Genomic DNA, 144179 nt, shown 5'->3' on the forward strand with positions numbered 1-144179 from the left:
TGCAGCTTTGACACCTCAGTCGCACGCAGTAAGTTTTGAAACTAAATAAATAGCTTTTATGACTGTTAACCAAAGGTAAGTATATTTTCTTCTCATTAACAAAATGTGAGTAACGCAAAATATCGTGAAATTTATCACAAACTTCATTAAAAGTACATACCTTATGTTGAAACACTTCTATTTTTTTCTATTGTTGTGCTTTCAACGGATCTTTTTTTGGGAATCAAATAATACAAAGTTGTATTTTCATTTGTCTGTAAGCGAGTTATCACTCATTATAGAAAAACACATTATTGTTGTGTTTTACATGTTATAGCATTGCAGTATTAAAATACGTGTCTTAATGCACAAGGAGACAATAGTCTAGGGAATACTTCCTTATGGGACATTTCCATTTATCCCTCACAGTATATCTCCTATACTGGTGATTCGTGGGACGATACATCCTGGCGTTTCCGGGATGTGTCTTTATATAATTGTATTTTAATGTTTTGCTTTTGCAAAAAATGTCCAATAAAGTAATTTACAAGAACTGTCAAACATAGGGAATAGGAAAATTCCTATTTATTGCTTATGCTGTATGCATCGCATCCAAATCCAGATTTATTAGAGGTCTCTTTATTCAGCGTTTGTCCTTAGCAAAACGGTTTCCGTATGTTTTAATGTATCTGTTTTGTTTGAGTCCTGTTTTATATAACCGTGACAATTTAAATAATCGGGAGAGAAATCACTTGTCCTGCATAGTAAAACTATGTGACTCCAGGAATTGCTTTCTGTAAAATCATCGGGGAATTAATTTTGAATACTAAATTGGTACGGAAATATTTTTAAAAGTGTAAGACGTAGGTAAAATGTGTTTGAACATGTTACAAAAAGGCAATGGAAGTGTATCCTGTCCTGATTTAAAATAAATACGAGACCGATGAGTTGTATTGAAAACTAAATTAAGTGTAAGAGGTAGGTAAGCATGTTGAATGTCATTAATGAACTCTGCTTAAAAATATGTTATGGAAGTGTTTCCTATCTCAATACGACACCGAAGAATTGTATATAAAACTAAATTAAATGTAATGGTTAGGTTAACATGTGCCTGAACAAGAATTCTGTACAAATGTGTTATGGAAGCGTTTCCTGTATCAAAAGGTGATACCATCGTCACAAAATTGCATGCAATTAGGCTTGGAAATAAGTATGAGAACGGGACTCTGTTTAATGAGTCATTCAAAAGTTTATTTGTTTATCCATATATTGCAGGAGAAATAAGCTTTCTGATTAAGATAAAAAAAAGTTGAAAAGTTAAAGCAGAATCATGGTTTAATTGTTTAGTGCTTGGCGTTTCCTTTCAGTTTCCGTTGAAATTTAAGAGGAAAATAAACAGTTAATAAATTTATTGAATTTTTACAGACGATTTCAGGCTCCGTTAAAGATATTTAGGCAGTTCAGTAAATTATTTTATACGCCTTTTGTAAGAAACCTGCGTCGTTTAAAAACGTTAGACGCTCTTATTATGTGATACACATGTTGACGAAAAGCCCGTATTATGTGACCAAAAGTATGATTTGTTTCAGGTGTGTAGCCATGTCTGAACAGCTAATGATAAGATGATGTACCCAACGCACGTGCTGCTCAGGGACTATTACATTGGTGTTCAACAATAAACGAGGAAGCTGTTGGCCTTGATTATTGGATTGACATGTAATTCAATCATTTTACATTTAGTGTACATTTAACATTCATTTATGTCCGCATTGCATTACAATCGATATTTTTATGTTTAATGTCATACATTTATGCATAATCAACATTCAAAATTAAATGCTAAATTTACAAGGAAAAATAACGTTTTTTTGAGTTTTAAAATGACTATATTATTAGTCAAAGTGAAACATCTCAGTTGATCACAATATACAGAACTACCGATGTGTGTCACACATACCTTAACATGTTGCTGAGTGATACAGTGTATCCGATTGTTGGCTTCTTAAGAAGAGTGATCTTATACAAACACTGATTTGATGCTTGAATAATGTAGTATTTGAAATTACAATCAACGACGAGTTATACAATCGTCATGCTCTAGAGTATATCTCTCGTTGCTCAAACATGGTATTGCAATCATTTTATTGTTGCCATAGAATATTTGCGTATCTCAGTACAATAAAGCCAGTATTATTTATTTTATATGTACATGTTATTTTGGATGACTTTATCAATAACAGGTATCATGTCAAATAGTTTCTGCATTCTCATTATCTGTTCCGTAATTGATTTTGTCTTCTACTAACATTATCTATTCCATAATAGAGAGCGACATCATTAGTCGTTTAGCGGATGTAATTTGCGTCTCCTATAGATGAATGATGTGGGACATATTGGTGAATGTAATTAAAACAACATACGAAAGCTTTACGATTCTAAAGACATTAACAACTATGTCTGTTCTGACGACAAAGAGTTCAATTGCTGTTATGTTAGGAGTTTAACAATGTTCGTCAAATCGAACGTAAATGAAGAACACCTTGCGTTTTTTAGACATGTGAGAACCTCATTCCGACAGCTCTCAAGTGAACAATTTAATTAAATGTCAGCGGATTGATTGATTAAGTAACATGTATGATAAATGAAAATAATTCCGTTGATGGAATAAAGGTTAAATAAGTGTTAGAACCATTTATATGTTCAAATGAACAAGACTTAACTGCTTAACTTTGATTAATCGTAGGAGTAGGTGTGTTTGTCTGATTATATTTAAGCTCTATGTATGTTATGGAACATTTTGCAAAGGTATTAAAGATAAACTGCAAAATAACAACTTAAATAAATCAAACATTAAAACTTTCAATTAATGGTCAAAGGTTTATACTATAAACGCTTCGAAACCGTTTAATGCATTTAGGAGTACAAAAACACTTGCATGAGAGTATTATTAATCATAATTTTCATGCTTTCATTTTTATTTCGACGGCTTTTTCCCAATGTATGTACTGATGTTAATTCTGTGTTGCTTGAACGGCATTTAGGACAGCACGTAAAGTATGTGTTGTTATGTAAACAACGATAGAAATACTCGAATGGGTTTCGGAATATCTATTTAACCAAAAATTATAAAATATAATTTCGAATTCCCTTCACATTACACATTGTATACAGGATAAACTCGATTGATTCGTTTAACAACAATAAAAACACATTTTACTCCTGTATAAGACTTATCATATTATTCCAAAAAAAACGACTGTTTAACAGTTGTGGCAGCAGAAATATTTTTAGAGCAGTTACAACGAAATAGAAGTTTGCGTCAACATAGACAATTTAATGGTCATTGGTATGACAAATTTTCGGCTTTACCCCTTATGCTTATCACGCTTTGAATTGAATTTCTTTGCCAGCAAAATGGTTTCCACCTTTTTCATTTGTCTTACGAGTTTTGAGGTCTGTCGTATATAAACGTGACGAATTCAATTATCGGGAGGGACATTATTTTACTTTTATGATAATAATGTTTCTCTCCAAGAAATAAGTGATGAAAAAACTAGTGAATATACTTTGAATAATAGAACATTGCGAGAAACGAATTAAAAAAAAACTAATTTGGGAAGGAACATGTTAAGGTTCTAGGACACAACGACAAAATACTTTAACATACTGTTTTTCTATCATTATGGTATTGGAATTTTTTATCGGTTATTAATACATCGTTAAACGACAATCGAGGCACTACACTACACTCGCTCCTAGTGAACTCAATGCCAGATATTCGTCCTAGCAAACCAAACTGATAAAACAATTGACGGAAATACAAATAGATCAAAAGTTGTCTTCCATCGTTGGAAATGGATTAGCAGAAGCATTACAAGTAACAATAAACCGATGGAAATTAAAAATATTCCGAAAAATGCAAAAAACTGATTACCTCTGATAAGGCTTATATCATGATACATTTTACCTTTTACGTTTTTTTTCTTTATTCAGGATTGCTTGGATAAGAGTGTTTGTGCATGTAAACTTGTTTAAATCCCCAGTAAATTTATATTTTACTGACCGTTCCAAGGCGGTACTTAACAATCCTTGATAAAATTCCTAGTTTTTATAGGTTATATGCACTGTGCTGTTTGTGGAGTTTTGTGCTGTTGTTCCATGTTTCTTGTTTGTGATTTTTGTTTTTGTGTTTGTGTTCCATTTGGCGTTTACCCAGTGCCATTAAACGGGGTTTATGTTTAAACGTTAACCCCCCCCCCCCCTAAATCGTCCATTAATGAGCTAGATTTCACAAGCGAAATTTTCATCATTTATCGGCTATCATTTATTGGTTGTACTATTCTGATGCGAATGTGTTTTTGTTTGTGGTGTTTGTTTTGTGTAAGTGATATATATACGTGTTATTAACTTGACAATTGCCTGGGCAGAAACCAGTTCCAGGAGAAGGGCCCCAGAGGCTAGTGGGACTGATCGTTTGACCAGGCGGACGAGCTTAAGGTTACTATTTGCTATTAGTTTACTTGGTCGTTTGTCTTGTAAGTGTTGTTTAAGTAACTAGTTGCATGAGTTTATTTTGGTTGTTTGTCTAAAGTGTTGCTTTGTGTAACTATTGTCATAGTTTAATGTGGTTGTGTGTCACTAAGTGTTGCTTTGTGTAACTATTTGCATAATTTTAGTTTGGTGTAACTATTTGCATAATTTTAGTTTGGTTGTTTGTCTACTAAGTGTTGCCTTGTGTAACTTATTGCATAATTTTAGTTTGGTTGTTTGTCACTAAGTGTTTCTTATTTTAACTATTTGCATAATTGTAATTCTGTTGTTTGTCTACTAAGTGTTGCTTTGTGTAACTATTTGCATAATTTTAGTTTGGTTGTTTGTCACTAAGTGTTGCTTATATTAACTATTTGCATAAGGTTATTTTGGTTGTTTGTGTAATGGTGGTAATACTGTACAGTCGAACAAATAGAAAGTGTATTTTGTCTACTAAGTGTATTAATCGAAAAAATAAATATATTATATAATAATTATTAGTGTTAGGGGGTTACATCTGAACAGTTCACAATGCCTTCTGTTCGTGCTCGGAAGCGTGTTAAAAATGATCATCATCCTTGTTCAGTGTGTAAACTTAATGATGGTGAAAGTTCGAATTCCGTGCATTGTAATTCTTGTGCAAAATAGGTACATGCAAATTGTGATGGAATTTAAAAAAGTGACTTAAGTGTTCTGTCTGGAGATTATCCCTACATGTGCCGTGTATGCATCGGGGAAGCCGATGGTGATGAATACAGCTTCCAGAACTCACTGTCGCGACTAAATGAGGTAAGTTGGGACACTTAAACGTATATTACTATATGGTTGTAAACGTGGGGGATATGGTAACGATTACAGTGCGCAAAGCGCAAAATTTAAATTCAAATTTAATAAATGTTTGTACGCCCACATGTATTTAATTATGTTATATGTTATATTTGTCAGGCATTCTCGATAAGCGTTATATTTGGGCTGAACCCAAACATTTCAAATTGTGCTTAAAGAAATAGAGTGATTGATGTAGTTAAACAATTATGGATTGTTAACAACAATAATACTGCAATTCTAACTCTAATTCTAATTCCAACACTTCCTTAAAGTACACTTTGGAGTTGATCTTTATCTAGATGTTTAACCTAAGAAATAAGAAGCCCGATATTGCATATATTAAGGTAGATAGATAGATAGATTGTTTAATTCCTCCACACGACTGTTTTTCGAGGGAGTTGGGGGGGGGGGATAAGGAAATTCACCACAGGATGGAACCGGTATGGAACCGACATGGGGTAATATAATTAATCCTAGTGACAACCTCTTTCCAGTGATGTATGATTAATGATCAATGCCGGGTGTTTAAATCTCCAACCGTTGATAGTAAACAACTTCTGTGTATTCAGATATTTTCATTTATGACAGTGCAATAAAATTTCGATGCAGACCAGCAAACCGATACTTGGTAGTAATGAGAAAGTCAAAAATGATACATAAAATTTATTTAGTTATTTTTCATACGTGTGCATTTACAAAAAAAATTAATTAGGTAATACTTGTAGAAAAAGTAGATAAATGTTCAATGTTAGAATTAAAAACAAGACTATTAGTCGTTATTGTAAACAGATACTCGGTAATACTGAAAGAATGAGAAAAATAATACCAATAGTAAGAATTCAATTTAACATGACTATTACAAAATCGGGATGTATCTGAGATGATACAAATGGACACTTATAGAATAATAATAATATATTATTATTAAATTATTATAAAATAATACAACACATCATTTCTTGATCCATACGCTTGCTAATGGGTACATTAATACGCAAAAATATCATTTTAACATAACTTTTACAAAATCGGGATGTTTGTGAGATGATACATGCCATGGCAAGAGCGCCTCCACGTGGTGTGGCCTGGATACCGTTGATCAAACATGAACCAACAGTTATGTTAATATTTGATCAACGGTAACTGAACGCTCTATTAAGAGACGTATCTAAACGGTAGTCAAACTTCCTGTGACATTTCTGTGTTTTAATGCACAAGTCATTAAATTAATACATATAAATTATACATTTTTCCATAGGCTTTGCTAGGTTTCGCTGGATTTTTCAATCTTGAAGTAATGTAATTTTACAAATTTAACACAATATTGGCAATAAATTATAATTTTTTTCCAACTAAATATATATAACTCATACAAATAAATACAAATAAATACAAATAAATAACAATAAAACAGACTTTGCTTGACTTTGCTAGGTTTTCATAGGCTTTGCTAGGCTTTGCTAGGTTTCGCTGGATTTTTCAATCTTGAAGTAATGTAATTTTACAAATTTAACACAAAATTTGCAATAAATTATACATTTTTCCAACTAAATATATAAAACTCATAAAAATAAATACAAATAAATAAAAATACAACTGACTTTGCTTGGCTTTGCTAGGCTTTGCTAGGCTTTGCTAGGCTTTGCTTGACTTTGCTAGGCTTTGCAGTGTTTAGTAGCTTAAGTCAATGAAATGGAATTTAATTGCGCCAGTTGTATCTCTTGATATTTATTTTTTGTTAATCATGATATACAGGACATTATAGGAGAAAATGGAATTCTTCCCGGACTGAACTATATGGTTGATATTTTGATTATTTCCTGGTATTATTTGTGGTTCATCTGCCCAATTATATTTAAAATCCCTGTGAATCAACTGTTAATCGTTCTAACGTTGATCTGAACTTTTTTGTTTGTGTCTAATTAACGTTTGAAAACGGTATATATTTTGACGCTCTTGGTGATTCCAGTAGCTCTTCCTCCAATTTGTGCATAAAACAATCCCTATCTCTCAATATAAAGATGTATAAAAATGTTTATTTTTTACTCGCTTGCAAAACATCAGAGTATTATTAATCATAATAACTTTTTTAATCTGGTTGGTTTCTGCAGAAGTAGTCTGTATGTATTCTAATATTGATTTGGGGTTGAATAATAAAGTTTTTAATAATTGTTTTAATTTGATCAAAAACGGATTATGGATACCAAGTGATTGACGCAAAATGGAATTGTACCATTTTATAAATAAAATTATTTTGTACTGAACATTTTACGCCAAATATTGTTGGTTTAAGAATTGACTGTATCAAGGGCATTTGCAATCGAAACAAATAAAAAAAACACCGTCAAAGCCATTTTAAAGTAGCGGAACTATTTGTTTGTCAAAAAGTTATAAGACGTGCCTAAATTTCATATGAGTAAATTTAAAGAAGTATTGTTGTAATTTTAAAGGTAACTGTATGTGCTTGGCTTTCAAAACTTTACTTGAGCCATTCGTCGCCAATGGAAAACGTTGCCCCAAGATACGTAAACTACTTAACTATCTTTATTCTAGTGAACATGTGTCTTTTACCAAATTTTGACGAATCTTTTCACGATACGGCTGTCTGACGGAGCACTGTCTAAACATTGTTTTGGAAACAGGTTTGTCGAAGTGTTGGATGAAACTAATCACCTTATCAAACTCCGGTTATAAAACAAAGGTAGGGCTCTTTAAGCGGCATAGACACTGGCCTTTGTTTCATTTAAATGGTGTAGTGAGCGAAAAGTTATCTTTGATTTAAGTCTTTATTTTAGGCAAAATATTGCCTTCCGACGTAGCAAATATGACGTAATTTATCACGTGGTATACACCCACTGAACCAGCAATATTGGGGATTTGCTAAATTTTCTCACATACACGTACTGTCAAACGTAAAAGGCAAATTTCCATTCAATGGTTAAGATTTGTATGCATATTTAGATATGTCAAGAATCTTTATTCAGCGTGTACCAGACATGTTTCTATGGAGTACAGTACTCCCGTTGCAAGAACACATGGGTATAGGATTGATGATGGTTAAATCGAGACTATTATAATGTTCTTATTCATCAAAAGGGTTTCCAGATTTTTGTATTTATCTGATCTGTTTCAGTTGTGTTTTATATAAACTTGACAAATACAATTATCAAGAGAGACAGCACATGTCATTTATGGTAATAGTTTGCGTATCTCGATGTTTGATGTTCATAATTTTGAAAAATGCAAATCAAATTACAAATGAATACGAAAAGATGTTTTAAAATTGAATATAGATATATAGACATACGGAGTTCTCTGCTGGGTTGACTTTCTAAATTTTGGGTCGTTGTCATGGAAAACAATTTCTAATTTCATTGGAGACGCAATGTATCTGAAGTCATTAAATTTCAACAGTCAACCGGTTAGCTGTAATAACCGTTTCCCGACTTTTTTTAATCTAGAGAGCTTTTATAATTATTCGTTAAAGTACAATGTATACACTTCAACACTTGATTGTATATCCAAAAAACGATATTAGTCCTAGAAAACCCTAATTCCATTGACATGCTAATTCAGTAATTGATGGAGGAGGAACTAGTTCTACAGTGCGACAAAGTTAAATGTTAAGTGGATTACTGATTGTCACTGGTCCCAATTCATGCTCTTGTTCAAAGCGTGGGCAATGCTATGACATGGCTATTTTAAAAAAAACACGACATTTTGTAATTGGAACTTGTCCTTTTAGTACCTGCTGTATTAACGTAAATCTTTGGTTAATACTTTGGTAAAGTTGTACATAAATGTGCTGGAAGTAAAGATTCTCGCCAAAGACAATAGAATCATCAAATACTGCTAAGCTTTCGGATTTCGTACAAAAACGAAACTGATGTTGTGCTGATATGAAAGTTCCGAAGCCCAAGGTATTTAAATATGTGCATAAACAGTGTTACAAAAATATGTTATGGAATTTATTTTGTCAATCATCTCAAAGTTGTTTTCAATCGGATTTCGATACAAGTACGAGTCCGTGATGGTGTTTTAGTAGTCATTTGAAATTAAAAAGGAATTACGTTTTTGTCTAGACTTTCAATCGACTGCAATTGTAATATTTATCATCGTTTTTATGAATATTTTTCATATTTAATTTTTCCAAAGAGATTTACTGATTTCGCTAATGTAAAACTTATATATTCAATAGTTTTTTCAATATAATGATTAAGAAGGAAATTAATATTAGAGGCATTTTAATAACTAAAGATTGTTTAAAATGTAGTTGTCGCATTTAAAACGGCGATTTGCATTTAACGAAAATAATTGAGAAAAAGTGTATTGAAATCTAATATCTTGTGCCAACAGTATAAAAGTATTTTTTTTAATAAAGAATACACGTTTAAAGGGGCACTTTTAGTTTAAACAGTGTATAAAGAATATAAAAAAGTATACATAAGTTAATAGTTTTGGGTACTTTGCATATCATCGACTTAGTGATTGTACAATATCTGTCCAATTTGTAATAAGAATACTCTATACCATGCAACACTGTGTCAATTCTTTGTTGTGTGTTTGGAATGTAATAAAACCGATGTACTTTCATTGCTAAAGAATGAATCAGCATATTTTTAGAAATGTTTCAAAACCGTCTCTTGTCGAAACACTTAATATTGTCTTACAATACAAAGAGAAATAATTGAATGGCATGCCATTCGTGGATACAACACTTACATGTCATGCCATGGTTGGATGCAAAACCATCAGTATCACGTCTTTCCTAGATACAAACCATAAATTTCATGTCATTTCTGGTTTCAAACTGTCAATGTCATCTCATTCGTATTATTAAATGAGATTTCACTTTACCCTTATTTTCAGAACTTTTATTTGGATACATATGTATATGTTACGAAGTAAAAGCTCAAAAGATTCGTCATATTGTACAATTAAAATACAGGGACAAGCACGGCCACAGTTGTTATGGAATCCCTGTTTATAACGCAACACTCAAATCAGTGACGACTCATCGGTACCACAACCAAACTCAAAAGCGAAAGAAAAAACATCAACATCTTTCAACAACAACGAAATTCATTTACTTAGAGTTTTACAACAGAAAACTGAAATAAGTAATGTAACATTTAATAGCATGGAAAAAGAAATAATGTCGTCACTTACCCTGGTATTATTCAATGTTAACACAATTTATGACACAGGAAATACTGAGCCATAATCTTGACACTAATATTCAAAACTTTAAGAAATATGGTAGATTTGTAATCATCAAAGAATGTTGTTATCAAATCAATATTTCAGAAATGTTCTTGTACTTATGTTTGCCTTGATATACAAATACAATTGTTCCAGAACGTTTAACAATTTTCCCCAAGAACTTCATTGCAAATTTTATAGTTAGAAATATTTAGAACCTAGAACCTGAAAAACATAATAAAATGTAATATTGGGAAACAATTTTAAGAATCTAGGTCACAATGCAGATACGATTCGATATCTAACAATAAAGTAACGGTATGAAAATACATGATCTGAAGATAAAAGAAAAGACAGCTTACGTTGACAATTCGACAATGCTTCGGAGAATAACAAAATTCCATTTTTCATGAAAGACCTTTAATTATTTAGTTTATTTGTCACTAACAGGTGTTAATACCTTTTTTAAAAAGTGATATATGTAAATTATTTTGAATGCAAAGTATTAATTAATCTCTTAAAACATATATTTAAATCATAATTAATGGTCGAAACAATCATAGGGCGGTAGTGATAATCACTAATGGAGCGGATGTATGCTCTGTTAGTGTGTTTTGTGTCTTTGAGTGTGTGTGAATGTGGTATGTGCGTTTTCTAGTGTATACATATCTTTGCGTTCTTGCGTACGTGCTCGCGTGCGTGCTTGCGTAAGTATGTATCTTTAATGAAGGCATGCAGTTGTTAACAAGCTTTACTTATTCATGGCTATGCATGTGTTGATTCGAACTATATATAACCAATAAATTACAAAAGAGAAAAGGTAAAACTAAAGAGCTAAAATCGATGTTGTTAGCTTTTGATATTCGTTAAAATATTTGAAGTGAAAATGTTGGAAGTTACTGCTTTTAAATGGTCAACGCAGCAGGAGTACACTGCGAGATGGGGTGGGAGGTTGTGATTTGGGGGTTGGGGGGTTCGGGGATGCAACTTATTTCAAGAACACAACAATTTCATCAACTAAGCGGGAAACAAGCTGAAATCACTAACAAAACAAATGGATAAAATGTGTTAACAGAGTGTTTTTATTTCGATTCCAAAAACCCATCCTGCGCACGCAATGTCGTCAAAATTTAAATGAATGATTTGTAGCTTTGCGTGTCATGTGATGCGTTAATATGAAAGCGTTTAAAGTGTGATAGATGAGGTCTTATTCCTACTTCATTATACACAATTCTCCCCAAAATTGAAATGCAATACGTGCATATGTCCATACGTTTTGTACTAGAATAATATCTCATTTGTAATAAACATTTTACATTTATAATTCTTTTAGATTTGCAGGAAATGCAAGATGTACTCTACAGTTAGGCAATAATTTGATTTAAAATCGCTTTAAAATGTTTTTCTTTCGCTATTTCCTCAAAATAACAGGTCTCTTTCCACCAATAATTGATCGAAAGTGAGATTATAAGTATCTTCCATGGCCGAGAGTGTAAGATAGGTTCATTCCGACCCGAGCGTAGGGTGTTTTGCGGAAACGAGGTTTACCGAGTTTCCGCAAAACACCCTGCGCGAGGGTTGGGATGAAACTATCTTACACGAGCGGCTATGGTAGATGCTTTTTCTCCCACCTCAGTTAAACAAAATTAATTAAAAATGTATTTCTTGCTGGAACTCTTTTGTGCTTAGTGAAAATAATTGCGTATGGATATGCGATAGCACGTGGTTGTCATGGATACGCGCGCAATGATCCAGTTAATGTCAATAGTCAAATCGGTCTTTTTAAATAGTTCTAAGGAAAATGAAGCATTATTTCTTGAATGGTGCGTGAAAACTGTTTTATGGGGACACCTAAAGCGAGAAATAATTAATTAGCGTTCTAAATATTACCATAAGACAAGACTTCCTTGATACTACTGACGACAATCTTCAACAAGGGAGGTAATTATAATGTGCTGACCGTTAAAAAGAAGTTCCATACGGGCATTTTATCTTCGCCCGTGGGCAAGATAAGAATATTTAGCATGGTTAAATTATTGGATCTACTTATCTGAGGTGGGAGAAAAATATGTCTTCAACGGAAACAAAAGAAAAAGGATCAAAGTTTTGAACCAAATGAACCATTTCTTATTTAATTCACAAAGTGTGTAGCTTCCATGAATGACACAAGATAAAATAGCAAACAGTTAAGAGATAAGCAACAAAAAAGTTAAACAATAGGAATTGCTCATCAATTTCATTTAACAAATTAAAACGAGGTAATTATGTATCCATAGCATGAACTTGTGAACCGTAAGATGTGAATATTTTGTATTGTGTGTTCTGTCTACTGCATTGTTATGTTGTATGTCTTTGGCGTTTAACCAGTGCCATTAAACATGGTTTATGTTTGATCATTTTGCTACTGGGCTTGTTTCTTTAGTTGTTCGCATAAATATTGTAAAGCTTTTTCATTTTCCCTACAAAAACACTAATACTCTTGTAATTAATTAAATTGCATTCGAGTTTAAAAGCGGGATTTTTTTATCTAAGCGTTAACAAAATTTCCCTGGTGACTTCATTCATTTAAAATTAAGAAAATTGCAATCTGCAATCCTAATCTCTGAGTTTTATTTTTTTTACAGTAATTTATTGTGATTATCCAATCGCCAGTATGATATATAATGTGAGGCACATACGCAATGCTCTCAAAGGTTATGAATTTTCTAGAATGTTGTCGCTTTGTACATTAAGACACGTCAGATAATAATGCAATGATACAACATGTAATATACAACCATAAGGTGTTTTTCTCTGATGAGTGATAAGCCACTAACGGATAACTTAAAGTAGTACTTTAAAATCCATATGATTCTTAAAAAGATATCCGTTGATAGTACAACGGTAAAAATAAAATCATTGATTTAAAAACAACAACATTTTTTAAAGATAAGTTTTGTACTCTAGTTAAGGAATATTTACATTAACACTTCATTCCTTCACGATGGGTTTTGTTTATCAATTTCACATTATTTTTGTATAAAGTGCAATGGCATTTCCAATCAAAATCGCGTGCATCTGTTCGAGACTTCTGTCCTGTCATTGGGCGCAATTATACTAATGGGCGGTGCATATTTACTTCGGAACTATTTTTATTCAATCAACAGGCATTATGTTATTTTACCTCTTAAACTGTCACACATGCTGCTGCTACACGTGATGCTTTACACTTCGATCACCAGGCATTACGTTATGTTTACACTTCCATTGTCACACAATGTGATGCTCTGTCAGAGGCAACATCGTTTTAGACATTAAATTGCCGTTTAACAACTGGCCCCAAGCATTATTTCGACGTTTTAAGAATAATAATTACCTGAAACTTCATGACACGTTCTGGTGTGCCATTAATGACAACACGTTCAATAATAACATGAATAATATTAAAGGTAATTGATCCAGCATGAAGTAATGCGTTTCATTTACTTTAACATACCATTATTGGATGGACTGCCTTAATTCCTTTAAATCCAGATTTAAGATTTTGCCATTTTGGAATGCTGTTATATTAAAAATTTAACGTCCGCGACGTATACATAAGTTTGAGAGTCTCAAATACGGTATTCACGCTTAGAGAAAATGTGCACCGGAATCGAACGCTGACGCTTGTTTTGCTTTCAATTTTATTCGCAAAAGGGGCATACATGAACACTAATTAAAGCCAGATTTATTAACGTTGTTAAACATATATAACCGGTGAAAGGATGTGTAATAACGATAGCTGACATGTAATACGTAAGACAACCGTCATAAGGTATGTTAAAACTAAATTCTAAGTAAAGGAAATGGTCATGGGTGCCCTCTCTTTCTTATATTTAAGATTGAGAATGTTTCTTCAGTTTGATAGATTGTTTAAGTCTGTGTGATGTAACTTATGTACAGTTGTTACACTTTAAGAGGCACTACCTAAATCAGTAAATTCAGTCCAATACCTTCGAAGTGAAAATAGATCATACATCTCTCAGAGATTTGCTTGACTAGAACATGACTGCTTCAGGCCTGATGCAACATACATTCTTTGAAAAATATACGGTACTAAACTGATAAGTGCGTGAATATACATTTTATTGTATAGCTCAATTGGTTTTAAATTCAATAGTAGGGAAATGTATGGTTTTATCAAGGACGTTGATGGATGGAACAGTTAAAGAAATATAAAACGACAATGATGTGGACTTATTTCGGAATTTGGAATTGACATTGGGTAAAAAATAAAGCATCTGACAAAACATGTAATCGAGGAAATGAAACAATAACATGTTGAAGTGCACCCAGCAACGTTCATAAGAATGAGCTCAGTTCAACACATAGTCTTCTTGCGTCCTCTGGCTTCCCCCCCCCCCGCGAAATTCCCATTGCTACAAACGTTACCCCACCCACCGCCACTGTCTTTTCATCCGATGTTAACTAACAAATAAATGACAATACACTTGCTGATTCGTCCAACATCGTATTCCTACATGGTTAATACACCAACTGATCCTTAAACATAACGCTCAATAAATAAATTGACTGGAATTTCTCTCCAATTTGAAAACTCTTGGCTAATAAACGCTGGTATCCCGTATTATCGCGAGATATAATGAGAACTTTGTAGGTTGCGATATTTATTTTGTTTTCTTGTTATAGTTTTTTTTATAACTCCAGTTGTATTTTTCTAGCTGTAATACAGTTTTAATACGTTGTTAAAATAAACTTTTCTTGAAAATATAGAAATTAAACCCACGAATAAGGAACTATTTTTTCTGAGCATACATTGTTTTATAGATTTGGGTTACTGTATCTGTTCGAATTTACCCACCGTTGAGAACAACGAGTCCTTCGGACGGCACACATTTTGAACAGCCACATTGCATACCATACCCCAATAAAATGCAAAGAGTCGAACTTTAATCCTTAAATGAATTGCGAGTTTGATGTTATGTATAGGGTAAGATCGCAGTTGGAGAGGTTAAAGTGTGTTGAGTTCGACGGACACCACGCGTACTTCGACCAGCTCAATTGCGTTCGTACCCCGATAATGACACCAATCCCGAAATTCATTACTTATATTTACAACAATGGTTCATTATATTATTCAAGAATTTAAAAAAAAATAACTTCATTTAAGAAAATCTTTCAGTAATCCGCTATCACCCATTCTGTAAATAGAACTACCCGACCGTAAGCGGAAACAGTTTATCAAATGACATTACAATAACGCGGGAAAAGATTAACCACTTGCAATAGCTTTTAAACGTAAAATTGAAACACTAATGGCAACAATACATTAAACATATATTAACACTTTCTTAAATGTTTTGTACGGGACCTGCTGACACGCTACAAACATTAACAAGATAAAGAATTTCAATTGAATGTATATTTTATGCAATGATTCACGATCGGAACATATCCGAAGATATTGCGTTTATCGGATGATAACCGCAATTGTCGAAAGGCAGGACATTTAAGGAATGGGAGATGAGATGTAAATATATGAAGTTGATGAGTAATTTGGCTATATTTGCTTACATTTTGTTAATGAGCGTTAAAATACTTACCTTTTGTAAACAGTTGAAAATACTAATGTATTATATTACATATTATGTGTATCCCCTTTCTTTTATTAGTGTGTAGACAAACCATGTATGAATAGCTGGTTCCATGTTATTATTTATTTCCATAATGTTTCTGAACATACTTGATTCATATATTGTATTTTACACGTTTATGAGCATCGCTTTGTTTATTTCATGTTTTTGCTAATCAAATTAATTAAAGAGAATAAAATAAGACTTGAAAAACTTTTAAACTGAAATAGCTATTCAAAATTTGAATTTTTAGTGAAACAACATGTTATTCATAATTTAAAATACAAGCCATGCTAATTGTAACATATTGATGATATCTTAGCAAAGTTTAGCAAGTATTAGTAAAGGATTTTGCTGATCATATAATATAAATTTGAACTTATAAAAACTATTGTCTCATTAAAATAGTGTGTGCAATATGACAAATACCACCGCTTTAAAGTAACATACCTGAAAAGTATGTCTGAGATCAATTAATTTGAACGATGTGAAGTATCATAATAAACGCTTCAGTGACTATATATATGGCTCGAAGGCAGGAATCATTTCAATCTTTTTGTATGTTTTTGCCTATAAATATTATTTAAAGTGATCTATCAAAGACTTAATTAAACACCAACTTAATGTTGACAACTGACCAGGATATGGTAGTTTGTTTTCTGTTCAATATACTGATTTGAAATGTAAGCATGTAACTTTTTTTCAGTGCTTTGTTTTCAGTAAATACAATATTTAAGAATATTCATTGATCATACTATTCATACTAATAATATTGCCGATTAATCGAAAAGTGGGATCTCCGATCAATCTATGTTTTAAATCCCAGCCGATATTCAATCACTAGAGATAACTAGTGTTTTTCAAATTCTGAATGTGAATCATATTTTTTATGGTTAACATTTTTATAATAAATAATCAGCATTCAGTACTTCAAAATCAATCCAACTGACAAAAAACACTCTCATTTTTTCGTTTGTTCAAGCAACTTTAACTGTTATCATGCAACAGTTTATATCATTCCATAGCTTAAAAGACATTTTTTTTCATGAAACTGGTTTGTCTCAATTTACCAGGATAGGAGCATAAACTTAATCGATATTCTTGATCATCATATGATGGAGAAGTTATTGTCTTGGAAAAGCAATAGCTTGATCACGTCTTTTAATCATTAAAGACTGTGCATGATGAAAATTTCATCACAATAACAGGTTGCCGCAGAATTTGCGAACAATACAGCAACGTTTATCTGTATATATTGTAGGAACATTTTTTTTATTTATTTTGTCGATTTGAATCGATACCAATCAGACAAGTAATAATAAGTGTTCATTAAGGTTTACGCTCCTAGTTAATTGTTATTCTATACTTCGTAAATGCATAACAAATTACAATGGACACATTCACAAATTGGGCATAACAATGTATTTATAATTAAATTTTAAGACAAATTAATAGAGGCAAACTCCAATAAACATGAAAATATATCATGAACTTGCACTTTTTAAAATAGGTAATAGGGATTTAAACACTGCAACAGAAGATCAGAGATCAAAATATTAGTTCCATAAAAAGCGTGTTTTTTTAAACATATATTTATTAGATTTCTGTTGGTTACAATTGTTGTTTTACTACTCGTGTTTCAGTGCTTTCATTTTATTATCGGGTAAAACACAATAAAGGGAACAGTAGTGTTGCCCTTGGGTGTGAAAACTGAAGGTCCTTAATTGATAAAAGATGTATTTTTTTTTATTTTGTACTATGTTTAAAGTTTAAAAAATAAAATATCATGTTGATTGCTTTGCGGGAAATGATTTTTTGCCTATCGCACAAATTGCTCTTCAAGAGCTGGCTACGGATACTACACAGGGATATATTATCAACTAAAGTACTTTAAACTATGTTATTGTTTATCATTTTTGCATTTAAGCTCACATATTTTTATATTTGAACTGATATCAAGCAAAAAAGATGAACACTAAATATTATTTACTTCTCATTATCCTTACAATATTGTTCTTGCAAAAATATTGACAAATTTTTTTTTTTCAACTCTTCTCAATATTTCAATTATTACCTTTAAGCACTAAGATTGATCAAATCATAAGTTGAACTAGTATATAACAAAAAGAAATAAAAAAACATGCTTTATCAGACTCAGTGTTTGTTGATTTAAATTTTGAAAGTGAAAATGCAGCAAATTGGGTTACGGACCCTACATAAAAGCCACTAAGGGAAACATGTATATTATTCCGAAATATGAACTGAACTGTACTTATTTTAGCAGTTAGCTTGAAAAAATGGCCTATCATAGATTTTCACGATATTTACCATGATGAAAGTGCATTCCCTTCACATAATGGGCATGTGTTTGTTTAATGAATCGGACTATTATTAATTAAGATATGATTAAATTACAAGACCAATCAAATGTCAAATAAAAAGCCGACGTCGACGTCTTTTCGCGTATGGTTTTATCGTTGACGTTGTAACGTCGTACTAAATGCATGTCAAAACTAGAGTTAATAATTGATTAATATAATATTTTACCATCAACCATCGGCTTATGCATAAACTGCTGTTAATGAAATTAATAAAATATCAACACGCACGTACTCGTTGCAGTACGTGCGTAATTATAACTGAGTGCGCTAAATCGCTTATAATATAAAAGAGATAATACTACATGCGTTCGTATAAAAGGCAAACTTTTGAAAAAAACCTTTATGATTTTTACTTAGATTACTACAAAGGTGTTTAATTCAACCATTATTGTTATCATAATTTGATCGCATAAGTTTATATCGCGATCCACCAAGCGACATTTTATTTATGGCGCGTAGACATTTCCACGTGCTTTATGCGCATTCCGTACCTGAACGTAACTACTCGGTCATTTCCGTGGCATGAAGATGTTCTCTCCAAATTCGATAATGTTCCGGGTAACACGATTAAAATGTTTATACCGCGGTCTGAAGGTTATTTCCTAGCGATATACAAGAGTACTGTGTATTATTACTAATAGCAATATGTTAGTTTTTAATATCTTTAAAGTTTATCATTAAGTGATCTAACTTTTACTTTGTCATTAGTTTTACAAGAACAAAGGTGGCGCCACTCAGTTCTGTTTAACAGATTGTGTTACACATAGTTTTGCAAAAATAAGAATGTATAGGAAAATGAAGGTCATTGATGTGTATGATTGTTTAAATAAATCGTTATACTTCTCCACGTTTAAACGAGAGAAGGGAAAAACAATTGTGGGAGCTTTTATGTAAAAAAGCAACAACAGCAGAACATTTAAAAACTTAATGCTTGAAAATAAACCAGTTTTACCCGTTTCGCCATTTATACAGTACAGGTTTTTGATGGAGATGGAACAGTAACAGTTGAATGTTGAACAGCTATATTGTACGGCCCAACCATAAACGTGGGTAGCTAAAATCAATAATAACAAACATATAAGTTGAGTACATTCTAACCTTCAATAAACAACACATAGTTAATACTTTATTACTCCCCCTTGACGTAACTTTTCCATGACACCTTATGTAAACAATGGCATTTGACAGTCACCACGCAGACAACTTTTGCAAAATTAATACAATCCGCATGCAGTAAACTTTACATATTATATATTTCTGCACAGGTAATAAAATATATATTTGTAATATATAGAAAAGTAAAAGTTTATGGCTTGCGCATACCTTTTATTTCTTGAATTACTGTCGATGTAACCGATTTTCGCGACTTTCGTGCACTTTGCGATTGATGACGTCACAAATATGACGTCATGCACGGTCGAAAAGCAAAAAAATGCACGAGTTTATTTTCGCAACATAATTGGCAATTATTTAAAACAAACTAATTATATATTTAAAAAAACATTTTTTTTTCATTATTTGAAGCTCAGAATTTATGTTAGTTTAGGCCATTTTACATAACAAACCACACCAAGCCCTTTTGATGTAAGAAAATGAAACTTCTGTTTATCAGTAGTTTTAGCAAATGCATATTTAAAATATGCTGATAAAAGTAATGAAAATATAGAAAACTACCTGTTTCGATATGAGTAATAAATTTATAAACATACAACTATTTCTATAGGATTAAACATGCAAACCATCAGTAAATGTTCTTTTTTGAACACAGAAAAGCATTAACATAGATATAAATCAGTTCCTATTCTGGCAAAGGGCACTACATTTTTTTTCTTTTAGCGGAAATAAACGTATTTATAGTCTTTCATCTACTTTTGTGAAATATCCTCTAGTTCCTCAGGATTGAAAGCAAAGTGGGACCGGTTGTCACTCATTGTTGGCTCGGATAGGGAAGCAATCATCGTATCATCGTCTTCCCAAGATGTGTCTTGTTTGTGTGTTCAAATGAGTGTCTTTTCACTTTTTTCATGTAATAAAGTTCCTTAATTTTTCAATCTTTGAATCTGAAATGTATAATGATCACTCAATTTTAACCTTTTATTTTCTAATGCAGACTGTGTGTGATGTTCATAGTTTCAAACAATGACTGCATCTTGTCTTTGAAAAGTTTTTGCATTAGGTACTCTGAATTGTATTCCTCCGTCTGCATATAGAGTTGGGATCTCTAATCATTGAAGTACTTGGGGTTTACCTATTAGTTTATTATTATTTGTTTTCTTATTAAGTTTCCTCAAGTTAATGCATACTTTGATGAGACTTACCTTTTACGCTTTTTTCTTAATTCAGGATTGTTGGGATAAGAGTGTGGTTTGTGCACGTAAACCGGTTTAAACCCCCGGTAAATTCACATTTTACTGACCGTTCCAAGGCGTTACCTAACAATCCTTGATAAACATACCTTGTTTTTTTTATATAGTATAAATGCAGTGTGCTGTTTGTGGAGTTTTGTGCTGTTGTTCCATGTTTCTTGTTTGTGATTTTCTGTTATGGTGTTCTATGTCTTTGTCATTAAAGCGGGTTTATGTTTAAACTTTTGGCAACTGAGCTTGTTTCTGTAGTTTGTCACATAAGTATTGCTCTTTTCTGCTTCCTTTTGTAGCTTATTCCTAGTTGTTTTCTTTCTTTCTCTATCTTATTTCTTTATCTTTTTCTGTTTCAAGCTTTTGCTTTTCTCTCCACCTTTTAACCTTTTCAGCATTATTTTGCCTTTTAAGATCAATGTCTACTTTAAGTTTGCTGGTTGGTGTAGATCTCAAGTTCATCTGTAAAAGGTATAATAATCTATTTTTATCAATGTAACCTAATTGCCAAAGCGAACTTGAGTCATTGCACGATCATATAATGTGTAAACAAACGAACAGACAGAGTGATTACTTAATAGAACTTTGGTAGGTGCCTTAATCATGTTAGTGTATTAAAAAGTATACTTATGTTTTTTTTTGTTGAATGTAAGTTTCTAATGTTCGGCTTTTAAGTGTTTTCAAAGGCAATAACAAATGACATGTTAATTCTTTTTTCATTGATAACTTGATTTGAAAATGTTTGTTGTACCTATGTATGTATAGTTTCATGTAGTGTCCGTAACCTTCACTTCATTCTTTAGAATCAACTATGTATTGGAAAATTTTCTGATATCATATTTGGAATAGGTATACTGTTTGATTATTGGATACTAAATCTGATGAAATATATCTGCAATAAGTGACTGATTCTTATAAAATACTTTAATATGTATCAATGAATTACATATTTAAGAAAAAAACTACTATTTTGACAAAATACCACTTTAGAACTATAAACTATGTGTCAATGGTGTTCTTAGAATGGTTACTTTACATGCAAGATGGAACAGAAAGTTATATTTTGCTTATTCTACTGCAGAAATATAAATTTAGTTTTCTACTAATTTGGTTCCGGACTCTACACACATGTTGATGATGAAAGAAGGACAATTAACTTACCTTTATTTACTGACAAGCTGGAAAACGTTGGTGTGTTTTTATTCAGGACTCATATTCAGGAGCTAAATGAACTAATTTATAATGTATCGCTTTATTAGATCTTCTTTGGCTATACTATTCACAATGATGCTACATAGGAGAAGAAATGATTTTTATAGATATGATGCAGTCAGGAAATTTCCTTGATTGCATCATCAACCAATATTTTTAAAACAAACGTCTGATGTTTTAGTTAATGAAAATAATATTTTAAAACATTCTGATTGATTTTAAGCGGAGCAAAAAAATAATAAAAATTTGTGTTTTTGTGAGGTTACGTACACTACAAAGTCCGTAACCATTTAATTTAGTTGACCTCTTTGATTAAGAAGAACAAAAATATCAAAGGTATTTTCTGTAGTCTGTGTGTGCCATGAATAAATACTATTTTGATGTGAAGCCTATCATATCAATGGACATAACTGATAACAGTCAAAATGCTATGCATGGATGGTATGTTTACACATTAATAGTAGAAAGCGGTAACACATGCAGTGGCATGTTCTTTATCCAGTCACTTGCAAACAAACCGGTTAAAATAAGAAGGTGCCATGTAAACTTTAGTTTATTAGGATAGTAGATTAAATGATGTTTATCTACAGGCAGGTGGTCATGTGACCGCGACAACGATTTTTTTCAATTCTGAAATGTCAGAGGAAAAGCAAAAATGCTGTTTCAGAATCTATCAATAGTTCTCGAACAACCGACGTCAACAACAAATCACTCAAAAAAATCCATCACTCAGCAGGAAAAGGTCACTGGCAAAGAAAATCAGCAAGGAAATCTCCATTATCATCATAAACTTACCCCACCCGCAAACGCTTAAAATGTGCAGCATTTAACTATATTGAATTCTAGTTCTGTGGTGACTACAAAATCTCACTTACAACAGAATTGAATTGTCTCTTTGCCGGTGTAGTTCTGAACATCCAACACTATACCTTTCAATATCAAAATTAGTTAAATCCATTGAACATTTGGCGATTGTTTGACAACATACGTGTTCTTGAACCATGTTTTGTGTGGTATGTTTCGTGCGGAATAATTGTAACATGATTAAATAATGTTTAGGCACTGATCTACGTTAATGCACTTTTCCAAAAAAAGTTTTATGTTTTGAATTGATATTGATATATTTAAATGCAATTACAATGACTATAAACGTATTGAATAAAATTGAACAGATTTGAGAACTATCTGGGGGCGCATTTAAACATGAATAGCGAGTCTGCCGACGTCAACAGGCAAGAAAGTTGTCCCCCACCCCCCCATTTTAAAGGTACTTGATAATTTCTATGTAATTTATAATGATTAAATAAATAATGAAATTTTAAAACATAATCAAGCAAAAGAACATGAAAGAGACTAAGAAGGCTGTTGAACTGATATATTTAATGAATAACAAATAAGCCGTCTTATTGCCAGACGAGACTATATTAACAATCTTACACCTTGGCAATCAAATACTACTAAGGGTTAGAGTATTACAGTGGGAGGTTATATGTCATACAACTTGTTTCATTTCTTTCATTAACAAAATGTGAGAGAAGTAAAAGTTGTTTAATTTCTCACTTGCTCCATTTAAAGTTTATTCTTTATCTTGAAACACTGCTATCTCTTCTAGTGAATAGGTTTTATTGTTGTGTTTTCAATGGGCCTGTTTTCCGAATCATATAGACTAAGTATAAATTCGTATTTTACATATACATGTGTAACATGTTATAGTATTCTTTAATTACAATACGTGTCACAATGTACAAGGGGACAACAGTTTAGGGAATACTTCCTTTTGAGACAAGCCCGTTTGTCCCTCGCAGTATATCCCCTGGCGTTCCCAGGGTGTTTCTTCATTTTTTTTTCATTTTTTTTAATGTTTCATAGGGAAACTAGCAACAATTATGCTTCTTTCACTAAAATGTCACAAATAGCAATTTACAAGAAATGCCAAACGTAACGTATAGGACAATTCGATTTCATTGCTTATGTAGTATGCATCGCATCCAAATCTACAATTGTCAGAGTTATCTTTATTTGGCGTTTGTCCTTTGCAAAACGGTTTCCGTTATTTTATTTATCTGTTCTGTTTTAGTCCTGTTTCATATAAACGTGTCAAATTAAACAATCGGAAGAGACATTACTTGTCTTTCCGAGTAAAAATATGTGGATCTAGGAATTGTTGATAAACTAAATTTATAGGAAAATTAAATTTGAATAACAAATTAATACGATGACAAGTTGATAAGTTGTTTACAGAAATATCGATTAAAAAGTTTTCTGTTTGGTTGAAATTGTTAAAGTTTGATTCGTTGTTATGGAAAACAATTAAAACTCATGGGATAACTTGGTTACATGAAAGTTAATAAATTGCAACACTTTTTCGTTCAGCCGTTTTCGAGAGCTTTTTAATCTAGAGCTTTTTGGGTATTTCAGCCACTTGGTTTTAATTAATTGCTTCAAGACCATTATATCTTCTACGCTCGGTTAGTGTGTCCTTCATCCGATATGCAAACTACCAAACCCTAATTGCATAGGCATGATAATTGATTGTGGAGGTAATAGCTCTGCGATGCGCTGAGGATCATTGCCGCGATGATTACTGTTTGTCACTTGTCGGAATTCGTTAAGTGGTTCCTAGTGTAGAATAGACAATGTAATGGTTGATAGCCTTTAATGAGAAATACCATATTGCTAAAATGGAATGTTATGTCTTGTTGAGTGTCAAAATTGCAATCGGGTGTTGTTACCTAAAGGTCACGAACAAATTAATTAAATAAAATATAACTACAGCGTCAGAAAGGTCGACTGTATGGGATTCAAAAATGGAGTGTATGTTTTCTCTAAACCTCATACTTCAAACGTAAATCTGAATGAATAGCATCTGTGTTATTATTAAATTATAATTTAATAATTTAATAATATTATTATTAAATGTACCATTACTTACAAAATCGTATAATGAACGAAAACGTATCGTCAATGTTTGATAAAATCTTCACAAAATTGGATTTAATTCAATACGAGACCGATGAATTGTATATAAAACTAATTTAAGTGTAAAAGGTAGGTTAACATGTGCCTGAACAAGAACTCTGTTACAAAATGTGTTATGGAAGCGTTTCCTGTCTCAAAAGGTGATACCATCGTCACAAAATTGCATGCAATCTGGTTTGGAAATAAGTATGAGAACGGGACTTTGTTTAATGAGTCTTTCAAAAGATTATTTTATTGCAGAAGAAATACGATTTCCGATTAAGGTAAAACTTGAAAAAGAATCATGGTTTAACTGTTATGTGCTTTGCTTGTTCTTGGGGTTTCTGTTGCAATTTGAAGATAAATAGCATACGATTAATAACTTTATAGACTATTACTGCCCATTTCAGGCTGCGACAAAGATATATACGCAGTTAAGTCAATTAGTTAATACGCATCTAGTAAGAAAACATGTGTCGTTTGATAACATCAGACGCTCTAATTATGTGATACGCATGTTGACAAACAGGCCGTATTGTGTGATCAAAAGTAAGATTTGTTTCAAGTGTGAGACATGTCCGAACAGCACAGGATAAAAGGATGTACTCAACCCACGTGCTACTCAGAGACTGCTACAATGTTGTTTAACCATAAACGAGGGAGTTGTTAGACTTGACTCACTTGATGTAGAGTTAACATTCATGGATGTGCCTTACATATTACAATGGATATCATTATCCAACTCCCAACCTCCCCCGGCAATGTATTGCCAATACAAGTAGATATCTAGTATACTAAATATTAATTGATACTTAACCTTGACCTTGAAACGTATTTGTCTCCATATTGAATTTCAGTGTCGTTATGATATGTATAAATTGACTATATCTGTAGTATGATTGATATTACCAAATATATGATTACCTTCACTTGTGTAACATGCAAATCTGATACTACAATCACTCTGTATAACATTGTACTTGCCAATGATATGTTTTCACGAAAAATTATATAGCCAGACAGAGCCCTTGGTGTTTTATACCACGGTCTAAACAACGTAGTTGACACGGTGTGATTATGCCCCATTTTGTAGACGGGATAAAACAACAGTGGCCCTGCTAAGCTTTTATACATGTATATATGATTATTGTATTTCGTACTATTAATCAGTTATTTCGAATTCCTGTACCCGATTACCAATATTTTAAAATGCGTTTTTTATATATCCTATTCATGTTGCTGCATACATTGTAACCTGAATTAGTAAATAAAACGAGTTTTGAATTGAATTGAATTATGTTTAGTGTCATGTAGTTATGTGTAATCAATATTCAAAATGAACTGCGGAATTTACGGGTAAAACTTACGTTTCTTTGTTTAAATAATCGAATGACTACAATGATTATTTCAGGCGATTGGTCTCAATTGATGTAAGTAACATTGTACAGAACTACCAATGTGTAACACATACCTAAACATTTTGCTGTGCGATATAGTCTATCCGTACGTTAGCTTCTGAAAACGAGCGATATTATACAAACACTGTTTTGATGCTTCAATAATATGTTATTTAAAATTACAAACAACAAAATGTTATATTATCTCCATGTTCTAAATTTTCTCTTTGCTGTCAAACATGGTTTTGCAATCATTCTAGTGGTGTCATAGACCATTTGCGTACCGCATTTGAATAAAGTAAGTATTAGTTACATAATACGTTTATTTCCTTTTTGGGAACATAATCATTAATACATATCATGCCAATACTTATATGAAAAACTACAGAAACAAGCTCAGTAGCCGAAAGTTTAAAAATAAACCCCGTTTGATGGCACTGGGTAAACGCCAAAGACAAAGAACAAAAAACCAAACCATCACAAACAGAAACATGGAATAACAGAAAAAAATCCACAAACTCCACAAACAATACAGAACATATACACTTTATAAAATATAAAAAATAGGAGAGTTTATCAAGGATTGTTAGGTTCCGCCTTGGAACGGACATTAAAATGTAAATTGTTTCTGCATTCACATTATCTGTTCAGTGATTGATATTGTTGTCTACAAACATTCTATAATTCATTATAAGGAGCATCATCATTAGTCATTTAGTGACTGTTATTTGCGTCTCCGATAGATGAGTGATGTGAACCATATAGGTGAATGAAATTAAAATACGGAAGATATACGACATTAGAAAACATATTCACAACAACGTTAGATTACGAAACGATTAATTTGTTATTGTTATGTAATGAGTTTTACAATGATTTTTAAATCGAACCTTAATGTAGATCACCTAGCGGTGTTTATACATGTGAGAAATCTTTTTCGACAGCTCTCAAGTCATAAATTACTGAATGTCAGGGAAGTGATGAATTGAGTATTATGTATGATAAATGAAAGTTATATTGTTTATGGGATTAAGGTGGAAGTAGTGTTTTACATTTACATTTAGAGATTTTGTTGGTCAAATGAAAACAAACCCTTCTAATTAAGGTATGCATAACTAAACGTTATTAAACCTTAAGCACTATATAAACGTTGGAATATTTTGCACTGCCTTATGTTGGTACACTGCCAAATATCTTTTTAAATCAATAATTAATACTGTTTAATAATGATCAAACGGTTATACTAGCAACGATTTTTAGCCGCTTTATGTAGATATCGCGAAAAAAAAGGCAATTTGTATTCAACAAAAATATTTTTTTTAAAATGATAATAAATCAATAAACATCTGCAGACACGAAAACAGACACTTAATATTCATATGAAAAACTAAAGTTAAAGCATATTATTAGAGAATGAATGCTTAAAAGAGCATACATTAGTTCGAATAATGTATTATAATAAGAAAGTAAATACATGTTGCAACTTTTGTGTATTGTTCATTTAAAATACTTTTAATATGTCATTTGTTATAGTATTGAAGTCATGAAGTTGTGTGTGAATACAAATTTTACACTGTCTAAGTATCTGATAAATGAATTCTTCATATTATGTTAAACGGTGTCAAGGCTTTTTTTTTGAAAGATGTAATTATATAAGTACTGAATCTCATTGGTTACAAAATTACGGACAAAATATAAAGACAAAGTTAGTGTCGATATGTAAAGAAATACAGAAATGCAGTCCAAACTCGCTATGTCGACGTCGGATATATCGACTTTCCGGTTGTGTCGACTTTTTTCTCCGGTCCCGAATTTATTCCTTCTTGTGTCGACCTCCTACTTCAGTCCCAATGGTCGAATTTCACACATTTTCCTTGTTTCTTATGTCGAACTGTATATCGAGTTGTAGGTGCGAACATTGTCATGAAGGTTTGCGGCATGTCGCTAAATTACCGTGCGTGTCAAATAACAAACTGTCATAATTGGAGGTTCATTGGTAAGTGTGAATTATAAAAGTTGTTTGTTTATGTTTTTTTATTAAAGAGTCTTTTATTGACCAAGCTATAGATTGAAACGTACAATTAAGGCCGACGATGATATCATTGTAAAATTCGACAACATTGAAAGCTACGTGACGTAGTAATAACTCTACACTCCATGTACAAAACAGTCATAACGGATGTACTGTTTTAAGTTGTTTTATATGTGCTTTACCGTTTTGTAACAATATAAAAGTGTATGTGATTGTGGTTTTATATTTGATTTGTGCAAACATAAAACGCGAATGAAATAATGCACCTGTCATTATTTTTCCAGCCCGGGGGGGGGGGGGGCGGCGGGCATACACGGGGCTTTAGACAGAACACCATTCCTGAAAGGCGGGAATTTGACAAACTTATTGAATCCGGGTCCCGGGAAATAGACTTTGGCCGGTTTTTACATCCCGGGAATCGGGAATTTCGACGCCACAAAATAAAAAACGGGAGTAACCGCGAAAAGTCTAAAGACGACGGCGATATTTTTATTCGTGTTTTTTAGTAGCAGACAGCGCATGCATGATAGATGACCTATCGAATTTTTCGGTCGAGAAAATTGTGGGATGTGGCGAGAAGATTGCCCCAGAAATAGGAACAATATTCAAAGGTATACAGGGATTGTATTCTCCATTTATTTTCACCTATACCCAGACATAGTATGCATGGGGCCGAGCGGTTTTCATGTTTGTCATCTGTTTTCGCGAATTAGACCCATTTATTTTGCGAGTGTGAGAGGCGTCACATGAAACTCTCGATATGTCGTATTAATAATACTAAATCCACAAAAGAACGTTCATTATACCTGTAGAATATAAACGATTACAGCATAAAACTTCTAAAAATAAGCATTCATCAAAAAATGAAAGTAAAATTGGTAATCCTATTTCTTTGATTCCCGCTTTGTTAAAACGTAAATCAAATATTTCGTAAACACATTGGAGAACCAATCCAACATCTATGATATATTCTTAGCGATTACATGGTTTACTGACATTGTCAGAATGACCTCGATATTAAAGGTACTGTCTCACCTAATTTAAATTTTAAACGCGTACAACTGAAACTGATTCATATGATTGATCTTTTACATATTTACTCTCTCCCCTACCCCCGGGGCATTTGATGCACCAAGCAGGCTCAAGGGTGGGGATTTAGACAAAAATGGTTGTCTCTAGGGTGGGGATTTAGACTTCAAACATTTCAAGATGTCAAATTCCACTGGGTCAGCCCGCCGCCCTCCCGGGCGGGCAAAATAATGACAGGTGCATAAATATGGCACAAATCATTCATTTTTATCACTATATTTAAACAAAAATATGTTTTCTGTTTCCACGACCGTAACAAGACCGTTCAATTGCAGAAGTCGGATATATATCAAACGCATATGTGTTTGGATTCCTGATACATTTTTGTAATTCGGATTTGTCGAATGTTCGTTACCTCGAATTTTTTCCTTAGGTCCCGACAAAGTCGACATAACGAGTTTCGACTGTAGATACAATATCTTTGTAACGTGTAAAGTAAAAATATACTTAAAAGCTCGAACCTTGGGCTCTTGTTGATATTCCCCTTCATAATGTTATATGTTACGATGTACATAACATAAACATAACAGGGTAATCGTAAATTGTTTTGCCAGTGATCCCTTTTGGTTTCCGTTTTTAGACTTATTAAAGGTTATACTTTGAATGTTACTAAGACATCACATTATTCCGCAGTAAAGCACACAGTAGTTTTAATAACCGGATTAGATATATGTACCTAAAGAGGTAACATACAAGTTGTTATGTAAATGATTACCAATTTTTCATGACAATGATTGTGTTTATGACATTTATTATGAAACGGTCCGATATAATGTCGAACATTGTATTCCAATAAGCCACTGCATTTGGCGAAACAATTTTTATTGTTTTTCGAGGAAATCTGAAACATGCAAACTTTGCGACATGATTCTGTGTAGATAGAAAGAATTAATGTCCGACTGACGCATGTTGTAAAACAAACAAACATGACTACATGCATATTTAACATGATTGCAACAAAGATCATCAACAGGCTTAAGTAACAAACGACGACGAATAAAGGTCCAAATTTAGAACAACCCGATAGAAACAACAGATATAAACATTTATACAAATATCAAAGGCTGACTAACAAAATCAATGAATTTGTTCAAATAAACGTAGACAATATAACAACTAAAATATTGGCCAAATTGGCAAACAACTGTCAAACAAAAATAAATCGTCAACCTTTCCTTAAGTGAAGGAAACGGGCATTAAAGCAAAACAAGACGAAGCAAATGCACCCCTTCTTAAAGCCATCGTAATCTCGAAATAATATAGCACTAATCACTGCCAACTAATCCCTATCATCCATCATTATTACAGCAAAATACTTAATGACGTTATATATAGTATTGATCCTTCTAAGGCATGTGGTTCACATCTAGTTAGTGCGATGCAACGGTAAGAAGATACAGATATGTTAGATGAACCTCTCTATCACTTCCTCAACATACTACTTTAACCTTCACTTATTTCTTAGTCTTAGAAACTTGAAAATCATGCACCAAATTAATCTTTAAAAGTCATTTTCATCGAATCCTTTCAAAAATCGAGCAATGCCGCTACTCAGCCCTGTAAGAAAACTCATCGAACTTATATTAAATGTGTACAAATACTAAACTTCAAATAAAAAGAGGTTATGTTATTCTATATATTATCGAAAAAACCTGTTTGTACGTGTACTTTTTGATCGATTTTTGTCGCAGTTGGTCAAAATATAATTGGTTTCATTTCATTGCCTTTTAATGTTTCAATGGACACCGGTAATATTTATGTGTTATGCCAAAAAGCCAATTATACGAAGACTGTCAAACATACCGTACACTCCCATTCATGATGAATGTCGTATGAGTTGCATTCAAATTAAGATATGTCAGAGGACCTAAGTATAGAATTAGTGTTGGTGAAGTTGCAAATTGCAGTTGCAGATGCTGAGAGAATTGTTGTTTGTCACTTGACATAATTCATTCGTTGGTTTCAAGCGTGGGCAATGTAATGCCATGGGTATTTCAAATAACGACAACTTTTAATTTGAATTTGTCAAGTTTGAGATCTGGCGTTATTACTTAAAAGCCAGGAATTGATTAATTAAATGTCATGCGTGATTAATAGAATATATCTACAAGGCCACAAAGGTCGACTGTCACGGAGGAATTCAACAGTGGATTGTATGTTTGACACTATAACTGGTCACTTAACAATTTTCGAGGTAAAAAAACATGCGCTTGTACATGCAACATTCTACAAAAACAAGTTATAAAAAAACTTTTCGCGTTAAAGATCATAAAATCATTACATAATTAAATGTGTTCGAATTTGTAGAAATACGAGACTGATATTGTGATTGTATGAGAAATTCAATGCCCGATGTAACTCAATATGAACATTAACCGTGTTACAAAATTTGTTATGGTATTTCTTTTGTCACAATATGATGAAAACATCTAAAAGTACTTCCAAATCGGATTTTGAAATAAGTACAAGACCGAATTTTGTGTTGAATGAGTAATTAAAGATTAAAGAGGTATTATGTTATGGTCTAGACTTTGAGCTGGAATATGATATAAAAAACAACAACATATAGCCAACATATAGCTAATATAATCATTGCAGTTTCCACCAATGACAACTACACAGTTCAAGAGCTTAATTGCTACGATTTCTTTAGTTGTTCGTGATGAGGTCACTCAATTCGGATATGTGATACTGATAGGCATATGTAGAGAAAGCCCATGTAACGTAACCTGTATTGATGATTTGTCACATGATTATTGTTATGATTGTCTCTAACAATTGTCCAACATGGATTTGCAATCATTTTAGAATTGATATTGACCACTTGCATATCTAAATAGAATAAACCCAGAATTCATATTGAACATATCTGTCCTTGCAGATATTGTCATCAGAAAATAAATATCGTGACAACAGGTTTCTGAATTCCATATATCTGATCTGTAACTGATGCTGTATTATACAAAAAGTGACATATTCCATAATTAGGAGCGGCATTAATTGTATTTGTGGATGCATTTTCCTTCTCAAAGAGATGAATGATATGAACCATAATTATTTTTGGTGAATTAAATTTAAGTAACATTGCTTTAAAAATTAGAAAGCATATTTACAGCAATGTCTGCTGACGGATTTATTTTCAATGTTGTAATTGTAAAGATTTAATTGTTGTTCATTAAGGACTTTATCAACATGAGGCTAATTGTAGTATACCTTTCAGTTTCGAAGCATTACGCCAGCATATTTAAATAATGTTAAATGTTATGTTAGGATCCTTTTCCGACAGCTCTGAAATCAAGAATATTGATTAAAAAACCCTGGGCAGCTTTTGATGGATCGCTTAGCGTGTATAAAGACATCGGCTCTTTTCATTGCGACACATATCCTATATGTTTATGTCCTAAACATTGTTTGTTCGCATGCGAATTGATGGAGAGCAAAATAGACAAGACAAGGATTAACGATGGGATAAGTGTTACATGTCACACGTCCCGATGCTTGGAGCCAGATTTAGCAACGGAATAGCACTGGTATTACAAGCATCAGTAAAATACGCGAAGCAGGAGTATCACGTACTTTCACTGAATGAAAATAGTTTATTCCTTACTGAAGATTGGTGTAATTAATTGACTGTCGGGGAAATGATAATTAAGTGTCATACATGATAAATGAACATAATTCCTTTATGGGAATAAGGTGAAATATTTGTTACGACCATCTCTATGATCAAATTAAGAAGACCCTGATGATATGGTTGCATAAAATAAAATATAAATCCCCGTGGATGTTTTGCTTTTTTGTGAAAGTCGTTCTAATAATTGACATTAAAAGGGAGTTGTATACCTGCAAATTATCAAACGTTCTGTCGTAAATATAATATTGAACATTTACACTGCGTATTGCAGATAAAGGCCAAGTAGGGTACTAATTTAAAAGATATTTACTGTGAAAAAATATTAAAACATTTTTACATTATAAACGTTTTTCAGGCGTTTTAGGAATTGAACCACATTCAAAATTCTCTAGTTTTTATCATTCTTTTGATATATATCTTTATTTTATTTTGTTAATTTTTCCCTAGGCATAAACTTATTGCTCTCGTGTAAAACTAATACACTCTACAATCATTTGCAATAGCAATAATTATCATCGTTGCTACGTATTTTTTTATTTTTTTTTCAAAGGGATAAATATATTGTGCTTATGTAAAACTTATATATTCAATAGCTTTTTCAATACAATGAGTTGGAAAGATAAAAATATCAAAGGCATCGTAATAACTTAGCATTATTTAAATTAAGAATTTAAAAAGGCGAATATGCATTTAAACATAAAATGAAAATACGTGGTTGTATTAAAATCTAATAAATTGTGCTTCTACTAGAAAGCTCATTAGAAACATAATATACAATGAAGAATAAATGTTTAAAAGTATCAGTTTGAATAATGTTTTGAAAGTCATATTTAAAAGTATACCCAAATTGATTGTTTAGGGTACTATGCATAGACAAGAATTTAGATCGTCGTTGTAACCTATTGATTGTACAATAACTGAACAATTGGTAAGCTGTAAGAATAGTCTACACCATGTTACACGGTGTCAATTTTTCTTGTGTGTACGAAATGTGTAGTTACTGAAAAATAATTTAAACGGATATCTCGTAGGTTTTTCAACAAATTAAGATCGCCTAATTTTAGTATTTTATAGCAAATTGTGTTCACCCTAAGGCTGATAGTGCTGCAACCGGAAGCTAATTTGCGTACGCACCTTGTCCACATTTTTGTCTGGCTATTATGTACAATGTTTGATTGGTTAATAATAATTATTGACTTCATATTAAACGCTTAATGCATATGTTCGAAACCTTGAACAAAACCCAGTTTTCCCCAGTTATAACCATTTGATTGCAGCTTATCTCTAACTTTCAAGAACAAAACAGCATAACGACGTTATGAATTTTCAATTATCTATCGAAGGCGTCTCATTTAACACTGATATTAAATAAACTTGGCTTCTTGATGATTATAAGAATGATGTCTCAGATTAAAAACAGCATTTGTTGTGAACTTTCAAATTTAAAAAAAATCTTTCGAAAAACCGAAACATTTGGCAACACTAATGTATTGCTCCCAAGGGACATTGCAAATGACGTAAGATTGGCGACAAGAGCCTCTTTGAAAAAAAATACATAATGCAATAACGTCTGCGGCAAGTTGTAAAACGAAATACTTGGCTGCAATTATTTGTTGTTTCAACAAGATCACATGAAAATTGTTTGGAGATGTTGTATTGGAAATTGTGCGTTTAATACGGAGAAATCGCTTCAGATCGAGGTAAACACATTTCCTAAATTTCTTCTCTACAAACCTAAATATAATTTCTGAACAGTATATTTTATTCTTGTCTCCAAACCATCTGTCGTGGAAACAATTAAAATTGTCTTACAAAGGAAAACAATAAAATGCCCTGCCATTCCTGGATACTGTCCATACATGTCTAGACAAACTATCAGTGTCACGTCGTTCCTAGATACAAACCTTGAATGTCATGCCATTTCTGAATTCAAACAGTCAATAGTATGTCATTACAGCCATTCCTAAAGCTTTAATGAAATTATATCTCCTTTTAATCTTTTTTTCAGAACTTTGATTTGGTTACATTGGGGGTAAACGTTCGAAAGGATTATCATAATAAACACTTAAAACTACAGGGACAAGCCCAGCTACAGTTGTTATGATAACCCTGTTTAGAACACAACACTATAAACCAAAGTGACGTCACATCTGTTTTGTCCTGCAATTTCGGTACCAAAGAGTTAACTAATTATTTCAGACACATTACGAGGAAAATGATTATATGGTGCCAAGGAGGTATGAGTCCCTTTAAGAATGATAAAGTGTTTTTACAATCAGCTAAATAACAAGTTTATTTTTTCCACATATACAATATGATTAGCAAGTAATCATCATATGTGTGTTTTTGCTTCACTGCTATCTTGTAGGACGATTGGCTTATATACTACTTTGTAGTAAAGTGACACCATGGCATTACCAATATCGTTTATTTTTTAATGCAAAATTCACCAGCCTATATTTTTTGTACAGTTCGATATTTATTTTTCTAAAACATATACTGTTTGGGGAAGGCATTTCATGGGCACATGATGCATGTTGTCATTCTAAAATGCCATCCAGCATTTCTAATGGTGTTTAGCTTGGACCAGCTGAAAACCAAATAATAGGGGTTGAAAAGTCTTTGGTTTAGGAGTTAAAAAGTCTCTAATATGGTTATTAATATAATTCAAGGGGTTGAAAGGTCTTTGATATAGAAGTTAAAAAGTCCAAACAGGTAGGGGTTGAAACGTCTTTGAAATACCGGGGTAGGGGTTTAAACGTCTAAGGGTTGAAAACTGAAAAATGTTCTTTTGTAGAAGGGTTGAAAAGACTCTTGGGGTTGAAAGGTTCTGCTCCCCTGCAGAACAGTGTGTATGAAATAAACTATTATCTTAGGTAAAACATTTCATATGGCTTTCCATCAATTAATTACATCTTCATTAAAAATCAAGACAATGGTACATTTTTTGTGTAAAGGTACTGACAACCGAATTAACATTTTCAAGCGTAAAACTGAGTATAGCTTTGGTCCTAAAATGAATGAATTCTTAGTCGTTTGTAGCGACATCTTAATCGATTAAAAATGGCGTCCGAGGAGAAGGAACTTGTGTAAAGATATTTAAAAAATGGAATTTGTGTCACTGGTTGAGTTAGAATACTTCAGGTAATTTTTGATATGATTTATTGCATTCAAATTCATTAAAAGATGCTTAAATCGTATCGCTAAGATATCGGCACAGAAGTGTTAGCTTGGAATTGGATGGATACAACGTCAGGACACAGGTAAACAATAAAAAAAAAACTTCAAATATATTTCTAAATAAATAAATAAAGGTATTCTTTTAAGAGATTTAGGAAAGTTGAAATGTTTTCCCATTAAAATTTATTGCCAGAACCTCCAATTGGATTAAGCCAATTGCTAATGTTACCAATTGGAAGAATCCAATGGGACAATGTTCCAATTGGAGTTTTCCAATTTCCTGATTTTTCCCATATTGAATCGTGGGAAATATCCAATTGGAAAAATTGGTCGACGGGATTTTTTTTTAAAACAAATGATTAAATGTTCTATAAACGCACTTTTCCTAGATAACATTTTAACCATTAATGATAATGATTGTTATTTATCACTAATTTCTTTTTTGAAAATGTGGGAGAATTTTCCAACAAAAAAATGTTGGGCTGATTTTCCAATTGGAAAAACCATTTTCCAATGGGAAGGCCATTTTCCAATGGGAATCCCATTGGAAAACTTTCCTTTAAATGCAGAAAAAACCTATTTCTAAATTAAATTTCAGGAAACCAAAAATATCTCTTATAAGTATTACCTTACACATTTTAAAAAATACAAAAATAAAAAAAAAATGGGTGAAAAACAAAGAAAATAAGTTTGCAAAAATTCTGGATTCGCAAACTTAATCCGGATGCTGTTTGTAATAAATAAAGGAGAATAAACACATCAAACATCTTTCAACAACAACAACAACAAAAACAACATTCATTTACTTACAGTTGTGATAAAAATAATTGAAAAAAGTAGTGTGACTTTTAAAATCTTTGAAGAACGAATAGTGTCTTCACTGATCCTGGTATTTTTCATTGTAAACACAATTCAATCTAAAAGACTGAGCCATTATATTAGCACTTACTACTAAAACTTATTTATTAAGAATAATTCAAGTAAAGAATTTCAGAAATGTTCTAGCAATTTTCTAGAAACTTTAAAAATGACTAGTTAATATTTTTAGGCATAAAAATCAGATCAAAGAAATTTGCTTTAATATGTAAAAAGAAAATTTTCAATGATCAGATTGTTTGTTCACTTCAATCCTCAGGAACTTCCTTGCACAATTTATCAAAATAATATGGACATTCTAGAGCCTTCTAAACCGAGGTTGACAAACTTGCTAAACTATTATTATGGAAAACCTATTTTTCATAATTGATTGTAGGTCGCAATGCTGAAAAAACTAGTTCATTTCACTGGAAAGAAATGGAAATTAGAATACATAATTATATAAAAAATGAAAAAGACAGCTTACGTTCACATAAAGGCAATGCTTCGGAGACCGATTTTATTCGAAATAACTTGTCAAGCAAGTGTCTAGTTTACGCATGCTATCCAATATGCCAATGTTTACTTAAATGACTTTTTTTCGTTTGTAAATCTAGACGAAGCGATATTTATACTACATAACTATTATTCCTCACTATCAAATATCCATGGTTTATGAAAAACATAACAATTTGTTTAGTTCAATATCACTGACAAATGTTAATAACTTATGGTTTTTAAAATGAAGACCTGGTTTTGTATTGCAAACTATTAGATAATCTCTTAAAACATACTTAATGGTCAAACAAATTAAACGGTGGTAGAGATTATCACAAATGGGTGGGGGGGGGAGTCGTATGATGTGTACGTGTATTTAGGGTCTGTGAGTGTGTGTGTATGTGGTTTATGCGTTTTGTGTCACTCGTATGTGTATGTTTGTGTCATGTTTGTGTCTTTGTGTGCGTTCGTGTGCGCGTGCGTGTTTATCTTCAATGATGGCATACAAAGTTTACTTATGAATTATTATGTATGTGTTTATTCGAAATCAATGTGAAAAAATATTGACGAAAGTAAAGATTTAACTGAAAAGATAAAATCGATATCGTTAAAATTACCTTTTGCGTTTAATCGTTATTTAGGATTGTTGATATAAGAGTGAAGTTTGTGCACTTAAACTGGTTTAAACCCCCAGTAAATTTACATTTTACCGACCGTTCCAAGGCGGTACCTAACAATCCTTGATAAACATACCTAGTTTTTTGTGTCGCCTGAAAAGACGACATATAGGGTTTATTTTTGTCGGCGGCGGCGGCGTCGGTGGCGATGTCGGCGGCGGCGTCGGCGTCCGCGTCCCATTTTCGCTTGTCTGGGGTATCTCTCCTAAACTATTAGTGGTATCAACTTGAAATGTAGATAGATCTTATTGAGGGCAAGTGCAGTGCACAAGAACTGTTACTCTTGCTTCTATATTTTTAGAGTTATTGCCCTTTGTTATTTTTCATGCTTAAAGTTTTGTCCGGGGCATATCTTGTAGAATATAAGAGTTATCAACTTGGAACTTCATATGTAGATAGATCTCATGGAGGGCAAGTGCAGTGCACAATAACAGTAATTCTTGCTATCTTAGTTTTAAAGTTATTGCCCTTTGTTAATTTTCATGCTTAAAGTTTTGTCCGGGGCATATCTTGAAGAATATAAGAGGTATCAACTTGAAACTTCATAGCTAGATAGATCGCATTGAGGGCAAGTGCAGTGCACAAGAACCGTTACTCTTGTTTACATATAGAGTGTATGCACTGTGCTGATTGTGGAGTTTGGTGCTGTTCTTCTATGTTTCTTGTTTGTGATTTTATGTTATATGTCTTTGTCGTTTGCCCAGTGCCATTAAACCGGGTTTATGTTTAAGCTTTTCGCTACTGGGCTTGTTTCTGTAGCTTTTTTCAGAAATAGTTGAATTTGTTTGAAATATCATAAGTGAAAATGTGACTGCCTTTGAAGGGTCAACGAAACAAGAGTATACTTCGAGTCACTAAAGAAACCAATGAATATAATGCAATGAGATTTGTTTTCCATAGTTGGTCGTCATTTCAATTCCAATTTAAACAAGACCTGCGTAGGCAATGTGGTCAAACGAGGAGAAGTGAAGTGTTTTGTAGCTTCGCGTGTCTTTTGAAACCGATATCCATTGTGTGATAGATGAGGCCTTATTCCTAATTCATTATATACATTTCCTCCCAGAATTTAAATTCGATACGTGCATTTGTCAATTCCTTTTGTATCAGAATAATGTCACCGGAAACGCCCAGGTTGAGTGTTATGGGACACTTATGGTGTCTTTGCAGATTTTAGGGTAATTCGACGTAAAGTCTAGTGCCATTTTGAAAAACTAATCAAGATACCATTTGTCAAGGAATAGAAACAAACTACAGCATTTTAAGGATAACACTAAATCAGCTCAAGAACATACTATTCTTTACAAAGCATGTTCCTGACTAGAATGGGATTTGTATAGTCAAAGATTTGACTCTGTACAGCAACTTATGAAATAAACTAAACTGAACCTGTCGTTAAAAATACAAGCGGCCGATCAAAACGTGTTGTATTAGAATATAAGAGGAACGCAGTTAAACACAGATGGATAATAAAACGAAATTGACATATTAAAACACATATACGATAATATTCTTCAAAGATTGGAGATGATTTTCAATGAACATTAGTTAGACGCACAATAAAAACTTACATAATAATGTGGGTTTTGTCAGAATAGCATTTTTATTCGATTGAACTAGCATGCAATATAAAAACAAAATCAAACAAAATGAGGTGAAAAAGACTAAACAGACTGATGAACTGATATATTAAATGGATAACAAACTAGCCGTCCTTTTGCACCGACGAGACTATATTTACAATAATTTACCTGGAAATCAAATACTATAATCAGTAAGTGTATAACTTAAGAAGTATTATGTCATATAACTTGTTTGATTCAGGGTTGACAAGTGGGGTTTTAAAAGCATAATTTAATATGCTGACAAATTATGCAGCTTTGACGCCTCAGTCGCAATTAGTAAGTTTCGAAACTAAATAAATAGCTATTATGGTAACCAAAGGTAAGTATATTTTACTCTCATTAACTAAATGTGAGGAACGCAAAATAACGTGAAATGTATCACAAACTTCATTAAAAGTGCATTTTTATGTTAAAACACTTCTATTTTTTTCAATAAATGAGTTCTATTCTTGTGCTTTCAACGGATCTGTTTTGGGAATCATATAATACAAAGTTGTATTTTCAGTTGTCTGTAAGCGAGTTATCACTCATTATAGAAAACACATTATGGTTATGTATTACATGTTATAGCATTGCAGTATTATAATACGTGTCTTAACGCACAAGGAGACACGACTCTAGGGAATACTTCCTTATGAGACAATTCCATTTGTCCCTAAAAATAAATATCCTATACTGGGGATTCGTGGGACGATACATCTTGGCGTTTCCAGGATGTGTCTTTATATAAATGTATTTTAATGTTTCATAGGAAAAACCTTATCATTTATGCTTTTGCAAAAATAACCCATAAAGTAATTTACAAGAACTGTCAAACGTCGCGAATATGAACAATCCAATTCATTGCTTTTCTGTCGTATGCATCGCATCAAAATCCAGATATGTCAGAGGTCTCTTTATTCAGCGTTTGTGCTCAGCAAAATCGTTTCCGTATGTTTTTATGTATCTGTTCTGTTTAAGTCCTGGTTTATATAGCCGTGACAAATAAAATAATTGGGAGAGAAATCACTTGCCATGCATAGTAAAACTATGTGCCTCCAGGAATTGCTTTCTGTAAAATCATCGGAGAATTGAATATGAATAATAGATTGGTACGGAAATATTTTAAAAAGATGTTATGAACGAGAATGTATCGTCAGAGATGATACATCTTCAAAACATTGTATAGCTTAAGATTTCAAAAAAATACTAGACCGATGATATATAAAAGTAAATGAAGTGTATGAGGTAAGTAAAATGTGTTTGAACATGTTACAAAAAGGAAATGGAAGTGTATCCTGTCCTAATTTCAAATAAATACGAGTCCGATGATTTGTATTGAAAACTAAATTAAATGTAAGAGGTAGGTAAGCATGTGTTAGAACATGCTACAAAATGTGTTATGGAAGTGTTTCCTGTCTCAAAAGGTGATACCATCGTCACAAAATTGCATGCAATCTGGTTTGGAAATAAGTATGAGAACGGGATTCTGTTTAATGAGTCATTTGTTTATCAATATATTGCAGGAGAAATAGGCTTTCTGATAAAGTTAAAAACTTGAAGCAGAATCATGGTTTAATTGTTTAGTGCTTGGCTTTTCCTTTCAGTTTCCGTTGGAATTTAAGAAGAATATCATACAATTAATAAATTTATTGAATTCTTACTGACGATTTCAGGCTCCGTCAAAGATATATAGGCAGTTCAGTAAATTAATACGCCTTTTGTAAGAAAACATGCGTCGTTTGATAGCGTCAGACGCTCTTAATATGTGATACACATGCTGACGAACATCCCCGTATTATGTGACCAAAAATATGATTTGTTTCAGGTGTGTAGCCATGTCCGAACAACTAATGATAAGATAATGTACTCAACGCATGTGCTGCTCAGGGACTATTACATTGGTGTTCAACAAAAAACGAGGAAGCTGTTGGCCTTGATTATTGGATTGACATGTAATTCAATCTTTCCAGACTTAGTGTACATTTTACATTCATTGATGTCCGCAATACATTACAATCGATATTTTTATGTTTAATGTCATACATTTATGCATAATCAACATTCAAAATTAAAGGCTAAATTTACAAGGAAAACTAACGTTTGTTTTAAAATGACTATATTATTAGTCAAAGTGAAAGACCTCAATTGATGTAAATCACAATATACAGAACTACCGACGTGTGTCACACATACCTCAACATGTTGCTGAGTGATACAGTGTATCCGTTTGTTGGCTTCTAAAAAAGAGTGATCTTATACAAACACTGATTTGATGCTTAAATAATGTAGTATTTCAAATTACAATCTACGACGAGTTATACATACGCCATGCTCTAGAGAATCTCTCTCGTTGGTCAGATATGGTATTGCAATCATTTTATTGTTGTCATAGAATATTTTCGTATCTCAGTACAATAAAGCCAGTATTATTTATATAATATGTACATGTTCCTTCGGATGACATTATCAATAACAGGTATCATGTCAACTAGTTTCTGCATTCTCATTATCTGTTCAGTAATTGTCTTCTACTAACATTATGCATTCCATAATAATGAGCGACATCATTAGTCGTTAGCGGATGTAATTTGCGTCTCCGATGGATGATTGATTTGAGACATATTGGTGAATTAAATTAAAACAACATACGAAAGCTTTATGATTCTAAACACATTTACATTTATGTCTGCTAACGAAGAATGTTTTGTTCTGACGACAAAGAGTTTAATTGCTGTTATGTAAGGAGTTTACTAATGTTCGGCTAATCGAACTTAAATGAAGAACACCTAGCGGTTTTTAGACGTGTGAGAACCTCATTCCGACATTTCTCAAGTGAGCAATTTAATTACATGTCTGGGGATTGATTGATTAAGTAGCATGTATGATAAATGAAAATAATTCCGTTGATGGAATAAAGGTTAAAACAGTGTTAGAACCATTTATATGTTCAAATGAACAAGACTTTACTGCTTAACTTTGATTAATCGTAGGAGGAGGTGTGTTTGTCTGATTACATTTAACGCTACACCTAAATACGTTCATTACAGTATAATTAATCATCATTTTCATACTTTCACTGTTATTTCGACGGCTATGTATGTATTGTATTGATGTTAATTCTGTGTTGCTTGAACGGCATTAAAAACAGCACACTAATTCTATATATAAATCTTTGCAGCTGCCAAACACGCTTATCACTTGTCTCAGGAAACACTTCATTGCTTCAAATAATCTGTACTGACATTGCATTGCTCGAGTGGGTTTCGGAATATTAATTCAACCAAATATTATAAAATATAATTCCGATTTCCCTTCAAATTACACATTGTATACAGGAAAAACTCGAATGATTCGTATTGCAACAATAAAAACACATTTTACTCCTGTATAAGACTGTATCATATTATTCCAAATAAACGACTGTTTAACAGTTGTGGCACCAGAAATATTTTTTTAGAGCAATTAGAACGTAATAGAAGTTTGCGTCAACGTAGACAATTTTATGATCATTGATATGACAAATTTTCGGCTTACCCCTTATGCTTATCACGCTTTAAATTGAATTTCTTTGTCAGCAAAATGGTTTCCACCTTTTTCATTTATCTTACGAGTTTTGAGGTCTGCCTTATATAAACGTGGCGAATTCAATTATTGGGAGGGACATTAATTGACTTTTATGATATTAATGTTTCCCTCCAAGAAATAAGTGACGAAATAAACTAGTGAATATACTTTGAATAATAAGTACAATGCGAGAAACGAATTTAAAAAAAAAACTAATTTGCGAAGGAACATGTTAAGGTTCTAGGACACAGCTGTAACATACTTTAACACTTATTCAGCATGGTGTGAGAGGCATTGTTCTATAGCTTTCATATCATTATGGTATTGGAAAAATTATATCGGTTATTAATAAATCGTTAAGCGACAATCAAGGCACTACTTCTACACTCGCTCCTAGTGAATTCAATGCCAGATATTCGTCCCAGCAAACCGAACTGATAAAACAATTGACGGAAATACAAATAGATCAAAAGTTGTCTTCCATTGTTGGAAATGGATAAGCAGTAGCATTACAAGTAACAATATCCGATATAATTAAAACTATTCCGAAAAGTGCGAAAACTTATTACCTCTGATGAGGCTTTTATAATGTTAAGATTTACCTTTAACGTTTTTTTTTTTCGTTTTTCTGGATTGTTGGGATAAGTTTGAGGTTTGTGGATGTAAACTGGTTAAAACCCAAAGTAAATTTACATTTTACTGACCGTTCCAAGGCGGTTCCTAACAATTCTTAATAAACATACCTAGTTTTTATATAGTATATATGCACTGTGATCTTTGTGGAGTTTTGTACTGTTGTTCCATGTTTCGTGTTTGTGTTTTTTTTTTGTGTGTTCTATTTGGCGTTCACCCAGTGCCATTAAACGGGGATAATGTTTAAACTTTTGGCTACTGAGCTTGTTTCTGTAGTTTTTCACATAAGTATTGATATTTTCAATTTTGTAATAATTGATAAATGTTTGGACAAATGTGAGGCTATGGCCATACAAATTAGTTAAGCCCCCCCCCCATCCCCCCAAAATCGTGGTGAACTAGATTTCACTGACCTTTCCAAGCAAAATTTTCATCAGTTATCGGCCATATGTACTATTCTGATGCGAATGTTTTCTGTTTGTGGTGTTTGTTTTGTGTAAGTGGTATTTATACGCGTGTCTCTAGTTTATTGTCGTTGCGCCCCTGCCTCTTGCATTTTGACAGGGTTTTGGTTTTGAATTTTTACTTCTTGATTTGTCATGGAGATTTCCATTGTAGTATTGCAAATACTGACTGCTTGCGCCGCATGTTGTTATACATGCCATTATACATCAATAAACCAAACAAATTCATATGAAACATTGTTTAAAACTTGAATAAATTAATATGCGAGGCTGCGATGAGTTATAATACTTTATGTAGACGTCATATATATATAAGCATGTCTTAGCAGCTTAAGTCGATGGAATGTAATCATTTGTCTAGAATCTACGTTGACGCCTTTAATTGCGCCAGTTGTATATTTATTTTTTGTTAATCATGTCATAAAGGACATTATACTTGGAAGGAAAGGAAATTCTTCCCGGACTGAATTATAAGGTTGATATTTTGTTCATTTCCTGGTATTATTTGTGGTTTATCTGCCCAATTATATTTAAAATCCCTGTGAATCAACTATTAATCGTTCTAACGTTGTTTTGAACTTTTTTGTCTGTGCCTAATTAACGCTTGCAAACAGAATATATGTTGAAGCTCTTGGTGATTCCAGTAGCTCTTCATCCCATTTGTGCATAAAACAATCTCTATCTCTCAATATAAAGATGTGCAAATTTGTTTATTTTTCTACTCTCTTGCCAAACAACAGTACATGATAATTTATAATAACTTTTTTAATGTGGTTTGTTTCTGCAGCAGTAGACTGTATGTATTTGAATATTGATTTGGGGTTGAATAATTTAATTTTTAATGATTGTTTTAATTTGATCAAAAACAGATGATGGATATCTATTATACTTTTTTATAGATAAAATTATGTTGTGCTGAACATTTTACGCCAAATATTGTTAGTTTAAGAATAGACTGGATCAAGTACATTTGCATTCGAAACAAACAAAAAAGACATCGGCTAAGCCATTATATAGTAGTGGAACTATTTGTATGTCAAATAATTATAAGACGTGCCTAAATTTAAGTAAATTTAAAGAAGTACTGTTTAAATTTTAAAGACAGCTTTAAGTAGCTGGCATTCAAAACTTTTCTTAAGCGTCGCCAATGGAAAACATTACCCACTTAGGTACGTAAATATCCTAGTGAACTAGTTAAAGGTTGTTTAAAAACAGCCTCTTTTTCTTAACACCATGACCTTAGCATTGTAAACAATAACGACTAAATTCCTTCTTTGACAATATAGCAATAGTATATGTGTACAACAAAAGTAGTGGTTATACTGATTCCATTAAATCCATAGGAAGGATTTTTTCTCCATATCATTTACATACAGGGTACAATGAAAGGGCTGCTCCTGTTCTACTGGGTATGTCTACCCGGTATTTTTAAAAATAGCGATGGTATATTGATTGGCACTCATCAAGTGATTTTTACGCAATAAACAAACACACTTTATAGCTTCCTTAAAGGACGGACAGTGCCAGAAAAGTGAAAACTACTGCGAAATGACGTAGGCACAGAGCCCGACAAAAACACCGGTGATGAAATTGATCGATGTTTTTTTTTATTGAAAGAGATTAACACAGTAGAAAATGACAACGAGTTATTTAAAACGCTTATTGGCAGGTTAGTTTGTGGAACGATCACGTTGCTTGCAAGGGATTCGGGAAAAAATCATTATTGTTCTGTTTATTATTTAAATCAAGAATGTTGATGTATTATCGGCCACAGACTCGCTCGTATTGACAATTATAAGCTAGTTTTGAGAAAATGCTGTATTTACTGCATCAGCAAAACGCACACGACGATTTTAAAAATGATAATTTATCGCTGATTAAACAAGGCAATTATATTAAATTATATTGTCATAACACATTCTCTAAAATCATTTTAATTTAAAAGTTATTTTACTTTATCTTTTCATTGTCAGTTATTAACAGACACATATCTTCGCTATGAAGCTCTAAATAACTGTACTTTATCTGTAATGGCCTGGAATTGTCTTAATGAACATTCTACTTTAAAGAGATATCTTTTTCAAGAGAGCTTTTTTCTGAGACAAAAACGACCATTATATAATCAACAAAATTATCTGCTAAGTAAGTCTGAAATGACAAACGAATCTTATCATTATCCTAAAAGATATTCATCGTCTTTTAAAGCGTTTTTGAAAACTGGAATAGTTAAAAGTATTTTATTTGTCTTGAACCGCTACTTGTTTAGTTATCTTCACTCTCATTATGAATTATAAGAAAGATGTTTATGGAATTTCGGTAATGATAGGCAGAAGTTGCAGCTTAGTCGTATTTCACCAAATTGTCCTTTTATCTGCTGTTTTTAGACGACGCTATAATTATTTTACTATCATGACAGAAATTTGGCAATATTTAAAATTAAACGGATAAGTAATGTATTCAATGCGTAAGTTTAATAGAAAAAAGTGTAAAGTCAAGAGTCAGGTCTAGTGTGATGTCAAAAGTAAGGTCAATCGTAAGGTCAATTGTAGGGTCAACAATAAGGTTCAGTATTAGGTCTAGAGTAAGATGCAGTCTTAGGTCAAGAGTAGGTCTAGTGTAAGGTCCGGTGTGAGGCCCAGTGTGAAATAAAGAGTAAGGTGCAGTGTAAGGTCAAGTGTAAGGTCTAGTGTATGGTTCGATGCGAGGTCCAGTGTAAGGTCAATAGTAAGGTCCAGTGTTAGGTCAAGAGTAAGTCTAGTGTAAGGTCCGGTGTGAGGCCCAGTGTGAAATCAAAAGTAAGGTCCAGTGAAAGGTCAATATTAAGGTCCAGTGTATGGTCAAGAGTAAGGTCCAGGGTTAGGTCAAGAGTAAGGTCCAGGTTTAGGTCAAGAGTAAGGTGCAGTGTAAGGTTAAGAGTAATGTCCAGTGTAAGGTCAATGAAATGTCTAGTGTAAGGTCAAGAGTAAGGTCCAGTGTGAGGTAAAGAGTTGGGTCCAGTATAAGGTCAAGCAATCCAGCAGAGCACAAAGCAATTTGGGCCTACTAGTCTATATTAGTCTCGCAGTACAACTGCGAAATCTGAGCGAATATTATATTGAAATAAGACTGGACTGTACTGACCATTTAGATTCAAATTAATGTTATACTTGCAATATAGCAGTGGGTATCCAAATGCCACCAGCGCTTTGCCTGGGACAGTATAAGACCAGTAAAACACCCATTTAAAGAATTCTTAAAGGTAGGTAGAAACAATATTGAACACTTGACGATAATCGCTTCTATATAATAATAGGTAATTCTTTAGTTGAAAAGCAAGTTGATGAGGTAGCATTCTCCCACAGACGTCTACTCTGTGTAGGGAATCTGACCCTTTGACATCACTTTGTACAGATGCAGAAAGATCTTATGTAAAAAACGGAGTTAATGTTTGAATTTTCGGCTACTGAGATTGTTTTTGTAGTTCTTCAAATAAATATTCAGTGAAACTTTGATGGACAGTAATGGGAAAAACAACGCAGACACATTGAGAATCAAACTATCCAAGCAACGGATTGGCTTAATGGCTTTTACCGATGTATCGGCGTGTTATATAGGTAATTTGAAAACAAAACAAATGATTTCAGACTATTTGTGAGTAAATATAACATATTACTGATATAATTTGAATATCAAGAGAACATGCCTGAACAAAAAATTGTTTGCTTGTCACTTGATAGAAAAAAATGTCCTTCGGTCATGGCCGTTAACTAAAGTAGCGTGCCTATACGAGTTCATTAATAAGGAAAATGAATATTCTGTTTACAAAGTTGAAGATGCGTTCGTGACTATCAATAATGTCACTACGGCACTTAAAATAAAGAGACAACAAAGTTGTCAAAATATGAAATATTTACCATGCATCCGATGCATTACGTTATAGGGATGTTAGTATGTAAGTAAATTATCAATCAGAATAGAAGGTACGGTTTATTCCTTTCAAGGTTTAAATAAAGTAAGACTGGTTAATTAAAAGCATGCAATTGTTTTATTGTCTCCAACGATTTTTATTACCAAAAGCCATGTTGTTTGTCTGCCAATGTTAGAGAAACAATTCCTAGCCGTGAAATCCTAACTTGGTCGTAAAGTGTCTGTAATGAGATTGCTTTGTCATTTAAAACGCATTTTTATGTTTAAAATATTATATTTCGTGAAGAGATTGCTAGCAAAATAATTATTGATAATTGCTTTATCAAAGAGTATTTTACCATTGCCTTGATTTCTTTTTAGATCTACGTTTCACAAAGCAAAGATGTGAAGCACCATAATAAAGAACAGTTTGGTACTTTGTGTATGGTTTACGTCGGATTTTTAATTTAGTAATAACTTGTAACAACAAATTCATTGACCTTAAGTACATCATTATTTTATCTAACAACAATCATGTTCTGTTCATGTATACATGGAACTGAAGAGATGGAGTGTAGGGCTGATTTTGGCTGAAACCTGACACAATGTATACCGATCATATGACTGGTTTTGGCTAAGTCCTGACACTGTAGATACCGATTTTATGACTTGTTTTGATTGGACGCGACACTGTAGATATCGGTCATAGGATCACTTTTGGCTGCGACATGCTATATGGTCAGAAAATGTTTTTCCGTTTTCCTTTAGCTAATAGTGTTTTGGTTCTATATGAAATAAACGTGGGTTGGGTGATCCACGAATTCAAGATCCTACGAAATATAAACCCTTTATTCACTTTTTCAATTGCCTTGTTACGTACATACTCTAGTATATTGTTTACAGAGGTCGCAGTATACAGTGTTAACACCTGTCTCACTGTATAACTTACGATCATTATTCTGTTAATATATAATAACTGCCTTTAACAAATAATGAACCAAATCAATTAAATGTGTTTTATGAACCAAATGACAGTTATAAGCACGTGTTTAAACGTGCGCTGTTAATGAAAATCTTTAAAAAGTTTACAAGATGTGCGTGATGAGTGTCCATACTCGATTTTTTTATTTAATGAAATAATTAATCGATTACTAGTACATCGAAGGTTACTAAGCACCGAACGTGACAATATACGCAACGTTTCGGTGTTTTCACAGTTGGCAAAATTCTTAATTGGCATATTTATGATCAGGGTACATCTTCTTTTATTACCTTTATTCCCAATTAAATCGATAAGTGACATGGTTATATGCACTAATTGCTATGTCGTACCACATTGGCGAGTGTCATAAACCGAGTGACATAGAAGACGGAAATCACGGGCCAGCGCGTGGATATTATGCAGACGATCTAGTACGATCGCATCTTCGATTTCATTTTTTTTCAAAAATGAAAATCCACGAATTCAAGTACCCACGAAATTGTTTTTTTTTCGGCAAACCACGAAATTTCATGCCCATGAACATTAATGATTTCACAGTAACAGATCTTTTGTTCACAAATAATGAAACATACTAACGTTTAGACAAGAAAAGAAATACGAGATGACGTTTGGCTTGAATTAACGAATATTGGCTCAGATATGGGATGTTTTGTTTACTTAATTTAAAAACAATCACAATTGAAATATATCTGAAAGTGTATCTTAAATGTCTGAATGGACTGTTCTTACGATTCGCTTTAAAAAAGTGAAGTCACGTACAACCTGGATTTATGTTGGATATTTTTCTCAAGTCCACACTTTTCTTAACGCCTATGTTTCACAAATACAACGTCATGATTAAGACATGGACACATTCGAAATAAGATTTGATTTGCATTTGTTTGACAATAGTTAAGTTGTCATGATCTTATTAGGTTATACATCACAGAAAGTTCAAAAACAGTGTTTCTGATGTTAATAAATCTTGATCATTTTTGAGGAACTAGGGATACTCATTTATCGGGATCTTATGAGGGCAAACATGTCTCTTTGATATATGATTTATCCCAGCGTCATGGTTGTTTACTGAGAAAACTACATTTCTGAATATTTTCCATAACTGGTTGAGGCATTCATAAAATGAAACTGATTTCACTTGTGATAATTGCTGCCGTAGGAATAATCAGAACTTCCCATAAAAATATCTGTGTTCATAATCAGTAACACGTCAATCTAAAACTGCTTCTCCGACGTTCCATAACCACCAGAGGAAATCGGTTTAAATATATTATCTTTGTTAATCTTTGTTAATCCATAAGCTTTGATGTCATTTAAAACATCAAACAGCTTTTACAAATTAACTATTGTATTTGAGATATGACGGTAAAAGCTTAAAATGTAGTATGCATTACGAACCGGAGGCAACATTTACAACGTCTATTCTTCGACATTCTTCGACGATAGGAGACATACCATTTTCATGGCTTGTGTTGCTATTCTGATTCTTTTTTGTTGTCCGTAGCAAGACTTACAAAGAATATAAAAGTGTGAATACATGTTACTGGTGGCAATACGGACAATTGCAGCAAGGCCCATGATTGGATTAAGTTGTTTGAGTTTTGTCCCTTATTTGACTAATAAAGGAACGTCTGTATTTATTTTGACATCATTATGACGATATCGTTATCCATAACAGACATAATAAGCTAATATGTTAACCAAACTGTCTTTAAACGATTTCGAAGGTCATTCATAATAAGGACTTTGCATTCATATATGTCAATGATTGCCAAAATCGTTAAAACAAACACCGTATTTTAACGAGAAATCGTTTTTCACAAGGACCAAAAGCATCCATCATGTAAATGGCAGACTATTCATTAGCTTTATGACTCCGTTGATGTTTTATTACGTGAAACAAGTGTAGGCCAATGATAAAGGATTTTAAAGTAATGGCTCGTCCTCTATTTAAAGGCAATTAAGTGAAATAATTTGTTTTACGTATTTGTATAGATTTAAAGTGTAAATAGAGTTAGATTTGTCAATAGGCTAAACATAGTATAACTTAGGAGTTTTGGTTTAATGAACACGTTAGTTCGTAGGTATCTCGTATCGGCTGACAAAAAAGTTAAATGTCATGGACAGTTGTTAAATGTTTGCCTCGTCGAATCTTTCTAATGATGCTACATGCAGTTTATCAACGAATATAGGCTGATAGTCTAAGACTTACATGACCTTCACAGATGGGCTGATACGTCTTCGTCGCTTTTGGTCATATAACCATCATTACATTTCCCTAAACATTTCAAAGCAAACAGGCAACACTTTAGATATATGAATATGACAACAATACATTTATCTACTATTGGGTTAAAATCAATTGAGCTACATTAAAATGTATATTCACTCACTTATCAGTTTAGCACCGTATATTTTTCAAAGAATGTATGTTGCATCAGGCCTGAAGCAGCCATGTCCTAGTCAAGTAAATCACTGAAAGATTTATGGTCTTTTTTCACTTTGAAGGTATTGTACTGAATTTACTGATTTAGGTAGTACTTCTTAAAGTGTAACAACTATACATATTGTGCATCACACAGACTTAAACAATCCATCAAACTGAAGTAATATTCTCAATCTTAAATATAAGAAAGAGAGGGCACCCATGACCATTTCCTTTACTTAGAATTTAGTTTTAACATACCTTATGGCGGTTGTCTTACGTTTTACATGTCAGCTATTGTTGTTACACATCCTTTCACCGGTTATATGTTTAACAACGGTAATAACTCTGACTTTAATTAGTGTTCATGTATGCCCCTTTTTCGAATAAAATTTAAAAAAACAAAACAAGCGTCAGCGTTCGATTCCGGTGCACAATTTCTCTAAGCGCGAATACTGTTTTTGAGACCCTCAAACTTATGTATACGTCGCGGACGTTATATATTTAATGTAACAGCATTCCAAAATGGCAATAACTTAAATCTGGATTTAAAGGAATTAAGGCATTCCAACCAATAATGATATGTTAAGGAAAATGAAACGCATTACTTAATGCTGGATAAATTACCTTTAATATTATTCATGCTATTATTGAACGTGTCGTCATTAATGTCGCACCAGAACGTGTCATGAAGTTTCGGGTAATTATTTTTCTTAAAACGTCGAAATAATGCTTGGCGCCAGTTGTTAAACGGCAATTTAATGTCAAAAACGATGTTGCCTCTGACAAGCCATCGGCTATTGCCGATTTTTTAGAATATCAGTTTGCATTATCTCAAGAATAGTGTTGTGACAATGCATATAAAGGGAATTTCAAGATTAATTGGATCAGACATCGGACAGACTTAGTCTATGTTCAAAATGCATACACCGAATCTAACAGAGGTGTAAGAAAATTAGGAATTTATTTGTTCCTAATTATTTGAAAAGATGCCACTAACGGCTTTCATGTTAACGAAAACCGCAAGTATCGCTATGTAGGAATGACTTTACAAATTTTGTTCATATAAAATGTGTTTAGTGTTTGTCTATAATACTAATTCAAATAATTCAATTCGAACACAAAATAAATGCCAACATATTACATTTGTTAGAGCATCCTTTATGAGACGACAGAGACTCAAAAAGATATTGTGATTCCATCAAAATTAACCACAATGAAGGAACTCGCATAACACCTTTCGTTTAAAATTGGACATGTATACATTCGACAATTTCTTTACTTTTTTCCTGCACAAGTTAAAACTCATAAATCATGTATTTCAATGTTCTAATAAGAAATTGTAATTAATTGTTCAAAACATATTTATTCATTTTTAAGCAAAATATTCTTCAACAATAACAACAGACAAACATACTGTTAAATGTATTAAAGCCAAATCATGGAAACTCACAAAAAAATTAATTAAATATCAAAATCTTCCTGTCTTTACGTTTGTCGAGTGGTCAGCAACTGTTTGGATTGTACATGAGAGCGCGTTTTAAAAAAATGCGGTAGTTTTGAAGAACTATAGATGCTCATTTATCAGATTAGGTTGGGGCAGATATCTCCTCATAGATATTTCTTTTAAACTTGTTGGAAAGCAACACGTTTTCCAAAGTTCCATTCTAATTTCAAGACACTCACAATCATTTACTGTTTCCATTTGTAATTATTGCTGCCTTGTCAGATCTTCTCAGCAAGAGCACCGAAAACGGCTGTGTCTATAAACAGAAGCTAAACTTAACACTGCTAACCAGACAGCAAATATCAATCTCTGAAAAGCGGTGTTATTATCTTGTCCTTGTTATTTAAGCAGGCACCAAGTAACCGTTGTATGCCATTCAAGAAAAGAAGCAAGAACAGCAGTGACAAAATAATACACGTTTCGGCATTATAATTCCGTAGCGTTTCCATAATGATATGCTAATGCATATATAGTGATGCATATTTCACCGGAGAATTAACAGTTCTTTGTTGAAACATCATTTCGGTATAGTTTTCATAACTGGTTAAAACAAGGCACGTTATCCACTTTTGGATACTAAGTTAAAGATACTCACAAAATACTTTTGTTTGGATTAGTGGTAATTGCTTCCTTAGGAATTGTCAAAACAATAATAATTATTATTTTTAAATATCTGTGTCTATATTTTGTAGCACAATCTTAAACTGATTTGTCAATAGTCGACATTGAACAGCGGTTTATATCCTATCTTTGTAATTTCATAAGCATCCTAGCATGTATAGAGGATTTCAAGAAAAGTAATTGATGTAATTTATAGCATCAAAGGATACCTGTTGCAAATCAAAAAACATACACGTACCAACTTTCGTATTTTCGATTACATTGTAAATACGTATGTTTTTGTTTGTATAAGGCATCGGAGACATCATTAAGCATTATAATCTCTTATTCAACACCTTTATTCTTCCTCTTGTAATTTTTCTTTTAATTTATCACTAATTACCCTGATCACGACTTGCAAACAATATAACTGTGTACTTATGTCGCATTCTTCATAAATGACGCTTATCATTCTAAAGAGAACACGTGAAGGAGGTGTATAATCCATATATCACATGTAATTTTATACCCCACGAAGGAGGAAGAAAATGGCGAGAAATTTCTTGGTGTTCTTTTTCCATTGATCTGTAGGCGAGAATCATATAGGGCAGCTTACTTGTGTTCGCTAATTTATAATCTTTTTTTCACAAACTATCAGTTAAGTGTAACCACCGAATACTTCGGTTGAATTATTGTAAAATGGTATCTGTGTACGACGGAACCTGAAGCCAACCACAAAAAAATTAAATTAATCACTGAACAAAAACTAAAAACGTTTGCAAATGTTCTTCGAAATAACTTGCGTGAACAGGTTAAGATATTGAGCTTTTAAGAATGAAAGTGCGACAGTTGAGTGACTTAAAAAGAGAGAATGGTAAGGTCTACATGGGGGAAGACTTTATCAATTAAAATAATCATATTTGTTTTTTTTTTGCGAAATTACAAAAGGAAGCATGCTTATGATCTTTTACAAAAATAATAAATATATCTATTTATCATGAGCAAAGACAAACAAATCTGAGTATTTGGGAAATGGGAGAAATGAAAATTATTAATAAAAATGTCCATCTCTTTATTAATCTGAATATCATCATTTTAATCAGAACTATCAGTGAGCCGCTTTTCGTATTTTATGCTTTTTATTATGCAACCCTATGATCACACAGTTTTAAATATTTTATTTTCTAAGGCAGACTGTGTTGTTTTTGCATTAGGTACTCTGAATTGAATTCCTCCTTTTGCAGATAGAGTTGGGATCTCTAATCATTGAGTTTCCTCAAGTTAATGCATACTTTGATAAGATTTACCTTTTACATTGTTTTTATTCAGGATTGTTGGGATAAGAGTGAGATCTGTGCACGTAAACTAGTTTAAACCCCCAGTAAATTTACATTTTACTGACCGTTCGAAGGCGGTACCTTGATAGTGCTTGATAAACATACCTAGTTTTTAGCTCCACTGGCCGAAGGCCATGGAGCTTATGTCGTCACAGATTGTCCGTCGTGAGTGCGTGCGTGCGTGCGTGCGTGCGTGCGTGCGTAAACTTTTACTTTAAACGACATCTCCTCTGAAACTGATAAGCGGATTTTGACAAAACTTCACAGGAATGTTCCTTTGGTGGTCCTTTACCAAAATTGCTCAAATGGTTCCGGTCCATTGCACAATATGGCCGCCAGAGCTAAAAATAGCAAAATCTTTAAACGACATCTCCTCTGAAACGGTTCGGCAGATTTTGATGAAACTTGACAGTAATGTTCCTTGGGTGGTACTTTATTAAAATTGCTCAAATGGTTCTGGTCCATTGCACAATATGGCCGCCACAGCTAAAAATAGCAAAATCTTTAAACGACATCTCCTCTGAAACGGATAGGCAGATTTTGATGAAACTTGACAGAATTGTTCCTTGGGTGGTCCTTAACCAAAATTGCTCAAATGGTTTCGGTCCGCTGCACAACATGGCTACCAGGGCAAAAAAATAGAAAAACCTTTAAAGAACATCTTCTCAGAAACCGATGATCAGATTTTGATGAAACTTAACAGAAATGTTCCTTGGATGGTCCTTTATCAAATTTGCTTCAATGGTTTCGGTCCACTGCACAAGATGGCCCCCAGAGGTAAAAATAGAAAAACCTTTAAACGACTTCTCCTCAGAAACCGATGATCATATTGCAATGAAACTTGACAGAAATGTTCCTTGGGTGGTCATTAACCAAAATTTGTTAAATGGTTCCAGTCCACTGCACACCATGGCTGCCAGAGCTAAAAAATAAAAAAAACTTTATACGACTTGTCGTCGAAACCGATGACCTTTTTTCGATAAAACTTGACAGAAATGTTTGTTTGGTGCTCCTTTACTCAAATTGCCCAAATCATTTCGGTCCACTGCACAACATGGCAGCCAGAGCTATTAAAGTAATTTTTTTTTTAAATAACTTCTCCTCAAAAATTGATGATTGTATTTCTATGAAACTTGACGAAAATGTTCGTTAGGTGGTCTTTGCTTGAACCTTTTGGCCAGTGGAGCACAGGCACTGATGTGCCTCTTGTTTTATATAGTGTTTATGCACTGCGCTGTCTGTGGAATAGTGCTGTTGTTGCATGCTTCTTGTTTGTGATTTTTAGTTTTTTGTGTCCTATGTCTTTGGCGTTTACCCTGTGCCATTAAACGGTGTTTATGTTTAAACGTTTAGCTACTATGCTTGTTTCTGTACTTTTTCACATAAGTATTGACTTGGAGTTGGAGGAAAGTAACGCCTATTTAATTATCTCTTAAATATATTTATGTCATAAGTTTATGGCATATTCTCATTACAGTGTTTACTAAAATTGTGAGCGTTTCAATTAGAAGTATAATTAGGATTCTACTGGATGTAGCAAAAAGGTTAAATTATGCACGTTCGAAAGCGATATGTTGATTTACCCTTAAGCTCAGGAACAGACGATTGTTTTATGTTGTATCGAAATCGAGTTGCACAACAAACTTGTTGAGAGCAACCGTCTTGACTTGCAACTAATTGTAAAATAAATAATAATAACTTTACAAAATGGAGATGATATACTGGATATTGTGAAACACATTCTAGATACGAAGCTAGAAACATTTTCCCCGAAACCCGAGACCATCTTGCTTTTTGACATGTAATCAAGGTCATATTGAAACAAAGAAAATGCAATTTTTCACACTCGAAACCATTTCTCTGTAGAAACTAGCAATATGTAATGCGAATTTTTTTTTTTAAATTTAAATTGGTAATTCCGAAAACTATATTTTGTCTAACTATTCATTATGGGGAAAAAATGACTGTTATTTAGTGCCAACGTATTTTTATTATATATAGTTGGTTAAGCAATATGAAATGATCCGATAGCTGGTGTTTTTATCAGTGCCATTAAATGTCTGCTTGATTCAAATCAGTTTTATGACGTTATATATCATAACATCATTTACACAAGGTTCGTGTTTATTTCCTTAGAATATCATGATATCAGAATAACTAAAATGTGACCTGCGTGAACGTCTACCATTTAGTCCGTACAATTAGAAATAGGCACAGCTTCATATCACATACATGGACGTTAAAACATATCAATACAACGGAATAGAAGCATATCATATATCTTAAAAGGGCTTTATATTCATTACTTTTATGTATCCATGATTGTAGACCACTTCTCAGCTATGAATAATTATATAATCAGATAAAATGTTCCCCATATACTTATCGAACATTTGTTTTTCGAAACCACAAAGGTTTTGTTTTTAAATATTTGACTATCGTCTTGTAAAAATCAACTGAGTTGCTTTTTTTCTATATTTCCTGAGATACATTATGAAACAGTTATGAATGTTTGTATAATTGGACTAATTAGATAAATCTTTGATTGTGGTAGTAAAACAATAACAGATGTAAGTAAAACAAGTCAGGATTATCATTGATCGTTCTTATGCAAACAGTCACTTAAAATATCTTATTTTTTTAAAATATATGGTTTTGCTTTTTTGATTAGATACTTAAAATGGTGTAGCATGGCCAACTTGATACATGTATCAAAACGGTTCCATTTCTGCTAAGTGGATCAGATTGGGAGGGAGGGAGTTGTTCAAATCAGGCCATGCACGGTGTGATATGTCATTTTTATGTCATGATTATCTACTATCATAAACGTATTTTTATTTATAATTTTAAAGCTAAGCGTTTGATTTGAAAGTATCTTTACTTGTCAGAATGTGTTTGAGACTACAAACACACACTGAAACTTTAGTAGACCGTGTTGTGATCCACTATACTATCACGGCAAGAATCATGAAGAATTTTTCTGGGGTTTTTTATGCTGCTTAAATAAAAACCAGAATATCGTACAGAACTTTTTTGAAATTGACCAGAACTAGGGATTATCTTGGATCATTTCCTTCATTGGCTGGCATTGACCAGGTTTGTTATACACTGCAAGCTATACAATCAGCATCTTCTCAGAACTGTTCGATGATAAATGACTGTACAAATATGCATTGTCAGTACTGATCTTTTCAAATTTCTTATGGGTAGCTTATATGTCAATATCCTTCGGCATCTGTGATTTAGAAAATTAGTTGTAAACATATTTGTATTGTCTAATGCAAACAATACCAGACTCGAAAGTGTAGTTCTTAAACATTATATATCATTAACGAAATATCTTCTAAGTCTAATCTAAAGTCAAATATAATGCAATTACAATTTAGTTATTCCGGAAGCTTTCCAGCTATATGTAACCGACCATGTAAAATTGAACTCAGTCCAGTGACAGTATCATTTAATCATGCGTTATATATAGTGAATCAGAATCTCCATGTTTATACGGTATCCGACTGAAGGTGCACGATAATCCTGAAATACATTAATTCAACAAAAACATATGTATTTAAAATTCACGTTAAATGAAATCAATCATCACATATACATTTGACATATATATTACTAAAGGATATGTCTCTTATGATATAAATGAAATCACAAATTATTCTTGCATAAAACATCTGGCTGTTCAGTTGAGACTGCAACCAACACAAATACAAATATAAAAATGAAATGATTCAAAAACACAGTCGTGTCCTTACATTGATACACATTTTAATATACACATGTACCTCACATGAATGGTTGATATATGTGGTGTCGCGTATAACCTCTCTTGATGCTCAGGTCTCAATATTACCAAAACAGCTAATGCTTGACTATAATTCGCTTTTCTTATTACCATGTATAACATTTCACGGTAAGCTCTCTCGTCGACCTGTTCCAAGACAAAATGTGACCCAGAGTACAAAAACACGCCACGTAACAGTAATATGGCAACATTCTACTAATGAGTGGATGATAAACCAACTCGTTTTGATCACATTTATCTGTACGATCGGTTCTTGGCCAAGAATATTCCATAGATGTAACAGTAACTAGGAACGTGACCCTCGCAAAGGACTGGGGTTTGGGTTGTGAAGCAATCAAGAATCAGAAGTCTTGCGTCTGTATAGACTTCCTAGCGAAAATCTGCCGGACAATGCTTATAATGAGCTCCATATAATTGTATTTCTTTATAAAAACCGTGTCTAGGTAGTTCCTATTGTTGTGGGGTTTTTTCATGGACCATTTGGTTATATAAGGAGAGACTAAGAGATGTCTGCTAATCCTAACTAGGTAAAGAGTACAAGTAAACTTGAAACATATGTATATTTCGCTGATAATAAATTGCATTTAAATTATAATAATTGAAACGCCTTCGGAAGTGTCCTTAAAATTATGCTTTGCATTCTAAAGGTCATTGATCGTAGAGATAAGTTAGCTATGACACTCTAAATATTTGCTGATTATCTGTAATTGCCCATCATTTTTATAATGCAAAGTATATTATAATGCTTGTTTCAAGAGGACACATTTTTTAGAAAAACATCAATTATATAATTGGCAAAGGATAACTTTATGTTTCCGTGAATGTTTCATTACGTAAAATAAATATGTGTTAAGAAAGTGTGTCTTACGTTATTACTCGGTGTTTATTTAAAGGCGATTCAGTAAAATGTTTTCATAATGTTCGCTGATGCATTTAAAGAGTGAAAAAAAATATATTTCGTTTTGGTTTAATTAACACGTAATTGTTATATCATCTCGGCTCAATTATGATAAGATATCATGGGCTTTCCTTAAATATGCCCACGTCCAAACTGTCCATTGATGATCCACGCGGATTATTAAAGGATATAAAATGATAGTCTAACGTGACACGCATCAGCCTGGTCGGTCCCTTTATAAAAGGGGTTGTTACGTATTCTTCTTGTCTCGCGCTAGTCTTACTTTTGATATATATCGTTGATACACATCATATTCAAAGAGGTCATCACTCTGACTTAGTAAGTGTTGAGTTTGCCCATTTTTCGAATAATACATTACACAACAATGGGCTCTTCGTTGATCTGTTTTTCTTAGTGCGCATAATGAATTTGAAACTCACAAACGTATGAGTACATCGCGGACGTCAGACATTTTATGGAGCAGCGGTTCTTAATGGCAATAAAACCCCGCAATGTAAACATTTACAACATTCAATCCGATTTAATATATTTTGGATAATAAAACGCAATATTATTTTGCTGTCAGTGGATAGATAAGCTTACATATTGTTCGAGCTACAGATTAAATTAAAACTGTGTCAGTAGAAGAAAAAATCCCCTGACACCATGTTGCCTTACTAAGAACATAAGATTGTTTCATGTGTTATTCCTTGCAATTATCCGTAAGATAAATATCCAAACCTTCCCAAAACAAAACTGCAATGTTAGTGGAGAATTAGACAAAAACGTAGCTGTTATCTTTCAATACTAAAGGCTTTGATAAAAATAATTTTTTTTCCAGATGGCTCGAAACTTTTTTCCCCGACACTTCATATCTGCATAAATTTCTTAAAAGGGAAGACATTTTTGAGACAACTACTGTATAATCAGAAAGGTTTTCCCATAATGGTTATCCAAAAGAATGCCTTTTTTTATGAAAACCCGGAACGTTTGTTTAAAGTAATTGATCATCTTCTTATAATCGCCAGCACAATGAAATATTCGTGTTTGTATAATTCATAAGAAATATAATTAAAGAAGTATGAGTATTTTCCACCAGAACAAGATCAGAATGTTTTAATTGTGTTATAGAAACAATATAAAAAGAACAGGTAAGGGTTATCAGTTTTATGTATTATGTACACGGTCATTTTATTAAGAACTTAATTAATGTTAAGATTGAACTGACCTGTTTGTTCTTGTTTTATAAGATGCTTTAAAAGTCATACCATGGCTCACTTAATACCTTCAACAAATGTTTGCGACTTAAAACACACACTGAAATTACACATAACGATGTTTAGGTCACCGATACTATAAAACAAAAAAAATCATGGTAAATTTCTCTGTTATTATGCTGCTACAAATACAGAATACCGAGCGATATTTGATATAAATTGAATAGTGCCAGGACTCTTGTGAATTTATTTCCGTTTGTTATTGGTTTTGACAAAGTTTGTAATAACCCATCATATATACAATTAGTTTTTCCTGATAATTATGCATATATACAATGTCAAGTTCATCATTATATATTAAATTCATATTTACCATTAACATTTAAATGGTCAGGCAAAATTTTTAACTCGATTTTGTTTAACGATTAACCCACATAATTGTACATTCTGCTGAATACCGAACCACATTTTTAGTTCATAACTTCGTCTATCGAAATATCTATGTATACAAGTTGAGAAAACACAAAAATGTTAAATCTGATTTTCGTTATTTTATATCGATGTAATTCATTATATTAACATAGGTTTCAGATAGATTGTAAATTATTATAGTTTATTTCTATTTCTCTATTTAAGCAAAGAATAAATACTTAAACCAACACTGCTAGTTTATGGATTTACAATGAACTACGGTTTGTATTTGACCCTGTCTTCCTTTATCTATTTACAAGAAAAAAACAAATTTGGGAACACCAGAGATCAACAGGAGAGGTAATCATATTTTGTTTATCAAATTATTCAAGTCGTGCTTCAGACAAAATCATATTATGTACCTTTTGATAATATTCTCTAAGAAATGAGGGGATTTCCTTGGAAATATATCAGACAACCCTTACATCAATGATTTTGATTCGAAGCCGTATGTCTTGACGTTATAGTAATTATGATTAGTGAAATATTCTGTATCGTGATATTGAAAAACCACGAAGGTCTGAAATGTAATGCTGAATACAAAGATTCTATAAAAAAATTTTATTGAAACAAGTTCGAAACCAAAAACAAAAACATGAACATAGACCTCCCCCTGTGGATCTCTAAATTGGCCGTAAACTGACATTCCGTTGTTTACCACTAGTGTGTTCTTAGGCAGATCAATGAATGGGCTTTTAAATATAAAGAGCATTTATTAGAAACTATTTTCAACTACGCTTCTGTTACTTTATCACATGGATTAAGTATATAAAGCTCATTAAGTCGATCAGTAAGTGTTATTGGAAGAAGCATTTTAATTTTAAGCTTTTTGAGAATGTCGCCATAGAAGTCCGGATGAGGGTACAGTTAAAAGTCAAAGATTTAAGACAGCAATTGTATTTCAAGAGTATGTCGTAATGCCTTTTTGATATATAATTCCTTGTTTTAACAATTTAGCAGGCATTCCATTATTACGGAAACATTAAACATTGCATAAAGAATGTACTCGATTGATTCGTGTATTAACAACATTAGAAACACATTTCAATCCTGAATAAGCCCTTTTTAATCACAAATTGCGAATAAACGACTGTCTAGCAACTGCCGCGCAGAAATAACGGTCGTTATTTTAGAGTGGTTTTAACGAAATAGAAATCTTCTTCAACGTAGACAATGTTATTACCATTGCTATGACAAATTTCCGGCTTTAACCCTGATGCTCATCACACTTTAAGTGAATTTCATTGTCAGCATGATGGTCTCCATCATTTCAATATATCTTACGAGTTGTAATGTCTGTATCATATTAATGTGACAAATTCAATTACCTGAAGGGACATTAATCGACATTTATGATGATGTGATGAAAAAGGGGTGATTATATTTTGAATAATATATCAATCGAAATACGAATTTAAAAAATACTTTCAGAAGGATCACGTTAAAGTTCTTGGACATAAAGTCAATACATTTTAACAGTTATTCAGCATGGTTTGAGAGGTATTTGGAATGTTATATTGGCACTAAATATATAATTAAGCGACAATCAAGGCACTGCTTCTACACTTGTTCATATTGAATCTAATGTCAAATATTCGGCCCAGTAAATCGAATTGACGGGCATAACAAAAATTTTTTTTTCAAGTGTTGGCAACGGAAAAGAAGTAGAATTACAAGCAGCAATAACCGAGGGAAATGGAATTATTTCGCAAGATGCGAAATACGTATTGCTTCTGGCTTACATTTTCTATTTTGTTATTGATTTAGTAATGCGGTAGCTCGTCATCGCATTTGTGATTTAAACAATCGCTAGCTCTTAATATAAAGATGTGTTAAAATCATTTGTGTTTATATCGAACACATTATAATAACTTATTTTTAAATCTGGTTGCCCAGTTGGTTTCTGCAGCAGTATTGTGTTCTTTTAATATTGGGGTTTAAATAAGTTTGAATAATTTCCTTTCTTCGTATTTGTTGCTTTTTAACCAATTCTCCCTATCATTGTGGGGTGAAAGTATTACGCTTAACATTGTGTTTAAAAAAAAAACCAACACAACATACACAACCTCTAGCTAGTTCATCTACTTTTGAAAAAAAAACGTTCATCTCAGCCATATTTTAGTATTGGCTTTGTTTGTAAATAATTATATGACGAGCCTTAATTTCATATGAGTATATTTTGAGAGTAATTATTTCAAAATTAAAGACATCGTTGGGAGCTTAGCCTTTTAGACTTTCAAAAGTTGACTTGAGCCAATGTGCAACCAATGTAAAATATTACTCGTCATATTCCCACGGACGCCATATTATGAAACAAAATAAAAGTACTGCTCCTAAGTTGCAAACAAAATACTTTCGTAGGGTCAATACAACATGAATATAACTTATTATTTTATTACCAAGTAATATATTTTCTACCTTTTAAAACACATGTGTTTGCAAAATGGTTATCATTAATTTTCTACCATTTGGTATTCTCTAAAGTTAAAACGTGTGTATATATATAATGAAATTACAAGCTAGTAATCTTGAAAACCGTAAAACCTTATTTGTGTGACCGGTTCTCATCCTAAGAAGATTTGATAGTTTAAACCGTGTCTAGGAACGTGACATCTGCAAAGGACTAGGGTTTAGGTAAAAGGAACGAAATGAAGCTATTAAAGAGATGTCTAGCGCGTTCATTGATTCCATAACACAATTGGCCCGATGATGATTATGAATGGCTAGATATCATTTGCATTCTTCAATAAACTCATTATCCATTTATGCGAATTTGGATTTGTTAAATGAAAGCTTTAAAAATGTCTTACTTCTATTGATTTTATTGGTAAAGTGGAACAACTGCATGAAAAAAATTCACAAGACGATTTAAAAATGATAGAATATCGCGGATACATAGCATTAAGATAAGTTGTTTTGCCATAGAAACGTAATCGAAAAGGTTTTATAATAAAAGTTCTTTGCTGTCTTCTTTTATTGTCGTTCATCAAAGGCACAATATCAGCTATGAGAAACGAAGAGTTATTATTATACGCAATGGCCGGATCATAATGCACATACTTCGTTAATGGCATATATGTTTCACGAGAGCACCTTTTCTGAGACGAATTGTTCATTATAAAATGAAGAGATGTATCCGTTAAGTTTAAGTGCTCTTGTTGGTCAGTTTAGAGAATCCTTAAAAGAAATTCATCGTCTTTTCAAGTTTTGTTTGAAAACTGAAATAATTTAAAGTGCCATTTATGCATTCGTCTTGTACGGTTAATTCTTAACTAAAATACACTCTCAATATTAATTATAAGTAAGATATGTATGAATTTGAAGTAATGATATCCAGAAGTTGCAGCTTAGTCGTATTTCATCAAATTGTCCTTTTATATGTTTTCTTAGATGACGCTATAATTATTTTACTATCATGACAAAAATCGGCTTATAAACATAAACGGACATTCACGGCATAACCATTATTCCCACAACTATGGCATACATAATTATGGATTTATAACCCATATTTTAATGACAAATCACACACAACAATACAAGAGTTTTCGCCGTTAATTGTAAAGTAATATATGCAACACAAAAACAAGTTGCATATTTATCTAAAATTTCATTAATATGATGCTGTAAAAAAGGTTCCTGCAGATCATTCTCTACAAATGTGATTAACAATCATTAAGCTATTCCATTTGTACTCTGATCCTTCGCGCAGGCACTTTTCTCAGCTGTTGATTGTTAGTGAGATTGTAAATTATCTGAAACGTGTTGCATTGTCATAATCAATGAATGCTGTTTTTTGTTCCGCCTTTGAACGAAAGACAGTCCACATGAGATTTGGCCCGGTTATGTGTTAGTAACGTGACACTTGTCCTTTATATAAACCTCGCTGCAAAAATAACAGGCTCATCACTCGTCTCAGAAAACCCTTTCTTCTTTTGAATAACTCATACTAACATTGCATTATTTTTATCATTATTATTATTATTATTATTATTATTATTATTATTATTATTATTATTATTATTATAATAATAATAATTATTATTATTATTATTTCGCGTAATTATGTAAAGGTTACATTATATTTAAAAAGAACTATAATATAATAAATACTTCCGTATTTCTTTACATTACACATTGTAAACTGCATACTATACGTTCGCTGTTTGTTCGTGTTACAACAATAGAAACAAATTTATCCTGAATATGCCTTTGACTTTAATGTCAATATAGTTTCAAATAAACACATCCGCAACTTTAACGCAGAAATAAAAGTGTCGATGTTATGGAAATTTTAAGTACGAAAAAGAAATTTGCGTGGTCGTAGACAATTTTATTAACATCGGGATTGTAAATTTCCGGCTTAAACCCTCACATTTTCAAGGAATTTCCGTCGTCAGCAAAATGATTTCCACGTTTTCCATCTATCTTACCAGTTTTTAGATCTGTCTTGTATAAACGTAACAAATTCCATTATCATGTGGGACGTTATTTGTCTTTAATGGTAATGATTTGATTCTCCAAGAGATAAGTTACGAGAAATAGAGTGGTGAATATACTTTAGAAAACATCAAAACGAAATAAGAATTGAAAAGCTGACTGGAAAAGGAATAGACAACAATTCCGTCAACGGACTAAATAGGTGTTAAACACTTATTCAGAATGGTGTGAGAGGCATTGCTCGATAACTCTTTGATTATGTATTGAAATGAAAAACGTCACTGATAAAACGTTTGATGGAAATGGAAATTGGCCTACAGTAGCTTGTTGGATTTGGCAATGAAAAAGCATGGCTATTACAAGTCACAATAGCCAATGGAAATAAGAATGGTGAGGTTTATATTCGTTTAAACTTTTAACTATTTTTAAGTGAACTGTTAATCCCATCATTATCGTTAAATCTATTTTAATTAGTGTCTCGGTGTTCGGTGTAAATGCGTTTGCATTTCTAGTTCATTGTTGATTTGGCCATTGCCTTGTGCCTCCAAACAGTGTTTGTTTTTTTAATTATAGACTTGAGCCTTTAGTTTTCGTTTTATATTGCTCAGACTGAATAAAGATTAAGTTATTTATTTGCGCCGCTCGGTGTAATATATGTGATGGAGTTCTGGATCAAATGTACCAAATACGATTAATAACAACAATATTTGTTTACGCTTTGGTAACATATGTCGGTATATCATGTGTTGGTAAATGATGTTTGCCATAAAACCATTGCGATGGTACATAGTAAAGGATCTGTCTGCGGTATTGGTACTTATTAAGGATGTTGAAGAAAGCTTAGAATAAATGACGAGGTTGAGCTTTTTGTACGTCGAGCTAATAATTTTTATATTCTTAATTTAAGAAGGTGTTTCAATGCGTAACACACTACAAAATGATCAATCTATTAAATAGCGTATTTAGGTTCTTTAAGAAAAAACAACTGCAACACCATACATTTATAATACCATGTAGAACAAAACCACGCACAAATAAAATATGCATACGTGATCGCATTACCGCCTTTAGAATATAAGAATTCTTATGATAAAATATTATATGTTCAATGACAAAAGCTCGGTTTAATGCTTGTTGGTATTTTTATACCAAAGATGTTAAAATCTTTTACAAATGTAAATATTTCAAAGCATTAAGGAAAATTCTGTTAGTTTTTCTGTAAGTTTTGTCTTATAGAAGTTTTCGTAATTCCAGTATCTATTATCGAAAGATTCTTTGCAATATGAAACAATTCATTACAAAGTAATATGTACATGCATTTAACGCGACCATGAAAAGAAACGCATTTTAAAACAAGAGATTAAGTTGCTTTTCTGAAATAAATGGCCCATTTTAACGAAGTACATTTTTATTTGTCTTCAAGTTAGTTAATGATAAGTGTTTCAAACGAGTTTGCATGTAAATTAATTTGTGGTCATGGAGTGCATTTTCAAGACGTAAATTAGATTTTTATTCTGCACGGTACCTCAATAAATACATCACTGGCACAAACATGATATTTTAAAACAAATGAGACGAATAATGTGGTTTAGAAACGGCAATTGCATAATTTTAAGCAAGACACAAAATAGGGAATGCATGATGAAAGAAATAAGTCTAAGGGCGTTCATCTAATCGAAGTATGTATATGTGTATTGATATTTTCCTGTCTTAAGACATAGTGAATATTTTCCTTGAATACTTGTTGTCCATATTCAATCAGATTCTGTAAAAGCTGTTTTGAAACGTCCTGAAGTATCTGCAAACTTTATAATATCACAATTCTTTACAATCGGTCATTTCCTGAATAATATCCCATGAAATAGTCTTGAATTTCCCAGTGATCGATGAGTCCGCGCGAAACATCGAAAGTCATGGAGATATCCACAGCAGTATATGATATGCGTGCCATCATTATAAAAAATAAGGTATAACCTTATTATTAAGCTTTCAAAATTTAAGTTAAAAGGCATGATCGCTTATACATTTTAATCAAAGTCATTTTACGTATTGATCAAATTAGCATTAATGGTTGAAGATCAATGGCCAATTTATTTTGACAAAACACGGTAACACAATGACATCCAATGCATTCCTGGGTTCTTTTTGTCTAATGGTTTAACATACCTTCTTTTGTATACCAATACATTATTTTTTTCTTTTTCACATATGTGAAATTATTTGTCTTTATATCCAGCTCCGTATGTTTGACACACGCATTTGTACAGACAGAACAACTAAATATCGGAAGAAATCATTCCGCTTTGGAATTTGACCCCTGATCGCACTTGGACTGAATTTGGAAGACAAACGTTTATGAATTGTTTCACAAAAGCCTTGACAATGGTCTTGATTTTAATATTCCTGAAAGAAACAGCTACAGAGACGCGTGTTGAAGCACATTTTATTGTCAAAAATTATGCAGAACCTAACTATGGTGTAAGTAAAGTACTAACACGTCTTTTATTACCTTACTAAAAGGCTCATTAAATGCAATAATAGGCTGTAAATATGCTTCTGATATTGTCTGATTAGGTTTCTCTAGCAACTGACAAGTGCCGGTAGTGCATAGTGCCTTGAAACATATTATTTGAGGCCAGGCCAATAAAATGATTAAGTATCATATGATAGGTCTTGTTAACATCTATATGACCTTTACAGTGCACTCATCTTTAGCAGGGACTTTAGGTAAACGCCATTTTTCCCATCAGTATTCCTATCGTTTTATAATAGCGGACTGTGACCTGTGAAGTTTCATCTTAAACAAAAACCAAAATTCCTCTTAATCAAAATTGTAATATGAGAAGCATTATGTCGTCCATTTACATTCTGCAATCTCCTTGTTCATTTAACATGGTAGAGAATAATCACGCAAGATGTATCAGATACAACTGGATTAACCACTGTGACAAAGAAACTCCTGCTAAGTCATTGCCAAGCAGTAAATGGACACCTTTACTAATATAATACTTATAAATATTCTGTCCTGGTTTTCGATGATGATGTAGACCATGACGATATACGTAGATTCAACTTTGGGAATGAAATTGTACACATCGATAAGGAATATGTTTACCTTGGATTTAAGTGTGACTCTTTCCTGTCGTGTTCTGCGAATGTTGACCACGCTTTTTAAACATATGCAATAGCTGGTTATACCCTGTTAGACTCAACCCTTTGACATCGCTGATTTTATACAAATCCTTTGCTATTCCGAATAGAATAACAACAATCGACTTATTAGAAGTGAAAGGTCCCATATATTCTGTATCAAAGCCATTTAGTACTTACACAAATCTACAAAAAAGACTTCACATTAAGTGTACTTGGTACTGTATCTGTTGTTTGTATTGCACTATTACAATGATTTGTTTTATTTTCAATGAACCAGCCTTCTAGAAATATTTAAAGTGTACACAACTTCGTACTCCAGAGATCACCAGGAAACATTTTAATAATGTTATTTATCAAATTAGGCACGGTCCGAGCATCTAGCGAATACATTTTGACTTCTTACAAAGTCCCCCTGAAAGAAGACAGAGATGCATCCTGTGAACTAAATGACATTACTTCAGTAACGGTGGGTTCAATAATCAACACATTTATTGGTTCATTTTAGGAAACAGACACAAAACATCTACCTGATCAAAATTCATCAGGAATTTCTTCTTTCTTAAAACCTGTTTGAAAAAAGCTTATTAGAAAAAAATGTATTGGTTAATCTTGGAAAACAAACACAAAAAACAGCTTCCTGATCAAAAGTCTAATTGTTTCGTGCTATAATCGGTAATCATTGTAACATTTTGAAATTAAGAACACTTAAAATAAACAATATAATTTGTTATTATATATACTCCAGCTCGTTAAATCTAGGGATGGTAAAATACTCACGCATGTCATTGGGGCATGCCTCATTCATATAATTTAATGGGTCAATTGATTGTATAGATCAATGCAAACATTCTGATTGTTACCCTTAGTAATCATTTTAGGCAATTTAACCTTTGATATACGGCGGAAATATAGGTTTTGTGTTTGGAGGGGAAGGTTTTGAAGTGTCTTCATCAGTGCCTTATTTTTATTATATTTATTTATTTATTTATTATTATTTGGCAACTGCAAAGTTTAGTTTTTTAACGCTTAGTTATCAGTGTTATACCATAGAATAACTTATGTTTTCCCTCTAGATAAAATATATAATGCAGTTACAAATTCGTTTTCTTGGAAACCTCATAGCCATATGGTACACAATGAATTTTAGTGCAGGACTGTTGTAACTCAATACAGATTTAGAATGCAATAGTACAGCCTTTTCCTTAGCCCTTGAATTATATTTTCATTTCGGCTTTTTGTAATACTTTTACTGCCAAAACTTTTTAACCTGATTTCAACAACAACGTAAAGTATTTATGATTATATGTTTCCAACCAAGTGAAATCGAAACATATTTGAATTGACTTTTGTTCTTACAGATTATGTGTCAACGCTTTTGGCAGCCTTGCTGAAATTACGACAAACTAGATAAACACATGAAAAAGCAAGGCTGGAAAGGAATAAACTGGAGGAGAAACAAAAGCGAATGGATATTGTTGAAGAACACTTGAGCCGTTTCAACTTAAAAAAGGTTCTTAGGTGTTCCTAATCAGCAGCAGCCACAGCATGCCAACAGCGTCTATGTACCCATTAGCTTTTAACCATCCTCTGATGCATGCTAACCTGCTTGTAACGTAGCATCAAGATGGACGGTGAATGTTTTGTACACCGTTTAAGCTATTAGCAAGGCAACCTAAGCACACAAGGACCTTGGGGTTCAGGTTAGGAACATATCTTAATTATACGGTCTGGTTAGCTCAGTAGCACTTTGTTCTCTTAAAGGTGTCCAGCATGTGCTTTTCACATTCTTTTGAATTTCTTTGTTCTCTATGAAAAAACAAACAATTTATTGACAACTTAAAGCTGCACTCTCAAAGATTAACTGCTTCGATCACCTTTAATTTTTTTGCCTGGAAAAAAAACCTAAATTTGTTTAATGTATGAACAAATGTGATATATCACTGCTGATTAAATATCACATCACATTTTAAGCTCGACTATTCGAAGAATAAGGAGAGCTATACTTCTCACCCAAACGTCGGCGTCGGCGTCACACATAGGTTAATATCTCAGCAACTACTTGAGGTATTGCATTGAGACTTTATACAATGGTACTCAACCATCCAACCTACTTAATCAACCAAGTTAGATAACTTTAGTTTGCATTTAATGCAAAATATTTGCCCTTTATTATTAGACTTAGAAATTCTGGTCAAGGTTTTGCATGTAACCACCTTTAAGTCAATACCTCAGCGAATACATCATGTATTGCATTGAAACTTTACACACAGGCTCCCAACCATTTAACTTTCTTATTTAATCAAGTAAGATATCTCTATCTTTCATATTATATAATTGTTGCCCCTTTATTATGCGACTTAGAAATTCTGGTTAAGGTCTTGCATGTTAGTACACATAGGATAATATCTCAGCAACTACTTTATGTATTGCATTGAGACTTTATACAATGGTATTCAACTACCCAACCTAATTGAATAACCAAGTTAGTTAACTGTATTTTGCAAATAATGGCCCTTTATTATTACACTTAAAAATTCTGGTTAAAATTTTGCATGTAACCACATTTATGTTAATATCTCAGCACATCATGAATTGCATTGAAATCTAATCTAACAGTGATCCATGCATGTTTCGCCAAAACTTTTCAATCCTTACACTGAAAAGCGGCGGAATAGTCGAGCGCGCTGTCTCTGTGACAGCTCTTGTTAACATCATGCTTGAAAGTGGATGTTTAATGCCTAAAAGGGTAACTAACGCGTCAAGAAAAAAATCTGAAGTTTTCTAAATAATTCAGACCTGTTCTGTTGTGTAGTATCTTATGACTGATTTGAAAACACTGATTAAAAAATCAGCTCATATGAGAAAAAAACAATGAAAAAAGTTGACAAATCAGTCAATTACAAAAACAACGGATATATATGTACTGTACAATCACAATAACTATGAAATATTTCAAGTACAGATTTATTTCCTGAAACCATGATTTGAAATGTATTAAATGCAACACATCACTAGAGCTCTACATGAAGAGTGCAAAGTTTACCTGAATTACATTGCACTTAAAATAAAGCAACAAATGACTAGAGAAAATGATAACTTATTTATCTGCATATGCAATGGCAATTGTGAATGTTCAAAACTGTACATTGCTCATTTATTGAAATCATTTTAAAGTGTCACAAACAAAAATGATATCACAAGAGTGGTCATTGAAAAGTGGAATTTAAATAATTCAGAAAAATCTGAAAGACAGCTAATACTGATATGCATCACTCTCAAGTATGTTTCTTGGGAAGAAACCAGAGCGTTGCAAGTTATGTGTGGCCATCAAGACGTTCCCCTTGTGGAGCTCCAACACACAACATCTTGGTTGAGACTTTACAAGATTGTTCATTTGTGACATATATTTTTTACACTAGTTACATACATCAGATATACTTTAATCATAATTTAACATCAGTTATCATACAAATGGATGCAGGAGACATATTCATCAAGTTCCTTACTGAAATTGAATTAAATGAAAACTTATAATGGTTTTCAAAATGTTCACCAAAAATATTAAAATATTAAACCATGAAAATATCAAAATAACAAATGCATACACATACTTTCGTTCAAAAAAGGAGAGTATTTATAGACAAATAAAAGTGTCTTTTTTTTACTAAGAATAAAAAATCACTAAGAAACTTGATGAAAAGGGACCAAGATCAGAACACTGGTAACATGAATCCAAGGTATGCTAGTGTGTAACCTTATGTATACTCGCATTTGAGTCTTGCCCATTCTGTGCGTGCTCCGATTGCTAGTCATTGTTAGGTTTTTGAAGCATAGTGCACAGACAGAATGTTACCCAGGTAAGAGCAGCTACCCTGGTTCTTTAACATGCACCAATGTATAGCACAGTCACTCAGGATCTCAATTTAACGTCCCTCCCTAAAGACGGTTTGTATTTTTCTATGGTGAGAGCGTGAAACACAATTGTGACCTCTGACTTAACAGTCAATTGGTTACCACTAGACCACGGGTCCGCCACCGACAGAAGAAATTCCATATTATTATGTTTATATAATTATAGCTGGTTGGCTTGTTTCTGTAGTTTTTTACATAAGTATTGTTGTTGTAGTTTCCATTGTGTAAATTCTGCTCTGTAAAATTGTAAAATACGCTGAGGCATATTTAAACCCGCAATATTCCTTAGAGGGAAATGCCTGGCGAATGGCATTCACCACGCATGATGGCAGCACTTTCCTGGAATGTTTCGGCAGGTGCTTCCATACGAATCTGGCAAATCTTTGGTATGAAACATACCGATAAGTTCTGTAAAGCATAAAGGAACATCATGTTTAATGACATAAATTAACTCATTTCAAGAATCGGTTTCAAATGCTTAATACATTATGCACTGTTCTGAACAATGTACACACCATAACAATACAGTGTCATCATGCAATGGATAAAAAATATTAATTTGAATAACTTATCTTTACAGCAGGTTAGGGCATTCATGATTAGGTATTCATAATAGAAAGAGTATCTATCAGTGGATTTGCATAACAAGAAACTGAAATAATTGTAATTCTATTCTCATCATGATCAGCCCTGATATCAATACTTCCTGGCACCCATCTATTATTCAGTCAATGAAATTTGACTTTCGGATGTTCAAGCCCGAATTCTTATACTATTGCATGGAATCATATTTTTGAACAAGCATAAAATTCAGAAATTTGAGCAAGCCCGGAAGACATTTTACCAGTACAGGGCTTGCAGGCTTGTGCTTATTTCGACCACTGATTATTACTTACTCATTCATTGGTGTATCTTCAAGTGGTGGGCCTTCACGTTGCAGATACTCGAAATAACTCGTCTCAATGACCCAGTGGTTAGTGGACTGCAAAGAAATAGGTTCATATGTATGCAATGACTTCTAGAATACATAACAAAACAAATGTTACATTCCAATTGTTATACATCTCTCTCATTTCAATGGCATATACTATCATGTTTGAAAAAAACTGTATGTGTTTTTTAATAATTGTTTAAAAAAAACCTACCTTTTAATTCATTCATTTACATTAAACCACTCACTCAAATTACTAAATTCAAAATGTTTGCAATATGAGTAATACATAATTAAATCTAACCTTAAAACCCTCATGGTCAGAAATACAGCTGACTTGCTGCTCCATTATCCTAGCCTGGACAAGGGCAATGCTGCAACAGAATATACACTTTTACGGTCGTTTGGACGCATAGCGACCTTTAAAATTAAGGAAACCAGAAAAAAGCATAACCAACCATTTTATAAAAATATATTTCACATAACGCACTATAATTAACCTGATCGTAATAATTGGCTACATATTCACTTCTAATAAATAGTTGTCAAATTAAATAAGAAATAGCGAAATGGTTTACTGACTGATTGAATCGAAATGAAAACCCGATTTCATTCAAACACTGACTAAAATGGTGTAAGTATTTATTACAAGTTCGATGGTTCTGGTCCAAGAACCTGTTCTACAACGTCCACTTCTTCGTCTGTTTCACCTTCACTACTGTTAGATGAACTGACACACGTACCGCATTCAGGCTCATACAAGTACGGAGAATTATGGTAACATTCAGCGTTCGAAGGTAGCTCCATTTTGTAAATGTCGACAGTTTGGCGGTTGTTTTCATTTCGGGCATAGCAACGCCGGAGAGTATTCAAGGGGACACAAGTCATGTCACATTTAAAAATTGGTCAGAACAGACGCTATTTTGAGCGCTATTTTAACACATTTCAGTTTCGATATGAGATCTTAATTGCTTCTCAAATTGACATCGAGAACACTCGAAAATATATAGTAGAATAAAAATAAGCTGTCAAAATACAGTTCAATTCTACTTTAAGGATCGGTCCTTATTCAAAATTTTTTTATGGTATTAACAATGATTGGGAACGTGACATTTTCAACAAACTAGGGTTTCAGTTGAAGCCATAATGTGAATGCTAAGAGTTATGGAAAAAGGCAAAGTATTAAGCCATTGTGGCTGTAGTAAGGCGCATTGATAAGCCTTTCTTAGCAATTCATTGAAAAAAGGGAAAAATCATTTTTTTTATATTAACAATATAATTATTGTTCACACAATTATGTAAATAAATGTTAAACAATAATTTTGTGGTCGGTTTTGTCCACCCAGAAAGTGTGAGCTGTGGGGAAAATTGATGCAACATATGTTCTCTGTATGTGAAATATTTAATTTATTTCTATTTTACTGTGATTGGGTTGATTTTGCTAAATATTGATTAACCTATAACGATGTTTCTACATCTGTGGATTGTGCCAGATGTGTTGTTGTATGTATCATTTAGTGTCGTTTTAGTGTTGATTCGTGTTCTTTTAAGCAAGATCTTGTTGTTTACATTGTGTTATGTAATACGTTGCGGCAGTGGTGTTATCGATTTTTGTCATAAATGCTGCAGACAAAGTGCAATTGGGTCGCTACCGTTGAACAGAAGCAAATGAGCTGAATAACATGATTCCAAATGTAAATGTAAAGTTTAACGTTAGATTTTGCAACAGAATCTTTCTTGAACGCATTTTATAATAAAACAAAAGATAAATAAAAGAATTTCCATTTATCTGCCAATTAACATAGACATATTTCTCAGATATGATACTCAAACGTGGTTGCAAATCATTGCGTTGTCATAACGCTCACACTATTTTAATGACAGGCTAGATGGAGATGATCTGCAAAACAATACATTAAATTTTATTTTGACCTGAGAGTCTATAACCATGATAATTTGATAATTAGTTGAATGATTTTATAAAAGTTTGTTAACGTTGATTGATGTATACAATTACTGAACGACACATTACCATACACATATTTATTTAGCAAATAGCACACAGAATGTTTTTTTTTAATCATAATGGTAGCATGAAGTAATTGTTTATGTAATCAAGTCTTTAAAAAAAAGTGATGATCTTATATATTGACACAAATTATTTTGCAATTCTTAATTTAAGGAATTCGAAGGTAAATTGCTTTTTTTACCCTATGTTTTTCAATCCCAGTAGCCAGTACGTATTCGAATCATAGTCAAGTTGAACTAAAAGTACGCAAACTGTAACAATATAAATCACTTTATAAAGTTGTATTCGTTATTACATTGCCTAGAATATCAGTAGACAATTCGAAACTATGTAGTTAAGCGGGAAATACACTTATTCTATACATCGCGTATAACCCACTTGATGAAAAAATTAAAAATTAAATGGAAAATGGCGATTTAAATCTGCTTGATGTATTTCAGGTTGTCAAAGCTTTTGTTAATAATAAAACATGAGTTTGTAAAAGATGTAAACATGAGCATATAGACTATACTTTATTAAATTTCGTGTCGTTTCGTCTCTGCTTTACAAAAAGATAACAACACGTGTTAAAAATAGTGTGACGGTTTGGAAACGAACAGAAGATATGATTTTGCGTTTCAAGGACATTTGATAACTGAGCACCAGACGGCAGTATCCAGAGTAACAAATATTTGCTGACTGAATATCGGTTATTTGATGGCTGATTTACAGACTGCAGTTGCAAAGTTACATAGCAGAATACAATTGAATGGGAATACTGTTGGTACTGTCAATATATTTTTAAAAGTGAGCAAAACGGTCTCACATGTATCATTTATCTGATCAGTTTCGTTGTTATTGAGGCGACCAATCCATTATTGGCATATTCAGTTTTCTTTCTTTAAATGAATTAACTTGCATCTACAAACTTTTTGGATGTAAACAATAATGATTAATAAAATTGAAAAATAACAAAATTCGCTATTGGGAACATTTGTACAGCAAGTTGTTGCTCAGTAATGATATAATGTGCAGATTCGTTGTAACGTAAAAATATCTTCATTTTCTTCAAATGAGGCTTTCTATTCAACGTATAACTCTTCTTATTTCATAAGTCGACACACTTCAACAAGAGCTTGGCCTTTTTGAGAGGTATTGTTCGTATGATATTGAAAATCGCCCAGTAGCATTGCATTTAGAATCCGATATACTTCCCAGTAAACCTTATTGGCTAAACATTGATGGAGAAGGAAATAGGTTCATAGCGCAACGAGAATTGATGTTGAGTGGATTGCTGCTTGTCACTTGTCCCAATACTTGGCTCCCAGAGTGGGCAAAGGATTAGCAGTGGTGAAACAAGCTGCAAGATTCGAGTGAAATTAGAAATATGTCGCAACAAGATGAATACTCCCTAGACAGAATACGTATGATTGAACTTTCTTTCATTAACGCGACTTGACGATATTCATTAAACGTCGTGGATTTGATTAATTAGGTGACATGCTAAATTACAAATATCTCGGTGTATTATTCGAACAGTAAACTGGTATATCTTGTGTTTTAAGGTGTTTCTGGTAGAACCATTGGTGTTGTATATGCAAACAGATCGTAATGAAATACTTGGATGAACACAAACTTTGTTCACGAATGTTATACTGTTTGTCTGTGGTATCCGTACTAACTAAGGACTTTAAAGGAGGTCAGTATTTCCCTTAATGTTGTGGTATGTGCAAGTCGAGCTGGTAATAGTTTTAGTCCTGTATGCAATTTGTGATTCTATTGCATCGCATAATACAAGCTTGCAAATCTCCTACTAAATATATAAGTGTTATTAATTTGAAAATATCATCATACAATTCCATAAAAAATTTCGTAGTCGTTTCACGCAACAAAAACGACATAATATATAAATATTAACATATAAATGATTACTTCGCACACATTTTTTCTTTAATTTGGTTTTTAAATGTATGGAAATTAAACGAACAGTAAAGAAAAACAGTTCTAAATATTTACCCAAGTTTTTTTTTTAATGGGAATTACCCTTTGTTAATCCTGCCCTGAAATGAATGAGATATTTAAAAACGAGATTTCTTCAAATTTGATGGGCCATAATTTGTTTGAAGCTTATCACATTCTACATTTTTATAATATATTATAAATAAATGTTTCATTGAGTATTTTCCATTGCTTGTCGAAAGATACGACAAGCAACAAACCTTCTACAAAAACGATTATTTACTAACAGTTTCACAAAATAAGTTTAAAATAAGTACGTCTTAAAATTAACTACATTAAAAATTAATACTGTCTTAAGTACAATAATAAACAAAACATCTGCGCTTATAATAGTACTTTAATGCCTACTGAATTAAATCTACTTGAAATATTGAAGAAGATATATAAACAATATTTAAGTCCAACAGCTCTTTCAGAATACATAGGTCTTAAGATTAGAATGAATTTCTTACAGGATAATTTAATTAAATTCTAGATCTCTTTCACTGTCTAAAAGTTTATGAAAAACTATAGAAATTACCAAATAACTCATGTTCAGAGAATTTTGATCTTATTTACTACTAAAGATTGCTCCAGAATTCTCTAAAATTCTATAAGAACCATAGCAATCTGGACAATTCTAAAAACATAGTGATGCATTTATTCTAAAAGCATCTGAGGAAAAACACCCACTTTTGAAGCCAGGCAATTCCTTAAGCTATGCGTTTCCACATTCTTGTTTTTGGGCAAGCGATTCAAAGCTTATCAAACATTAAAGAACAGTCGTATGTTAATTACATTAAACGCTGACATTAAAGGTTTCGATTAACATCTTTAAATAATAAGTCACATGTTAGACAATTAATTGCCTGTTTCGATCATCATGTATTACTACAAGTCATATCGAATTAATGATACAACTATGATATCGGGACAAGCAACAATTTAAAGATGAGCACAATGCAATGGCTCTAATGACAATAAACTAGAAACATACAAATTCTACATACCTAAACACGAAAAAATACGGACCAAACACGCATTAAGCCATAATTAATAGTTTCTCTAATTTTCGTTGACTTTTTTCAAAAAGATTCTGTCAAAAAGCTCGATTAAAACTTCCTCAATTATCCGCTGAATTAATTTTTTCTCAAATCTTAACAATCTGTCATTAAAGATGATTTCTTAAATATGTTCTCCCAGAATTTCATGTGAATTATTAGTCTAAGCATGAACCAAATAATCGGAGGAAAGGAAGTTTAATTTCTTCCCATTTTTTTAAAAGACATATATATTTTCAGTGAGTGGATTACGCTGCTGGAAGTGTATTGCTCATGACTGTGACCTTGACCCTGAAGATAACTACAAGGCCACGAAGGTCGACTGTAAAGGTGGAAACCAACAGTGTATGGTATGCGTGCAATACCTTATAAAGTATTGACTTCTCATATTTGTTTAAATGAAAAAGCATCTCGTATGTTCACCTCTGATCAAAGTGATCTCAATGATCGCTTAAGACAATTTGCTCATCGAATTTTGAAAATGTCTTTGCCGGTATTCATAAATCTTTAAATCGATTTAATTATCAAATGTATAGAAATGTAAAGATATTTGTTTTTGTTTTAACATAAAATGGTGTATTTTAAATAAAGTCACCTATATTATAGTATTTCGGACGTTTTATATATTAATTATATGATATGTGACTTATATCAAGAAAAGAGCTGTACAGGCCCTATAAAATGTGTTAAAATAATTCGAATCTCAGTCGTTGTAAACGTTAAGCATGTCAATTTAAACCCGATTTTTTTTAAGCTGATAAAGCTGCTACTAGCGTGCAATACATTTTTTTTTTAAATATACATTAAATGATGATTCTTTTAGCATATTTCAAAGGAGGCAAGTCTGTCAAGTCCAAAAGTTATCTTTCGACAATCAAAAACCTGTCAATATATCTTACAATGACTTACTTACTAATCGATAAAAAAATGTTGGATGCCTAAAACTAGTAAATCAAAGAAAAATTTATATGTAAATAAGATTTCGTCATTTTTATACATAAAAAGACATCAACTTTTAACACGTATCGCCCGATATTGATTTATGGTGTCTAACATATACTTCTAGAAGTAATGTTTATTAAATATCAAGATCTAAAAAATAAAAGCAGAACTAATATTTCACTTGTTTTTGTGTTTTATCTTTTTTAATATTCTTTCGAAAATCTTTCAACATATCTTACTCAATCTCTGAGGGCCGAATTACCTTAAACACATGTCAAGTTTCTCATACGTTCAATATACTCTTCTTGGTATAGCCATACATATGCTGTACCGATAGCACATAAGTTATCTGTCTATAAATTATCTGTCTATTACATTACTTCAGAAAGTCCAGTTCCGGATGTTTGACAACGTCACACACTACGATTCAGTTATACGAACGTGTACAGACAGACCGTGTCACGTGACAATTATGGATGATTTATTCAAATGTGTAGCTACACCAAAAGAGTATATGATTGGCGGATGTACGCTACGCACGTGCTGCTCAGACAGAGACTATTGTAATGGTGCTACAACTACTGGGAAAAAGCTATGGCCCTTAAATGGTGCATTGATGTTTATTTCAATTTCTTCATATTTCACTCCAATATGGTACTCTGCTTCATGACCTACAGATTGACTGTGAAATACTATTTTTAAAACAAATCAGATTGTTTGTCAAGTATTAACCTACAAAATCGATTGCTGAATAAGGTGGTTAAAAAGGAACGACTGCATGTAGGCAACGTGCAAACAAACATGGCTGAATTTAGACTTTCCATTTCGTTGAACCAATGTAGTCCTTCAATATTTCTATGTTTAGGTTGCCCATTAACGTCTCTTAAACAAACCCATAACAGAAATTTCTTAATTAATTTTTTGAAGCGGTTTCCTGTAGCAAAAACATGTGCATGATTTCAAAAAAAAAAAAACATGTTTGCAATTTATTTCCTATAAGGCAGCAAGAATAATCTTACAAAACCAGCTCCAATACTTATGTGAAAAACTATGCACATTATTGCATAATATCTGGGAGTAGGATTTATTATTAGTCAAATATATTATATAATAGGTAAATACATGCTTAGTTACTAGTATGTCACTTCAACGGTTGATATTTAGTGTCTGCCTGATTTCCAGAATGATAATTGACTGGCGTAAGTTTTTAGGTTTAATTTTTGGTAAATGCCGAAAAATTAAATAATAGTTCTCGTACTGTAGTCTTCTATTTAGTATATTAAATAAATGGATAAAAAACACACAATAGGCACCTAAAATCTGCCGCGTATTAGATTTGTCGGAAACTGCTTCTCGTCAACAGCTAATCAGAACAGTGTCAGTACCCTCTTGGCGCCCCCATTAGATACACTTTATGTGACGTCACACATGTGAAAAATATATCGACAATAGCAGCTTGAGCTGTAGTTATCTAAAATGTAAACAATTTTAGTAGGAATTTTAACACGTATGAATATATCAATAAACACTTGTAAAAACTGTCGGAAACTGCTTCTCAACCAGTATACCTATTACAGGACTGATTTTGACTGAGTCCCGACACAGTACATTCTTATTTTATGACTTTTTTGATGTGACACGACACTGTAGATACCTGTTATAGGATCACTTTAAGCTGCGTGGCACCTTGGTAAGAAAATGGTTTTCAGTTTCCACTCATCTGACAGGGTTTTGGTTCTGTATAATATAACCGTGATAAATTCAATTACCGGGAGAGACATCATTTGCCTTTTATGGAAATAAGTTGTTAGTTTCCAAGAGATATGCGAAGTGAAATGCATCGGTGAATATAACTTCAATAATAATGCAATATCAAATTTGAATTTGTTAACAGTACATTTTTATTCTTACGAAGGTATTTGTTTTGTTGTGATTTCCATATTGCACCGTAGTGGGGTGGTGACATCTTTATTTTTCAAGAGAAAGCTCAATGGTGACGCATAACAGTTTTTTGACAGTTTGTCATGATGTATTTAAATGTTATATGAGAACTCCTCCACGATATTTCTCTAATCAAAGTCGATATGGAAGCACAACAGTAACTTATTTTTCAAAAATCATTGAACCTTAATAAGGACATTTCTATAACAGATTTTATAGAGTTTCCAATATCATATTTACGTCCCAGTGAACCTATTGATCGAATTTGTGAAGAAGGCAACAAGCCCACAGCGTGACAAGGATACATAATTAAAAAAATGCTACTTGTCACTTGTCCCAATATTTTGCACCCAGCGTTGGAAATCGAATAACATGGCCAGACGCACGAGCAGAGGGAAAATATAAATATGTCGCAACAGGAGAAGCTTTTCCTTAAACTGAATGGTGGATTTTTTGTTCACAAACGCGACCTGGCGTTATTAATTAACGAAATTGATTCATTCAGCTTCAATATAATTAATTCATTAAGTGTTTTTTCATAAATGAAACGTATATTGATCTTGATACACAATATATTGGTTAAAAGAGTGCTTTAAAAGAAGTGGCAAAAGCAAACGATCGTAATGATGAACGTGGATGAAACCAACATTTGTTCCCAGTGGTTTGAAGGTTGTCTGTGATGTTGGTGTTTTTGATTAAGGGAAAAGCCATTTAAAGTTGGCTTCTTCTCCAACTTTAATTATGTGAATATATACACTCCTTAATTGTGGTGCAAAACGGCTCATGAATACATAATATATAATGACTAATCGTCAGTTGCTTTAGTATGGATCAAATTTGACATTTTCTTAAAATATTGTCGAAATTGCTGAAAATAAAGAATGAAATTTGACAAAGCAAAGTTAGAACCGATGTGAAAAAATAATAAAAGAAAATACATTAAATTTCTTTATGACTTTCTGTACAAAATCGGGCCATAACGACGTCCTAAACATGCAATCAGTGCCTTAAAATCTGATTTTTTCATCGAACAAAGTAAACATTATTAAGTCAATATACAAATATTTCAATGCTGTTTGAATGAATGTTGAACTTGTGTATTTATTTTAAACTTCCCAGGTTCATGTTTACCCTTCTTCCCATCTATAAATGCACTGATGGTTTCTAGAAGGAAATGGTAATCTAGATATGTGTTACATAATTATTTTCACATAAAAAAACTGTTTGTTTCCTAGTTATTTCATATGTAATTATTTATACTATAATATAACTGACGTAGCTAACTCTGTTAACGACTTAATGTGATGAAAGTTTGTTTTATTATATTTCCAGACAAATTTGAATTGCTCATTTTAAGGGCCTCATATTTAAGTGAGTGGCAAGCTTCAGGTAATACGTTTTTCCTGTAAGTAGACATGTTCGGCCTTGTCTTAAAATGGGTTTCTGGTTGGAAACAGAACGGCGAATGAGACCTTGTAGAAGTACGTTATAGAGCAACAGTTATTACATTTTGATTTTCAGTGGAAATACATTGGAGGTATATGTCGATGTTTAATGCCTACCCAGATTTATATCGGATCAATACGATATCATCTTTATAATAAAAGCCTAATAATTGATTTACACAACGCGCTTTAACTCTAAGGTATGTTCAATTCTTTGAAAGAATTAAATGAGTGATAATATATCTTATATCTACTAGCAAACTGACAGTGGAATGTGTTTTTAATTGCCGAATAATCGCTTATGGTAAAGAGGCAAAAGTTACCTATTTGCCACATCTCCCTAAGAGAATTGTTGTTTCCTGAGTATGTTAAGCCTTTCGTCTTTTGTCCTTGGCTTTTTGACATGTCCTGGTATTACATATGTGTTCATGCTCGGGTCTTATAATACCAATTGAGGTAAACAGGTTTTACTCTATAGTTGTTATTAAATCGGAAAATATATATGAAGACACGAGGCTATTTTGAAGTAGACCTAATTACACACGTTGGCTCTGAGTGACTTTATCTAGCCTAACAAGAGCATCCACTATTGTCCCGGCTTGGTTGATTGGTTTGCAGATGATATTTGTATCCGTAAAACCTACCCGATACCATTGGTAGCACTTCTAACGCCCGCATTGTGTAACCTATGTTGAAATATATTCATTAATAACATACGAATTTATTGCAATACGTAAGGAACTACATTTGTGTTCATATTCGGGTATTATAAAACAAATTGGTGTAAAATATTTATCTTATATTATATTTATCGGTGAATTATTCCGTTTTTACTCCGTCTTTTTATTGATTCGAAATTATATATGAATACAAAAACTCATCATGTAAGTTTTACGACAAATGCTGTTTTGCTTTAGATCCGGTTACACACCTTGACTCTGAGTGCCTTTTAAGGGCCACCGCTGTTGCCCCGCTTTGGAGGGTTGGTTTGCAGGTGATGTTAGTATACGCAAAACTTACCCGATGTCACTGGTAGCACTACTAACGCCTGCATTGTGTAACCTATGATGAATTATATTCGTTACTTGAATGTCATATGCTTTCATATGCAATAACTGGATATAAAGTGGATGTACTTAATCGTTTATATTACTTTACATGTGATGATTATATAACCGAGTACATATTGATACGAACATGATTTCTGGTATCAGTCCTTTGCTACAATACAATGCCTACTACTAGTTTACACCGGAAACTAAGGTGGACCTAGAAAAACAAGTTGTATGTCTCGCGTTAACACACATTGCGTGCATTGCATTGAGATTTCTAGGTAGGTATAGGGAGTCGATAATAAACTAAGACGACATGCAAACCGCCGTATGTACACTTTTTGTACCTGTCGTGTGTACCTTTAGGCAAAGTCCGTTTTGGAATATAGTACAGGTGATTCAGAATGAATTTGCTCTGTTTGTTTCATTATACGTTATTTATTATTATTTATTTATGAACATGATTTCTTTCCAAATAGGTTGTACATGTATGATTGTCCTTTCTTTGTTATTTAATATCAATAAACTCTTCTGTATGGAGGCACTTAATTTTATGAAATTAAATTAAATTATATCGTCTCTTTATGTAGGCAAAACAGTATGTGAATTGATCCTGTTCAAAAACATTAATATTCGTATTCATTATTTTTACGGTCACCGTCGCAAACATTTTTATCTCACTTTTGCCAAACAAACGAATCTTAGAAAAGACCTCTATTTGATATAATCTCATTTGTAAAATACTTCTCAAATTATTTCATTTCTAGCTACAAAGATAACAATTTGAAAAAGCATTGCTCCACTTAATTGGTTAATATGTGGGTATTCAATAATGAGTGCATACATTTAAACATTCATAACTTTTCGTACTCAACATAAACATGCAGACCATGCATTCTTTCGTTAGGAGAGAAGTTGATCGTTTTACCTCAAGATTGAAATGTCTTATATCTATAAATTTTGAGAACTATTTACTGCATATTTCCATAACCTTTGTCATTATTTTTTTTTTATTCACTTATCAACAAAACAATATCAATACAGAACTAACTATAGTAAACATATACTAGATAGTTTCAAAAACATGTTGTAGAGTTTATAATGTAACAAGCAACAACGAAGTTATGTTCGGTATTGTATTGTAATGTTTTTTTTATTTAAAAGAAACGGTGTGCGAATAAAAAAATTAAAAAAAAATATAAAAAAAGAAAAATACTAGGACAAATTGAAAAAAGACGTTTTTAAGAGACATACTGGTATTTTAAGTTTGATGTTTTACGATAAAAATGCCCATTTATGTATATGGACATTAAGTTTGTTTTTCATGATAGCTATTTCACGTTCAATTTGAATGCGTATGTGCAAGTATTTTTCGAAATTAGGAAAGTTTGGAATCACTTGTCGGTATTTTGAACAAAATATGTAATATTTCATGAGTAGAATAATGAAGTTAATACTGCTATATTTACTACTTACATTTATTCCAAATAGAACATTAACCAGGTTGAGTTCAATAAATATACCTTTTGTTTGGAGATAGGTTTTTAAGTTATTCCATAGGTCTTGTATGATATGGCACTCCCAGAATAAGTGATTAATAGTTTCTATATTGCTAGAACACATGTCGCATAAGCTAGTGTTAGATAATTTGCATTTAAGTACATATTCGTTTGTAGGTAATATTCTGTTTATGAGCTTTAATTGAAAAGCTCGTATACATGTATCAATTCTAGCAATGTATGGCATTGTGTAAATTTCTTTCCAGACTAAAACCTTATATACAGAGCTTTCCCACTTCTGTTTGTGCTTAGGTTCCAACATGTTATTTTTGGTATGCGTATTATAGAGGAATTTAGATATTTTCTTTTTCAATTTTATTTTTTCAAGGATCGATGTATATGCAGCTGGAATCGTGATATCTGACGACTGAAGATTTGATTTCATATAGGGTGGTATACTGTGGATTAGTTGTTGATAAATTAAATAATCACCATTAGGAATTTGGTATAAAAATTGCATATTATCAAATGAGTAGTATTTTTTTCCCTGAAGTCAAATATGTGTTCTAGGTGAAATATTCCCATTTTTGTCATTATTTACATAGATACAGAATATATTTGTTTTACTATGTGTTATGCTTTATAATATCACACATAGTTTCTGATCTATTCTCTAGTGTTGCTGTACATAGTCACATCTGTGTCGTTTTAGTAAGACAATTACAAGGAATAGATAGACTACACTTCAGCTGACGCATTACCATCCTAAAATACTGCACTTTGTTTCTATATCTTTCAATCGATACTATAACTAGTTTTTCAAAACAAACCACTAATCATTCCGTACTAACTTGGGAAATCTGCAAAACAGCATTTAAGTCCTATAGCACACAACACTAAAGTTTCCCATGAGCTTCTTCTGTTATAAAATGCATTTACCGACGCACGGAGCGCATTTCACCTGCAGTGGGATAATTCTATATTATACAAAAGGAATAGGACTCATATATCACACAATGGAATCCCTTCGTATCTGTATCCTTTGACACGCAAAGGTACAAAGAACTATTTGGTCAGATTGCGTGCGTTAATTGGATTTTGGTTGAATGTGATATGACGACCATCTTTAGAGAACACAGTCATTGCGTTTTGATTGATTGGACTTGTTTATGCCCTTTTCTTTGTTCCCATGTGATTGTAGGCACTTAGTTAATACAACGCGTGTGTACTTGAAAAAAAAATACAATTCTCATTTTCAAACAACATTCTCAACCACAGCCCTCTCCCACCCTACCTCGGAGTCAACTCCTGTTTTGTTTGACGTTCCAAAGCTATTATTTCCAGTATTTTCTCTTAATATATTTAAGTTAAGCTAAGCGCTAGCTTAATTTAGTCTGGCTATGCAGTTTGACCTTAATTTATTAAATTATTATGCACTAAGGTAGTGAATTTGTCTCTTATATCTCTTCCATGCTAAAATTGTAATGATCATTGAATTGATTTTATATGTTCTATTCGGGACAAACTAACATTTAACGTATACAAGAACCAAAATTTTAAGTTTATTTCTCAGTAATAATTAACTAAATAAATGAAGCATCATTTATTAAACATGGATCTCTGGTATTGCGGAATACTATTTATGGAGTTCAAACAACGTTTTATCTGAATTACAAAACGACACGTAAATAACCATTTTCTTGTATACATGTTCATGTAGGAAAAGCATGTGTAAACAAGTTTGTCTTATTATATTAGTAGCATAAACATTGTCTTAATGTATACACTCCTTTTTAAACATGTCCGTTACGGTTTGTATACAGGAATAACATTTCATTTACGTCAAGGTTTAGCATATATTTCACATAATAAAAAAAAAAAAACAACAAAAAACAACAACAAAAAACAACCTTGGGAACACTTTTATTTAATATAAATGTACCATTATAATATTGATCATTGGTTGGTTCACATGTAACCTAAATCCCATAAACAGATGCATTTCTATTCATTGGCTGTGGCACTTCTTGTATCAACTCCCCGACATTTAATTTATCAAATCAATCAATCCGCGCTTAAAAATACAATCCGTTCAATCAGTTTTCGCAAGGTCTTCTCCTGTTGCGTATATTTCTAATTTCCCTCGGCTGTTTATACTTGCAATACCCGTGTATTGAAAAACTGCTTATAATTCATTTGTCTTTTAATTAATATAAAAACAAAAACAAAATATAACTGTGCCGCATTTGCAAAGACATCATCCAATACTTAAATAGAACTGTATGTTTATCGTAAAACATTTTTGTCTCAATAAAACATGAGAGGAAAACATATTATTCCATACTCTTGTTAATGATATAATGTAGAAGTTAGTGTCTCTTAAACCACTCTCTTTATAATGTATTTCCATCAATATAATGTGTGCATTATGACAATGGCAGGCCATACAAGACAATTTACGACCACTTAAAAGTATCAAAGATTGATGTTCAGTCTGCAATCATTGACAGATGGATTGTCTCAATGACTGACTAAAAATTACATTTGATAAACCTTTATTTAGTAAAATACGTTTGAACATGTTTAAGGCTGTTAAGCTGAATTTTTGTTGCATTCAGATGTAAAACAATTCTGAGAAAACAAACATTTCAACACTTGCTGAAAAAATTTGTTGTATTATTTAGATTATATGAAATTCACTATTAAACAATTTTCTTATTTTTTTCTGTGAACAATGAAGATTCTGTATATACAAAATAGTTAGACATCAGCTCTATTAAATATGAATACAATTCAACATTGATACTAGCATATAAAAGTTGATGTTGACGGTATTCAAAAAAAGTGGTCTGCAGAAATGGTTTGATTTATATTTGACGTTTACCCTGTGCCATTAAACGGGGTCTATGTTCAAACTTTCGGCTACTGAGCTTGTTTCTGTATTTTTTTCATAAGAATGTTGTTTTTGTGTCAATACACTTTAACAGCATAATGTAGAATATAATATTTATTGGATAGCTTTTCAATCGCGAGTGATATAGGAAAGTCCGTAAACGCATGTCTCCGTACTATTTGATTTGATTTGACTGTAATCTGTTTCTTACCTCAGCCGTTAGTTAGCGTTACCCTTCCACCGCTAGATATAATGTTGTTGTACCCTTCAACCACCAGCCATTATTCTGCTTTACACTCCAACCACTAGGCATTTTGTTGCTTTACCAATTAAACACTAAGCACTATTTTGATTTACCATTCAATATGTTTCTTTATCCTTAATCCGACAGGAATTATGTTGCTTAACACTTCCGCTACCGGGAATTATGTTCAACTACCAAGCATTATATTGCTGTACCTTTCAACCGTCAGGCAGTATGATTCATTTATGTTTTTTACCTTCTATTTCCAGGCATTTTGTAACTGTTCCCTTCATTTGTCAGGCATTATTTTAAATTATCAGGCAGTATGAAGGTTTTATTTAATTATGTTATTGTTTTACCTTCAATTTCCAAGCATTATGTAACTATTCCTTTCAACCGCCAGGCATTATGCTGCTGTACGATTCAGCTACAAGTCATTACGTTGAATTGCTCTTCAACCGCCAGTCATCTGAACACCAGCTCAACATACAAACATATCGGACATTGTTTTGATGCCTTGGGTCTGAAAGAGACAGTTAGTCATGGAGAGGAATTAGTATTAGTAATAACATTGCTTGTTTTCCAATCCACATCAATTTACTATTGCTGTACTGTTGTGTTTGCAAATATGAACTGAATAAATATGTTTGAACTAAAGAGGTAGTTTTCTGGTAAATTTCTGGTTAGTATAGCGGCACACAGGATAGTTTTCAAGTAAAAAAGCATAATGATGCATGTTAAAATGACACGGTATTGAATTCCTTTCAAGAGCTTTAAAGTGCAAATAATACTCGACAGCGCGACTACTACGCAACCGCGCCATCACTAGAGCACAGCTCCAAAACTGTAATAATGTGCGCAGTTTTCCTTTTTACGAATTAACATTCAACAAGCTGCCCAACGTTCAACTACAAGGCATTATTTTACTGTTCCCTTCAGTCGCCTTGCATAATGTTGTTATACTTTTCAACCGTCAGGTATCATGTTGCTTTACGCTTCAACCATCTGGGAGTATATTGCTGTTCCCTTTAACCGCCGGGCAGTACATTACTTTCCAAAATAAGGTATTGTGCTGCTTTCACCATTCACCCGGATGTGTTATGTTGATTTATCCTTCAACTGTTTATCATTGTGTTTCTTTATTCTTCACCTACAGTCATTATGTTGTGTTAACCTTCAACCACCTGGCAGTATGTTGTTGTTCCCTTTAACTGCCGAGCAGTATATAACTTTACTTTTCCACAAAGGTATTGTGTTGCCTGCACCATTCACCCGGATATGTAATGTTGATTTATCCTTCAACTTTAAATCATTGTGTTTCTTTACCTTTCACCTACAGACATTATGTTTTTTATCCGTCAACCGCCAGGCAGTCTGTTTTTGCATCCTTCAATCCCCTGGCATAAGGTTGCATACCAATCAAACACTAGGCATAATGTTGCTTTACCTTTCACCTTCAGGCATAATGTCGTTTTATCCTTCATCTGCCAGCCAGTATCTCGCTGTACTTTTAAACCGAAAGGCTTTACCATTCAACCGTAGTATGATATTGCTGTAGCCTTCAACGGTCATGCTGCTTTGCCCTCCAACCACCAGGCGTTATGTTGATGTACCATTCAGCCGCCAGCCATAATGTAGCTATAGCCATAATGTAGTAACCACACCGAATGGTGTCCTTAACGTTTTAACGTGAAGTATTTTAAGTTTTGAACTCGACCTCATTGTATTTGTTAACATATGAACCACAATATTTTACATTTAAACGGCAACGCCTTTCCTTTCTCTGAGCGGCACTAAATCGTCTACGATAAGGTAAAGTAGTTTCTCATGGAAAATCATATTATAGAAGTGTGTTCCTTTCTTGAGCTTCCTTATGTTCTCAAACGATAAATCGAAGTGTGCCTTAAGTTCCCGCTAGTATGGCAAATGAAGACATGTAGATCATTGCATTATTGAGCTGTGCGTGACTTCAAATGTATGAGCTGTACAAATTAGAGAACCTAATTCAGAGACCTGTTACATTAAATCAAATTAAGTGCGTTGAATTAACCTACATTTTACTTCGACAAGAAATCCCACGAAGACATGTCATGTGCGTGCTAAAAATAAAACTGTCAGTCTATCCAAATGCGTTAATTGTTCAGTGTTACTGTATTAGTCAGCCGTATTAATTTGTTCGTGCTCAATGCTATTTTGGTTTCGATTGAAGGCGAAAATACTTGTTCTGAAAAGGACATGTTAATGGCAACGTATTTCGATAATGAATGCGATCGTCCGAGAAATGAGCTTATGCACGATTTGAAAAATAAATTTTAAGCGCGTTTGTGACATTTCTTTTCATGCTAAGAAAATGAAATCGGAAACCAGATTCGACACTTTTTAGAAATATTTACCAGTCATACTCACTACCTTGATACTTTCTTAAACAGCATCCTTTATACCATTTCAGACTGGTACAAGTTAAATTTGTATAAAATAAAGTGAATAATTTGGGGAAATATATTAACAAAATAACGTATAAAGAGAATTCTGTTGGCCACCACATACTTACAATTGTCCCCATGGGAGCATGACAGACAAGAATTTGGAGAAAATCTGTGAAAAAAGCCTTAGGGACTGCTACTTATAAATTGTTGTTACTCCCATTGGATACTGAAATTGAATTAAAATGTTTTCACTCCGCCTGCTCACTTTTTGCCGAATGTTTATCGGAGGTAGTCAATATTGTCCATTGGATTTTAAAAATATTCTTTCTTATCTATTGATAATATATTTCTAATTAAATACTTACCAGGGTCTCACATATACTGACAGTGTTAAAAGTAAAGAATTATCCAAAATGAGAAGTTTGTAATAAATATCTTGTAACAAAAGTTGTTGTGTAATTGCGTGAGTTACAAATTTCTTCAACTTTTAAAACGTTTCGAAATCTAAAGAGTATTGATTATTTAAACAAATGTGTTCAATATAGTTTACTTTTAATGTGCACGTCACACTTAGTAAACTATGCAAAGCGCTACTTCTCTACTTCACCTCTGTGGTTTTGATAAAAAATAAACCTTATATGTGTCATAATTGTCATATACATTATATATTTATGCTATGGTACTATCAAATCTTAAAAGACAAATGCGTTATGGCGTGGTCTGTGATACCCAATTTATTCGCAAATAAGTTCCGTTTTGTTTTTTTCAAATGACAGTCAAATGTGTAATTGCTTAATTTATGATGATGGTCGTGCCTTCAATGTGTTCTTTGGATTCGACAATATATGCTTATCTAGTATCCCTTATGAAACCGACGTACATTATTATGCCTTTCAAAAGATCACAGATACATTTGCTAATAACGAAGAATAAATGACGGGACATATATGACAGTATATGTGAACTTCTGTCATAATAGTCTGCCTCAGTGTTCCAAACACAGACAGGAAACACAGAACGTAGTTCCGTAGGCAAAATGTATTTTAAAATTTTATTATTTTTATTATTGCAGTATGAGATCTATTATTCCCGATCTATTGTCTCTTTTTAAAAACGTTGGCGTGCGTACCTTCATGTTAAAGGTCATACCTAACCATTATGATGGCTGTAGTCCATTAACAAACATAGTCTACGTTCGTAACATGTTCTTATTTCCGAACTATTGTATGAAACAACATATATGGCTATATATTTCCTTAGTATGACTACAGAGAAATTCATTTAAAAGGATGTACTACATATTTTGATTTAAATGCAATGTAATTATTCAGTCTAAATTACGATGGAGCATGCTCAGCAATTTATTTTCTACAGCTTATTACACAATTTTTCTCAAGTAATTCTTGTACACAATCAGAAACACTTTTGAACTCCAGGGAAAGAGCTCAATCAAGGTCGAAAAGTATTTTATAGGAATACAGGGAATCTCGAGCAAATTGTTACCTTATATAATCCGTTTAATTCCAAATCATTAGAAACATGCACTCGTATCCTAACTGATTAAAGCTTTCAGATACAAACAGTACTTAATTTGTCAGGCTGTCGTCCTTAGCTTATATGTTAATACCTTATGATCTTTATTAGATTCTTTTTTATTTTTAAAACAGGGTTATAATACCATGTCGAATTTAAAGTCATTTTAACTCGATCCAAATGTATAATCAACTTCAAGTCAGAAATAATAAGCCTTTGTTTGTGATTCTTTAAGGAATGAATTGGATAATTTAAGTCTTTATTTGGGTATGAAGGCAGTGGGCTGGTTAAAGTGTGTTGAATCCACTTTTACCATCCAAACTGCGTTCATATCCCCGATAATGACATCAATCACTCAATTCATTACTGAAATTAAAACCAATAGCTCAGAATTCATTTCCAGATTTGATAAAAAATAATTTATTCTTATATAAAAAAAAACATTTTAAAACAATGAACAACTTCGTAGTTGTTTTTTAACGTAAAATTGAAACGTTAGTGAAAACATTTTTTTAAACAAATCATAAATTAACACTTCAGTTTAAATTTATATTTATACGCGGTCATTTTCGATCCTTGAAATCCAAAGATGTTGCGTTCATCAGATAATGATCGAAATTGCCGAAAGGCCGTTCATTTAAGGAATGGACATTGTGGTGTGAATATTAAGTGAAATACAGCGTATGAGAAATGTGATACTCTTTTTAGCATTGCGTTTCATTGTACAGATATGTAGATTTGTCATCTATTGATAAATGGGATCTGAGATCTATTGCATTACTTCAAATACCCTTCGTTGTGGATATGCGTTTCTCGCAATTTGAAAGCACAATTTCTAAAGAATAAATCCCAAAGGAAACGGGAAAATGCGCGTTATGCGATTAACTTTGCCATGTTTGCAGATTTGTCAAGACATTGACGTAAACCTGATGAGTGCTTTTCAAAACCAGTCAAGATATATTTTATACGAAAAACGAAAACGGATTGCATTTCTATTATGATGGTAATGAATCAAATAAATAACTCTAATTTATATGCATTTATAATCAGAAAGACGACTCTGTGTTCCCTATCATGTAGGCAGCAGTCTATTGCATTTTAAATATATTTCTTTTGAAATGTGTGTCCATATGTCCATATATATTCAAAGAGTTATCAAAGTAAATCAAATTACTTTAATGTATAAAAGATGTCTTTGGACAACTAATCACCGTTTTTGTTTACAATTGGCTTCATCAAGACACAAACAGAAGTAATATTAAGCATAACGAAAACAGATTCCTTGAATGTGTGTTGCCTTCAAAGGTATGTTCCGATTTCATTATGATAAAATCTTATAGTTTCTTAGTTGACAAAAAAGACTTGAACATTATGCTTTTTTAAAGACGTAATGCATTTGAAGCTTTTTTTCCCAAATACTTCCATTATGTCGGGCATAAATTATTCCGTCTCGTGAACATTTAAACTAGAATGTATGTAACAACGTGTAACTCGGTTATCCAATTATTGAATTGCAGCAGGTTGCTACACTCACCAGTGATTAGTTATTTATGAATGTACATGGGGTTTGAGAGACCACCTTAAAGTATCATTTGGCATCATTCAGCTCTAATTGGTGCATTTCGTTGCATTCTTTGCATTTTCTTATATAATATTAAATTAGAAAAAATTGGCTAATTTTGAAGAGGTGGACATGGAGAGCAATTGATCTTCAAACATGCTAGACTTTTTCAGTAATATTTTTGTCTTGCTTGCCCTATCGAAGACTAACATACCCTCACATATGTGTCCAATGAGAAATTGTTTTTTTTTGTAGTATGTTCTGAATTATTGTTATTTGGTACATAAGGGAACATTCTGTCGACCATTGGTATTCTAGGGTAAAACATTTTGATAGTTTCACCAGAGCTAGAACATTTCTAAAAATCTTGGAGTTACTTAAACCGTCCTTCGAGGATTAAATTTGAACCTTTTGTGGGAATTACTCTGAAATTGAAAACTTTGCACATTATAATGTACTCTACCTATCAGTTTTGGCAACTCATTTTTGATAATTTTTGTTATATTTTATAACTGTAGTTAGATAAATGTGGTTGATGAAGTGTGTTGCTGTTTTTTCTGTCTCTGTTGCGTTCGGCGGTCGGTACATCTGACGAGTTCATATCTATTTAGTTGGACTAAAAAAGAACAGCATGTGTTTGACTCTGTGTTCGGAATAAACTTTCACTGATTTCTCTTAAGTGAAAAGGCGTGTTATATTCAATGCTTATAATTTCACTACTATTGATATTGTGACTGCTTTAATTATGAATTTGGAGTCCGTTTTATTTTACAAAAGAAAAGTTGTTAACGGTGCCGAGTTGAACTTGTTTTTAAAAACAGAAGCAACCATAATGACGTCATTTATAATACGCATTTCTTTAATCAACGCTAATTAGATTGACATTTTTCATATACATGAAAGCAACAGAAAACAATGCTGAATCTTGTAGTAAGATCCAAGTATATTTCTCCTGAGAAAATATTGCTTTATACGATATCTCGGTGAAATAACTTTCAACCTAGTATGCCAAACTATCATCTATATCTTGCGGAATCATTCCAATTTACCTATTGTTAAAAGAGGAGGTCTAATCTTTTAGTGAGTAGTAGACTTTAACTTTAGGTAATGCGTTATTCATGTTGAATAAGAATGTGCTGCCTAATCTTTTAATGGATTTCCGGCCAGGAAATTGCAATAGACGAATTGGAAGACCGTCATTTAACAACAGTCATGGCCATCAAGTTTACAAAATTTATATTTCAGATCTTATATCTATCTTGCATTACTTTTACAGCAATACGCAATAATGAAATTGGAAAATGCATTACATTTTTTTAAAACATGCAAAACCAACTTTCGCTTCAGCAGCTGTTAATTTCCATGTAACTAAAGATACAGTGATAATCTCAAACAAAACTCCCAATATTCTACTCTTCGTCTTACATGGCAAGACAATCAATCGCTAAATACGCGTTTTTGATTCGGACGTGAATGCAAATGTTTTCGACATTATGTTCCACTTTAAATATGCCCTCTAAAGGGTTTATTTTCATAAATGTTATTGATTTGAAATAATGTACGAATAAAGCAAATGTCAAATAATTTTGGTAGTGGTTGGCTTTCTACAGATTTGGTCGCAAACATAAGCTTGTACTTGGCGTCAAATTTATAATTTTTTAAGTATTAAATTTCTCTTTTTTATGTTTATTGGTGAAATATTGAGTTTTATTAGTTTGATAAAGAGCGACACAATGAGTCAAAATGTCAACTTCAAGAACTGCTAAACATCAACTGTATTTTATTCCATTTGATCAAAACTGACCTCACTTTTGAACCCGTAAATTTTGTCCAAATAATAATTAGACATTTAAAACAATATTGCTTTTGTTCAAGTAAATATTTTCTTTGAGATAAAAAACAACTTACCGCTTACATGGGTAATGTTAACAGTTTTACGTTTTCTCTAAGCTGAACGCCCGAGCATTGGCTTTTCTTTACACATCTGTCCAAACTGTCTGACTTTGTAATACAACATTTGCCAAAAAACTCGCAAAACAATTAATTGATAAATAAAAGACCCATCTTCAAGCAAACAAAACTGACAATGAAAACATAAACACCCTTAATCTTTTCGACCTTTAAAATATCCATCTAGTAAATGGCAACCAGTTTAATAAGGACATTGAATTCATACCCTGTTCAATGAAAAATAAATCGTGCATTTACTGTTTATAGTTGGAACATAAATAAATAAAAAAAAGATACTTGGTGAATGATCATATCCTTTTTTCCTAAAACACGAATAGTAAACAACCAGAAACAAATTAATTTTGAGATTTTTCTCAAGTAACCGTCGTGAGAACGCATGTCTACGTTATTTGCGATCACATTGTGTTTGAGGGGCGTCCAACGGATAGTGTTTTTCAAAAGGGGACTTTTTAACAAAAGGGGTATTCGAACAAATACATTAAATGACCTACAACTCTCCGGAAGAAAGCATGCAAAAGATTTCGCCAGTAGTGAAAATATGTTTTTCTTTGGCACTTGAAAAGCAAACGATTTTACACTTAACTAAGACAAAATCGTGGTAAATCAATATGTATGTAGGATGGCTCGTTTAGAGTCTTGAGTTCGAGTTTAAAGCCATTTTTGCAATAAAACACAAGGAATAAAGACAATGCCATTCAGAAAAGTAGAACATAAGAACCCATGGCTTTAGTTCAATGACATGCAATATCTCGATTCAAAGAGTGATTTTGTATTGTATAATTAGGCAATTTTATCCTGCAAAATGATATACTATTTCGAGGAATTATATCCAACGCATATATTTTTTTGTTTTTCTGAATTACAGTTTCCAAGAAAATACCATGTATGCACATACGATATATATTTGAAAAACCCTGTCTTAATGATTAAAACAATCATATTGAACTTGTGTACAGACAGTAATGTCGAACATATCTATTCGAAATGTGTTTATATAACTATGATGTATTATGCAATTCTTACAAAAATTGTATGCTATTCGCACATGTAAGTATTTTGCTTTCGTATCCATTGTTTTTAATATATTTTGAGCCCAATTTGGTATGGTGACCAGTGCTTTTATTTAAATTTCTAAAAACGAAACAAATTACTTGGTGTGTGAGCTGTTTTGATCATTCCTTTTCATATTCTGACAATTAGCGAAACATGCCGGCATGTGACATCATTCTAGAGAAGTTATTCCTTTTGAAACAAAATTTCGTATGTACCTTACAGTATACGTCCTATACTGGTGATACATCGGATGATAACTTTTGACATTCCCTTGCTGACTATATTTCAATATCTGATAATTTCCTCTTAAACTGTTATGCAGAGATAGTAGATATGAATTTGTAAAACTTTCAATTATAAGTAAATGAATGTTATGCCACCAGGGAAAGTTTATAACCAGTTAAAAAGCTTCCATTCTTGGTATGGCAATGATATCCAGTCATTAACTGTTTATATGTGTATCTGGTAGGAAAAATATGTATTAGCATTATAAATCATACACAGGTAAGGGCGGAATATTTTTTTTGACTTTTTATCTGACCTTGTGTGCAGTATATGAGGAGGGATCATGATAGTTTCAGCATATAGTTCGCCATATATTGACTTGTTTTATATGTATAAATTCTATGGACTACATACCACATCACTACACGTATATTAATTACAAACAAACAGTAAAAATGTTCAAAAAATATACAAAATTGTTATATTGTTTAAGGTTATGTCATTAATTATCCATCCATGTTTCAATTCGTTCCTCTGATATTTCAATCAGACACGTTTGGCTACGTCGGTTGTCTTTTTAACGACTTGCCCAATGTCGTATCCGTTCTCTAGTTGCAAGACAGAGTCACATCCTTCGTTATAAAATCCCAATCTAGTTAGGAATTTCCTGTGAATATCATATGATGTCCTTTATCTTATTGTTTACCATCTTAAAATACTGCAATTTGTTTTTAGTTTGTGGCAAACGGAATAATGATTAGTTTTCCAAAACAACACCACACATTACGCCGATTTATCCTTACAAATCTGCAAGGACGCCATTAACAAGTCCTGTAACACGCAACCCTTACGTTTCCCGTGGGATTGGTCTGGTACAAAACATAATGAAGAACGCACGGAACGCATTTAAATTCTGGGAAGAATTGTAGCAGGAATAAGAACGCATCTATCAAGCTTTGGAAATCCTACTATATCTGTATCACATTGCACTCAAAGCCACAAATTACTTCTTCAGATTCTGAACACAGTGCGTGCACTGCTGGTGTTTAAATTGTAAGTGAATGAACGACCATCTATGGAAAACACTTCCTATTATATTTTATTCATTGATATCCTGAGGGACTCTTTCTGTTGTGTAAACTTTGTTGCAAATTGGTTGAGAACTTGAAACGCTTTTCATCCGCTAAAGCAGGCCCCTTACCCCAACCCATCAACCCATCTCGGAGTATACTCCTTTTTCGTTTAGTTTTCCAAAGCAGGAACTTCCAATATTTTCACTTAAAATATTTTAAGACTATTCACAAGCTAACCATATCGATTAGAGCTTTGCAGTTTATTCTTTACTTTATTGATGTGATTGCACGTAGGTAATGGACATGTATGTTTACTCTTTTTTGTCGCTTATTGTTTGCATAACGTTTATGTTTATTGGTGAAATATTGAGTTTTATTTGTTTGATAAAGAGCGACACAATGAGTCAAAATGTCAACTTCAAAAACTGCTTAACATCAACTGTATTTTATTCCATTTGATCAAAACTGACCTCACTTTTGAACCCGTAAATTTTGTCCAAATAATAATTAGACATTTAAAACAATATTGCTTTTGTTCAAGTAAATATTTTCTTTGAGATAAAAAACAACTTACCGCTTACATAGGTAATGTTAACAGTTTTACGATTTCTCTAAGCTGAACGCCCGAGTTTCTTTACACATCTGTCCAAACTGTCTGACTTTGTAATACAACATTTGCCAAAAAACTCGCAAAACAATTAATTGATAAATAAAAGACCCATCTTCAAGCAAACAAAACTGACAATGAAAACATAAACACCCTTAATCTTGTAAAATATGTTTAATTTAATGTAAATCCACATTTGATGTGCATACAATTTCGACCTTTAAAATATCCATCTAGTAAATGGCAACCAGTTTAATAAGGACATTGAATTCATACCCTGTTCAATGAAAAATAAATCGTGCATTTACTGTTTATAGTTTGAACATAAATAAATAAATTAAAGATTATTGATGAATGATCATATCCTTTTTTGCTAAAACACGAATAGTAAACAACCATAAACAAATTAATTTTGTGATTTTTCTCAACAAACCGTCGTGAGAACGCATGTCTACGTTATTTGCGATCACATTGTGTTTGAGGGGCGTCCAACGGATAGTGTTTTTCAAAAGGGGACTTTTTAACAAAAGGGGTATTCGAACAAATACATTAAATGACCTACAACTCTCCGGAAGAAAGCATGCAAAAGATTTCGCCAGTAGTGAAAATATGTTTTTCTTTGGTACTTGAAAAAGCAAACGATTTTACAATAAACTAAGACAAAATCGTGGTAAATCAATATGTATGTAGGATGGCTCGTTTAGAGTCTTGAGTTCGAGTTTAAAGCCATTTTTGCAATAAAACACAAGGAATAAAGACAATGCCATTCAGAAAAGTAGAACATAAGAACCCATGGCTTTAGTTCAATGACATGCAATATCTCGATTCAATGAGTGATTTTGTATTTTATAATTAGGCAATTTTATCCTGCAAAATGATATACTATTTCGAGGAATTATATCCAACACATATATTTTTTGTTTTTCTGAATTACAGTTTCCAAGAAAATACCATGTATGCACATACGATATATATTTGAAAAACCCTGTCTTAATGATTAAAACAATCATATTGAACTTGTGTACAGACAGTAATTTCGAACATATCTATTCGAAATGTGTTTATATAACTATGATGTATTATGCAATTCTTACAAAAACTGTATGCTATTCGCACATGTAAGTATTTTGCTTTCGTATCCATTGTTTTTAATATATTTTGAGCCCAATTTGGTATGGTGACCAGTGCTTTTATTTAAATTTCTAAAAAAGAAACAAATTACTTGATGTGTGAGCTGTTTTGATCATTCCTTTTTATACTCTGACAAGTAGCGAAACATGTCGACATGTGACATCATTCTAGAGAAGTTATTCCTTTTGAAACAAAATTTCGTATGTGCCTATGATACATTGGATGATAACTTCTGACATTCCCTTGCTGACTATAGTTCAATATATGATAAATTACTCTAAAACTGTTATGCAGATTTAGTGGACATGAATTTGTAAAACTTTCAATTATAAGTAAATGAATGTTATGCCACCAGGGAAATTTTATAACCAGTTAAAAAGCTTCCATTCTTGGTATGGCAGTGAAATCCAGTCATTGACTGTTTATATGTGTATCTGGTAGGGAAAATATGTATTAGCATTACAAATCATACACAGGTAAGGGCGGAATATTTTTTAGCTTTTTATCTGACCTTGTGTGCAGTATATGAGGAGAGATCATGATAGTTTCAGCATGTAGTTCGCTATAGATTGACTTGTTTTATATGTATGAATTCTAAGGACTACATACCACATCACTACACGTATATAAACAAACTTACAAACAAACTGCAAAAATGTTCAAATAATATACAAAATTGTTATATTGTTTAAGGTTATGTCATTTATTATCCATCTGTCTTTCATTTCGTTCCTCTGATGTTTCAATCAAACACGTTTGGCTACGTCGGTTGTCTTTTTAACGACTTGCCCAATGTCGTATCCGTTCTCTAGTTGCAAGACAGAGTCACATCCTTCGTTATAAAATCCCAATCTAGTCAGGAATTTCATGTGAATATCATATGATTTCCTTTATTTTATTGTTTACCATCTTAAAATACTGCAATTTGTTTTTAGTTTGTTGCAAACGGAATCATGATTAGTTTTCCAAAACAACACCACAAATTACGCCGATTTATCCTTACAAATCTGCAAGGACGCCATTATCAAGTCCTGTAACACGCAACCCTTACGTTTCCCGTGGGATTGTTCTGGTACAAAACATAATGAGAAACGCACGGAACGCATTTAAATTCTGGGAAGAATTATAGCAGAAATAAGACCGCGTCTATCACGCTTAGGAAATCCACTATATCTGTATCACATTACACTCAAAGATACAAATAACTTCTTCAGATTTTGGACACATTGCGTGCACTGCTGGTGTTTTAATTGCAAGTGAAAAACGACCATCTATGGACAACACTTCCTATTGTATTTTATTCATTGATATTGTTAGGGACTCTTTCTTTTGTGTAAACTTTGTTGCAAATTGGTTGAGAACTTGAAACAACTTTCATCCGCTAAAGCAGGCCCATTACCCCAACCCCTCAACCCATCTCGGAGTATACTCCTTTTTCTTATAGTTTTCCAAAGGTAATGGACATGTATATTTACTCTTTTTTGTCGCTTATTGTTCGCATAACGTTCGAATCAACATATACATAGTCATTTATCAGTAAAGCGTGTTAACAATTGGATGCCTTCATGGAAGGTACACAAGCACGCGCACATGTATGCAAACACACACGCTCGCACTGACACTCACAACACATACACTTACAACCTGCCACACAAAACTAACTAATCACATACACACAAACTCACAGACTCATAACACAAGTAAACAAACTTAAACTCACCCTTATTAGTGATTATCACCACCGCTCTATAATTGACCATTAAAGATGTTCGAATAGATTTATCTGTACATTCCATTGATCACCATTCACGTATATCGTTTAATAACCCATAAATTATAAACATTTGTCAGTGAAAGTGAACTAAAACTATTGAAAATTTATTTATTCAACATGATCTTATGATATTGAAGGATAAAAGTTATGAAGTATAATCATTGTTTTGTCTACATTTTCAAAAGGGAACAAGCGTCAAGTTTTAGTGGATTTTTGCATTGAAATAGCATGCGTTATCTAGATACTTGCTTAATATTGTGTTTGGATACAATCGGTATCCAAAGCATTGCCTTATTGTAAACGTTAGCTTTCTTTTTAGTTTTTTTGATATTATGCTGAATACGTTTTTTCTATTCATAACTTTATAGTTAAATACTCTATAATCTATAAAAATATATATATAATTAAAATAATATATTTTATCTGCATTGTAACGTAGATTTATTAAAATAAACTATGTTCTCCCCATATAATATTTAAGAATGTTTGTCAACCTCTGCTCAGAATATTTGGGAACTTTTTATTTGTTTTTTTTTAATTTAAAAGGAAGTTACTTGGAATTGTTCTGCAGCATTTTCATTTTGTAATTCAGGGCAAATATCCATTATTAGAGGTTTTTGGTATAGTTTTAAATTTTTTGAAAGTACACAGTTAATTTTAAAAAGGTTGACTTGGCTTGACCCCGTAGTTTCAATTGCATATTATGACGAATCTTTTGACTTTTGACTTCGTTTTATATCCGTATTTAACCCAATTAAACTTGTGAAATAAGATTTAAAAGAATCATCATTTAATAAAATATTTAGGCATTGCTGAGAAGACATGACATTGAAGGTTTGCTTCCAGAAATAACATGACAATTATGGTGATAACTAGAAATAGTATAACATGTATGGTGAGTATCTAGGAACGATGTGACACTGATGGTGTACATACTCCAATATGGCAAGTCGTGTATGGGCTGTATTTAGGTATGGCATGGCATTCAATTATTTTCCTTTGTAAGAGAATATGAATTATTTCAATAACAAATAGAGCAAGGCTTTAATTATGCTTAACCTTCAGCAATCAAAATTCATATTGACTATGTACAACCAAAGACCTACAGGGGAAAAATTATTTGCGTTTTAAAGAATAATTTAGAGTATGCGTGACTTTCGACCTGAAACGAGTTCTTTGTGTTTAAACGCACAATTTATACAACCTTTCTAAACATCTTTTAGAAAAAATACTTGCAGCCAAGTAAATTGTGTTAAAACATGCGTCAGACATTATGACGTTTTGTCATTTTTCAAAGAGGCTCTTGTTGCCAGTTCTACGTCTTTTGCGATTTCTCTGGAGAGGAATACAATAGTGTCGTTAAATATGTTGGCTAGGATAAAAACATTGAAAGATCACCATAAATGCTGTTCTTAATCATGCGTTCAGTAACGAGTTTCTGGCGAACGTTTGCTGTTTGGTACTGCTTGAAGTGTATGCGCTTTGTTGCAAAACGGAAACAAAACAACAGTTGGCTTACGATATGTATCGTTAGCCTTTACTGAACGCATGGTGGCGAGGCAGGCGATTCGTAAGAATGTTGCTTGAAACGTTGTAGTTGTACACGCATAAGGTTAATTCGATGAGTTTTCTTACACAGCTGAATAGTGACATTGAACGATTGTTGGAAGGATTCAATGGATCTAATGTCTTGGTTCAGTGGTTCAGGTAATACATGTACATCCATACTTTCTTTTGACCAATTTGATCTTGACCGCATGGCTTGGAGGGCACAAGAATATATAATACGTCCATAACATATTTTGCTTTAATTGGGATTAGTTGAAGGGATAAGTTGGCAGTGCTTAGTGCTATATAATTTGGACTTCGAGCTTAAGATGGATTAAAAAGGGATGAGTTGTGTTTGTATGTTGTTGGTTCAATGACGTTCAGAGTGAGTGTCGGAAAAGTTTATGTTGTTGTTTTCTGCGGGTTATTCTAAATTTGGACCGTATTTCTTCGTCGTTTGTAACTCTAGCCATTAATGAACTTTGCTGCAATTATATTAAATAAATACATGCATTCATGTATTGTGTTTTTACTACATGCGTATGTCAGACATTCAGATTTAATGTCTAGACGATTTTTTAATGAGACCATAGTCGCCAATTGTACAACAGCTTCGTGAAATATCGTGACTCATGGGAATACAGAATTGAAAGTAGAATTTTTGGAATTTTGTCGGTCTACATCATAGTAAATGTCATAAAAAACATTGCCATGAATAATATTTACTGATTTTGAAAGAAGTAGTATGTAGCTATAAATATCTCATCTAGCGTTTGAAATGATGTGCGCTTTACTGCGGAAAAATGTGATGTCTTGTTACGTGGTTTATTATTACATTTAGTTAGTCATCATAAAGAACATGTGGAAACTACAAGGATGAGTGGCCAAACAATTTGCAAATAATCTCATCATGTTTAATAATACAATAAGAAAACAAGATCAAAAGGATAAGCCAACTTAAGTCAACTCAGTCGCCAGGAACACTCATACGTATTCAAATACTGTCCTCAAACTGTTCAAAAGCCACTGACATAGCATATACAAAACATCACAGAAAATCGATTAATTGGCAAGTAGCTAAGTTTTATCTTATTGTAGAAAGGAATCATTTATAGCCTGAAAAATAACAGTACCCTTCTCGCGTTGTGCAGCTATTTTCTCTATAATCGATTATCTTACCGATGCAATTAGGATTTTCTAGTTCATATATTGGATATAGGACATACTATTGAGAGTACAGAAGACTGCATGGTCTTGTAACGAATTATTAAGACCCAATAGCCAACACCTGAAAGCGCACTAGATTGAAAAGCGGTCAAAAACGAATCTTAGAGCTGACCGAAAAATTGTTGCGATGTATTGACTTACATTTAAACAAGTTTTCCAATGAGACTAAAATTGTTTTCCACAACAACGTATCAATCTATAACAATTTCAAACAAACGGAGAACTTTGTAAATCGATATTTATGTTAAGATCATTTAAACATACTGCCGTACCAAATTGTTATTAAAGTTTAATTCTGCGATGATTTTACACCAGAGAATTCCTGGAGTCACATATTTTTACGATAAAAACAAGTGATGTAGCTCCCATTTTTTTAATTTGTCATGGTGATATAAAACAGGACTAAAACAGAACAGATAAAATAAAAATACGGAAACCATTTTGCTAATGACAAACGCTGTAAAAAGAGACCTCTGAGATATCTTGATTTTTGTAAGGTGCAAACGACGTAAACAATGAATTGGAATTTTCCTATTCGTAACGTTTCTTGTAAATGATCATATATAGCATTTTAGCAAAATCATGCATGTTGCGAGTTTCCTTATGAAAAATTAAAACACATTTATATGATGAAACATAATGCAAAACGCTAGGATATATCGTCCCAGGAATCACTATTATAAGAGATATACTGTGAGTGACAAACGGACTTGTCTTTCCTAGACTTTTGTCTCCTTTTGCATTAAGACAGTATTATAATACTACAATGCTACTACATGTTATATATATCGGATATTATTATGGGACGCTTTTCTGTTTTCCGTATCATATGATTCCCAAAACAGATCCGTTGAAAGCACAGCAATAAAACCCATTTGTTCTAAAAATATAGAAGTGTTTCATTAACAGTTTGTACTTAAAGTTTGTGAGATATTTCACTGTATTTTACGTTACTCACATTTTGTTAATTAGAGGAAAATAAACTTACCTTTGGTTATCAGTTATAATAATAATTATTATTGTTAGTTTTAAAAAGTACTGCGTGAGACTGATGCGTTAAAGCGCCATGATTTAAGTAAGTTTGTCAGCATAATATTTTAACTTTGTAAAAGCACACCTGTCAACTCTGAATCAAAACAAATATATAACATATTACTTCCTATGTAATAAACAAACCGATTATAGTATTTGATTTCCAACAGGTATGTTATTGTAAATATAGTCTCGTCGGTTCAATAAGACGGCTAGTTTGTTATCCGTTATACATAACAGTTCATCAGTCCGTCTAGTATCTCTCACTTGCTTTTGTTTTATTTTGTTTAAATATTGCGTACAACTTAGTTGAATCAAATCAAATAATGCTACTGCGACAAAACCCAAGGTATTATGTAATATGTCTTGTGAGTCCAACTAATGTTCATTAAAAACCATATACTGTCTCCAATCGTTAAAAAATGACTTCATATATTTGTTTTAAAATGTCAATGTGATGTTTCGATATGCTGATGATCAAAAATATGTTAAACTATTGTATAACTTTGTATAACTCATGTGTTGCTACTTCTAGCAGCATTTCATGTGAATAGAATAAATTAAAACAATGAAATTTGATTTGGAGGTTAAGGTAATTATATCCTAGATTATTTCCACTTTAAATATGATTTCTAGGACGATCTCTGTTTTCATTATGTTTCAAAATTCACATCGGTTTATGATTGTCGTTAGGGAGTCAAACTATTTGCACTGAAAAATAGATCACCGGAAATAAGTTCAAATTGACGACAGAAGATTCGTTACTAGTGACAATATGTTTTTTGTGGCACTTGAAATGAAATAAAATTTAACACTGAACGTCAACAAATATCCTAAATTTATTTTAAATGAATATATATGCAAAAAGCTAAGACATTAAAACAAGAATCGTTTGAATTCTTAAACAAATTTAACAAAATATGTGAATTAATGCGAGGCTTCGTAGCATACCAGAAGGAAATTTAATGCTCATTATTTTGTTTAACATACACCTGAACTTTAAATGGATCTCAAAAGGAAGTGTGGCTTGACTCACGGGAACTCATTACACGGGCATGGCATATGCTACATTTAGCTGTTCCTGTTTGTAAATCATAGCTTTTTTTGTTATGTCGAGGCCCGATTTGAAAATGGTACGAATTCAACAATCCTTTTTTTCCCTTTTTCTATTGAATCGAAATTATGTGTTTCCAAATTATTAGTTTTTGTCTGTGAACAAGTTTTCACATAACATGTACATGTATGATTATCCAAATTGTTTCCATAGTATTAACTATTGTGTATAAAGTGTATATTATATGAACTAGTATCTGTTTGAAGTTTGTTTCATAAGTATTGTTACAATTCAAGACCACATACTATTTTATGGTTCTAACAGTAATTGGAAATGTGGCATTTTCTATGGTCTATGGTTTCGGTTGAAGCCATAATCAGACATAATGATTTGATCGGGCGAATCTCTTAAGTCATGTCCTAAGTTTTTGACTGAGAGAAACAAATCGACATTATTTTTTTTTAAATATGTTCATAACCTACGGTATATACACTTACACGTAGCTGTAATGTTGATTGTGATGATATGTTTTGCAAATCCTTATGCAAAAATCTGTATAGGTTGGTGTAGTTTATATGGTCCCCGACTATTGATCAAGAAGGCCTAGGATCGATTTCTGCTGCCGGCGCAACATTCACTTTTACTTCATACTTATATTTTAGTTTTTGTCTTTGACTGTTTTCACATCAATGACTTCTTACAACTTATCACATGCATTAGGGGACAGCATTCTGGGATATTAATTATTTAAGAGACAACTTCGTTTGTGCCTCACATTATATCTCGTAAACTGGTGATTCAAATGAAGCGCCTTGCTCACGAAAGTTAACTTAACGATAAATTACTGTAAAAAAACAACTATTTTCAGAAAAGAGGTTTGCAGATTGCAATTCTTCAATGATAAATGAATGAATTTTATGTCACCAGGGACATTTAATAAACACGTAGATTATTAATTTCCCGCTTTTGAACTGGAATCCAATTATATTAATGAAATGAGTATTTGTGTATTTTGTAGGGAAAAATAATTAGCCCTATAAATAATACAAATGTTACGGAATACAAGGTCAATTGCTATGGATTAATTATAACGTTGTTTTTAATTGTTGAAGAAAATTGACGAGCACATCGTATTGTATAACTGCTTTGATGCTTTTCTCTTCACTGTTTGCTATCCTAACCTTCTCATTTTATGGAAGCAACACAACCTGTGCATGAAGTAAGAAATGGTTCATTTGGTTCAAAACTTTGATTATACTTTTGTTTCCGTAGAAGACGTATTTATCTCACTTTCGACCAATTATTGGTGGAAAGAGACCTGTTGTTTTGAGCAACTAGCGAAAGGAAAATATAGCGATTTTTAAGCAAATTATAAGTTCACTACAGAATACTTCTCGCGTTATTTCGTGCAAATCTAGACGAATAACAAGTTTAAAACGTTTAAATATGATATTATTCTGGTACAAAACGTATTGACAAATGCACGTACCGCATATAGCTTCTTTGGAGGATGGTATATAATGAATTAGGAATAAGCCCTCAATATCACAGGATGTAAAGCCTTCATATATATATATATATATTTCTTGAATTGAAAAGCAAAAAAAACAAACTTTACACATAATTATTATATTTTATTTATCGGGCTCGTTAATGACTTCAAATGTTGTTTCCACTTATTTGATGAACTACTTATGTTCTTGAAAGAAGTTTCATCCTCCAAAAACCCACCCAAAACCCAAACGTTAACCCCAACTTTGAATTTACTCCTGCTTCGTTGACTGTTCAAAAGCAGTAACTTTCAATATTTTTAATTTGGATATTTTAACAATATTCAAAAGCTTACCACATCGATTTGAGTTTTTTAGTTTTAAATTTATACCTTTTTAACTTATTGGTCTCATGTATTAATTCGAATCAACACATACATGGCCATGTTTTAGTCAACTTTGTTAACAAGTGTATGCGTTTAAAGATACAAACTTACGCAAACATGCACGCATGCATGTACAGACACACACAAAACACAAACACACGTAGCCGTCATACAAAACGCACATACCACATTCACACACATTCAAAGACACATAACACACAAACAGATCATACAATCCCCCTTAAGAGATAGTTTACAATAATTATGTTTCTAAAATGTTTTGAGGGATAAACCAATATTTTGCATTCAAAATCATTTACATCTTAAACTTCCAAACAGTAAGTTATAAACATTTGTCAATGATAATCAAATTAAATAATAGAAAGGTATTTCATAAAACATGGAACTTTGATATTGCAGTTTAATATATATGTAGTATAAACATTGTTTTGTCTAGATTTATCTAAGAAAACAATTGTCATTTTTTAGTTAAAATTTGCATTCTGGAATGTGATGCGTAAATCACAAACTTGTTCGACAAGTTATTTGGAATGAATCGATCACCAAAGAATTATCTTATTGTCAATGTAAGCTTTTTTATAACATTTAGAACATATATTTTCAATACCATTTATTTATCGTTAGATTATCTATTTTTTTGCATTGTAATCTTAAGTCTTTAAAATCTTTATTCCATATGATATTCTAGTATATTTGTCAGATTCTAGATTGTAGAACCTTCTTATTATTCTTATAGAATTTGCAAAGAAGTTGCAAGGAATGTTGTCAAGCGTTCTGAAATATATTCATGTGTATATCAAGGCAAATTTCACAAGTGCTATAACATTTTTGAAATCTTGAGTTTAATATCAATATTCTTTGAAGATTATAAATCAACCATGTATCTACAAGTTTTGAATATTTGTGTTAATCTAATGGCTCAGTTTTTTCTGTGGAATAAATTGTGTTCATATTAAAAAAATATCAGGATCAGTGAAAACATTATTCGTTTTATAATGTTTTTAAATGTTACATTACTTATTTCAATTTATTTAATGTTTTGTCTTTCATTTTTGAGTTTGGTTGTCGTACCGATGTAACATAGGTTTAGAGTGATGTGTTCTGAACAGAGTTACCATAACAATTGTAGCCGTCCTTAAAATGCCATTTATATTATTTCACTTCTGGATCATTATATTGAAAATGCTAATGAATATTAGCATGACCGAAATCAGTTTATACTTTTGGAAAAAACAATATAAACATATATCGAAGCACGATGATTAATATTATAATTGCAAAGGATTGTAGATGTGTCTAATTTTTAATTCATCAAACGACTAAGAAGCGTTTATTGTATAAAAGTTTTATCATTTCTTCACATTACACATATCTTAAATTATAATATGTTACTTGGTAGTTTATCTGCTCTACGCAATGCAACCAATAAAACAAAGGGGGAACAATACTTGATTTTAGTCAACGTGTATCATAAGAGTCCTGTATTTTACCATAAATATGGTTGTAACTAATATTTCCCCCTTTATCCCATAAACGGAGTTTGTCCATTAATCATATTTGGCATTTAGCATACACTTTTTCTCGGAAAGCACATATTTATCATGTTACGCATATGTTTACTTATATCTCTAATAGCCGTGTTTTTCCAATGCCATTTGTGGCCCCAATCATCGGGACGTGTGACATGTAGCACTTATCCCATCATAAATCCTTGTCGTGTATACTTTCCCACCCATTAATTCGCATGCCAATTATCTTTCTGGGACATAGACATACATGGTATTTTTCGCAATGAAAACAGCCAATGTGTTTATATACCCTTAGCGATCTATCAAAAAGTACCCTGTGGGTTCAAGTAGTACTCTTGGTTTCGAGCCGTTGGAAAAGGATCCTCAAATAGCGTTAAATACTTTTGAAGAATGCTGGCGTAATGCTTGAAAACCGCTACGCGTATTACATTACGTTTTATGCTAATAAACTTCTAACTTAACAACAATTTTTCCTTTAACAGCACAACAAAGAAAAAACTTCATTCGCACACGTTGATGTATATGTTTTTTTCTAGTTTTGTATAGCAATGATACTTAAATTCCATTCATCATCATGGTTCATATGACTCTTCTCTTAAGAAAGCAAATTGCAATAAAAATAACGCCGCTCCTATTTATGGAATATGTCAGTGATTGTATTAGACAGCATCAGTCACTGATCAGATAAATAAAATTCAGAAACCGGTTGTCACGATTGTTATTTTTATTGCAATATTACCGACAAGGACATGTATGTATAATATAAAGAATACTGGGCTTATTCAATTAAGATATGCAAGTAGTCAACATTAATACTAAATTGATTTTAAATCCATGTTGGAACAGCGTAAGAGATAGTTTAGAACAAGTGACTACAGACAATTAAGATCTTGAACGATGTCTTAATAAATCGACAAATACATTTTTCGCTTTATTTTACACAATTATTTACTTTTTTGTAGAAACTGCAAGAATAATACCAGCTTCATGTTGGTGTTAAGTCATGATCCTGCTCAATGTTAAGACCATAACTTAATTTCGAATGACTCCTTATACACAATCTTGGTCTCGTACTTATATCGAAATCCGATATAAAACAACTTTAAAATTATTGTTTCATCTTATGACAAAATAAAGTCCATAACATATTTTGTATCACGGTTGGTCATTGAAGTTTTCATACCAACACAACATAAGTCTCGTATTTCTACCAAATCCGAACGATTAGAAGTATGTGATGATTCGTTTATCTTTAACGAGAGTCTTCCTCCAAAAACACAATTTTGTTGAAATAAACATGTAATAACGCAGATTAATTTACCCTAAAAATCACTTTTAAGCGTAAAGTTAAAGTGTATACGTACCACAACCTTTTGAACTCCTGCATGACAGTCGACCTTCAGGCATATTTTATTCATCTTGAATGACCCCTTTCATGAATTAATTCAAGGATTTTACGTTTTTACAGCAGGTCGCAAAATGACAAATTCCGATTAAAAGCTGTCGTTTTTTTTTTGAAATACCCATGTCATAGCATTGCCAACGATTTGAGACAACGAACGAATTAGGCCAAGTGACAAACAGCAATCCACTCAACAATTATCTTTGTCACGCTGTAGAACTGGTTCTTCCTCCATTAATTACTGAATTAGCATGCCAATGCAATTTGGATTTCTTAGGACGTATATCAGATATTGGACATACTATCAAGAGTGCTGAAAAGTTTGTATGGTCTATTAACGAATTGTTGAGTGGGCGTATTCTTAAAGCTCCCTAGATTGAAAAGCTGTCGGAAAACGGTTCCTACAGCTGACTAAATAACTGTTGAAATGTTTTTAACCGGTATATGTGACCAAGTTCTCCAATGAAACTAAAATTTGGCATCTATAACAACGAGCCAAACTTTTAAAATGTCAACCGAACGGAAAACTTTGTTAATCTATAGTCAGTACAGATTTCTAAAAACATGTTTCCGTATTCCATTGTTAATGAATTGCATTTTTCCAAATTATGAACATCAAACATTTAGATATGCAAACTAATACCATAATATCCATGATTTTTCTTTCCTGATAATTTTATTTGTCAACTTTATATAAAACCAAACTTAAACAGATCAGACAAATAAAAGAACGGAACCGTTATGCTGAAGACGAATATTTTACTGGGTAAAGTGTCTTGATTCAACTATATATAAGGCAATTATATGAAACCCAACTATATTTTGAGAGCTATCGTTGGTCCAATGCAGAGACACTGAAATGTAAGTTTAAGATTGTTGTTTTTTGTACGTATATGCAAATATACATGCACATACAGACTTTTAGAGGATATCTAGAATAAAATAACCTCTTCTCAAGAATAAGATATTTTATAAAGTATTCCGATACTTTTCGGAGAGAAAAAAAGTACCATATAGGTGTGAATAATTCAATTCTGTAAGCCTATTCCGATATATGAAATATAGCAAATAATCAAGGAGAGAATAATTTGAAAGCCGGATTTAATTTTCCACATTTAAAAAACCGTCAATATCTCAAAATATGACCCGGCAAGCAATTGATACAAAACGTTGGGTCAAAATCATGCGGTTAACTAAATTACATGTTATAATTAGAATATTCATTTTTGAGGGTTTCTTTTCGACAGCAAAATACCACCATTTAATCATGAATTACATTGTTTTCCAAATATGAATATAATGATCTATAACATAACCTACGACACAGGAATGATATAACCCTATGCAATATTTTTTCATATATAACTAGTGTAATAACTATGCGAATAAGGTAACCGCATCACAAAAAAAAATGTATTCTTACGCGCTGTCAAAAAACGTAAACAATCATCAGAAACAATGTTTTAAAATAAATCCTGTCGGTCTCAACAAACTCAGCTCCACGATGAAACAAATGGTGAAGAAGGCTGGGCTTAATCCAAACAAACGACCCCCTTGCAAATATCGGGACACAAGAACATGGCATCTTTAAACAACCATAGCCACATAAATCCAAATCAACACGAGGAAATATCCAACATATTGTACTACAGTAAAACCATCTGCACAATGCTCAGTCTATGCACACAGTTCGCCAGCTATGCTTAAGTTCACACAGTCACTGATTCCACATGAAATCTCACTTTTTCGGTGGATTTTACAACATATTTGGTGCTCCAATTAACGATGGTAAAACTCATTGTGCATATCCATCAAAATGACAAAAATCCATGATGTAATCCAAAAAATAAAAAGCTAATTCGCACTACTGAAAGCGACTGTGACGCTGACTAACGGTCTGTTTAAACTTCAACCGCCAAATGACATGTACAGACTCGCGTGATTACTAATGACGTCACGCAGTTATGACATTGCTCTTATTATTGATTTGCTTAATCTAATGGATTGAAATATGTATTTTGTTTTTGTTTTTAAATGAAACCTTTGAAAACAGGTTGATAATTGAGACATGGATGTTTTGTATTGTTATTAAAATGTTTAAATATCGGACTATTTTCTTTCATGCGGATGAGGCTTAATGTAAATTATTCGCTCTAGGACACGAGAATGTGTATTGAAGAAACTTTGACCTAGATTTCGACCGTAATTGAGTTATGTTATAAATAGAATCTCAGATTCGTGATTTGTTTGTATCAAATGTATTTAACTCGTCATTTAAAAACGATAAAAACTCAGCAAAGCCTCGTTTTTATCATTTTAAAATAAGCTCGTTTAATAAATTTGATAAAAGATAAACACTCATTTAAGATCCTCTATATACACATTTTAGAAGTAAAGCATATCGCATTTTTCTTGTTGTTTATCACCAAACAAAATGTAACTGTTGTTAACAAAACGAGAATACTTTTTTTCATAACTGCCCCAACATTTAATTATAATACTCTTTTCATAAATATCAAATCTTATGCATCTCTTCCTAAACAAAGTAAACTTTCCCCCAACATATTAAGACCAGGTAATAGCTTATCCAAAGCAATTAACCTTTTTTCCGTAGTATGTGGAGTATTTGTAAAGCTACTACATATTCTTTAACCCGACAGAATAAGCTAATAATCAGGTTGTACATGTAATTGGAGGCCTGGACAAAACTGGAACTTTAGATCCTCAGTGGTAATAAAATTATCCTAGTGCCAAAGAGTCCCTGTTTTGTGGTTGGAATTTCCACAAACTCCAATCTTCTATTTCTAATGCAAAAGTTTGGAAGATATTAGAGTTTTGGTATAATCTAATAGTATACCTTATTAATCAAAACCTAGCTTCGAAACAGATTTTTGTTGACCACTGACCAGGATATATATAATTCACTTCTTAAAATTCCAATGAATCGTCGATATTGCTTTATTTCTTTATTCCTCCTCATGTAGATAAATAATGCTCGCATTTATGAGGCAATTTGAAAATAAAAATGCAGACATATTCAATGTTCAATGTGGTACTGATGTGTTTGGCCCGTAAACTCTGGTTTCCAGTTTTGCCATGAGCATTATTATATATTTATTTTATTTAGTCTATCATCAAAGCATTTCTATTCTTATCGCATTTATTTCATTCACGGAAAAGTAAAGCAAACTTTTAACGGTTTTGCAAATGAAGATGGAAATTATTTGCTTAAATTAAACTCTAGACACCATTTTCAGGATTTACTTCATAAATGAAATTGATTCGGAGTTATATACGAAAGAAATAGACACATTGTCTCCGCAAATGGCTGATTTCTGCAGATTAGATCAGATACTTTGGCTTGTGCTTTGCAAATTCACACAACAATTAAGTGAAAAATAAACTCAAAACCCAACAACTTGTCATAGATCACTAACAAAGCTTGGTCATCACTTTTCCTCTCAAAAACGACATGAGCGAATCAGCCTGCCAATGAGAACGTTTGAATACGCATTTAACGTTTAACCTTGTATCATACAACAAACTCTTAAACTTGTAAATTGTTTATATTTCAATGTCAATACACATAAGATGTGTATATCCGGCAATAACAGTATTAAATAACAGAGGAATCGCGACAAGTAAACAAATGGGCTCCTTCTGTGGCACTTGAGAAAAATACGATTTTACACGGATCTCAAAAATATCCTTACGTTTTCAGTAATTGACCAAAATACTGCATATTGAACGTGCTTTATAGTCATTGAGCTCTTTCATCTGCCAATGAATGCAGACTTATTACTCATCGTTGAAACCCTTAAGTGGTCGTAAGCTGTATGTTATGGCCTGCAATTGTAATAATGCACATACTATTCTGATGAAAAAAAAACGTCAAGGGAACGTTTTCCGAAGACAATAACTTCTCAATCGTATAAACAAGAATATCGGTTTTCTGTATGTTCCTCTCATATTATGTCGAGGTTTCAATTTTTATTTCATTCTTTTTCAATAATGTGTTGAGCAAAAATAATGAATATACAAAGCTGAGTACAATAATATGTAAACTACAGCACATGATACCTGTATGTTCTGGAATGGTACGGAAAGGATATTATTCACCAAACTATGCATACATGGTATGTTTACAAATTTTAATAGAAGAAAGGAAATACAAATGTTATGGATTTTTCCAAATCATGGTAACTTCTGGGTTGGATATTTGACCAAATCATTACGCTGTGACAATCATTCTCTCATTTGAAATTTAAAACATTATTATTATTATTATTATTATTATTATTATTATTATTATTATTATTATTATTATTATTATTAATATTATTATTATTATTATTATTATTATGTTGACTGATTACGAAAGGTTTCTATCTTTTCCGCTCATTAACAAAATCTGAGCAACGTAAAATATAGTTACATTACTTACTAACTTTTTTTGAAATATATACTTGATCTTAAAACGAAGGTGTCATTTTTGAGATAAATAGTTTTCACAGTTGTTCTTTCAACGGATCTCTTTAAAGAAATATATGGAATACAAGTTTGTATTTTAAGTTGGCCGTAAGAGGCTTATCAGTCATCGAAGAGAAATAAATTTGTTCGATAGTACATGTTAGCATTGTATTATTACCATGCGTGTTTTAATGCAGTTGGAGACAATATTCTGGGGAAGATGTTCCTTTTGAGACAATTGTGTATGTCCCTTATATTATATATCTTATTCTGGTGATTCCTGTGATGATAAGTCCTGGAATTAGCTTGCTTACTGTAATTCAATATACAATAAATGACTCAACAAAAATATAAATCAGAAAAGAGGATCGGATCTCGTAAAATTATCAATTATATTTTAATGAATTGTATGTCGCAAGCGAATTTTTATAACCACAAAGAATGTTTTTTCGAGCTTTGGCACTAAAACCAAAAAACAGTCATTACCTGATCATTAGTGTATTTTGTAGGTAAATAAACATGTACCAGCTTTAAAAAGAATAATAATTTGTTACCTGGATTTAATTTGAAAAATAACCAGATGTGTATGTCCTATTATATAAGTGTCATGTGCTATTCTCTTTACTCTTTGTTATCCTATCCTTTCTCATTTTATGAAGTCAAGACACTCTGTGAATTAATTTAAATTGGTTCAAAAACATTATTATTCTATTTGTTTCCGTCAAGGACGTATTTATCTCACTTCCGACCGATAATTGGTGGAAAAATACTTGTTATTTTGCGGAACTAGCAATAGGATAACAAAGCGATTTCAAATCAAATGTAATGTTTCACATTAGAATACCTTGCGCGGTATTTATTAGACAGACACAAGAATAACAATTGTAAAATGTTACTACACGAACATGTCTTTTAATTACATATTCAATCAAAGTGTATATATTCTGACGTTTAAAATAGTTAGCTTTTCGTCGACACAAGTAACATGCCGACCAATGCATTTCGTTTTCTGCTTTTTACCTGAACTTGTATCCAGTAAACAACGGGAGATCTTGATATGTTTTGCATTTATTGCGTCAAAAAAAAACGGCAGAATTTCGATACAAAAATTCTAATGACTACATACCACATTATTACACGTGGATGCTATCATTTACATTCAAACAGCAACAATCTACAAATGGCAAAACAATGTAATTTTTTTCAGGTTATTCCTTTAATAATGCATTTGTGATTTACTGAGTTCCTCTTTTATTGTAATAATCCATGTTTGGCTCCGTCGGTTGTCTTTTTGACTACATGTCCATTTTTGTATCGGTTCTCTAGTTGATGTACAGTGTCATATATTTGGCTATAAAATTCCATCCTAGTCAGGATTCTCCTTTGTATAATATACAATGTTCTTTTACTGGTTTATTCCTATCCTTAAATACTGCAATTTGATCCATTTCGTGACAAATGATATCATGATTATTTTTACACAAAGCACGACTCATTACGCCGAATTATTCTAATATGTCTGCAAAGACACCATTAGAGTTCCATAATACTTGAAACATTGACGATTTCCGTTCGGTTATTCTGGTACAAAATGTTATGACAAACGCACGTATCGCATTTAAGTTCTGATGAAAATTGTAAATAATGAAGCAGGAATAAGACCTCATCTATCACACAATGGAAATCCTTAGTATCTGTATCACGCAAAGCTACAAAAGATTTCTTCACTTTTGTCGACATTGCGTGCGCAGGTTGGGTTTGGATTGGAAGTGAAAGGACGACCGGCTATGGAAAACACATCTCATTATTTGTATTCATTGCTTTCTAAAATGACTTCCTCTTTGGTTTCCACTTAGTTGATAAACTGGTTGTGTACTAGATACAATTTTTATTTTCACAAACCCGCCCCAAACATAAACCTCCCACCCCATCTCAAAATTTACTCCTGTTTACTCGTTGAACTTTCCAAAGCAGTAATTTCCAACATGTTTACAAAAAATATTTTGAAATTATTCACAAACTACGATATTGATTTTAGTTCTTCTGTTTAACTTTGTCATAGATTGTTAACTCTGATTTTGAATCAACACAAACAGTGTAATACATAAATAAAACTTGTATCCCTTTATTGAAGAAATACACGCACACGTGTGTACGAACGTGCGCACGCACAGATACACACATGACACAAACATACACGTACCCGTCACACAAAACGCACAATATTCCTTCACACAAATACACAGACACATATCACACGTACACACTATACGATTCTCCCATAAGTGATTATATATATCGCCCTTAAACTGTTTTCACCATAAAATAATTAATTATGTTTAAAGAAATTAGCCAATAGTATGCATTAAATAATCACGTCTATTATTTGACAAAAAAATGAATCATTTACACTTGTCAGTGATTTTTAACTTTAATAATTAACAAGTTTTTCATAAAACATCGATCTTTGATATTGCGAAATAATAGTTATGTAATATAAACATCGTTTCATCTAGTTTTACAAAAGAAAACAAATCTCATGTTTCAGCAAAGGTTTGCATTCTAGAATAAATTGCGTAAACAAGGCACTTCACTAGTTATTGGAAATAACATCAGTATCCAAAGCGTTGCATCATTGTCAACGTAAGCAGTCATTTGTAGTTTTCTGAATATTTTTTTTCAATTCCGTTACCTGATAGTTAAATGATTTAGCTTTATCTGCATTCTGACCTTGATAAATTTGAATAAGCTATAATTTCCCAATATGATATTTTAGTGAACTATGTTTGTCAACCTCTGTTCAAAAGGTTCTAGAACTCTCTTATTATGTTATAGAACTATGCAAGTTTGTTCCTGCGGAATGTTGTCAATCGTTCTATTCATTTAATATATCAGGGCAAATGTCTTTGATGTTAGGTCTTTGGTAAAGTTTATATTTCTTTAAAATAATTAACATGTCATTTTAATAGTTTTACATGTGCTATATCATAATTATATACCATTCTGGAAGTTTTAAAATTAGTGTTAATATAATGGCTCAGATTTTCCTATGGAATAAAACTGTTTGTGAATGGATCTTGATGTAGTTGGAAGATGTTTAATGGATTTTTCTCTTTTGAGTTTGTATGACGTGCCGATATGACGTCACTAAGATGTTGAGTGTTGTGTTATAAATTAGTGTACCATAACAACTGTGGCTGGGCTTATCCCTGTATTTTCAATTGTGTATTATGACAAATCTTATTGTATCCTTATGTTACCAAACCAAAGTTCCAAAACAGATGAAAAGTAAAAATCATTTAATAAAAGCTTAACACATGGCTATTGTAGGGTTAATGTTGAAAATTTCGACTACTGGACTTGTTCCTGTTGTTTTTCATATAAATATTGTATATAGAAATTGCATGACATTTATGATTTCTATATAGAAACGACGTGAAATTTATAGTTTATATCTTATATATATTTATGGCATGACATGTATGGATTTTATCTAGATACGACGTGACACTAATGGTTTGCATGCAACGATGGCGTGACACATATGGATTGTATCTACAAATGGTCTGGAATTTCTTTGTAAGACAATGTTAATTGTTCCCAAATGACATGGTTTGGAAACAAGACATAAGATATGCTGATGTATTTTTTTAGCAATCAAAGTACATCAGTTTTAATACATTCTAAACACACAACAAAGAATTGACGTCTTGTAACATGGTATAGAGTATTCTTACATCTCACCATTTGGTCAGATATTGTACGATATAAAGGCCATGACGATCTAAAGTCTTGTCTATGCAAAATACCCAAAACTATTATCTTGTTTAGATTTTTTAATATATTGTTTATACATTATTTAAAGTGAAACTGTCCATTTAAAACATTTATTCTTCATTAAACAATACTTTCAAAACAAACTTTATGTTGTTTGCAAAAGTAATTATATTTTAATACACTTATTTCATTTATTTTTGTTAAATAAAAATGGCCCTTTTACACTTTATAACTACATTTTACATTTTAAATATTCAAAAATCATTAAAATGCATTTGATATTATTTTCCTTTTCGTCATTATATTGAAAAGGCTATAGAATATATAAGTTTTACATGGGCGAATTCAGTTTATCCCTTTCGAAAAAAAAAGAAAAAAAAAAACACGATGACAAATAATTTTATATAACTGTTTAAACATCGTGTCAAAGTAAATTTATTTTGAATTATAATATTTTATTTACTTGACAGTTTATCTGCACTACGTAGTGCAGATACTCCCTATTTGATACAGTACTAAACGTATGATAACATTCAGACATACATATCTAATTCTACGTCAACAAATACAAAAGTCACAAACAACCAATAAAACACGGTGGAACAAAGCTTGATTTTATTAAAAGTGTATCATAAAGGTCTTGTTAATTTGATCATAGCGATGTTTGTAACAAATATTGCACGTTTTCCCATTATTGGATTATTTTCATTTATCATGTATGACAATTATGTTATTAAATCCCTGACATTCAATCAATTACACCAATCCGCGCTTAAGAATACACTATTTCCATTCAGTGAAAGCATATGTTGCTCCTGTTCCGCGTATTTTATTCATGCGTGTAATACCAATGCTTCCGGTTGCGCATTCTGGGCCCAAACCATCGGGATGTGTGAGATACAGCCTTTATCTCAACATAAATCCCAGTCGTGTCTATTTCCCCCTCCATCAATTCGCATGTCAATATTGCTTTCTTGGACATAAACATGTATGATTGTTGTCGCAAATATCAGAGCCAATGGTTTTATAAACGCTTAGAGATCTATCAAAAGCAAACTTGTGTTTTCAAGCAATGTTCTTGGTTTTCGAGCTGTGGGAAAAGGATCAGCACATAACGTTAAATATGTTTGAAGAATCTTGGCGTAATGCTTCAATACCGCAACACGTACTACATTACATTTCATGTTGATGAACTCCTAATAACGACAATTTTACCCTTAAAAACACAACAAAGAAAAACTTGGTAAGCAGACAACGTTGCTGTAAATGTGCTTTCTAATTTTGTACAACTATGCTATTTACATATCGTTCTTGAACATATTGCACATTACTCATCTCTTGGAAAAGCAAATTGCATCCAAAGAAAAAAGGGTTTTGCTCCGAATTATGGAATATGTCACTGTTTATATAACACAGCATCAGTTTCTGATCAAATAAATCCATAACATAATACCACTTAAATTTCAAATAAACTATTATACTCACCGGTCTCGTACTTTTAATGAAATCCGTGTTTGAACAACTTTAAGATAATTATATCGTCCTATTACAAAATAATTTCCGCAACTTATTTTGTAACACAGTTCTTTTACATATCTTTCATGTAAACACAACACCAGTCTCGTATTTCTACGAACAAGTACAATTGTGTTATGATTTATTATCTTTGACATACTTTTTATTCCATTGCTAATTTTTGCAGAATGTTACCAGTACTAACGCAGATTTGTTAGGCTCAAAAATCATTATAGGTGTCAAGATAAAGTGTTGAATAGTATTTATGCACTGTGCTGTCTGTAGAGTTGTGTGCTGTTCTATGTTTCTTGTTTGTGAATTTGTGTTCTATGTCGTTGGCGCTTGCCCATTGCCACTAAACCGGGTTTATATTTAAACTTTTTGCTACTGAGCATGTTTCTGTAGCGTTTTGCATATATATTGAAATTCCATTCATTTTTGAATCCCTTCATGACTGTCGACTTTTTGTGGCCTTGTAGATACATGTTATGCATCATACATGACAACTTAAATCAATTAATTTATGGCTTTTAAGTAAACACACAATGTAGCAAAATGACCAATTTCAATTTAAGGCTGCCGTTGAAATACCCATGTCATAGCATTGCTCACGCTTGGAGACAACGAACGAATTGGGCCAAGTGACGATGAGCAATCCACTCAACATTAATCTTTGTCGCGTTGTAAAAGTAAATCCTCCTCCGTCAATTACTGAATTAGCATGCCGATGCAATTAGGGTTTTCTAGGACGTATATCTGATATTGGACAACTATGACTGTTGAAGTGTATGTATGGTCTGTTTTACGAATTGTTTAGTGGGAGAATTCTCTTAGCTCTATACACAAAAAAAACTGTCGGAAAACGGTTCTTACAGCTGATTGGTTAACTGTTGCAATGAATTGCCCTGATACATGTAACCGGGTATTCTAATTTGACGAGTGTTACAAGCATTGTTCCGTAATAAAGACACTGAAATGAAAGTTATTATGTTTGTTTTTGTGTTGATGTAAACATTAACATGCACAAACAGTTTGTTCGATGTTATCTATAAGCCCATAACTTTTCTCAAGAATAAGATTAGTTAAGATATTCTGATACTTTACGAAAAAAAACACAACACACCATTTAGGTGTGAATATTTGATGTTTGTATGCATATTCAGATATGTGTATTGCATTTTCCAATATTTAAACAACCGTCAATATCTCAAAGTATGACTAAGCAAGCAATTGATACAAAACATTTGGTAATAAGTAAACTAAGTTATATGTTCTTATTCGAATGTTCACTTCTGAGTGTTTTTGACAGCAGAATAAACATTCTTTACAACAAATAATCATGATTTAGATTGTTTTCCAGATTTATATATTCTAAAAGTAAGGCATAATGCATTTTTCTTCGTGTTTATCACCAAAGAAATTGGAACTGTTGACCACTAGACCTGTCGCCGTATTCAATATGTATCTTAGATAGGTCATATCCTTAGATTTGCCATTTTTATCTTAGATTGGATCTTAAACCAACTAAAATCTAAGAATCCGACTTAAGTTTTGCACAAAACTAAAATTTCTACTTAGATCGTTCTGAAAGTTTAAGGAAGCGTCTACCTTCCTTAAAAGTGATCTTAAATTTAATTATTGCGGCGATTAACGATATTTTTCTTTTTTTTCACCGAAAATACCTGCTTTTAACACACGCCGGTAAGTAAATTATCCTTCGTAATAGTTCAGTGTAACCTGCTGTACATTAGGGAGTAGTATTTCAATGTGAAGGACGAATAAGGATGTTTACCAAAATGTGACTTTTTTATATAGAAGTCTCAGTTTCTGTGGCTCTTATATTATTCACAAATAAGTAGATTTGTTTAAATTAAATCATGAGAACCGCTACGGATATGTATGATTGTTTAGATAATTACACAAATACCTTGAACATTAAATACCCCCGTGCTGTGGCCATGTTTTTTTTCGCACTGTCGACTGTTTAAAGCAAATTATGCATTTTTCCTAAATATATATTTATTGTTTCATCTGAAATTAACAGTTTTTTGTGTTCTTTAAATATGTAATGTATTTGAATTCACATTATACAAAACTTGACATTGACAGAAATGGTAAAAATATGCAAAAATGGATATTGCCTCGGAAAATGAAAGATCATAAGTTTCAAATGTGAACGGGTGTTTTTATGCAGGACTTGTTTTATGTCTGAATTAAATCATAATTCAAGTCTTGCTGTATGCTACCCAACACATCGGTTTCTCCGTGCTATGAAGCAACAGATTGTGGCCCGGATTGTTCATACATGAAAAATGTTTGGTAAGGAAATCTATCCGTGATTTTTAAGGTATGTATATTATGTATATTTTTGAAGTAATAATAATGGCGAAAACACTTCAATGAGGATTATTTTACATATTTTTTTTCCTTAAGGTGAATCATAACTGACTATCATTTCAGTCCATGGATCGTGCACCGGATTTGGATAATCTTCAAGATGGGGAAATCATCGAAAGATACAGAATAGACCGGAATGGAATAGACTTCTTGGTTGCCTTATTAGGACAGTCGATACAGCCCAAAGCGCTAAGAAATAAGGCTTTGATCACAAAGTAGAAAGTTCTCATAACTTTAAGATTGCTGACAACAGGCCCAATTCAGCTTAATGATGCTGACATACATGGGGTGAGTCTGTCAACCGTGTCAAGGGTTTTATTCCAAGTAATTGCAGCCCTTTCTTCGCCGGAATTGATAAGGCGTAATATCAGATTGCCACGCCGAATTTAAGAATGCAGGCGGAATGCTGAGCATATCAGAGGCATTGCGCGATTCCCTTATGTTATTGGGGCCATAGATGGGACTCATATTAATATCGTGGCACCTCATGTTCAAGAGGAAATATATGTGAACAGGAACATACAACATCATGGATGTTGTTTGCCGCTGGCCCGGCTCAGTTCATGACACCCGCATTTTGAGAGAAAGTGGCTTGTTTCACCTGTTTGAGAATGGCCACATGCCCCAAGGGTTCCACCTACTAGGTGACAGCGGATACCCTGCCAAGAGGTGGCTATTAACACCATACCTGCCCCCCCTGAACACCTGCAGAACATGCTTATAATAGGTACAGTATTCAAGTTACAATCAACATCTAGTAGTTTCTGGAAACGTCCGGAATTTTCTTCAGAAATGCTTGTTTCAAAATATCTTACAGCTGTCATGCCTTATATGGGATTGATATTCCATTACATGCTTTCTTGTTAGTAAGAGATTTATTAGTATCATAATTTCACTGTTAGACTTTTTGAAATAATGTTTTGCATTAATGTGTCTCACAGTTTTTATTTATTTTTTATCCAAAGACCATTTCTAAAAGCAAATTTCAATGATATTTATATCACCTATTAGTTTAAACATTATTTAATATACAATTATTGTTAAGATATTCATGATAAATTATACTAATTCACTATAATTTGCAAGATTTTTCGCGAGAGTGTGGTCTTGTGTTGTGGGGTAAGCCGGAGTACCCTGAGAAAACCCTCTTGTCCGGCTTGGTGACCACCAACCCAACGTACAGGCCGGTAATCGAACCTGTATTGTCTCGGTGAGAAGTGAGTGCATTAACCGGACAACCATCTCTTAAATTACAGTATGGTAACTTATAAATATTACTTTCAGTGCTCATCAATAAAATTCAAATTATATTCCTCTGAAACAAACAATTTCCATCTTAATTTACTTTGTTGCTAAAGGTATACAGTTAATTAATGAATGTTTTGCACATAACTAATATCATTTTAGTTATTTTTGAAACAAAATGTATTGTTTTATTAAGTTGTCAATTAATTTTTAACCTAAACAAGCAAATCAACATTTTATGTGATATATCTCAAATGACATGAACATGTTCTGAACTCAAATAACCATTAACTTTTTCCCATTGTTTTATTAATTATAAATGTCTTGCATTTTTTTCCCTTGCATGTATGAAAAATATATGTTTATTTTACACACCATTTCAGAAGTCACAAAATCACCAGGGCATTGGTTGAGAGAGGCATAGGCCAGTTGAAGAGGAGATTTGGGATTCTCCATAGAGAAATCGTCCTTCAACCGGAAAAAGTGTGCAGTATTCCATTGAATGAAATAACCTTGTCAAGTAGTCTTGACATTTTATATGCTTGTCTGTGCTTTATCTGTACCAATCATTATAGGATTAAAAAAAAACACAACCTTGCCTTGAATGTTCATCATGATGAGGCGGCATATCACACACAAGGTCAAGGTCATGGTTAAAGGTCAAATGTTGAAAAGAGGACTGTTGATAGGACTTTAACTTTTCCCTGACGCCTAATAATCAAACATTATGGGATTTCCAACAAACTTGACATGAATGTTTGTCAAAATGGGAGTCTGTGTTGCAATTGCATGGAAGATCATTATGTCTGTGTGAAAGACTGTTTCAACAGGCTAAACCTTTTTGTCGCCTCTTTGACGTCTATTTTTTAGTATTCAGTCTTGTTTAAGGAACTCTTAGCTTTCATCTGTATTCATACTTGATTATATAAGAATAAAACGAGACGTAACATGTTTTCTTTCTATCCAGCCTTTAATGAAATACATCTGTGACAGAAGTTATTCAACATGTACATTGTGCAATAATAATAATAGTAACATCACAGTATTTCAACAATTTGTTCAGCAGAAAGAAAGTAACATATTTATATTTAAGGCCATAGTTGTTGTTTTTTTTGGCACTCAAAACTTTGAAAAAAATGATGTCCGCAGGATTAGGTAAATAAATAAAAATATAAACCAACATTTTCAACGTTTTGTTTCAAAATTATTAAATGTCCCATTTCTATAATTTCTTTTACATATATTGGATTATCGCAAACACTGTCCCGTATAAAACTATTATTGTGTTAATTAACCGTTCATTTATGTTTGTATTTCCATTATCATGCATTAACATTTAAATAGCTTTTAGTAAATGTATTTAGATGCATATGTTTGTGAAATAATTATGATAGTTGCATCTTTGAAATGTTGAAATTAATTAAGGTATGTGTTTCCTCTATACTATTCATTTAATATGGACCAATGCAATCTATGAACCAACTGAAATGAATGGGAAAAAAACGCACAATTATTATCATAATTCTTGTCATTCAATTAAAACAGAAAGCTTATTCATATGGTTAAACAAAAGGAATTGTAGGATCATACAGTAACACAGTGAGCTGGTAATGGAAACCAACTATAAGAATAACCACAAAGTAAATTTGTAAAATCAGCTAGAACATTGTACATGAATGTGGACATTAGTATCTTATGACATAAAACTCATAAACAGACAATTGCAAAACATACAGCCGCTCTATTCAATGTATGGGGGCACACGTACAGCATCTGAATAGAAGATCTCACAGACAGATTTGGTATGACTAGAACTATGGTTATCACAATAGTTTTGGGAACACTTTGTATCTAAAAACAAGTTCACATACTTTATATTTGATATGACTAGAACTATGGTTATCACAATAGTTTTGGGAACACTTTGTATCTAAAAACAAGTTCACATACTTTATATTTGATATGACTAGAACTATGGTTATCACAATAGTTTTGGGAACACGTTGTATCTAAAAACAAGTTCACATACTTCGTTTGATATCATATGACTAGAACTGTGGTTCAATATCACAATAGTTTTTTTTGGCTAACACTTTGTATATCTTGATACTTTCATAAAGAAAGACAGCCTTGTAATATACAATCAAATTAAATGCCATAACTCTGTTAAAGATTAAATAAATAAGTATCATTTTAACACTTAAATACATGTTTATTTCTTATAATAATTAATTCATTTATATGATAAAAAGGTTGGTGCTGGCATTTTGTGTACTGCACAATATTGGCACGGAGAGAGCCATTCCCATGGCAGGACCAGATGATGAAGATGCTGTAAATGATGGTGATGGCAGGCCACAGCCTCAAGCAGACAACTTTGTGGGCCTTAGATACAGAGAACAGTTTAAAACAAGATACTTTGGTAAGACTGTATCTGTTTAATACAGAAAATTAGTAAATATGCTGCTAATTTTGCAAAAATAGTAGTTTCTTTATTATCCTGCATTTAGAAGATAAATAGACAATTATCAACAATGTGGAAAACGAATATAGTACTTAATACAACACTTTACAAATTTTCAAGCAACAAAATAAGTGGACATAAATATAGCATGTAATTTTACACTGTACAAATTTAATAACTAAAAGTTAAATGGAAATAACAAACAGTCACATTTTTGTAGTCTATAAACCATAGTTTCAATATGTTGATAAATAAGCATCCGTTCATGTGGAAACTTTCCTCGACCTTATAAACCCTGATTCACTGTACAGGCATGGAAATGAAATTCACACAAATGTAAGTTGACAAGCTTTATTGTTCTTTTTCAAATCGCTTGGCAAGTATAGCCACCTCCAACTCCAACTTCCTTTTCTTCAGCCTCCTAATTGAACCGCACTCATGGCAGCTGCAATGACTGGATGGTGGATTCGTGCCTATACATGACTGTGTGCTGGGTGCAGCAATGGCCATTTCAGCACACTCCGACAATGGCTGATATGTTCTGAAATTATACCATTTTTATTGAAATAGAACTTGTTTAACTTGTTTAAATTTGTTAGCTGTTTTTAATGATTTGTCTTTATGTTTGTGAAGTATTGAAGTCTTTGGGACTGTACTATTTCTGAATTATAATGTTGCAGACTTATGTGTGTTATATATTTGTATGTGTAAATATAAGGTATGAGTATGATTGTGTCAGTTATATGTATGAATTATTGATATGTATGTGTTAGTGGTGTGTATGTGTTAGTGTTATCTATGTGTATGCATATGTCAGTATTGAAGTAATATGTATGAGTTATTGCTGTGTATTTGCTAGTGATATTTATTTGCCAGTGGTATGTATGTGCATGCATATGTTAGTGGTGCATATGTGTTAGTGTTATCTATGTGTATGCATATGTCAGTATTGAAGTAATATGTATGAGTTATTGCTGTGTATTTGCTAGTGATATTTATTTGCCAGTGGTATTTATGTGCATGCACATGTTAGTGGTTTGTATGTGTTAGTGTTATCTATGTGTATGCATATGTCAGTATTGAAGTAATATGTATGAGTTATTGCTGTGTATTTGCTAGTGATATTCATGTGCCAGTGGTATGTATGTGCATGCATATGTTAGTGGTGTGTATGTGTCAGTGAACTGTATGTCTCTGTTAATTATTTTCTCCATTGTTTGTTAGACATTGAAATGATTGGTAAATGTTGCACTTGTTTTCGCTCTGTTATAATGATATTATATACTTTAAGTAGTTTTAACTTAAAAGGAGTTGTTTTAATTCTACATGAATTGTTCACTTTTTTGTCCCTTGTACCTACCTTTCCAATCTGAAACTTCTTTAGTCTTCCATATCAAAATCAATTAAACAAATCAAAGGTTTAATAGCCACTCTGGTTACATGTAGCATGGTGTAAGTGCATTCATTAATTGAACGAATACATGAACCCAATCATTAAGGAAAAGCAAAGCTTGTGTACAGTTTTTAACTGTGGTATAATATTTCAAGCTGTAGGTGTTTTCATGTTTCATTTGAATATTAATTTAAGAATTTATGGGGGTGCAAAATTATATCAATAGCAATGTTATCAAAGTGTTCTCAGATTGTACAGATCGTTTCCATGCAATCTTCACTTATACCATATTTATGGTAAATGTATGTAAATATCAAAGAAAATGTTATGATCTAACTAAATTATTTTTTTCCTTGTTAAATTTTGCTTTAAATTTAATAGCTTTGTGAGATACTTACGTGTACTCGTTCAACAGTTGGTAGATTGGTACCATGTCTGTTTCTCCAATTTCTGTTACATTTTGGCTGAAAAAGTAATTTGTTCAACCAATATTCATTTTACAACAGTTGTGAAAAAAGTTATATGAATTTTTACCAAGTCAGTCTATTTTACACAATGTTGTGCAAGAGAGTGGTGTTGTTGTGTGGAGGAAATCTGAAAACCCTGAGAAAACTTACTTGCCCAACTACAGTCGTGTGCAATTAGGTCGGGAGCAATCCCAGATTAACTTGGTGAGAAGCAAGTTTGCTTATCACTGCACTTAAACTGGGCAAACTAAATAAATAAGGCACCAGTGAAATGATAATATGTATTTATGAAGAAAATCAAGAACGTTTAATCCTTTGTGTGCAGTCAAATGCAACAAATTGTTAACTATAGACATGAAAATTGATTAGAAATGGAATGTTTGCTTCATTGAAAAAGAACTGTAAACGGCCAGTTGATCATTATTAAATATCACTTAAATTATCTAGCTATACAGAGCTACATTTGTACCTAGGTAGATAATATAACAAAGTGTTTGCCCACAGAGTTATAGGTAATGGGTCTGAACCCTGGCTGAAACACATACCATTTTTGTGCATTCTGTTACACAAATTTCTAACTTAGAATTTGACACAACATTGATAGTTAAATTGTGTACGGATAATCAATCATTAATTTAAAGTACCTTTCATGAATGCATGTCGCGTCAAAGGATTCAGCAACACCAATACCCTCAATGCCACAGCCTACTTTTTCTATCACATTCATGACAGCATCTGTGATTTCCGACAACACAACAAATGGCTAATGAGTTTTTTTGCCTGTATGCAACATATATAATTATCAATTACCATTTAGGACTGACTATAATCACATTTAATATATACATATAAATTAAACATTTAAACATTGATATGTGAATAAGACATTTTGGCTCTTTTAAAATAACACTAGTACTTTATCTTAAATTTGTCACAGTCTTGCAGACATGAAACATTACAATTTAGTTAACATTTATGAACATGAAGTCTTAAAAGTCATAATGCAGTCAATTTTCAAAACATAATGAGAAATATTCTATTTACCAAAAAAAAAAACACTAAATAAATGAAGGACATCAATGAACCTGTAAGTTGCAACTGCCGCCTATAATCCATGTATTTGGGACGTTGAAACTGCACCAGGTTGTCCCATTTTTTAATAAGCAGATCCAATGACCTATGGATACCATTGGAATGGGAATTAAATTCCAATTCAACCACTGCCCACATTTTCTTTTTGGTTTCAGATGTCATTCCTGTGAAATATCTACAGTACCGGGTCATGATTGCGAAATCTTGTTATTTTTAATGAGACATAATAGACATAAAATAGTAAAAACCACATCTGTCATGGCCATGCCAAACACATATTACGCAAGCCTGCTGCTCCTTCCCACCACCCACAGTTACTTCATTTTAACTAAACTTTACTGGTAATATAAAAGAAATGATTTTATTTCGAAATTGAATTTTATTGATAATCAATAGAACTCAGTGAAAAAATGCAAACAAAAATGGTGATAATAAAAAAGCAATGAAAACAAACCATATATTGTCAACTGTTAATTTTGACATTCAATATTATTTACGCAATTGTATTGTCTTTTTATCAGTAACAGATCATCTTACTGGAAGAAAATCCCTTCTTATACAGGGCGTGTCGGGACATATCATGGCCGCTCTCACCCCCATTAACTTCGCCAACAAAGCGCATTCCTCCTTGGTTTCGTTTCTTTTCCTCCCGTGCGGCCATGTTTGTTTACATCGTCTGCAGCGTAACCAAGTTCGTGCGCATGTATATATTTCTATTTTTAACGCTGGGAAATCAGACAAAATCTAATTATAGAAACGGAGCCTCGAAATGGCATATGAGATCGAATCTTAGTCGGGATCTAAGTTTTACTCTTAGTTTTAGATCTTAGTAAAAATTTTGATCTAAGGACCGATTTAAGATTTGTATTTTAAGATAAGAGCGAATCTTAGTCAAAATCTAAGATACATATTGAATACGGCCCCAGAATGTTTGTTTTCCATAACTCCCCCGACATTTTTAATACACCTATCATGAACATCAAAGTTTATGCATCTCCTCCTTAACAACGTAAACTTAACCATCTGATTAGGACCAAGTTATAACTGATCCATACCAATAACTTGATGTTCGTATTATTTGGATTATTTGTAAGGATAACAAATACTCTATTACCCGACAGAATTAATGTAATAAATACCCCATTATTTTTTTAACATAAATCAATATTACACTTGCAATATAAACAATGAGCTTGAAGAGAAGTACTTAAATTTTAGGTAATGTTAATTAAAGCAAATCTTGTCTTTAAACGGAAAAATACTTTGTAAAGCACTTCCACTTCCCGATATGGTAAAACTATGTTTAAAGAATACGAAATCAATGAAGTAACATGTGAGAATTACATACATTTTATTTATTTGTTTAATGGAAAGGATATTTATATAAAACCGTTTAGAATTATTTGACTGTTGAAACACAAGTTGTGAAAAGTACACTATTTTTAATTACTGGCTATATTTCGACTCAAGGTATTATTTTGCTTAGAAGCAAATGGTTTTTATGTGGTAAAAGAAAAAAAACATATGTGGGACATATAATTTGAAATGTACCAATGAAAAAACTAGTTTGGCGTTTTACACACGACCATTTTCAAAGAAACATGATACTTTTCTTTTCCATTTTATGTAGATTCATTCGGCAAGGGAATATATTTTGTGAGAAAGTGTTTTCAAATTTATATAAGAAACGTAAATGGTCAATATCAACACTGCACTTTGCAAACATTTGGCCAGTGTTAAAGATCAACCGAGGTATTATAATTTAGACTCATATAAGTTATAATTTGGCAATAAGCTTTTCATTGTGTTCACCTTATGATTTATGAAACCAACAATATAATCATGTTCATCGGTTATTTATTTCAACAGATTTCTGTCAAGTGTAAATAATTATGTTATGAGAGCATGTACCTATTAACTTGCATTAGTTCCACCGACAAATTTTTGCACAATATTCTCACAATTTTTCTTAAGATTATGGCCAGGTTCAGGTGCATGTCTCGTATATTATAGTCATAATTGCTCTATATGTAAAACAAATGACAATCCAGCAGTTAAAGCCCACAATTCTATCCTAGATGTTTCAGCACCATTACAATAATCTATATCCGAACAACACGTACGCAGAGTACATCCACTAATTATATACTGTTTGGGTGTGGCTAAACACTTAAAGAACTCGTCCATACGTGTCACGTGACACGGTCTGTCAGTACACGTGCGTATCACAGAATCGTAATGCGTGACGTTGTCAAACATCCGGTACTGGACTATCTGTAAATTGGTACAAACAATAATGAATTCATATTCAATTGATATACCATAAACATATAATTATCACGCGAAAGACGAAAGATAAGGCATGCATTTAGCATATTTGCGCAAAACATTGTCAATTTTCATCGTCTTCTTATTTCAACAATTAATATTGCTTTTATTCGATATTACCAGTATGAGTTGTTTAACATCGACTAAAATGGTGTTTTTTAGTTAATAAATAGTTAATAATGAAATGGTATCGGTTGAAAGTTTTTGCACACATACCATACACTGTTTGATTCCAACAATACAGTCAACCTTGGTGGCCTTGTAGTTATCTTCAGGGTCACGCTCACAGTCGTGAGCGATACACTTCCAGCAGCGTAGACCACTCACTAAAATATATATATAGTGCAACATATATTTTATGATACTATTGCATGTACGAAATGAATCTATATTTGTTACATAATAAGACACAAGTTCATAAAATATAGATACCATCTAGCAAAATTAGATGTTGCTATATACTGTCAATTGATTCTTGATTTAAACATTATTGAAACCAACCACATGCGAACAAATATACTGACCTCCTGATACAGCACAGACAGAACGAAAAGCAACTGGGAACCCAGCTGTATATTATTCAAGTATATCATAACGATCCTTTGTTTTTTACCATCTCGATGTTTCCATAGCGTGAACACTTTTTATACATCCACACATTGAACTTGATTGTTAAATTACATTTATTTCATAGCACGGACGAAACAAGTCCCTGCATTCGTTGATTGCTTTTAAAAAAAAATCTTATTACTATTGGTTCTGATAATACTCATGGTATTCCACTGACAACGTTTATAACCGAAAATTGGGACAAACGGCAATCAATAATAATCCTTGTCGCGCTGTGACTCTATACTCTTCTTCATCAATTAAATTTGGCAGAAAAGTTAGCTGGACCTTATATCGGATATTGGACACACTATCAACAAGTGAAAAAGTGTCGCTAAACGAGTAACTACGAACCACCACGTTTTTCCAATACCACTTGTGCTCGAAAACATAACAAACTCTTTGCATCAAAGTATAAAAGATTATTGACACAAATATCAAGGTGTGTTATGCGCCCTCAAATGAGCTTAGTTTAAGAAATATATGCAAAATAGATGTTTCCTGTTTGTATTTACTCCATTTTCTTCAAAATGATTCTGGTTATATCATGTTTGTATATTATACCATATCTTTATTAGCAGAAATAAAACAATTTAACCATGTTTAAATGCTGTTACTATTATTGTAAAGTTCTAAAATTCATACCAAGTTGTAAATATTTATATTAATAATTAATAATATATCCCTTGGATGACATTTTTAACCTGCTCGCAATCGAAGCCGTCGGTTTAGATTAGTAATATCTACACCGCCGAAGTGAATACGCTGTGCAGAATATCTTCATCAGAAAATCGTGTGTTTCAATACCCTTTAAACACGTTATCGGAATAATTATGTCTTAAAATATACAAAGACATAATCAAATAAGATTACAAATTGCTGACTAACCTCGAAAGAAAAGAATATAAAGTTGTTAGTATTGTGAGATTCTTTTATAAACGTATAAACACATTGATCAGCATATACCTTACGCAAATAATATTACAACATATTTGCAAACTGCAACAGTTCAATTACGCGATGTTGAACACATAATGTTGCACTATACGTTTACAACAAACTGTGTTCTGGCATATTCAATCGCCAGGCATATTTTGCACTGTAACGCCGTACCAGTGTTTTGTTTACACTTTGATCAGCAGCCATTAGATTCGTTTTTAATTTTTAACTGCCACACATGATGTTGCTAAACGTTAAGTTCAGAATATAGTGTACGTTTCAATCAAAACGGATTGTGTTGCTAAACATTTAATTCGGAATATACATTCAGATTTAACTTAACCGCATTTATTTCTTAATGTTTTCATGCACAATTCATGTGTTGTGTTGTTCTCATTGCTTTGCTCTTCCCTTATCGTTACAGTGTTGTTGTCAAGGAAAATCCAATTGCAAACCAAATAACATTTTATTTGAATTAACTTGAACTTCCTTATTATTTCCAACGACGAACCGAAGTATCCCAATAAAATCCCGCTGGTATGGCAATGGAAGGCGTGTTGATCATTGCATTATTAAGCTGTGCGTGACTTTAACTGTGTGAGTTCAGCAATTCTGTAAAATATAATTGACGACCTGTTTTATTGTATCGAATAATTTGCGGTGAATTATCCAACTTCATTTCTCTTCGACAAAAATACCATGAGGGAAGTGCGTGCGTGCTGAAAGTTTAAATGTCAATTTACTTAAATGTGTTAATTTTTCAATGTGTCAGTAATTTTTCTTTGTGTTAATTTGTTCTTGCTCAATTTTTTTGTATTTTCGACTGATGAAACAATCATTGATTCTCAAATAAGACATTTCATTTACAGTTACTCATGCAAAATGATTGTTCTAGAATGAGCGAAATAATGGTTAATGTCATAAAATATCATATTCAAGCGTGTTTGTCACATGTTTACATATTTAGGAAATGAAAGCATAAATCTTATCCAAATTTATCAAAACCTATTCCCTATTTAACAGTGTAACGAAATTGGCTCTTTGTAAGTTCGCATGATATGCATTGAAGAATTGAACAAATATATAAAATGAAATGTTATGAAGAGACGTTTTCGATATTCGTATTCCAAAAACGTCCTCCCAATTTATTTTAGATGCTTTAAGATCATTTCAGACTTCATGCATAGTAATGTTTGTATAACAGAATTTTTAGACAATAACATCAGTGAAAATATCGATTTGATATTATCACTGCAGATACAATAACGACTTTAAAATTATTTTCTTTATGAACTTGAGTTACTTCCGTTGGATCCTAAAATTGAAAATTGAATTACTTTCCTTCCACATAAACATAAACGTTGAAGTGGAATCATCGTGTTTGTCTCCGTCAATTACCTTTTGCTTGGCTTTTCTTTAGCAACACTTTATGTATATTGCACTTTAAATTTACTTAATATGTTACATTGTGTATCATTTTTGTTGTACCCAAGCAATCTTATATAAGCTTCTGGATAACACAGACGTTATTTCTTTGTCTCTAATTTCATCCTTTGCGTGGATTTTCTTCAGAAGGCCTTGGTTTTAAGACCTTCCTTCCTCGAGTACCGCGACATGTTACGCCAGGTTTTCATCGACTTTTTAAAATAAAAAAATGATATTTAATTGTATTTAATTGCGTTAATAAATTATTATTATTAATTTATATCTAGGTCAATGTTGTTTCATTTCTTCATAAACTTATCGGTATGTTAACGGTTTTTAATCTAGGCCCCTTGATGTACTTACTGTTCTATAGTTACTTCTACCGGCTACAAATGGTTTTGACAGTTGCAGTTTACCTATATAAATGTAGTGTTTGCATGAAGGATTAGTGTATATTGATGTAGCTGAGTGTGTAAGCACGAATAACTTTGCAATGTCGGGACGTCACTCTTTCGCAGAGGGGTTACGCCGCCGCAGTGCCAGATGTCAACGTGTTTGCCATTGTTTGTGTGTCTTTATGTGTGTCTATGCTCATTCATTTTGATGTAAAGGAGGTACCTAAAATACCTATTTCAATCCTACCAATTCCAATAAATCGTCGTAATTGCTTATTTCCTTATTCCTCGTAGACAAATAATGCTTTCATTTATGAGGCAATTTAAAAACCAAAAACAAATGCTGACATATTAACTGCTTAATGTGGTACATAAACGGAATCCTCGCGCTCGATAACGTGTCATTTCAGCTGTTTATGCTGGCTTCTGTGAGGAAAACACTATTATTTCATTTTAAATACAACTTTATTTGCTGTAGCATCCTTTCTTAGAATTATTGAAAGGCCTTAAATGTTCCTGCACATGACAAGTACCTCTTGATATAATGTTTTAAGTCGCTGCCAAATTATTGAGTTATATATGTTTCAGATATGATGTTATGTATCTGCAAACGTAAGGAGTGAACTTACGTAAAGCACTCGAATCAAAGAAAGCTCGGAAGTTGGGACGTTATCTCTGTTTCTAAAAGAGTTCGTTCGAATAATATGTTATTACCTTGTTTATCTCTTTTAATTAAGTTAGCATTGCATTAACAGGAAATAACGTTTTAAAGTCGTTACTGTCTTAAGTTTGGTTAAATCTGGTATGTTTTTGCATGTGCAGTTTAAATTTTGCAAGTATAGAACTACACAGTAACTTCCACCTATAATTTACTTCGCAGTTATATGACTAAATATTTGTTACACATATTTATGTAATACTTAGTGTCAGCTTAAAAACATTTTAATGGTAAAGAAAAGGGCATTTTGAATGACGTCACGCGATTTCGATTATCGTCATTTAGCGTATTTTTGAGGGAATTAACCGTTATTCCTCTGCTAAAAGCGTTGACCTAAGCAAATCTATAGTAACTTTAAACTGTATATATGTATAGACTGTTAGGCTTGTGAAATAACTACATTGAATTATTTAATGCTAGCATGCATACTTGTCGTTAAATTCATTGTGTTATTCTGGTTTTGTTGGTAATGTTTGCAGTCGTAAACTTTGATCTGTCATGTGACTCATGAACAATATGTTGATTGTCGGCCAATGCGTCGGATGTGGAACTATTACCCACGACATGTACATTGGGCATCGTTGTTCAGAGGTTAACCACTATAGGTCTGTCTGGTTTCTCCAATTCGAGACTATAATTAGAAAAGCAATCGGCGTCAATAGCATCCAGCCCCGACTCATTTCACTTTTGACAAAGGAGAGGACTGATAAATATCAAGTGAATAAACATTGTATGGTACAGGACTAAATTAAGATCAGTTTGCGTAAATATATATATATATATATATATATATATATATATATATATATAAGAACTAAGTGATAAAGCTGTCGCTGTAGTAACAACGTGTTAAAGCTGTAGTATTTGACGAATTAGATACATATATTGGTACAGAATAAGTTATTTCTTAATCTAAGCTGTACGTAACAGGATATAAAATAAAGAAATTTGAAAAGTATTCATGCAGTCATAACTTGATGTATAATGCATTTTTGATATTTTCCCCACACATCAATTGATCGAAGCATTTTATGGGGTCATCAAAATGAAGAATAATTGTTCAGATATAAAAAGCGTACGTGTGGGACATCGACAATGTACTCTTAGTGTTAGGTTGTTTTTTTTTGCTTTGTAGGTTAGTGATGTAGTTTCATATGATGTGTATTGCTATACAATAGATAAGTGTATTCATTTTGGCTTAGAAGTCTAGTCAAAGTGGATAAGACTGTAAATATGTCAATTTTATGTCCTTTGGATCCCTTTAGATGAATTATATGAATTATATGATCAAGATGATCTCGTAACATACACAATATCATCGGTTTTCATTTGATTCGACATTCAAAGGTCAGGAATGATTCTTTTTAAGACAAATAGTTTTACTACCTAACTTTTATATACAAAGACTGTATAGAACGTGTACATACTAGTGGCAATCTTGCGTTTTGAAATTATTTCAATTTAATTGCACAATATTACAACAAATCAAAAACCGTTCCCACAGTGATATATTGTAATATGTTTGCGAAATAGCTTCGAGCTATGATGTGCATGTATAGGGATTCGTTTTTTTTTTCATTTTCGGTTCCATGCGCATCTCAATTGTGTCATTTACCAAGTGATATATCGGCATTACCATGTGCCTTTCGGTTATGTGTTTGCATGAAACAAGCGTATACAGCCTTTTTACTGTTTCAGCACTGAGACCGGAAAGCCATTTTACTGTTTCAGCACTGAGAACGGAAAGCCTTTTTACTGTTTCAGCACTGAGAACGGAAAGCCTTTTTACTGTTTCAGCACTGAGAACGGAAAGCCTTTTTACTGTTTCAGCACTGAGAACGGAAAGCCTTTTTACTGTTTCAGCACTGAGAACGGAAAGCCTTTTTACTGTTTCAGCACTGAGAACGGAAAGCCTTTTTACTGCTTCAGCACTGAGAACGGAAAGCCTTAATACTGTTTCAGCACTGAGAACGGAAATCCTTTTTTTATGGTTTCAGCACTGAGAACGGAAAGCCTTTTTACTGTTTCAGCACTGAGACCGGAAAGCCTTTTTACTGTTACAGCACTGAGAACGGAAAGCCTTTTTACTGTTTCAGCACTGAGAACGGAAAGCCTTTTTACTGTTTCAGCACTGAGAACGGAAAGCCTTTTTACTGTTTCAGCACTGAGAACGGAAAGCCTTAATACTGTTTCAGCACTGAGAACGGAAATCCTTTTTTATGGTTTCAGCACTGAGAACGGAAAGCCTTTTTACTGTTTCAGCACCGAGAACGGAAAGCCTTTTTACTGTTTCAGCACTGAGAACGGAAAGCCTTTTTACTGTTTCAGCACTGAGAACGGAAAGCCTTAATACTGTTTCAGCACTGAGAACGGAAAGCCTTTTTATAGTTTTAGCACCGAGAACGGAAAGCCTTAATACTGTTTCAGCACTGAAAATGGAAAGCCTTTTACTGAATCAGCACTAAGAACGGAAAGCCTTTTACTGAATCAGCACTGAGAATGGTAAGTTTTTTTACTGTTTCAGCACTGAGAACGGAAAGCCTTTTTACTGTTTTAGCACTGAGAACGGAAAGCCTTTTTACTGTTTCAGCACTGAGAACGGAAAGCCTTTTTACTGTTTCAGCACTGAGAACGGAACTCGACTATGGTGTGCTGTACGTAGGCACACTCTTTAATTTGTCTTTGTATTTCTTCCAAATTTATCGGAATCAAACAAGAAATCAGACAATACATGCCAGTAACCTGCAAATTTGAAGTGATGTTCCCTTTACACATTGTTTTAAAGGACAAACCGCAGTAAAGAACACATGTCAGTTTAAATATACATGCATCTATAAATAAGATAGGGTTTTATTACATTTTTAATATGAATATCAGCGTCAATGCTGTCGACACAATGAGTTAGGAATGCTTTTTGCAAATATGTTTATGTTAAGCATGGATTATATTGTGTCGACAGAATTGGTTCCGATATTTGAACCCCTCATTTCATTTGAAAGTAGTCGTGAGGCACTGTATGCCCTACAACGGGAAGGCATCTTCTTCTTCTTCTTCATAATTTTCAATCAGTATGTATGTAAATGCATTCCTACTTCCGTAACGCGTTTAAAACAGGGTAGTTCAAGCAGACACATTCAGCTGACAAAATTACTGCAATTAATCCATTTAACATTTTGTCCTTTATTCTCGATTTGAATGTTACAGTATTAAAAATTGGTACAACATCAGCCATTTTTATTATTTGCGGCTTCCTACAGTGATATCAATAATTCATGTGTGGTTTTGATAATGTTAGATCTATCTGCCGCCTTTGATGTCATCGACCATCCTATTCTACTTAAACGTTTGGAACATGCCTATGGAATATCTGGCTCTGCCCTGCTGTGGTTTCACTCTTATCTGAGTAATAGGTCTCAACGCGTTGCAGTTCGGTCGGCTGTTTCTTACGAAACCTCTTTACATTTTGGCGTTCCTCAGGGCTCGGTACTGGGACCGAGAAAGTACTGTATGTTCTCTAGACCAATAGGGGATATATGTAAGAACCACAACATGCTACACCATGGTTATGCTGATAATACGCAATGCTACCTTGTCATTAAACCAAAATACAGTTGGACTAGTGTAGTACCAGCAATTGAAGCGTGCTTGTCGGACATCAGTTCCTGGATGCACCTGAACATGCTTAAGATCAACCAGGACAAAACTGAACTCATCATCTTTGCACCAAAACATCAAGTAAAGAATATTTCTGGCTGCAAATTACAATTTGACGGAACAATTGTTCATGAATCATCATTTGTGAAAAACTTAGGTGCCTTCTTTGATAAAACTTTAAGCATGGACAAACAGGCTAATGCAATTTCAAAATCCTGTTTTTTTTCCATCTGCGTAATATTGGGCGGATTAGGCCATTCATTACCATAAATGCCTGTAAAACACTTGTGAATTCTCTCGTGACCTCTCGGCTGGACTATGCCAATGTTTTGCTATGTGGTGCAAACTGCAAAGTAATCGACAAACTGCAGCGCATCCAGAACACTGCCGCTCGTTTAATAGTACAGTACAAAGTCATACTGTACTCTTTCAAAATCAGACATGAACTTGCTCCTGTATACATGAACAATCTAATTAGTGAATACCAGCCAATACGACTTCTGAGATCAGACCCTGCTAAGCTACTGAACGTTCCACGTACAAAAACTAAAACATATGGTGAAAAGAGATTTGATAAATGTGCAGCCAATCTTTGGAACAGCCTGCCAGTAGAAATTAAACACATTGACTCCCTGACAGTTTTCAAAAAGGCTATAAAAACTCACCTATTTAAATTGGCGTATCAGTGAAATGATGAGGACTTTTTAACCTTTTAATTCGCGTGTGCAGCGCTTAGAGACTTGTTTTATAATGCGCTATACAAATATTTACATTCATTCATTCATTCATTCATAGTCAGACTATTTGATTCTGGTCTGTCAAATTCTTAAAAAAATGAAATTTGATATTCACTGCGAAATGATTGAGTCCCGAATAAGTTAGATTCTATACTTGGGATTGAACCAAGAATTTCTACGTTTGCGGCGGCCACCACATCTCATCACTATAGATCTAGCTAGATAGAACTGTCAAAGAAAATACTTGAAAAGTCACACATTGTAATAACCGAACCACTACGACACCTGTTTATTTTGAAAGGCGTCAGAATATTCGAATGAGAGAAGTCAAATTTAGACAACTTATAAGTTACAGTGTACCTTATAATGAATTAAATGTTTTGAATATGCTCATGCATATGGGACTTATTTCACAACATCAAACGAATAATGGAGTAACAGGTTTCCTAGTCAAATACATAAATATACATTTGTTCAATAAAAATGCTTAAGTAAGAAATAATTCAGTGCAAACTCTAATTTAACAAAATTTTGTAAAATATTACAACTATATTATTTTTCGATATAAGTTACGTCCGTCTGTGTGAAAGAAGATTCATTTGCTGTTCTAATAACCGATTGTCTTACTGCTGTCATTATTGTTCGAAACTGATTCTTATTGTGTTTATTTGTATTGGCCGAATTGGCATTCAAAAAATACCAGTATTGAATAACGCATATCATACCAAGCAATACGTTTAGTTCAATGCAATACAAATCAGTTCATATAACATGAGCTATTAATCAAAACCGTTTAACAATTGGAAATGATTTCATACAAACAAAAAATGCAAACATGAGAAAGATGAAGTGTATCAAGATATAGTAAAAATGTTCTTAAAAAATAACAAAAAAGTATATTAAAATTATAATAGGTTAAATGGAGAAAACTTTTTCTAAATGACAAACACAATGTGCATATTCAATTTAAATATACAAGTGCATAACATATTTCTTTATAAGGAAGCACTGCTCGTAAAAAACAATGTTCTAATTGTTGCCATCCCCCTTTGAACGTTTTTATTTTCCTCATTATTGTTATAACGATGTCTTCTGAAACTGTGTCATATTGCTTCATTGTATTGGTGTGATACTTGAAATAGTTCACTTCCCTTCACTCAATCCACTAAATAAGCTAATGCACTTATATAATTAAAAACAGATCGGACTGTGCGGTCAGTGCAACGGATGTCTTTGTACATGTCATCTTTAAGTATGAAGTAAAACTGCTGAAAACAGTGTTCATAATAGTCAAATTTCAAATATGGATTATTTTTTATTTCCACTAAAGATATCTTTCCTTCTGGTTGTGGCTATTTACGCTCAAGGTACTGGTGTGTTTCGATTAACTCTGAGGCTCGTTTTATACAAATAACAGTAATATTCTTACAGCAGTTTTAGTATTTAGATTAACTCTTGTGCTTGAATCATAAGAATAATAATCTGATACTTTAATAATACAAGTTATGTTATTAATAGCACAGTAATTTGATGTTTCTATATACTCTGATGAATGAATCATGATTACAACACTAATTCTGATATAATATATATATGGTATTTCTATATATGACTGAGATTAAATCATAAACAAATCATACTGATTCTATTGCATCAGTATTGGGCATTCAGTTATCTAAAGTACAATTCTGGTACAGCAGTTGTAGAGTTTATATATGCTATGATGATTGAAATGTATAAATTATAAGGAAATTGTTTAAGTGGAGGATAAGTGTGTTTCTATATTCGATGATTGCATTATAATAGTTACAATGAATTTAATAAAGCATCTATGATGATGTTTTATACTCCGAGGATTGAAGTATAATAATTATTATGAATCTAACGCAGCAGCTTTGGTGTTTCTATATACTCCGAGAATTGTGTTGTACTTATTATTCATACTCCGAGAAATGAATCATTAGCTTTGGTGTTTCTATATACTCCGAGGATTGAAGTATAACAAATATTATGAATCTTACGCAACAGCCGTTGGTAATTCTATATACTCCGAGAATCGTATCATAATTATAACAGTATATTGAATGCACATTTTTAGTGTTTCTCTGAAATCAGAGAAATGAATCATAATAATTATAATGAATTAACGCGGCAG

At 32.5% G+C, this 144179-nt stretch overlaps 1 protein-coding gene across 1 annotated transcript in view; it reads left to right on the forward strand.

The window, feature by feature from the left end:
- The first annotated feature begins 143255 nt into the window (after positions 1 to 143255).
- The window catches only part of LOC128240214 (uncharacterized), a 17408-nt gene continuing 16484 nt past the window's right edge, over positions 143256 to 144179 (forward strand). Inside the window, exon 1 of the mRNA XM_052956734.1 lies at positions 143256 to 143391. Coding sequence (XP_052812694.1) covers positions 143328 to 143391 — 64 coding nt within the window. The 5' untranslated portion in view covers positions 143256 to 143327. The remainder of the gene's footprint in view (positions 143392 to 144179) is intronic.

Source organism: Mya arenaria, chromosome 1 (genome assembly GCF_026914265.1).
Source record: "Mya arenaria isolate MELC-2E11 chromosome 1, ASM2691426v1".
Classification (NCBI taxonomy): Eukaryota; Metazoa; Mollusca; class Bivalvia; order Myida; family Myidae; genus Mya; species Mya arenaria.